This window comes from Aquarana catesbeiana, linkage group LG05, assembly GCF_042186555.1.
Source record: "Aquarana catesbeiana isolate 2022-GZ linkage group LG05, ASM4218655v1, whole genome shotgun sequence".
Lineage (NCBI taxonomy): Eukaryota > Metazoa > Chordata > Amphibia > Anura > Ranidae > Aquarana > Aquarana catesbeiana.
In genome coordinates this window covers 33,460,842-33,605,020 of record NC_133328.1, presented here as the reverse complement: position 1 = coordinate 33,605,020, position 144,179 = coordinate 33,460,842, and the positions used below count along the sequence as shown (strand labels likewise).

At 44.7% G+C, this 144,179-nt stretch overlaps 1 protein-coding gene and 1 pseudogene across 1 annotated transcript; both read left to right on the top strand.

The window, feature by feature from the left end:
* Positions 1–9,618: 9,618 nt before the first annotated feature.
* LOC141146415 (U2 spliceosomal RNA) lies at positions 9,619–9,799 on the top strand (annotated as a pseudogene).
* A 21,185-nt stretch (positions 9,800–30,984) lies between these two features.
* CASD1 (CAS1 domain containing 1) lies at positions 30,985–132,255 on the top strand. Its single transcript, XM_073629588.1, has 18 exons — positions 30,985–33,492; positions 60,756–60,852; positions 65,121–65,241; positions 67,979–68,023; positions 69,793–69,855; positions 74,534–74,575; positions 78,244–78,367; positions 79,534–79,748; positions 80,701–81,126; positions 85,378–85,467; positions 87,767–87,886; positions 89,354–89,510; positions 92,191–92,270; positions 105,521–105,622; positions 107,126–107,266; positions 112,436–112,513; positions 117,337–117,429; positions 124,373–132,255. The coding sequence occupies exons 1-18, from the start codon at positions 33,087–33,089 to the stop codon at positions 124,625–124,627; spliced, it is 2,655 nt and encodes an 884-aa protein (XP_073485689.1). The 5' UTR covers positions 30,985–33,086; the 3' UTR covers positions 124,628–132,255.
* The last annotated feature ends 11,924 nt before the right edge of the window (positions 132,256–144,179 follow it).

Here is a 144,179-nt window from a genome sequence, read left to right as displayed (position 1 = left end):
TTGTTCTCAATAGAATATCTAAAGAAGATTTTCAACTATAGCATTTTTTCCATAGTTACATTGATCCAGCGTGGACCAATATAACTACCATAGACGTGTGCACAGGGTGTCTCCTCTCCAGCCAGCCAGGGATGTTTCAGGATGGGGAGCAGGGGAGGGGGCCAGTAAATATGAAACTTATTTGCCCCTTCTTTTTCTGAATAAACACAGTGAGCTATCAGTACCGATCACTCCTGTGTCCACTCATAACTGAAGCATAGTAAACTGTATTTCCTATGCTTCAGTTTGCGAATGAACAGAAAGCTCAGCACAGAGGACTTCCCATTCATTTACTGTCCAGTACAGCTGAGGCTGCAAAGAAAGGAACTGGGGAATACCTGTCCTCAGTCACTTTCTCTGTCTCAAAAGTGAGTGTCACACCTGCCCCTAACGTAAGTGGTCAGACATTATAGCCGGCTACTGTGTTTTTGTGTTGTACTGTAAAAAACTGTAGAAAAAAAAATATATATTGTAAAAAAATAATAAAAAAAATAAAAATACAGCATATACTCTATACATATATGTTGTCCTTAAAGAGGTTGTATTTTTTTTAAAAATAACAAACATGTTATACTTACCTCCTAGATGCAAGGGTTTTGCACAGAGTGGCCCCGATCCTCCTCTTCTGGGGTCCCCCAGCGGTGCTCCTGGCTCCTCCCCATATCGAATGCCCCATCGGAGAAGCGCTTTCCATGGGGGCACCCATGCGGGCGCGCTCCTGTGTCCTGCTGCTGCGTCCATTGACACAGACAGCAGGACTCAGCCCCGCCCACCGTCTCCCGCATCATTGGATTTGATTGACAGCAGCGGGAGCCAATGGCTGCGCTGCTATCAATCTACTTAATCAGGACCCGAGACAGCGGCTGGTGCTGCTGGGCTCGTCCCCGACGCTGGAAAAACCGGGTTCAGGTAAGTAAAAGGGGGATCTGGAAGGCTGCTGCATCACAGGAGGTTTTTCACCTTAATGCCTAGAATGCAATACGATGAAAAACCTTGAGGATTTACAACACCTTTAATCACAGTGTGTAAACCATCAACCACAAATTATATCAAATAATACTAAATTACTAAATGATAAAATTATAATGACCCATATAGTGCATAATCCATATAGTGCAGCTTTAAAGAAAAGGTCCATTAATAAATAACATCCTTCAGGTACTGCTTGCAGCTACACCATGTTGTCAAAAGTATTGGGACGCCTGCCTTTACACGCACATGACCTTTAATGACATCCCAGTCTTGGTCCGTAGGGTTCAATATTGAGTTGGCCCACCCTTTACAGCTATAACAGCTTCAACTCTTCTGCCCCATACACACGATCGGACATTCCGACAACAAAATCCATGTTTTTTTTTTCCGACGGATGTTGGCTCAAACTTGTCTTGTATACACACGGTCACGCAAATGTTGTCGGAAATTCCGATCGCCAAGAACGCGGTGACGTACGACGAGCCGAGAAAAATGAAGTTCAATAGCCAGTGCGGCTCCTCTGCTTGATTCCGAGCATGCGTGGAACTTTGTGCGTCGGAATTGTGTACACACGATCTGAATTTACGACAAGGGATTTTGTTGTCGGAAAATTTGAGATCCAGATCTCAAATTTTGTGTGACGGAAATTCCGATGGAAAATGTCCGATGAAGCCTACACACGGTCGGAATTTCCGACAACAAGCTCCCATCGAACATTTTCCGTCGGAAAATCCGACCGTGTGTACGGGGCATTCTGGGAAGGCTGTCCACAAGGTTTAGGAGTGTGTCTATGGGAATGTTTGACCATTCTTCCAGAAGCCTATTTGTGAGGTCAGGCACTGATGTTTGATGAGAAGGCCTGGCTCGCAGTCTCCGCTCTAATTCATTCCAAAGGTGTTCTATCAGGTTGAGGTCAGGCCAGTCAAGTTCCTCCACCCCAAACGCGCTCATCCACATCTTTTTGGACCTTGCTTTGTGCACTGGTGCGCAGTCATGTTGGAACAGGAAGGGACCATCCCCAAACTGGTCCCACAAAGTTGGGAGCAAAATGTCTTGGTATGCTGACGCCTTAAGCGTTCCCTTCACTGGAACTAAGGGGCCAAGCCCAACCCCTGAAAAACAACCCCTCACCATAATCCCCCCTCCACCAAATGATTTGGACCAGTGCACAAAGCAAAGTCCATAAAGACATGGATGAGCGAGTTTGGGGTGGAGGAACTTGACTGGCCTGCACAGAGTCCTGACCTCAACCCGATAGAACACCTTTGGGATAAATTAGAGTTAAGATTGCGGGCCAGGCCTTCTCATCCAACATCATCGTCTGACCTCTGTACACACTGCACACTGCTCCGCTGTGTACACTATACTTACTACTCCACTGTGTGCAAAATACTATTCCACTATGTACACTATATTTCTATGTACAGTATCTCACAAAAGTGAGTACACCCCTCACATTTTTGTAAATATTTTATTATATCTTTTCATGTGACAACACTGAAGAAATGACACTTTGCTACAATGTAAAGTAGTGAGTGTACAGCTTGTATAACAGTGTAAATTTGCTGTCCCCACAAAATAACTCAACACACAGCCATTAATGTCTAAACCGCTGGCAACAAAAGTGAGTACACCCCTAAGTGAAAATGTCCAAATTGGACCCAATTAGCCATTTTCCCTCCCCGGTGTCATGTGACTCGTTAGTGTTACAAGGTCTCAGGTGTGAATGGGGAGCAGCTGTGTTAAATTTGGTGTTATCGCTCTTGCTCTCTCATACTGGTCACTGGAAACTCAATGTGGCACCTCATGGCAAAGAACTCTCTGAGGATCTGAAAAAAAGAATTGTTGCTCTACGTAAAGATGGCCTAGACTATAAGAAGATTGCCAAGACCCTGAAACTGAGCTGCAGCACGGTGGCCAAGACCATACAGCGGTTTTACAGGACAGGTTCCACTCAGAACAGGCCTCGCCATGGTCGACCAAAGAAGTTGAATGCACATGCTCAGTGTCATATCCAGAGATTGTCTTTGGGAAATAGACGTATGAGTGCTGCCAGCATTGCTACAGAGGTTGAAGGGGTGGGGGGTCAGTCTGTCAGTGCTCAGACCATACGCCGCACACTGCATCAAATTGGTCTGCATGTCTGTCGTCCCAGAAGGAAGCCTCTTCTAAAGATGATGAACAAGAAAGCCCACAAACACTTTGCTGAAGACAAGCAGACTAAGGACATGGATTACTGGAACCATGTCCTATGGTCTGATGAGACCAAGATAAACTTATTTGGTTCAGATGGTGTCAAGTGTGTCTTGCCTACAGTCAAGCATGGTGGTGGGAGTTTCATGGTCTGGGGCTGGATGAGTGCTGGCAGCACTGGGGACCTACAGTTCATTGAGGGAACCATGAATGCCAACATGTACTGTGACATACTTAAGCAGAGCATGATCCCCTCCCTTCGGAGACTGGGCCGCAGGGTAGTATTCCAACATGATAACGACCCCAAACACCTCCAAGATGACCACTGCCTTGCTAAAGAAGCTGAGGGTAAAGGTGATGGACTGGCCAAGCATGTCTCCAGATCTAAACCCTATTGAGCATTTGTGGAAGGTGGAGGAGCTCAAGGTCTCTAACATCCACCAGCTCTGTGATGTCATCATGGAGGAGTGGAAGAGGACTTCAGTGCCAACCTGTGAAGCTCTGGTGAACTCCATAAGGCAGTGCTGGAAAATAATGGTGGCCACACAAAATATTGACACTTTGGGCCCAATTTGGACATTTTCACTTAGGGGTGTACTCACTTTTGTAGCCAGCGGTTTAGACATTAATGGCTGTGTGTTGAATTATTTTGAGGGGACAGCAAATTTACACTGTTATACAAGCTGTACACTCACTACTTTACATTGTAGCAAAGTGTCATTTCTTCAGTGTTGTCACATGAAAAGATAGAATAAAATATTTACAAAAATGTGAGGGGTGTACTCACTTTTGTGAGATACTGTATGTACACTATATTGCTTCACTCTGTACACTATACTACTCTGTGTGCTATACTACCCCTCTCTGTAAACTAAGCTGCTCTACTCTGTTCAATATATTGCTCCATTCTAAAATGCAAAAACAGAACCTTCTTCCTGATGTAATTTCAAGGGGATGTGAGAAATAACTCCAGAGCAGTAGTAAAACTGCCCAGCTATTTGTATTGCTATAAAATATTAAGCAGGCCATAAAAGCCAAGACTATGGACTTTCCTTTATATAGTATCTAAGAAAACACCCAGTAAATGATTAGCTGAACTAGAAAATGACACTGGTTATGAGAAGTACAAACGCGGTGGATGAATGATTGAAAATCATGCTGTGTCCACGCAGAATTACATTTTTTAAATACATTTTTGTAAAGCTGGTTCCATCAGCTTCCTCAGATTCAATTTCAATAGTGGTCCAATATGTCGTGGCGTTGTTGCAACTCTGCCCTGACTGTACTGTTCCCTGTAATGCTGTGTACACACGGGCGGACTTTACGACCGGACTGGTCTGACGGAACAAATCCGTCGGACAATCCGACCGTGTGTGGGCCCCATCGGACCTCCAGCGGACTTTTTCGGTTTGAAAATCAGACGGACTTTCGATTTGAAACATATTTCAAATCTTCCTGACGGATTCGAGTCCGGTCGAAAAATCCGCTCGTCTGTATGCTAGTCCGACGGACAAAAAACGACGCTAGGGCAGCTATTGGCTACCGGCTATCAACTTCCTTATTTTAGTCCAGTCGTACGTCATCACGCACAAATCCGTCGGACTTTGGTGTGATCGTGTGTAGGCAAGTCCGTTCGTTCAAAAGTCTGTCAAAAGTCCGTCGAAAAGACTGTCAGACTTTTGATGCCGAAAAGTCCGCCCGTGTGTACAGGGCATAAGAGTTTTGAAATCGGCTTTGGTTACTTCTGCCATTGACCTCTGGCTTTACATTCTACTAAACCTCAACCTCACTCTTTGGCAATGTTGTTAAGTTATCAGCTGGTTTTGACCCCTGATAACCTACCAGCTGTTCTCTGACAGCCCTCTGGTTCAGTGCCATTTAAGTGTCCAGTCTCTGGATTGCTGGACCAACAAGCTTGTCTCTTTGGGGCTCTGGTAGCCCCATGCAGGCTCTACAATCACAACCCTTTTTCAGTCACCAGACCTTTTTAAAAGTATTTTCAGTCTCCAGGCACCCCAAACCAAGGGCTCATTCACATGTGAGATTGGGGGGGTAAAAGCATGCAGTTGAGCCACATTTTTACCCACAACCACTTCTCCTTTAGCTGCAGAGGCAGTGGTCCAGATTGTACACATGCTGGGGGCATGATGCTTTCCTCCACAGCAGTAAATACAATCTACCATGTTCAACGGGCTGCCCCCTGGATGTGAACCATTCAAGTGAATGGGTCATGCTGCAACCACCCCGCAACTGCATGCATTGCATGTGGTTGAGGTACAGTGGTGTGGCATTTAATGGATTAAAACAGGCAGTGAGGAGGCAACACCTCAGGGGGCATTCTGCTCCCATGCCCTGCACTCTCTCTTGGCTTCACCCACACTGTCAATTATATGGGCACTAGCTCCACCCATTACATCACTATAGGAGGGTTTTCTCTAAAAGGACAGCTAACACCTGTTTATAACTTTCCCCTTCCCATACCATAATGGCAACAGAGCCATCCAGTGGTAGGCAAGCTAACTGCACCTACGAACATACATACATATACAAACATAATCTAATGCAGTGTTTCTCAACTCCAGTCCTCAAGGCGCCCCAACAGGTCATGTTTTCAGGATTTCCCTCAGATGAAATAGCTGCGGTAATTACTAAGGCAGTGAAACTGATCACATCACCTGTGCAAAATAATGGAAAGCCTGAAAACATGACCTGTTGGGGCGCCTTGAGGACTGGAGTTGAGAAACACTGATCTAATGTACATACACCCATATACTGTACATACACACACACATATACATACTGTACATACATACATAAACTCATGTACGGGATCTACTGCCCTCTACTGTCTGAATTTGTAAATGCCTATATATATATGTTATGTACAGTATGCACTTCCTACCCCTGGGTTGTTGGCTTTGAAGCCCCCGAAGGAGCAAGTGGAGAAAGTGGAAAGTCTCAGCCACATGTCCTGTCCATGATACTAAATCCCAGACCAGAAGAGACTATATATACTTCAAGGGAGGGACTAAAGCTCAGTGTAGACAGGTTGACTGAGTTCCAGTGCCACACCACAGTTCCTGTCAGTGGGGAGTTCCATTCCATGATGTGAATAGAAAGAGCCGGTGATTGGCTTTTCCTCACTCGCGTCTGACAGACGCGAGTAGAGGAGAGCCGATCGGCTGCTCTCCTGACAGGGGGGCTCTGTGCTGATTGTTTATCAGCACAGCCCCCCCTCGGATCCTACCCAGGACCACCAGGGAAGCCGCCCAGGACCACCACGGAAGTGATCCACACTGGACCACCAGGTATGCCCCTAGACCCCCAGGGAAATGCCACTGTGTGCCCAGGCAGCTGCCAATCTGTGCCCAGGCAGCTGCCAATCAGTGCCCACTTCAATACCTACCACTGCCAGTGCCACCAGGGATGCCCATCAGTGCCTCATATCAGTGCCGCGCATCAGTGCCCATCAGTGCCACGTATCAGTGCCCATCAGTGCCACCTATCAGTGCCCATCAGTGCCCAGCAGTGCCGCCTATCAGCGCCACCCTATCAGTGCCCAGCAGTGCCGCCTTTCATTGCCCATCAGTGTCACCTATCAGTGCCCATCAGTGCCAACCAGTGCCACCCATCAGTGCCCATCAGTGCCGCCTATCAATGCCCATCAGTGCTGCATATGAGTGCCACCCATCAGTGCCGCCTATCAGTGCCGCATATCAGTGCCCATCGTCAGTGCCCGCTGATTGGTGCCACCTCATCGGTGCCGCCGTATCAGTGCCTGTCAGTGCCGCCTTATCAGTGCCCATCAGTGAAAGAGAAAACATACTTATTTACAATTTTTTTTAACAGAAACAAAAGCAAAACTTTTATTTTTTTCAAAATTTTAGGTCTTTTTTTATTTGTTTAGCAAAAAATAAAAACCGCAGAGGTGATCAAATACCACCAAAAGAAAGCTCTATTTGTGGGGAAAAAATGATAAAAATTTAATTTGGGTACAGTGATGGATGACAGCGCAATTGTCATTCAAACTGCGACAGCGCTGAAAGCTGAAGGAAGGTGTCTAAGTGCCCTGTATTGAAGTGGTTAAAGTGGTGTTCCGGCCGAAATGATACTTTTTAAATAAAAATACCCCTATAATACACAAGCTTAATGTATTCTAGTAAAGTTAGTCTGTAAATTAAGGTCTGTTTTGTTAGTTTATAGCAGTAGTTTGTTATTTTATAAACTTACAGCAGGCCGTGGCCATCTTAAGTGTGGGCATCTGAAGCCAGACTGTATTTCTTCCTGGATGTCATCCTTGCAGATCTCGCACATGCTCAGTGCAGCACAAGCAGTGTAATAGGTTTCAGGTCAGGTTTCCATAGCAACGGCAGTGTCAGAGGAAGTTGCCGCCCCGTCCCAGAAGGCATTGCAAACAGGAAATGATGCGATGGGCCATGGCCAGGGAGCAGGAAGTGAAAAATGAATACAGCAGATATACAGTAGGTGCTGGGAAAAAAAAAAAAAAAATATCCAATTTGTTTACAGTGCACAGTTTAGTGAGGGATGCTGAAGAGTTGTAAAAGTGGGTGGAACTCCACTTTAATCTCTTCGTATATAAAGCTTGTATTGTTTATCTTACTAGTGTGCATCTATGTACGATTTATATGTGGTTAACGTTACAGTATATGCTGGTTGCAGTAGCTATTCTGATGTTGATTAGATTATTGATTAATTTCCCAGGAAGGGAATCCCCTCTGTTCTCAGAGGCCCTGTCCTGGGTGGAGGCACTGCCAAGTTTATTATCAAACCCACTCTTCCTCTTTGTAAAGGTTCTGGTTATCTTATTTACCTCCAGGTTTAGCACAATATTTTGTTTGGTGAAGGCCATTTCTCATAACCCCCAAGAGGGTTACATTCGGATTCACACACATACTGTACTATATACAGTCACACCCACATACATAAAGCCTCTTCAAGAAATGCTGATTTACTGTAACTTGCTGATCCAGATGTCTTCTCTGCTTGGCTGATTTTCACTTTCAAATGCACAATCAGCACCTGTATTGCCAAGCAAAATGTTTTTTTTTTTTTTAGATATTACTGCATGGTAAAGGGAGGCAGAGAAGAAAGAAGCTGCCCCCATCCATGGCTCTGCACATTATTGTTGCCCTCATTGAGCTCCAACTCTGCCTCCACATCCTAACCCAGCCTTTCTCAACCAGGATGCTTCGGCTCCCCTAACTAGCATAGACCGCACCCCTGTTGAGAAAGGCTTATATAGAGGAACCGGGACCTCCTTCCTCCTGCTGATGATCCCTCTAGTGATATCTTATGCTGGGTTTTCACGTATCAAAAGGTGGACAGTTCAGTCTGTTCAATAGAAGCCAGTCCTGCTGAAAAAACAGCATTCGATCAGTCACTGCAGCCATTGGCTGCAGCGCTGATCTGTATATTGTGACTTAGGAGGGAGTCCCTGCTCTCAGAATTCAATGGCGCAGTGGGGGAGATACCTGCATCCACATTGCTTGTGTGGATGCAGGGATCTGCGAGTTCTTTTTTGCTCAACCCCCTGAATGAACGAAAAATAAACTCTACATGTACTACTGTATAACCAGCTTAAAGATCGATATAGAGGAATCAGGATCTCCTTCTTCCTGCTGGTGATCCTTCTAGTTACTGTATAACCAAAGATCTTTCTGGGGGAATTAGGACCTCTTTCCTTCTGGTGATGATTCTTCTAGTAATAACTAAAGACCTACAGTATATGGAAGAACCAGGACCCCCTTCCTACTGGTGACCCCTCTAGTAATAATTAAAGATCTATATAGAGGAATCAGAACGACCTTCCTCCTGGTGATGATCTTTCCAGTGAAAACTAAAGATCAATGAAGGGAAATTAGGACCTCCTTCCGCCTGCTGGTGATCTCTTTAGTATATGGAGGAACCAGGACCTTCCTCCTCCTGCTGATCCCTCTAGTAATAACTGAAGATCTATATAAAAGAATTAGGACCCTCACCCTCTTCTTCCACCTGGTGATCCCCTTAGTGATACACCTGCTGCTGATCCTTTTAGTGATAATTAAAGATCTAAATAGAGGAATCAGGACCTCCTTTCTCCTGGTGATGATCCTTCTAGCAATAACTAAAGATTTACACTATATTATCAAAAGTATTGGGACGCGTGCCTTGGGACTGTGTGCAGCCCAGTCAAATTCCTCCACCCCAAACTTGATCATCCATGTTTTTATGGACCTTGATTTGTGCACTGGTGCGCAGTCATGTTGGAACCAAGGGGCCATCCCTAAACTGTTACCACAAAGTTGGGAGCATGAAATTGTCCAAAATGCCTTGGTATGCTGACGCCTCTTACTTAAGAGTTCCCTTCACTGGAACAAATGTTCCAATCCCAACCCCTGAAAAACATCCCCACATATCGCTTCTCGGCCTTTTGGCTAAGATCAAGTGTAGTATCTGTTCTTATCAGTTTCCAGGAGGTGGCGCTTGCTTCCGTCCCTGATCTATGGTGAAATAGAGATGGGATTGCGGTTGGTATGCAAAGCCTGCTGGAGTAAAGGTGACCTGGAGTGGTTTGTAGCCGAAAGGGAAACCTTCTGATGGGGATGGAGAACCATGGGGTCTGATCCGGAGGGTCGGGTCCCTGGCCTTCTGGCCTAGATTGGGGTAGCTCTAGCTCCAGCCAGTTTTTCTGGGAGAGAACGCTTGCTCCTCCTTCGGGGGGAGGGGGCGGGGGAGCGGTCAGTATCTCCTGATGAATATAATTAGGCAGGAGGGACGGAACGATGGTGGAGTCAAACCACAGGGCTCTCACCAAGTCTCCTGAACTCCAGGCCTTCCTGGTTGGGGTGGGGGCTGCTGTGGTCTGGGCCGTGGGTCAGGGTTGCTTTGAAAAGCCAGTGGTGAATGTGCCCCTCAAGTGGCAGCTCAGGGGTGCCGTATAGTCATGGTGTGTAAGCACTTGATTTTATGGCACCATGGTCACTTCACCACACACACGTTTTTCACACCTGCCTCTTGGGCCGGGCCTTTTGGCCAGGACCAGGGGAAATTTTTATGCCTGGCCGGAGGGCCGGCCATTGTATTGCACAATGGCCACTTTCACTCTCCCATGTCACTATCTTCCCCACTCTTTCATTTATCCCTGTTTGTCACTTTCTTGTATTTTTTTGTTTGTGATGTATACACGTTTAAAAAAAAAAAAAAAAAAAACATCCCCACATCATAACCCCTCCACCAAATGATGTACACAAAGCAAAGTCCATAAAGACATGGATGAACAAGTTTGGGATGGAGGAACTTGACTAGCCTGCACAGAGTCCTGACCTCAACCCGTTAGAACACCTTTGGGATGAATTAGAGCGGAGACTGCGGGCCAGGCCTTCACGTTCACATCAGTGTCTGACCTCACAAATGCACTTCTGGAAGAATGGTCAAACATTCCCATAGACACACTCCTAAACCTTGTGGACAGCCTTCCCAGAAGAGTTGAAGCTGTTATAGCTGCAAAGGGTGGGCCAACTCAATATTGAACTCTACAGACTAATGCCCCGTACACACAGTCGGATTTTCCAACGGAAAATGTGCGATCGGAGCATGTAGTCGGAAATTCCGACCGTGTGTGGGCTCCATCGGACATTTTCCATCGGATTTTCCGACACACAAAGTTTGAGAACAGGCTATAAAATTTTCCGACAACAAAATCCGATCGCGTCAATTCCGACCGTGTGTGGACAATTCTGATGCACAAAGTGCCACGCATGCTCAGAAGAAATTCCGAGACGGAACAGCTCGGTCTGGTAAAATTAGCGATCGGAATGGATAGAGCACTTTCGTCAGGCTGCAATGTAAAAAATGGTTTAATACAGCGCACTCTCTTCTTCTTTATAATGTGAGAAGAATGAAGTAGTTTTGCTGCTCATATTCACACAGACTTCTCACAAACTTCTTTCTTTATTGTTTATCGTGGTTCCCTCAATATATTTTGATTTTTTCACATCTGACCAAATTTCTTTTTTGTTGTTTTATTTTTATTTTTTGTTTTTTTCAAGGCTGATTTTTTTTTTTCTGGGTTTGTGTTTTTTTCAAGGCTGATGTTTTTTTGTTTTTTTTGGGGGGTTTTACTCCATAATATTTTTGTGTGTGTTTTGTGTGTCAAGTTACCACAACACCATTGATATCATGTATTATTTAATCTCAAGGAGATTGTTTGGTGTTGGTGTCTCTTGTTAATTTCACATTGTATTTTTGAAATGTACCTGAATCCTCACAAACAAACTGTCCTTTTTGAAGGAAAACACACATAGGCGAGTATAATTGAAACAAAAATTCCTTTATTAAGGGCTCAGAACCAAACAAAGAGGGAGGCAACGCTGGAGAAACAGCAGAAATTGGCGAAGCCTTGGACCCCCAGGGCACACATCAATTATTTTACTGCAAAATTGGTGGCCCGAGGAGTCCATATCTAAGGGAGTGCAGTCTGGTCCAGAAGTCCCAGAGATCATGAAAGCAGCAGATGACATCTGTGTCCCCAGGCTGTGGTACTACAAGAGCCTGCATCTTTTGCCAGACCAGACTGAGCCCAGGGCCATCACTCTCTGGTCTTCTTTCCACGCTTCCTTCCCGGCTGTGGCTCTGGTGTTGGAGATGTGGCAGGAGGAGGAGTAGGATCTGGAGGAGGAGGACTATGTATGAGGTCACAAATGTGGGTGTGGGTAGCACAAGATATTTGGCCCCTCAACCCATTATTGAGTGCTTGCACACTTTTCCCAGGACAATCCCGATTTTGGGACCCTCGTCCCGATCAGAGGCTGTCCCGAATCGGGATTTGCCCAGGGAAAATCGGGAATGTTTGCAATTTGCAGTTTTGGGAAGCTGGCTTCAGTAAAATGGCGACCGGTCCCGCCGCCACTGCTTGATCGCTCCCTCTTGTGTTCAGTAGAGAGGGGAAGGGGGCTCGATCCGTGCAGCCAATGAATCAGCTTCTCCTCTCGCATGGATCGGCCCCTCCCCTCTCCACTGAACACACGGTGCCGGCGGCCGCTCTATGTGCTCACTGCTGGGGCCTGGGGGGCGTTATGGGAGGGGAGGGTCTGCTGAAGGCGTCTGCACTGATGGAGGGGGGTCTGCTGAGGGCGTCTGCACTGATGGAGGGGGGTCTGCTGAGGGCGTCTGCACTGATGGAGGGGAGTCTGCTGAGGGGGTCTGCACTGATGGGGTTCTGCTCTGAGGGCGTCTGCACTGATGGAGGGGGGTCTGCTGAGGGCGTCTGCACTGATGGGGGTCTGCACTGATGGAGGGGGGTCTGCTGAGGGGTTCTGCTCTGAGGGGGTCTGCACTGATGGAGGGGGGTCTGCACTGAGGGGGTCTGCACTGATGGAGGGGGGTCTGCACTGAGGGGGTCTGCACTGATGGAGGGGGGTCTGCACTGAGGGGGTTCTGCTCTGAGGGGGTCTGCACTGATGGAGGGGGGTCTGCTGAGGGCGTCTGCACTGAGGGGGTCTGCACTGATGGAGTCGGGTCTGCTGAGGGGGTCTGCACTGAGGGGGTTCTGCTCTGAGGGCGTCTGCACTGATGGAGGGGGTTCTGCTGAGGGCGTCTGCGCTGATGGAGGGGGGTCTGCTGAGGGCGTCTGCACTGAGGGGGTCTGCACTGATGGAGGGGGGTCTGCTGAGGGGTTCTGCTCTGAGGGGGTCTGCACTGATGGAGGGGGGTCTGCACTGAGGGGTTCTGCTCTGAGGGGGTCTGCACTGATGGAGGGGGTCTGCACTGAGGGGGTCTGCACTGATGAAGGGGGGTCTGCACTGAGGGGGTTCTGCTCTGAGGGGGTCTGCACTGATGGAGGGGGGTCTGCACTGATGGAGGGGGGTCTGCTGAGGGCGTCTGCACTGATGGAGGGGGGTCTGCTCTGAGGGGGTCTGCACTGATGGAGGGGGGTTTGCACTGATGGAGGGGGGTCTGCTCTGAGGGGGTCTGCACTGATGGAGGGGGGTCTGCTCTGAGGGGGTCTGCACTGATGGAGGGGGGTCTGCACTGATAGAGGGGGGTCTGCTGAGGGCGTCTGCACTGATGGAGGGGGGTCTGCTCTGAGGGGGTCTGCACTGATGGAGGGGGGTCTGCACTGATGGAGGGGGGTTTGCACTGATGGAGCGGGGTCTGCTCTGAGGGGGTCTGCACTGATGGAGGGGGGCCTGCTCTGAGGGGGTCTGCACTGATGGAGGGGGGTCTGCACTGATGGAGGGGGGTTTGCACTGATGGAGGGGGGTCTGCTCTGAGGGGGTCTGCACTGATGGAGGGGGGTCTGCTCTGAGGGGGTTTGCACTGATAGAGGGGGGTCTGCAATGATGAGGGGGGTCTGCACTGATGGAGGGGGGTCTGCACTGAGGGGGGGTCTGCACTGAGGGGGTCTATACTGACTCTGCTGGGGGCACCTGATGCAAGGACGGACTCTGCTGGGGGCACCTGATGCAAGGAGGGACTCTGCCGGGGGCACCTGATACGTGGACAGACTCTGCTGGGGACACCTGATGCAAGGACAGACTCTGCTGGGGGCACCTGATGCAAGGATGGACTCTGCGGGTGGCAGGCGACGTGGCAAGTGGCACGCACAGGGATCCCACTGATTCTGCAATATGGTGAGTTGAATGATTTATTTTTATATTACAATGTAATAATAGAAATAATGCGCTTCAATCATCCTGACACCATAACAATCATGGTGCCAGGATGATTGAAGCGCTAACACCAGGTGTTTGGAGTATCTTTATCTGCTGATTGTTAAACTTTCTAGAATACACATATTTCTATTGTTGTGTAGGATCTGGGGCTGCTGTCCCTTCATTCCTCTCTCCCCCTTTCCCTCTCCATCCCTTATTCATCTCAGACTCTAACCACACCCCCTTTGAGCCACGCCCATTTAATCCACACCCACTATTTCACGTAAACCATGCCCATTTTTCACAGCAATTTTGTTTTTTGTTGCTAGGCCATGCCTACAAACGCATGCCCCGCCCCCCCTAATTATTATACGGCTCCGCCTACAGCCAAAAAAGTGTCCCACTTTTTTTTTTTGCAATGTTGGCAACTATGAGCTTCCAAAATTAAGGACTCACACAGGAGTCGTTGGCCCTCCTCCATCTGCATCATTTTGCAGGCAGTTATGCCAGCAAAGTCCTCCTCCACACTGTGGGGGGTTCTCAGGGCCTCTGTAGCCTTCCAAAAGAGGCCTATGGCAGCCTCCTCCAGGTTACTCCTCTTCCTACCACTTTGTCTTTGAAGGTGTAGGGGAGGGACCTGGGTATCAGGCAGCCTGCTTGGCCCAGCCACCTCCTGGCTGAAACTTCCCTGTGTATGAAAAAGGGACATAGTTTTTGCATCATCAATCACAATCATGAATTAGTACTCCAAACTAACATCTAGTTAACATCATTGATTGGACAACCATGAAGATTTAGAGGAATGCTATACCTGGCTCAAGCTGGGCTCCTCCACATGTTGCTGCCTGGAAGGCCCAGGTTGGGCGTCAGAAGCCTCAGCTGGGGGAGAAGGAAGCGTGGAAGGAAGACTGGAGAGTGCTGGCCTGGGTTCAGTCTGACCTGCCAGAAAATGCAGTCTATCATAGTACCACAGCCTGGGGACATAAATGTCATTTGCAGCTCCTGATCTCTGGGAATCCTGGACCTTCTTGTGCTCCCTTAGATATGTACTCCTCAGGTCACCAATTAGGATCTTCAAATAGGTGATGTCTGCCGTGGGGATCACCGTCTTCACAAATTCCAACAAATTATCCAGCGCTGCCTTCCTCTTTGTTTGGTTCTTATATTCAGGGTGGTTTATCTCCCATAGACAGGGCAGCTCCCTGAACATATCAATGAAGATTGCCATAAAGCCGTTATCTTTCAAGATATCCATTTTCACTGCAAGACACAACACAAGACAAACCCTAATGTCAGTCTAAAGTCTTCTAAACTTGTGCAAATACAGGCCTCAATCTAGAAGCAGTATAGGCCCAATGTTAAATCTTACCTTCGCAATCATGATCGGCGCCTCCGTTACTCCTTCCTCCGCTCACAGATCGTACGTACTACGCACGCGTGTTACACTTTATAGACACTGCGCATGCGTGAAACTCCGCCCGCCCCTGACGTTCTTTCTAGTCTATTCCCTGCCCCTTCTCGTTCATCGCAGTGGGGAAGAGCACATGGCGCAGACACAGCAGGTGTCAGATAATTACACCAACGAGGAGGAGGAGGAAAGCCCGGAGCCAGAAATGTCCCGATCCAGAAGGAGACGATTTAAGGCATCAAATATGTCCTTTGGGGAGATGTTGGAGATGGTCGACATCCTGAAGAAGGCTGACTATGACGGGAAATATGGACCTTACCCCAACCCCAATGTCCGAAAGGCCAAGATCATGGCGAAAGTGGTCAAAAGTCTGCACCGGAATTTCGGGGTATGTCGATCAAAAGATCAGCTCAGGAAATCAGCTCAAATTAAGAGAGCACGAGCAGTACAGAAAGATCCGGAGAGTGCTGCAAAAAAGTAAGTAGTTGTGCTGTGTTCCTATTCTTTTTATGTTTATTACGTTCGTGCTGCTCCATGTGCTTTTCTTAACTGTTATCCAGTTTAAAATGTCAACTTTCATGTTCATGGGCACATTATTTGTTCGTATCAAACATTTTTCTTTCGGCCTAGAAAACACCATTGTTTTGGCCATATGCATTTGCCCACATTTTTTAGGGCCTACTTGTCTGAAAATAATTTGGTTGTGTAGATGGGTTTGTTACTAGAATGAAATGCAAACTAGATTCTTTGTAAGGAGAGGACACTCAGCAGCTGTTTACACATCTGGACGCTGGAGCACTAGTGTGGGACACAAGAACACCCTTTTTATTAGGGGGCCCACACAGGTGCTCCAGTGTATACTATAGGGGTGTCTCCATCTGTGAAGCTTGTACAAAACAGGTAAGTATTGAAGCTTGACAAAGGACAAGGAAAATGCAACATCTTGGAACTCTGACAAAACAGACAATTGTACCCCACTTCCAAGCAATGTTTCGTATTTATAGTCCTGCCATCAAATATCTGTGTGCTAAGTATACCTATTTTTTTTTACATAGGGGAGAAAAGACTCGGAGGACACCCCTCATCCGAGGAGACCAGAGACCCCCCACCTCGTGATGTTGTGGATCCAGATCCTTTCACCTCGGAAAGTGCACAGATCCTGATCGGGGAGATCATGGGGTGTAATAGGGACTTGGAAAACATCAAGAAAAACATCAATGATGTTCTTCAAAAAATTAAGAACATCATTGATGTTTTTTTTTTTTTTTATGAAAATCTTTTTATTGAGTATAAGACATAGAAAACAAAACGCAGGAGTCAGTGCCAGCCGGCCATTGGGCTGCATCCAGCATTAATATCATACAGCTGTAGCATGTCCAAAAGAAAAGAACAACAAACAAACCTAGTGCGGTATTGGCTCCTGCTCAATTAAAGTATTTCAGGATCAGATTTATCAGTTGAGACCCAAGGGTCAATATTAGATATCAAATAAACACATTTCAGAGATTACATTACCAAAAAAATCAACCAATGTATCAGTATCACTTTCTCCCGTAGAGTGGTATTATGTACCTGTTCAATCAGTCTGCGGTTGCCGTGGAGGCCTCAGCTAGCCATTTGGCCCACACTCTATCATATTTTTTGGGGCACGTTTTTTCCAGCAGAGAGTGATCATTTTCCTTGCATAAAAGAGCAGGAGCCCTATGAGGGTTCTCTCTGCTATCCTGGGGGCTAATTCTTCCACTAAACCTAGAAGGCAGATCTGCGGGGTTGGGGCTATATCTGTTCTCACCACTTCTTGTATTACAGATAGTACTTCTGACCAGTAGTTTTTAATTGCTGGACAGGACCAGAAAATGTGTATAAAATCACCTGGATCCCCAGTACATCTCCAACACTCCGAGGACAGGGAGGTTCTCATCTTATGCAATCTATATGGGGTGAGATATGACCGATGTAGTATTTTGTATTGTATGAGACAGTCTCGAAGTGAGACCAGGATTTTGAAGGGGAAATCCCACATGTCCTCCCAATCCTCGGAGTCTAGTGTCGGGATATCCTGTGTCCATCGCTGCCGGAGCTTTGACATATCTGGAGAGGAGACTCCAAGGAGATGTGCATAAAGGACCGAGGTCGGTTTCCTGGTGCATTCATATCTTGTGACCCTCTCCAGATCGGATTGCACTATTTGCGTGTCGTTGGGTATTATTTGGGCTTTAAACGCATGAGACAGTTGCATATTGCGAAATAGATGTGAGGGAGGCACATTGTATTGGGATACTAGGTGATTGAAGGGGTGTAAGGCGGTGCCGGTAGTGAGGTCAGATATCAGTTTAATACCACATTTGGCCCATATTTTAGGGTCTGGTAATGAGTAATGATGGGGTAGGGTAGGGTTGTTCCAAAGAGGGGTGTGCGGGGAGACTGCATTTCGTGGGAACTTCTCAAGTTCCAGTCCTGCTCTCCACGCCCTTAGAGTCGTGTGCATGGAGGTGGTCAAATCATATGGAGCCTTGGGACCTCGAAGGGGTAAATGTGTAAGTGCTTCCACAGAGCGAACCACCGCAGCCTCCAGAACCGCAGCGGGGTTGGACGCATCCGGTACTAGCCAACAAACTGCCGTGACCAGCTGGGCCGCCAGAAAATATTTCTGGCAGTGTGGAAATGCCAGCCCCCCCGCGACACCCGACGCATTAGTGTGGAGAGTTTAAATCTAGGGGGATTTGGACCCCAGAGGAAGGAGGAGAAAATTTGGTTCAATTTCGTGAAAAATGAGCAAGGTATCCATTGTGGGGAATTACAAAATAGGTATGTAAATTTAGGTATGATTTTCATTTTAATTACGTTAATGCGGCCTAATAGGGATAGAGGAAGGTTCTCCCAGGCTTTGAGTTTGGCCTTGACTACTTGGACCACCGGGTCTAGGTTAAGGGGGATAAAGCTGGATGCGTCTCTCGAGACGGGTACCCCCAAGTGCACCATTTCCTCCACCCATTGCATCTGCAGATCCTGCGGGGCCAGTCTTTTTGCCTCGGGGTCAATACCCAGCAACTGGGATTTTGTCCAGTTCACCCTTAATCCTGTTACCTTGGAGAATTCAGTCAATACTTGCAGCGCTCCTCTAAGAGAGGAGTCCGCGTCATTCAGAAAGAGCAGGAGGTCGTCCGAATACAGAGCTACAGCTACAGCTCCAGCCACGCTATTTTTAATCCTTTTATATGGGGCGAGACCCGCAGTGCCTCCGCCACCGGTTCCATAGCTATTGCGAACAATGCCGGAGAGAGGGGGCAGCCCTGCCTGGTACCCCTGGACAGCGGGAAGGGGGGAGAAACATTACCTCCCAATCTGATTGCTGCCTTCGGGGATTTGTATAAAGTTTGCAGCCAGGCAATAAAATCCAATGGAAATCCCATCCTCTGCAGAGTTTCCCAGAGAAATGGCCATTCGATTGAATCGAATGCCTTTTCGATATCGAAGGAGGCAACCGTTCTAGTGTCCACATTGTCATGTATGGCATGTAAATTGGTGAATAATCTGCGGAGGTTAATATCCGTTGACCTATGTGCCATGAACCCAGTCTGATCTGTGTCTACAATAGAGGGCAGAAGTGGGGTGAGTCTAACAGTAATTAGTTTAGATAAGATTTTGAAATCAATATTAAGAAGTGCAATGTGCCTGTATGAGGCGCACTGTTTGGGATCTTTATTGGGCTTAAGGATTAGAATAATGTGCGCATCTGCCATAGAGGGTGGGAGCGCTCCCTCCTCCAGACATCGGGTATACAGGTCCGCCAACAGGGGGGCCAGTAGATCCGCATGAGACGAATAAAGTTCGACGGGTAGACCATCAGGACCCGGTGCCTTCCCAACTGCCAGTGTGTTAATGATAGCATGTACCTCCTCCGCAGTGATAGGCCTAACTAGATAGGACCTCTCCTCATCTGAGAGCCACCCCAGAGCCAGGGGGTCCAGGAGAGGCGCCATCTCGCCAGGGGTCACATCCGGGGAGTGTGGTACTGTATAGTGTCTGATAAAAGGACTGAAACTCCTTTAGGATATCTTCTTGGGACGTAATAGATTCACCCGTGGGAGAGATCAGTTCGGGGATCAAAGTTATGGGGGTGTCATGATGGGACATCATGGCCAGTAGTCTGCCATTTCTATCCCCCTGCTCAAAGAATCTTTGTTTGGTGTGGAATAACTCTAAGCGCGTAACCTCAGTGAGATGGAGGTGGAGATCTCTCTTTGTGAACTGCAGCAGTTCAAAATTAGAAACCGAGGCCGGTTTCCGAGGAAACAAGGAAACGAGGAAACAAGCCACCTTGTGCTGGCTTGTTGATTTACTTTCACCGCCTTAATTGCTGACATATAGTGTCCTCTAGTGAACGCCTTGAAGGCGTCCCAAACTATGGGTGGAGAGGATGACCCCGCGTTATGTTCCCAAAATTCGCGCAATGTTTATGGAGTCTGCGCTGAAATCTCGTCATGGGAGATCCAGTGGGCCCCAAGGCGCCACATGGAGCCACTGCGTTTGTCTCTGGTCCGCATAGTCATCTATGGGGGAATGATCAGAAAGCCCGCTAGGTAGGTATGTTGCCTCCACTATGTCATTTAGCATAAGTTGATTTGCAAACGCATAATCAATTCTAGAGGAGGTTTTATATGAGGTAGAAAAACATGAATAAGCTTTAGTCTAGGGGTGTAACCACCTCCAAACCTCAGTAACCCCTGCTGAAAGTGTCCACCCCGGCAGGTCCCCAGTAGAGGACTGCGAAGGCGTGGGCCTATCAAGATCAGGGGAGAGGGTATTATTGAAGTCTCCTAGGATTAACAATTTAGCTGGACAGTACGGGGTAATCCTCTCCAAAATAGTGTATAGCACTTCCGGTTTGAAAGGTGGTGGGATATAAACTCCTACTATGATATACCTTTGTTGCCAGGCCATCAATACCAAAATTACAAATTTGCCATGGTGGTCTGTATGAACCGCCTCAACATTACACGGGTAGGATTTATTTATCAGTATTGAGACCCCCCTGGCATATGAGGAATACGTGGAATGAAATTTTTCTGAACCGAGGGCTTTTTCAAGGTCATCAGTTTGCCACCCGTCAAGTGGGTCTCCTGTAGGATCAGTACCTGCTGGTTATGCGTCTTGACATACTGGAACATCAGTGCCCTTTTAAATTTGGAGTTGAGGCCTCTGACATTCCAGGATATCACCGACATTGTTCCCTGATCACGTGACTCCATGATACCAGGGGAGAATTGCTAACTTCAGGGTGAATGCGTCCCAACTGAAACCCACCTGATGAGTGTATTTAGAGCCAGAGCCAACCACACATAACATAGAAAACATAGCAACCAATTTAAAACTTCCCAAGCACCAGGTGCTTATCCTACCATTTCCCATCGTCCCCCAAAACAACATGGGGGAGGTCAGGAAGCGGCCTATACCCAAAAAACAAAAAAGCAAAACACAATGCCTGTGAACCTGATAGTCAGGTCACAGTGAAGTCTTCATTAGCACTGAGCTGAATTTAAGCTCGACTTTTGAATAATAAATGTCTCTTACTGGAGACTCAAATTCCTGGGATCACCCCAGCTAGTGTTCAACCTCTAACAGTAGGTGAGGGTTAGGGGATATGTATCCCGCCAAAGCCAGGAGGACCAGGTGATCTGGAGCAGTTGTATAGTTCCACCGGGTAGTGGAGTTCTCCAGATAGGTGGATAAAACCTGGCCCTCCGCTCTGAGAAATAAGAACAAAACAAACAAAAAACAAAAAAACTGGAGAGGGGGGTGGTCACGTGTAAAGGTACACTTGAGGTAACTCCAGTGTTTACAGATAGTTTAGTAGGATAGATCAAAACCAGGATGTGGAAGATCCGTGCATTAGATGACTTAATGAGAAGAAACTTTTAACGCAAGTTGGTCAGCCAGTCGTCAGCATCCGCTGGGTTGTCAAAGAAGCGGGTCGCTCCGTCATGTTGGACTCGTAAGTGGCTTGGGTAGAGCATGCCATATTTAATGTTCTTGTCTCTGAGTCGTCTGCGGACATCATTAAAGGTTTTCCTCTTCCTCTGCAGATCGGCCGAAAAGTCAGGGAAAAGAAGAATAGAGGAGTTGCAATGTTTGAGTGTGGGGTGTTTGCAGGCTTCCGAGAGAATCCTGTCCCTGTCCCGATAGTTAAGGAAGCGGACCAAAAAAGGCCTGGGAGGACTCCCTGGGATGACACGGCCCGTGGGCACCCGGTGGGCCCTTTCAACAACGTATGTCGGGGGAACGTCCGTGAAGCCCAATAGGTTTTTAAAGAACTCCTCTACGAATACAGCAGGGTGGTCAAGAACATCATTGATGTTTTAGGGAGAGTTTAAATCCCCTCCAAATTCCTTTGGTTTTTTGTGTGCCAAAAATTTTTGACATTTTTTGACAAATTTGAGAAAAGCCAAATTTTGAAAATGCACACAGTGTGTCAACATGTGCTATCTGCCATCACGGGAGATCAATGGATGCGTTTTGGGGGTGCAACCCCTTCCTCAATAATAAAGTAGCTGTGAGGAAGGGGTTGCACCCCTAAAACACGTCCCTTGATCCCCCGTGATGGCAGGTAGCACATGTTGACATTCGTAAATTTGTGTGCATCTTCAAAATTTGGCTTTTCCTGGGGTGACTTCACCCCATCCGAACGCAATATCAAACACAGTTTGTAAATACTCATGTCTGATATTGCCTTCAAGTTCTACCAAAAGTGAACTTTTGTAAGTTCAAGATTTGTGTCTTTCTTGTTGGTTTTAAACATGCCTGTTTTATCTTAAATGGACATTTCTACTTTTTCTAATGTGACCGCAAAAATTGTTATATAACAAACATGTTGGTTTGTTTCTAAATGCACATGTGATTGTGCTGGTATTAAAAAGATTGTTAATCAAGAATGTGTGGATTATTGTCTCAACGCTACAACACTTTTGTGGTGCTCTAATTGGTGTTTTCTGTGACAATGGGTGTTATTTCCTAAGGGCAAATCCACTTTGCACTACAAGTGCAGTTTCAAGTGCACTTGTAGTGCAAAGTGTCTTTGCCTTTAGTAAATAACACCCAACAGTGCTTTGTAAGGTTACACCATCACGCCATTTTCAGAACTCACCACATTTCTGTCAGGGTCAGCTAAAACAAACACAAGCAGTAAATGTCACCAAAGATTTGAGTAGTTATGAGTTTTTTATTATTATAAAAAGGTTTCAGACATTGTCTGGCATATTGATAGCCCCCCTACCCGCAAAGTATTCAAGGTATCTTAGCCGGACATCACGGGCACTCAGGGGGGGCAAGCCAGGACGGCCACTTTCAAGCGCCGTCAGGGTTGGTTCATTTTGAATTCCAGCCTCAGGCCCAACTGAGCCAGCATAGTTGGCAGAATGTTGCCGTAAAAAGTTGTGTAGAACACAGCACGCCAGGATTATATGATTCAGTTTATACTCTGCCATATGTATGGGTGTAAGAAATAGGCAGAACCGGCTGGCCATGATTCCAAACGTGTTCTCCACCACTCTTCTGGCTCTGGGCAGCTGGTAATTAAAAACCCTCTGGTCCTGGGAGAGGGTCCTCATCGGGAATGGCCACATAAGATGGTCCCCCAGCGCAAACGCTTCATCCGCAACGAATACGACTAGGAGTCCTTCCACATTGTCTTCTGGAGGTGGCAAGTCCAAGCTGCCATTCTGGAGATGCCTGTAGAACTCCGTCTGGGCGATGACTCCACCATCGGACATCCGGCCATTCTTCCCCATGTCCACATACAGGAACTCATAAGTAGCCGACACCACCGCCAACATCACAATACTATTGAACCCCTTATAATTTTAATAGTACGACCCTGAGTTGGGTGGTGGGACGATGTGGACGAGTTTCCCATCAATTTCCCCTCCGCAGTTAGGAAAGTCCCACCGCTGGGTAAAGTGGCAGGCCACAGTCTGCCATTCTTGTGGCGTGGAAGGAAACTGTGGAGTCAAACAAAAAAAAATGTAGTCATTTCATTTTGCACATAAACAGGGAAAGCAGATTAGACACAAACATTTGTGGCCAACATCAAGATAACATTTATTTGAGGGAGTTTTTAAAGACCAAAGTATAAGGTACACCTATCAGATTCCCCCCCCCCCCCCCCATGGGCCATTTCTAACATTATGGGGGGGGCACTACATGCTTTGGGGAATTCATCGATAAATCTGACCACAAAAGAGAAGGGTATAGTGTGTATGGGTTTGGCAAAGTCAGCAGATAGATGATTGAGGATAGATAGAGAATTGTTATCAGCTGACTTAGCAGTTGGGTGGAGGGAGGGTTAAAAATGATTTGGGGACCCCCCAAAAAAAGCCTCTGGCACTCTGCCTGAATTAAAAGCACAAATCACATTTCAAAACATTTTAGGGGGTGTTTTGGGTAAAGCACTACTATGGAGCTGATAAAATACATTGTTAAGTGACTACATGAGGTGAATATAGGGCCAGGAGACCATGCTGGGGAGGTTAGTGAAGGTAAATATGTATGAAGGACAACAAAAATAATGACATAAAAATCCAGCATGCGTGAGGACAAAGGGGACATTCACAGCATATTACAATCATGGTAATTAGGGAATGAGGAAAGAAATAAAATATATTATCAAACATTAAATACAATAAAATGTGATATTAAAGGAGAAAAATCTTATCTTAATATACTCCTTCTGCAGGACCTGGATGATGGCAGAACAGGTCTCTGAGATAATGATCCCCAGAGCCTGGGGGGAGATGCCTGTTGAGAACTTCAAGTCCTGCAGGCTTCTCCCCGTCGTCAAGTACCGCAGGGTGGCGACAAGCCTCTGCTCCGGAGTGATGGCTTGCCTCATGCAGGTATCCTGCCTGCTGATATAGGGGGTCAGCAAAGCCAACAAATGGTGAAATACGGGGTCCGTCATCTGGAGAAAGTTCCTGAAATCATCAGGATTATTCTCACGGATCTCACGGAGCAAAGGCATATGAGAGAACTGGTCACGCTGAAGCAACCAATTCTTGGTCCATGAACTCCTCCCCACCCTGTTCATGGACTGGACTTGTGTCAAGGTAAGGACCCCAACACCAAGCCCCCGCACAGCACGAACTCTACGAGGAGTACGTATACGCAACATGGCTAGAAAACGGTCGGCTGCTCAGAACAAAGTAACAGAACGCACTGAAGAACAGCAAGGCCTGTGAAGAGCGACCTGAAAAACAGTAACGAGCAGACAAGATCGCACTTAATAGTACAATACGAACTGACTGCACGCACTGAAGAGCAGATACAAACCCACAAGCACAAACCGAACAGCAGAAGACGATCTGAAAACCACGAGTCTGAAAAAGCGCGAATCGTCTCTCACCAAACTTTTACTAACACGAGAAAGGAGCCCAAAGGGTGCCGCGCTTGGTTCTGAACCGGCCTTTTCTAGTCTCATCGTACGTGGTGTACGTCACCGCGCTCTTGGCGATCGGAAATTCCGACAACTTTGTGCGACCGTGTGTACGCAAAACAAGTTTGAGCCAACATCCGTTGGAAAAAAATCCATGGATTTTGTTGTCGGAATGTCCGATCGTGTGTACGGGGCATTAGACTGGGATGCCATTAAAGTTCATGTGCGTGTAAAGGCGGGTGTCCCAATACTTTTGGTAATATAGTGTATATAGAGATATCAGGACCTCCTTCTTCCTGGTGACAGTGGCGTCTCCAGCTTTCATATTTAGGGAGGGCACATGGGGGAACAGGGACAAAAGTTGGGGGGCCAAATATACAAATGCAATTATATATACAGTATATATCCTGGGGCCCTTTACTTCTGTTGTTGGGCCCTTTATTACGATCCTGCAATGAGACCCTTTGACATGTTTTGCAGTGAGCCCCCTTTCTACTGTATTGGCGCCGCAAGAGGTATGTGAGCAGCACACCAGGAAAATATAAGAGTCCAAAGCAGTGGGAGAATTACCAGGGTTGCAAAGGTTGCACTTGCGACCAGGCCCTGGTGTTCTGCCACTGTGGGGTTCCCCAGCCCCCTCTTGCTGTCCTGCCCCTTGCTATTGACAGCGCTGGTCTGGCGTCTGTCTCCTTAGCAGCAGCGGCAGTGTATTAGGACCTAGTGCTGGTGACATTATGGGTACATGCAGGGAAAGGCTGGCACTATTGGTTGTAGAGAGCCGAGCCCCCAGCTGGTCACCTAGCAGCAGTAATGCTGTATAACCTTCTCCGTTGATCGGGATGTGATCCAGGTGATGAACCAACCACATATATATATATATATATATATATATATATATATATATATATATATATATATATATATATAATCCACTGTATGTTCAGCTGCCATGTGGGCTCCATGCCTGTGGGCTTTGAACAATAAAACCACATATTTAACATTAGAATTGACTAGGAGCATCACCTGTATTGCATCCCGATCAGCATGTCAGAGAAGGCTCCACTTCTGCTAAGAAACCTGCAGGGAGCTCAACTGTCTACAACCAATAGAAATGGGCTCGGGTGTGTTTGAAATCCCACCTGCCCGATCCCGCCAGGAAGTCGGCACTGCAAACGGCTAATCACAGGCAGTGAGACATTTCCCGATCTGTGCAGCTGCGAACCGGGAAAATATCTCCCTGCCTGTGATTAGCGGTGTGCAGTGCCGGCTTCCTGGCGGGATCAGGTATGTGGGATTTCAAACACGCCTGAGAATGGAATGTGTAGATGGGGGAATTGGAAATTTTTTATTTTTTTTTTCAACCTAATAGTTGAATGAAAAAAGTGATCAATGTATGGTCTGCCTAAGAGCTAAGACCAGCCATAGACAGTTTAAATCTCAGCCTGTTCAGCAGGAACTGGCTGAGATTTAAAGTGGTTGTAAACCCTTATGCTGTGTACACGCGACCGGACTTTCGACGGACTGAATCACGTCGGACTTTTCAACAGACTTTTCGATGACCTTCCGTCGAATCGGACTTTACACCCAATCACACCAAAGTCCGACGGATTCGACCGTGATGACGTACGATCGGACTAGAATAAGGAAGTTCATAGCCAGTAGCCAATAGCTGCCCTAGCGTTGGTTTTCATCCGTCGGACTAGCATACAGACGAACTGATTTTTCGACCGGACTCGAGTCCGTCGGAAAGATTTGAAACATGTTCTAAATCTAAAGTCCGTCACATTTTCGACAGAAAAGGTCCGCTGCAGGTCCGATGAAGCCCACACACGGTCGAATTGTCCGACGGATTTGTTCCATCGGGCAAGTTTGGTCGAAAAGTCCGGCCGTGTGTACGCGGCATAACAGACCACTTTTTGATACAGGCAAGCCTATAATAAGGATTACCTGTAGCTACCCTGGATATCTCCTAAACCTGCACGGTTCAGGAAATATCCCCTGTATTTGCATGTGCTGATGTCATCGGCACATGCGCACTGAAGCAAACTGAAGCAATGGCACGTACCTGCCGTTGGCTTCAGTGAGTGTGCCGTCATCGCGGCTCTGGCCAATCACAGCGCCGGAGCCGCGATACCCGTAAGTAACCCCCGGGAGTGATGTCGCCGGCCGGTGCTGTGTACGGGCACCGCAGCGAGGACTTCGATCTCAGGTGAGTATTACATAATGAGCTAGTGCATAACGAGCTATGCATACTAGCTCATTATGCCTTTGTCTTGCAGGTGTTAGTGTTAGTTTTTTTTCCAAAGTCGGTTTACAACCACTTTAAACCATTAATGAGCAGGCTGAATGTACCAAATTGATTGATCAAATTGGGTACAACCAGCCTGCCAGATATTCTTATGATTATCGCTAGCGGTCAGTATAGCCACTAGTGATAATCACTGTTTGTTGGGTGAATACAATGGCTCAGCGGAAGGGATTCCCCTGTCACCACTGACTGTGCTGATGGGGGAATCGTGCAACTTTCTTTCCCGCAATCTGTGGTTGCAGGAAAGAAATTCGTACCATCTAAGCTTGTGAAGGTCTTGAAAGAACAGGAGGGGGGGGGGGGACAGATGGGGGAGAGAGGGATGGCACAGTTCAGTGATTACAGTGTACTGCAGTGTACACTCACCCACAGGTCCAGGCTGGAAGCTCAGGCATCATTGACACAGCCAGGAATCTGCAGCTGCTGATTTTCATATTTCCCGCCCACACATCCCCTCTCTTTAGATACAGCTGCACGCCGGGGAAAGTGTGGGCGGGCTGGGAAGAGGAGGAGGAGCAGAGGTGGAAGGAGGAGGAGCTGTATTCCTCTCTGATCTCCGTCAGTGAGGGGGGGTGCGATTGTTCGCTGGGCTGTGTAAGAGTGCCACAGACACTCTTATGCCCCGTACACACGGTCGGACATTGATCGGACATTCCGACAACAAAATCCTAGGATTTTTTCCGACGGATGTTGGCTCAAACTTGTCTTGCATACACACAGTCACACAAAGTTGTCGGAAAATCCGATCGTTCTGAACGCGGTGACGTAAAACACGTACGTCAGGACTATAAACGGGGCAGTAGCCAATAGCTTTCATCTCTTAATTTATTCTGAGCATGCGTGGCACTTTGTGCGTCAAATTTGTGTACACACGACCGGAATTTCCGACAACGGATTTTGTTGTCGGAAAATTGTATAGGCTGCTCTCAAACTTTGTGTGTCGGAAATTCCTATGGAAAATGTGTGATGGAGCCCACACACGGTCGGAATTTCCGACAACAAGGTCCTATCACACATTTTCCATCGGAAAATCCTATCGTGGCATAACAGTACTGCAGCCACCAGTTTCAGAATTTACAGGCTGATTCTCAAGTCCTAAGGACGGGAGAAATCAGTCTGTTTTTTCACTGTCACTAAGATAATAGGAGGTTTGCCCCCCTCCCCACGGTGGTGGAGGAGTCCTTCCTGAAGTCGCTCTCCTCCCTGCCAATGAGGATGCAGGGAGAGGGAGCAGATCGGGTGGGAAAAATCCCCCTCGGGGATGCTCTGCCTCTCAGGAGAGCCTGTGTCGACTCGGCGGCTACCCGAGCAAGATGCGGGACACCCGCTACAAATAGAAACAAAGGGTGTCAAGGCCCCCTCTGCCCCCCCCAGTGACGCCACTGCCTGGTGATGATCCCTCTAGTGATAACTAAAGATCTATATAGAGAAATCAAGACCCATTCTTCCTGCTAATGCATCCCTCTAACGATAACCAAAGATTTATATAGGGGAATCAGGATCTCCTTCCTTCTGCTGGTGATCCTTCTAATTATAATCAAAGATCTATATAGGGAGATCAGGACCACTTTCTTCCTGCTGGTGATCCCCTGATAATAAAGATCCAGTTTAACGCCATATAGTTCTGGCGCATTATATTGCAGTATATTATAGTGTATCCGTGGAGTGTGTCTATGTAGTGCAGGGTTTCTCAACTCCTGTCCTCAGGACCCACCAACAGGCCAGGTTTGCAAGATAATTGAAATACATGACAGGTGATATCATTTGCTGCTCAGTGATTGCAGTATTCTAGTCTGCATCTCCCCAAGGGAATACTTAAAATCTGGCCTGTTGGTGGGTCCCGAGGACTGGAGTTGAGAACCACTGATGTAGTGTGAGTACTCAAATTAAAGTGCACCAAACACCTCTTTACATTGATTGATTGATTGATTGTGCATCTACGTACAGATTACAACTTCTTTACATTTGCTTATAAGCACCACCCCCTCCCTCCCTCCCAATAATGTCTGGGAGGACAACAAGGAGAGGCAGACGTTCCCTTGGCACTGTAAGGGGGCCAGCAACAAATGTGTTCACAGGCAAAGGTGGACGTGGTGGTCAGTCCTCAGGCAGGGCTTCATTTCCTCTGTTTAGTGAGTTTGCCCATGCTATCCAGCCACACCATGCAGAGGAGGTGGTGGACTGGCTTACTAAATCTTCTTCATCCTCCTCATCCTCTGTCATGCAAGCAGAGACAAGTGTGCAGTCCCATGCAGTTGCCAGAGTGGATAAACCTGCCTCCTTGTCCACATCTATTCCTGCCATAGCCCCAACATCAGCAATTGAGGAGTCAGCTGAGTTATTTGACCACAGCATCAGCCACTTGCTCCTTGATGATGCCCAGCCATTACTGGATTCAGATGTTGGTTCTGAGGTTGAGGATGACAGGAATATGAGCCTAGAGAGAGGGAAGAACACTGGTAGACAAATTGGCATTCATATTCCCCCAGCCGCAGCACATTGCCAAGTTGTCTCCAGTGGTAATAATGATGATGGAGGAGATGGAGATGATGATGATGAGGTCACTGATGCAACTTGGGTGCCAGATAGAGCAGAGGAGGAAACTGAAGGTGAGGCGGCACAACCCCAAGGAGGCCGACATCAAGAAAGAGTATGGAGCAGCCAACCTATTCCATCACATTCTACAGCTGTTATCTATTATGGTGGGAAGGCACCCCCGACACCCAAAGAGTAATTTTTCTGCACCTGTTTGACAGGTGCATATCATTGCAATTTTTTACAGCAAGGTCAATTCTTGCTTTTATCAAGAGTACCTCAATAGGGTTACGGTGGGAAGGCGCCGCCGACACCCAAAGACCAAATTTTTACACACCCGTTATTTCTATACAAAGTCAAAGTGACACCAGAATGTATCCAAAAAATCTCTAATCTTGTTCCCAGTGCACTGCATTGTGGCCTCATCATACACACTGGCTCCCCAGCTGTTGCTGAGCAAAATAAAGGCAACTTGCAAGGAAAATTTCATTTTTTTGGGCTTTATAAATGCAATGATTGCTGCAGCAATTTCTAGACATGGTACAGATCTGCCACTTTACAGGTAGACTAAGGGGACCCCCCAGGCACTATATTGGAAGGAATTTTTCATTTTTAGGCTTTCACTTTTATAATTAAAAAAAAATCACTGCTCATTTAAAAATGACGTTTTTCACAAACTTTTTTTTTTTTTTTTTATACATGTCCCCCAGGGCAGGACCCGGACCCCTATAACCATTGTATGCCCAATTACTTGCATATAAGCCTTCAAAATGGGCACTTTTGATTTTTGATGTTCGGGTCCCATTGACTTTAATAGGGTTCGTTATTCGGGTCCGAACTTTTGCGGTGTTCGGAAGTTCTGGTGCAAACTGGACAGGGGTCTGTTCAGCCCATCCCTACTAGTGACCACTCTAGTGATAACTAAAGATCTATAGAAGGAATCAGGAGTCATGACCCCCTTCCTCCTGCTGGTGATCCCTCTAGTGATAATAAAGGTCTATATAGGGTAATCAGGACCTGCTCCCACCTGCTGGTGATCCCTCTAGTAATAATGAAGGTCTATACAGGGTAATCAGGACCTCCTTCCTCCTGCTGGTGATCCCTCTAGTGATAATAAAGGTCTATATAGGGTAATCAGGACCTGCTCCCACCTGCTGGTGATCCCTCTAGTGATAATAAAGGTCTATACAGGGTAATCAGGACCTCCTTCCTCCTGCTGGTGATCCCTCTAGTGATAATAAAGGTCTATATAGGGTAATCAGGACCTCCTTCCAGTAATCTTTAGATACATTGTAGCAGTTGTTGGCACTCTGCCCATTTGCAGTGGAGTTTGGAGCCTCTGATAGCCCCAGACACAGCAGATAAGAGTCTCCTTCCTGCACAGCTCCACGTTAACCAGGAAATGTCTATATTAATATGTCAGCTCACAGACGCCCGGATCACCTGCAAATAGATGGGTGCGTTGTGTGGTGACAACAATTCAGTAACTGGAATTACTGGACTGAGCTCACCCAGCCGGTTGTGTCTCCACCCCTTCTGCTCACTAACAAATTTGTAAAGTTGTCTCAGGCTGAGCAGAGCACAGAGGGAAGTCTGCTAAAGTGCTGAGGACTGTCTTACTTGCTTCGCTGCGCTCATTATTGGCAGGACTGAAACATCTTCACTTTACAGTTTCAAATCTGAGCGGAGCTGGAATATTCCAGATGTGGGTGGAGGTTGCAGCTCCCCCATGATTGGCACCGTGAGTTTACCATACACCTACCCCAGGGGATCTGGCTGCATGGCTCTGATTGGATGCTGACGTTCTGATTCCTTCCAAGTGGAACTTTGTGCCAAGCGACAGGTCCTCTCCGACAACCGACACCGAGTGCAGCTAAGGGGCACCCAGGTGGAGCACTGAGACAGACTAATTCTGGGTGGAGCTGCGGACAGTGACCAAGGCCTGCTGTTTGAGTGTCAGCTTGCAAACTTCTGTTTTTGGGTGCAGCATCAACATCACCAGCCGTTTCCAGTGCTGCAAGTGGAGTAGCGTGACACCGCAGAGTTACATTTCCGTGGAGCTGGTGGACCCCATTGTGCTTACAGCATCATTTTTTTATTTTGGATGGAGCAGAGTCATTTCTCTTTTTGGGTGGAGCAGAGTGAAGAGTCTTAGTGTCAAGGCTGCTGTTGGTGTAAAAGGGAAGTCGGAGAAGAGGACTGTGTACTCTAGATGGAGGAGGGGCACTGGTGTTGTCTATTGTAGGTAGAGCAGGGCACAGTGCTGTCTGTTTTTAGCTAGAGTAAGGGCACAGTGCTATGTTTAGCTGGAGAAGGGGCACGGTGCTATCTATTTTTAGTTGAAACAGGGGCACTGTGCTATTTTTAGCTGAAGCAGGGGCACCTGCTGTCTATTTTTAGCTAGAGCAGGGGCACGGTGCTATTCTTAGCTGGAGCAGGGGCATGTGTTGTCTATTTTTAGCTAGAGCAGGGGCACTGTGCTACTTTTAGCTGGAACACGGGCACCATGCTGTCTATTTTTAGCTAGAGCAGGGGCACAGTGCTATTTTTAGCTGTAGAGGGGGAACAGTGCTGTCTATTTTTAGATCTAGCAGGGGCACAGTGCTATGTTTAGCTGGAGCAGGGGCACAGTGCTGTCTATTTTTAGTTGAAAAAGGGGCACTGTGCTATTTTTAGCTGGAGCAGGGGAACCGTGCTGTCTATTTTTAGCTGGAGAAGGGGCACTGTGCTACTTTTTGACGGAACAGGTTCACAGTGCTGTCTATTTTTAGCTAGAGCAGGGGCACAGTGCTGTCTATTTGTAGCAAGAGCAGGGGCACAGTGCTGTCTATTTTTAGATAGAGCAGGGGCACAGTGCTGTCTATTTTTAGATAGAGCCGGGGCACAGTGCTGCCTCTTCTGGGTGCAGCAGGGGTACAGTGCTGTCTATTTTTAGCAGGAGCACAGTGCTGTCTATTGTAGGCGAAACAGGGGCACAGTGCTGTCTATTTTTTAGCAGGAGGAGGGGCCCAGTACTGTCTATTTTTAGCTGGAGCAGGGCTCACATTACTATCTATTCTGGGTGGAACAGCTACAACTTTATTTTAAAATCTCCAGGGTTCAGAGCTGTCTCAATTTTGGGTGGATAGGGGTCACAGATCATAGTTTTTTGTGGAAACAGTAACACCAAGTGTCTTCCGAAGGAACCCAAAAATATAATTTCTGGGTGGAGCAAGGTCAGTAGTCCCTATTTTCAGTGGAGCAGTGGTAGTGCTGTGTTCTATGTAAAGTGGTGTCACGCTGGTATTGATATTGGGTGGAACAGAGTCATAGCTTTGTTTTAGGTGGAGCAGTGGCACAGAACTGTTCATTGTATAAGAAGCAGAGTCCTGAGTTCTGTGCATTGTAGGTGGAGCAGAGGCACAGAGCTGGGCATTGTAGGTGGAGCAGAGCTTTAGAGGTCAGTTGGGAGGGCGGAGTCACTTGGGAGGGCGGAGTCAGTCTTGTTTCAGGTGGAGCAGCACCCCGTCCCTGTCAGTTGTAGGTGGAGCGAAGGTCTTGCTCTGAGCGGAGATGGAAGATCTAAGAGGGCGGGACAGCGGCCTGAAGAAACGCCCGGGGGCGGAGCTAGAGCCATTGTTGCCCGGAGACCAGGAAACGGGCTCAGCCCCGCCTTCTCCCTCTGCTGCCGCCCCTCCCACTACCGCCACTCCGCCCGCCACTCCGCCCCCTTCACCGTCCTTCAAGAACGCCCCGCCCCCCGGTCCCGCCTTCTCCCCGCTGCAGTGCTGCCCCCCCGCGCCCGACCGTCTCATCGCACGCTGCTGTCATGGAGGAGCCAAGATGGCGGCCCTGGCCTACAACCTGGGCAAACGGGAGATCAACCAGCACTTCAGTGTGAGGAACGCCAAGCTACTGGCCCTGATCGCCGCCCTCCTCCTCTCCGCCTGCCATGCCGCGTCCCGGGCCTACAGCCGAGGTGAGTGAGTCCTCCCCATCCCCCATCTGTGTGATCGGAGAGTGTGACAGGTCCTCTTCATCCCCTATAACAATGACAGGTCCTCTTCATCCCCTATAACAATGACAGGTCCTCTTCATCCCCTATAACAATGACAGGTCCTCTTCATCCCCTATAACAATGACAGGTCCTCTTCATCCCCTATAACAATGACAGGTCCTCTTCATCCCCTATAACAATGACAGGTCCTCTTCATCCCCTATAACAATGACAGGTCCTCTCCATCCCCTATAACAATGACAGGTCCTCTTCATCCCCTATAACAATGACAGGTCCTCTTCATCCCTTATAACAATGACAGGTCCTCTCCATCCCCTATAACAATGACAGGTCCTCTTCATCCCTTATAACAATGACAGGTCCTCTCCATCCCCTATAACAATGACAGGTCCTCTTCATCCCCTATAACAATGACAGGTCCTCTTCATCCCTTATAACAATAACAGGTCCTCTCCATCCCCTATAACAATGACAGGTCCTCTTCATCCCCTATAACAATGACAGGTCCTCTCCATCCCCTATAACAATAACAGGTCCTCTTCATCCCCTATAACAATGACAGGTCCTCTTCATCCCCTATAACAATGACAGGTCCTCTTCATCCCCTATAACAGTGACAGGTCCTCTTCATCCCCTATAACAGTGACAGGTCCTCTTCATCCCCTATAACAATGACAGGTCCTCTTCATCCCGTATAACAATGACAGGTCCTCTTCATCCCCTATAACAGTGACAGGTCCTCTTCATCCCCTATAACAATGACAGGTCCTCTTCATCCCCTATAACAATGACAGGTCCTCTTCATCCCTTATAACAATGACAGGTCCTCTTCATCCCTTATAACAATGACAGGTCCTCTTCATCCCTTATAACAATGACAGGTCCTCTTCATCCCTTATAACAATGACAGGTCCTCTTCATCCCTTATAACAATGACAGGTCCTCTTCATCCCTTATAACAATGACAGGTCCTCTTCATCCCTTATAACAATGACAGGTCCTCTTCATCCAGTATAACAATGACAGGTCCTCTTCACCCCCTATAACAATGACAGGTCCTCTTCATCCCCTATAACAATGACAGGTCCTCTTCATCCCCTATAAAAATGACCGTTCCTCTCTATGCTATGTGATCTCCATGGTAACAGTATCACAGGTCCTCTCCATCCTTTGTGTACTTGGTGCCCAACACAGTAAATTTCCCTGCCAGTGACCAGCAATGTTTGGAATGGGGGGAGGAGGAGGGGGGGGGGGGTTAAGGGTACCAATAGCAATGCTTGAGGCTGTTGGTACTAGTGGTGGACAGTTTTTAAAAATACATATATTTTTTATAAATACCATAATTGTATTATAGTCGATTCTTTTAATTAATATCATGAATATAAATACATTTTTTTGCCATTATCCACACCTTTTCAGTCACTAGGCTGTTTTCATACTGAGAAGTTTTTGAAGTGCTTTTGCGTTAAGAAAAGCTAAAGAAAAATGCATTCCTTAAAATTCTATGTAGGTCTTCACACTGGTCCATTGCGTTTTCGTTGCGGTGTTAAACGTTCTGCTTGCCGCATTTTTGGTTCATATTTGGTCAGTTAAAAAACGCTGCAGAAACGCACCTCCCATTGAAATGCATTGAAAACACGGCAAAAACACACCTGTGTTGTGTTTTTGATGTAGTTTTTGAGTCACATGACCTACAAAGAACGCACCATAAAAGTGGCAAAATTGCAGTAAAATCGTGCACGTTCGGCACCCATTATTGGCATTTTTTTTTTTTTCTATTAGCAAAATGCCAATTACCCTATTTTTGTCCGATTAATTGTCAACGACCGATATGTCGGTACATCTCTAATTGTTACAATAACTAACGCCAATGTTGGGGGTTATGTCATCCATGGACACCAATGTTTAAAGTCCATCATCATTCATTCTGAATGAGTTGCCTAATTTGATGCAATGCACCTCAATGTTTGAAAATGCGCCGCTAATGTGCTGCCTTCTGGAGGTTTTAGGGGCTGCACTTGAGGCCCTCTATCATTTTCAGGTTGACAATTACTGCCTTAGAGCAATGTGACAGGTCCTCTTTATGCTGTTTGGTAATTTGTATGATAGATCTGCTTTATCCTTTTGTGCACTTTGTATTATTGATGTGACAGATGATCATCCTCATCCTTTGTGTGTGACTGGTCTTGTTTATCCTTTGTCTTCTCAGTAATAATAATGACAGGTCCTCTTCATCGTGTTTACCTTGCATTAAAGTAGTGTGGTTGGTCCTCTTCATTCTTTGTGATCTGTTTTATATGATGGATCTGGTTCATTCTTACCTTTCACTGCTTCCACCACAAACGCAGGGCCTGGGAGCATTACATTTCACTGCCAATGACCAACCAGTGCTGGGGGTTATTATTGCAGTCGGTGACACCAGTGCTGGCAGTTATTATTGCAGTCAGTGACACCAGTGCTGGAGGTTATTATTGCAGTCGGTGACACCAGTGCTGGGGGTTATTATTGGAATCGGTGACACCAGTGCTGACAGTTATTATTGCAGTCGGTGACACCAGTGCTGGAGGTTATTATTGCAGTCGGTGACACCAGTGCTGGGGGTTATTATTGGAATCGGTGACACCAGTGCTGGGGGTTATTATTGGAATTGGTGACACCAGTGCTGACAGTTATTATTGCAGTCGGTGACACCAGTGCTGGGGTTATTGGAATCAGTGACACCAATGCTATATACAATGTAGTATTGACAGGTCCTCTTAGAGGTCTGTACAATAATAGATTGACAGTAGTGTCACTCTTGAAGCCGGACGTCACATCCTGCTGGGGGTTATTATTGCAGTCAGTGACACCAGTGCTGGGGGTTATTATTGCAGTCAGGGACACCAGTTCTGGGGGTTATTATTGCCATCAGTGACACCAGTGCTGGGGGTTATTATTGCAGTCAATGACACCAGTGCTGGGGGTTATTATTGCAGTCAGTGACACCAGTGCTGGGGGTTATTATTGCAGTCAGTGACACCAGTGCTGGGGGTTATTATTGCAGTCAGTGACACCAGTGCTGGGGGTTATTATTGCAGTCAGTGACACCAGTGCTGGGGGTTATTATTGCAGTCAGTGACACCAGTGCTGGGGGTTATTATTGCCGTCAGTGACACCAGTGCTGGGGGTTATTTTGCAGTCAATGACACCAGTGCTGGGGGTTATTTTGCAGTCAATGACACCAGTGCTGGGGGTTATTATTGCCATCAGTGATACCAGTGCTGTATACAAGGTAGTATTGACAGGTCCTCTTAGAGGTCTGTATAATAAAAGATTGACATTAGCTTCACTCTTGAAGCCGGATGTCACAGCCACATCCTGCTCACATCTCCGGCACATGATGACTACGGTTGGTGATGTAGAAACCTATAGCTGTGCAGTGCTGGGTGTCTCTCAGGGTACAGCAGGTCTCCTCCACTCACCCATAATGCCACTCACTCACTGTAAACAAATGTGACATGCCTGGAGTATCTGATGTCCACAATTGAAACCTATAATAAGTAAAAGAAAGAAAATAAACATTCCACCGTACATTAATGGTCAGTTAAAGTGGAACTCCACCTAAAAGGGATAGTTCCACTGTTAAGTCCCCCCCTCTCTCCTCTGCTACATTTGGCATGTCATTTTTTTTTTTTTTTGGGGGGAGCTGGTTTTGACAGGTACTCAGCGATCCATGTGGGTGTTCTATTTCCCCCCCCCCCCAGCAGTCTTCTGGGACACGTCACCGGTCCCAGAAGACCGCGGGACCATTTACAAAGCATGGTTCGCACATGTGCAGTTGGCTGCCCATAGTTAGGATGCTGGTGCCGGAAACCCGAGGGCTAGTGAAGAACTAGCTTGGGTGAGGATGGCGCTGGATCCCTGGACTGGTAAATGTCCTTTTTATATTAAAAGTCAGCAGCTACAGGATTTGTAGCTGCTGACTTAAACATTTTTTTGCCCAGACTGGACAACTGCTTTAACCACTTAAAGTGGAGTTCCACACAAAAATGGAACTTCCGCTTTTCGGATTCCTCCCCCCCTCCGGTGTCACATTTGGCACCTTTCAGGGGGGAGGGGGGTGCAGATACCTGTCTAAGACAGGTATTTGCACCCACTTCCGGCATAGACTCCCATGGGAGTCTATGCCTCTTCCCGTCCCGACCGCGCTGTCTGCTGGGAACACACAGCTCCCAGGAGAGAGCGGGGACCACTAGGGACGCGCAGCGCGACTCGCGCATGCGCAGTAGGGAACCGGGAAGTGAAGCCGCAACGCTTCACTTCCTGATTCCCTCACCTAGGATGGCGGCGGCAGCTGCCGAGAACCGAGCGGGTTCTCTGCGTCCCCTGCCGACATCGCTGGACTCCAGGACAGGTAAGTGGCCATGTATTAAAAGTCAGCAGCTGCAGTATTTGTAGCTGCTGGCTTTTAATATTTATTTTTTTTGGCGGTGTGGGTGAACCCCCGCTTTAAGGACCGAGCCTCTTTCTGAGATTTGTTGTTTACAAGTTAAAAACTTTTTTTTTTTGCTAGAAAATTACTTAGAACCCCCAAACATTATACATTTTTTTTTCTAACACCCTAGAGAATAAAATGGCAGTCGTTGCAATACTTTCTATCACACTGTATTTGCGCAGCGGTCTTACAAGTGTGCTTTTTTGGGAAAAAATACACTTTTTTTAAAAAAAAATAAAAAATAAGACAACAGTAAAGTTAGCCCAATTTTTTTTTTTTTATATTGTGAAAGATAATGTTATGCCAAGTAAATTGATACCCAACATGTCACGCTTCAAACTTTCGCCCGCTCGTGGAATGGCGACAAACTTTTACCCTTCAAAATTTCCATAGGCGATGTTTAAAAAATTCTACAGGCTGCATGTTTTGAGTTACAGAGGAGGTCTAGGGCTAGAATTATTGCTCTCGATCTATTGATCGTGGCGTGTGTGGTTTGAACACCATTTTCATATGTGGGCATGTAATGGAAATTTTAAGTTCTGTATACAATTGTATTCTATTTTATATGTATTGCACTCTGCCCTCACTGTGCACACGGCACTAATAATGTTTTCAGTACATGTTTAACCCTTTCATGACTAAGCCTATTTTTGAAATTTGGTGTTTACAAGATAAAATCCATATTTTTTGCTAGAAAATTACCTAGAACCCCCAAACATTATATATATATATTTTTTTTAGCAGAGAATCTAGAGAATAAAATGGAGATTTTTGCAATATTTTATATCACACGGTATTTGTGCAGCGGTGTTTTAAACGCAAATTTTTGGAAAAGGGACACTTCCACGAATTTTAAAAAATCCTAACAGTAAAGTTTTTTTGTATAATGTGAAAGATGATGTTACGCCGAGTAAATAGATACCAAACATGTCAGGCTTTATAATTGCACGCACTCGTGGAATGGCGACAAACTATGGTAGCTATGAATTTCCATAGGCGACGCTTTAATTTTTTTTTTTTATGGTTACCAGGTTAGAGTTACAGAGGAGGTCTAGGGCTAGAATTATTGCTCTCGCTCTGACGATCGCGGCGATATCTCACATGTGTTATTTGAACACTGTTTACATATGCGTGCGCGACTTCCGTATGCGTTTTCTTCGCTGTGCGAGCTCGCGGGGACGGGGGGCGCTTTAAAAATTTTTTTTTTTTTATATTTATTTTATTTATTTGTATACTTAAAAATTGTGTTTAAAAAAAAAAAAATGTTTTTTTTTACTTTTATTGCTGTCACAAGGAATGTAAACATCCCTTGTGACAGTAATAGGTGGTGACAGGTACTCTTTATGTAGGGATCGGGGGTCTAAAAGACCCCCGATCCCTCCTTTACACCTCAAAGTATTCAGATCGCCGAAAACGGCGATTCTGAATACTGTGTATTTTTTTAAATTCGGCGCCATTGGCAGCTGAGTAAATGGGAAGTGACGTCATGACGTCGCTTCCGCGTTTACATTGAGAAGGCTGGAACGAAGCCGCCCACAGCCGCCGGAGGCAGACGATTGGACACCGGGCCTCCCGATCGCACGGGAGGCGCGGTAAGAGCGGCGGGAGACGGCGGGAGGGGGGGATGTCCCCTCCCGCTCCTCCGGTATAACAGCCGAGTGGCTTTTAGCCGCATCGGTTGTTATATACGGGTAGCCAATCGCCCGCTCTAAACAACGGTACCAGGATGATGCCTGCAGCTGCGGGCATCATCCCGGTATAACCCCCGAAAGCCGAGTACGCAGATGTGCGTACGGTCGGCAGGAAGGGGATAAGCAGGCTATCCCCCCTTCTGTCTATTATGAATGCTGCTGCTAGGCTAATACACCTCACTAATCGATCCATGACTGCCGCCCCTCTCTGCCAATCTCTTCACTGGCTTCCCCTACCCCACTGCGTAAAATTCAAAATGCTAACCATAACCTACAAGGCCATTCACAACATCGCCCCCATCTACATCACCAACCTCATCTGCAGATATCGCCCAAATCGTCCTCTCCGTTCCTCCCAGGACCTCCTGCTCTCTAGCTCCCTTGTTATCTCCTCCCATGCTCGCCTTCAGGACTTCTCCAGAGCCTCTCCCATCCTCTGGAACTCCCTACCCCAGTATGTCCGATCAGCCCCTACCCTGCCCACCTTTAGGAGATCCCTGAAAACTCATTTATTCAGGGAAGCCTATCCCACACCCACCTAACAACTGTCCCCGAGCCACCCCCATCAAATCATTCCCCGCAGCTATTACCTTTTGTACCACCCCACGCCCCCCCCCCCCTTTAGAATGTAAGCTCTACGAGCCGGGCCCTCCTGTACCTTCTGTATTGAACTGTACTGTAATTGTGTTGTCTCCCTATACATTGTAAAGCGCTGCCTAAACTGTTGGCGCTATATAAATTGCGTATAATAATAATAATGTTTACATTCTCTCAAGTCCTGATTAGAATTAGCCTGCCTGTGTAACGCCCCTTGTTATCATAAATGTACAAATGTAATATTAATGTGATACCTACGTAATCATGTGTATAAAAACTTTCAATTGCGTCATAATAAAGCAGAACAGTTATTTGGAAAGATGCTGAGCGTATCTTTTGTGTCTGTTCCCTACTGCAGTAGTTATTATTAAAGTGGATGTAAACCCAATGTTATCCTTTCTAAACTACTGCCATAGGGGTTATCTATAAGGATATAGATGCCTCCTGCATGTATCTTTACCTGTCAAATGTCTCCCCTCTGTCTGTTATTAGACTCGAAAAACTGCAGATTCTGTGGGCGGGTCTGTTGTCTGGAGCTCGGTGGGTGGAGTCGTGATGTCAGTAGACTCCCCGCCCACCTCTACACTCCCCTTGTCAATATGCATTTTCTCCTGTGTATTTCTTACACTGAAACGTTGCTATGATCTCTAACATCCAGTGAAAAGACAGGAAAGTAACCACATGACTTCAGCATGCCAAATCATGCTGAGGTGTGGAACAGCCAATCCTTGCAGAGCTGCTGAAGAAAGGAGTGGGGGAGGGAATTAAAAAATAATGCATGTCTTAGGCCAGTGCACCAGATATGTAAATCACCTGTCACTCAAAGCAAGGGGGAGGATCTGACAAAGTTTTTCTCTGTTTGTCAAGTTTTATCTCACTGAACAATAAAAGAGGATTTCTCAGAGATGGATTAACTCTGTGTGGCAAGACTGGGTTTAAATGATAGGAAATCTTATACTTTACATTATAACATTAAAAAAAAAAAAAAAAAAAAAAAAAATGTCGTGTTTACATCCACTTTAAATAAAAAAAAAAAAAATTCGGGTTTACATCCACTTTAATTTGGAACCACTAATCAATATGAGGATAGGAGTTGCCTATCATCAAAATGTCCAGCTCACCTGGTGAGCTTTGCCTAGGAGGGGCTTTACAGGTGACCCTGAGTATCCGAAACGAGGAGCTTGAGACGATCCGGGAATTTCTGATAATCAGCCGGCTGAGGTGATCCTTTTGCTTACATTTGAGTTATCAGACTTCCTTGATCGGTAAGGCAATTTCGGGACAAAGGGTACCTATTTTACTCCCCTTAATCGAACTGTATTGATTGGTGGTTATATGTTATGTTATGTCAGTGAGAGAATGATATGCATGTGTGTGAATGCTGGGACCTTTAGTTCTATCGCTTGTGTGTGTCATGTATGCAGATGTGACCCCCTCCTTTGCGCTCTCATGAACGAATGTGGCTGGGATGAGAGGTCAGTGATAAGCTGGAAGGACACCATGCCAATTCCAGTTTTTTAGACAAAACATTTATAACAAAATGTGCCGGTTAACCAAATATAATGATAAACAATGTGATCTCAATTATTTTTTGAATCTGTTTTCCAAACATGATAAAATGAAGGTTACATTTAACCGTGTATTGCACAAATTGAATATCCTTTGATAGTGGAAACAGTGCAAAAAAAAAAAAAGGGTAATTCAGTAAAATTAAGTAATAATGAGTATTAAATTCTAATATGAGTTTAACAATTTTATGAATAATATAGATATATTGAAACTGGTATATATACAACCTTTGGTTGGAAATGAAGTCCAGGTTAATGGGGAAATTTGTAAAAATGGGATTAGTTTAGATTAAGATAACAATTTTGTGAATTTTACATTTATTGAGTGAAAAAAAAAAAAGATTAAGATGAGGTTGTTAATTGGAATACAGCTGCCATAATGTTTAACAAAGCCAAGATTGGGTGGGATACATAAGAAGTTTTTCTACAAAAATGAGATCTTAAAGCGGGGTTCCCATTTAAAAAAAAAAAAAAAAAAATGAAAAGCCAGCAGCTACAAATACTGCAGCTGCTGACTTTTAATATTCGGACACGTGCCTGTCCCAGTTTCCAGTGATGCGGGTGATCGAAGCTCCGCTCGTCCCCCCCCCCCCCCCCTCCGCTCGGCGGCTCCAGCATTTTAACTGTGGGCGCCCGGCTCTGGCTTCACAGCCAGACACCCACTGTGCATGCGCGAGCCGCACCGCGCGCCGTCCAATCATCTGGGACCTGTCACGAGTCCCAGGTGATTGACAAGAGGGAGGGGAGAGAGTAGAGCTGGGCGATTTTTCTTAAAAAAAAAAAAAACTCGATTCACGATTCGAATCGAGTTTTTCTTTTTTTGATGGACACCGCACCGGTCCTGAGGAGCTGCGGGCAGGAGTTTTTAGGCGAGGCCGCGGCGTCCGCGCTAAAAACTCCTGCCTGCGGCTCCTCAGGACCGGTGGGGTGTCAGTGCCGGTCCTGGTGAGAAAAAAAAAAAAAAAACTAAAAAATTGATTTGCTGAAAATTTGAATCGATTTGACCTCTCAACTCGATTCAAGATTCAAACCGATTTTTTCCCCAGCCCTAGGAGAGAGGCGATCTCCCTTCCTGCGCTGAGGGAAGTGACGACAGGAGCCCAGGCGCCAAAGGAGGCAGACTACGAGGGACCCCCTAGAAACAGGCATTTAGAGGTGAGTAAAAAAAAAAAATTTCTCCAAATGTTTTTTTTTTTTTAATTTTTTTTTTAAGCACATTACTAATTGTTTTATTTTTTTGGGGGGTGGAACTCCACTTTAAGGTCTGATAATAACTTGATGTGCGGTCCATGATGTGAGAGTAATAATAAATAAAATTTAAATATAACAGACCCATCACATCAAGTCCACACACCCTGTTAGGATAGATGCCACCTGCAGCCAGTTGTTTTATAGTTTTTGATGCTTTCTGGTCCATTGTACAGATTGTTGGTCCTTTTGTTTTTATTTTTGAAATCCAAAGCAGAATGTGTGGATTGTGAAATGATGTGTACTGACATTTATAGGTAAAGTTGATCCAGGGAAAATCCGATTGCCTCTCTGGGATCAGGAAGGAATTTTTTCCCCTGCTGTAGCAAATTGGAGCATGCTCTGCTGGGGTTTTTTGCCTTCCTCTGGATCAACTGTGGGTATAGTATTGGGTATATTGGATTGTACGTTTTTTTTTTTTTTTTTTTTTTTTTTTTTATGGTTGGACTGGATGGACTTGTGTCTTTTTTCAACCTGACTAACTATGTAACTATGTGCCCCTTTTCCTTGTAAGTGCCGTGGTATAAGCAGAAGAATATTTTGGATTTATGGACTTCTCTGTATGACCGCAGGGTATTGTTATCATTTGTTATAATATTGCCAGGAAAAAGTTGTCTTTTTGAAACATGAAACTGGACTTCTTACAGCATGATAGAAAACAAGCCATTGTCATATATTTATGTAAGCTGGACCCAATAATGAAAGGTTCATCCCCATATATAAGAGCTGTAGCTTTATGCAAAGGTGGTATTAGACAAAGTTACAGACATAATTTTGATCAAATATTTAATTTTTAATGGTCCCACATTCTGCACAGCAAATATACAGCTAACTAAATGTTTGTCTAATGAAAGGTTTAACCACGTGAGATCCGCGCTATAGCCGAATGACGGCTACAGCGCGGACCTGCTTTGCCGGGACTACGTCCATTGACGTCGTCCTGTGCACGTGCGGCCTGTGCGCCCCCTGCAGGGCGCATTCAGCGCACTCTGATCAGCGAGTCTGAGACTTGCCTGATCACAGATCGGAGTAAGGGGTCGATCTCGACCCCTTAACATGTGATCAGCTGTCAGCCAATGGCAGCTGATCATGTGATGTCAACAGAGCTGGTAATCTGCTTTTTTTTTTCCTCCTCGCGCTGACAGCGTGAGGAGGAAAAAAAAGCCGATCACCGGCAGCCGTGATGGGGCACCAGCACCATCTATCAGTGCCCATCAGTGTCACCTACCAGTGCCCATCAGTGCTACCCATCAGGGTCCATCAGTGCCACCTTAACTGTGCCTATCCGTGCCCATCAGTGCAGCCTATAAGTGCCCACCAGTGCCGCCTCATCAGCGCATATCAATGAAGGAGAAAAATTACCTGTTTTTTTTTTTTTTCTTCAAAATTTTCCATCTTTTTTTGCTTGGCGAAAAATAAAAACCCCATCTGTGATTAAATACCACCAAAAAAAGCTCTATTTGTGGGGAAAAAATGATAATAATTTCATTTGGGTACAGTGTTGTATGACCGCGCAATTGTCATTCAAAATGCGTCAGCGCTGAAAGCTGAAATTTGGTCTGGGCAGGAGGGGGGTTTAAGTGCCCAGTAAGCAAGTGGTTAAAATATGAATTTGTTTTGTTTATGTACAAATCTAACAATGAAAATTGCGTACATTTGAATCCAGCCACCTTATTGCCTCTATTGGAGGAGGCTGGAGACAAAGGAAAGCCACATGTGTTAAATTGATGATGAAGGAATCAGCGGCTGTGAGCCCCGTGCAGGACACACTGCCTGAAGACCCAGATATTTCATTCTTTGTAGAGTTATTCCCGGTTTTATACTATAGGATGCAGTTTATCACCCAGAAGGATACTCTGTATTCAGAGTCATTGGATCCTTTCCCCAGCTCAAGAAGCAGAGCTCCATGTTTTAGCAAAGCCTGTGAGCTATAAAAAGAGTGTATATTTATATTAGGGCTGGGGAAATTAAAGATTAATTCCTCGATTAATTGTCAATTTTTTTTGATCGATCAAAATTTTTTTTTGATCGGTACTCACCTCTCTGCCTGCTTCCGGGTCTTCAGGGAGTTCCATCGGAGATCCGGTGACGTCACGGACATCGACGTCACCGGACCCCCCCCTTCCCCAAGTGCCTTCGTCTGCTAAAAAAGGGGAAGGGGAGAGGAGTCCGGTGACATCGATGTCAGTGACGTCACCGGACAGTGATGGTAAATATGGATGTTGGTTAACTGGGATCATTAAGTGAGCTTTCACACTGGGGCGGTTTGCAGGCGTTATTGCGCTAAAAATACCGCCTGCAAACCGCCCCAAAACAGCTTCCGCTGTTCAGTGTGAAAGCCCGAGGGCTTTCACACTGAAGCGGTGCGCTGGCAGGAGAAGAAAAAATCTCCTGCAAGCTGCATCTTTGGAGCGGTGAAGGAGCGGTGTATTCACCGCTCCTAAACCGCTCCTGCCCATTGAAATCAATGGGACAGCGCGGCTATACCGCGGCTATAGCCGCGCTATACGAGTGGATTTAACCCTTTTTCGGCCGCCAGCGGGGGGTTAAAACCGCACCGCTAGCGGCCGAATACCGCGGTAAAACAGCGCTAAAAATAGCGCTGTTTTACCGCCGACGCCCCCTACCGCCCCAGTGTGAAAGGGGCCTTAGTGTAGGCAAATTTGATAACCTGCGTTTTTAACATTGTTGTCCTTAGAGGCTGATAAGCTGTGATATTTTTGCCGTGTGGATCGGCTTTTGCTGTTGCCATGACGGTGGCGCTTGCTTAAAACGTATTTGTGTGAACTATGAACTGTGAAGTTAAGTCATGGATTGTGGAAACGAACTAGTGTCTGGTGATTGTATATAATGTATACCACATTTACCACTGACTAATGCAGAGTTGCAATGCAAGGAGATCAGCTAAAAGTAGTTGGATCTGAATGTGCGTTATAATTAATCAAAATTTAGTCGATTTAATCAATTTAAAAAAAAAAATCGATTTAATCGAACACGAAAATTTGAATCAGTAACAGCCCTAATTTATATAGATAGTTGAGATATAGAGAGCTTTTGGTTCCATTTCAAGGGCCAGAAGTTTGTTTTTACTTCGGCAGGTAAACCAACCAATCAAGCATGCTAAGTTAATTTGATCGGCTGTTTTCAGCCTTCCAGGTTCTTGCTGAGGTAGCCATACTAACATTAAAACTCACACATGGAAGCAGACCAGGTGACTAAGGATGCTGCATTTACAACCCCGGACACTTGATGGGTCTGTGCAACTCACAGATTCCACCCTAGTTCTGACCCAGTATAGCTGGGGTTAATAATTCACCTTTAAGGACCCCAGAACGAGAAGAACAAGTGGTCCACAGGGGGCAACTTCTTAATAAACAGGACTTTGGAAAAGGTGATCATTTATCTCTGCCAGCCACTCTTTTCCCTCCAGCTTGACACATGGACCATGTCATCAGTCACAAGAAGTTATGGCTGCCTTAGTAAATGAGCATGGGATAGAGCCAGGGTTCACCACAGTTGTTTTTATAACATACCACTTCTTGTTTTACCTGTTACCAAAGGTGGTACCAAAAGCTGAACATCCCTTCCAGAGCTTACAAAAAAAGATATATCCAGATGCCCAAGTCAGGATCTTACGAGTATACATTTTGTTCAGTATGTTTTCTGGATGTCCAGCGGCAAATCTTACTGTAAAGGCCACAGTAAAAAGTGTTATCAGAAGTAGTTTGTAAGTACAGAGTGCAGAATCTACAGAGAGTAACAGAGGAAATCATTTTTATAGGAGAGTCCTTACTAGAAGTTTTCTTACAATGTAGCGGACAAAGTAGAGTAAGAAACTAGAAAACTTTTGCCTAAATGTTTTCTTATATTTTATCAAGCCCCTAAGGCAGTGGTTCTCAACCTGGGGGTTGATTTGATGATTTGCCGGGGTTCACCGAATCCTGGGCTGTTCCTGAAGCCCGCATTGCTCACCCACGCCTCTTTGTGCGGGCTGCCCAGCAGGGCTGTCCCTGGAGCCCGCGGCTGCCCACTCAGCCTCTTCGCAGCCACCCATTCAGTTCATGGCATTGCTGGGGGGCAGAGACTAGAGGTCAGCTGACTGGTGAGGAATGTGAAGTGGGAGGGGCTGGAGGAGACCCTATCTCCTGATTTTAGCATAGGTGTCACTGCTGCGAGACACCACAAAGTCGGAGACACAGTGAGTAGCACTACCTGTGATTAGAGTTGCCATTAAAAGTCCCCACTATAGTTCTCAGATCAGCAGATGACCTTCATCAAGAGCACGTAAGTTGGCTGATCAGAACTCCCCGCCAGCACTGCCACTGGTCCCGACTCCCCGCCAGCACTGCCACTGGTCCCGACTCCCCGCCAGCACTGCCACTGGTCCCGACTCCCCGCCAGCACTGCCACTGGTCCCGACTCCCCGCCAGCACTGCCACTGGTCCCGACTCCCCGCCAGCACTGCCACTGGTCCCGACTCCCCGCCAGCACTGCCACTGGTCCCGACTCCCCGCCAGCACTGCCACTGGTCCCGACTCCCCGCCAGCACTGCCACTGGTCCCGACTCCCCGCCAGCACTGCCACTGGTCCCGACTGCACTGCACTGAGAAAGAACAAGAAAGATAGCTACAGAGAGGGGTGGTAAGAAAAAAACAAGAAATTAAGATAGAGAGAGATAAAAGGGAAAGAGATAAAGTGGTACATCCTAAAATGTACCATAAGGGGTTTTAATACTGTACAAGTGGAAGGGACTCGGGGAGCGCTAAATGTCCGTGGGTTAGGGACGCAAATTATTTGTCTTGCCTTGGGTGCTGACAACCCACGCTACGAAAATAATTTTACTGTTAGGGGTCCCCACAACTTGGGAAATTTTATCAAGGGGTTGCAGCACTAGAAGGTTGAGAACCACTGCCCTAAGGGGATGTTGGACTCTCTCCCTATGGGATTTGGTTTGGGAGTGTGTTACTCACTTGCTTATATTTTGCCTCAGCAGCTGAAGTCCTCCATTTGGATCTCATAGAGAATGTTGCTGATCTTTTTAAGGTTTGACAAACTCATTTAGGTGTTTTCTCCCCAATGCCAGATCCTAAAAGTTTGGAAGGATCTAAAACTAAAGCCAGGTGACTTGTGGATGGTTAAGAGACATTTATATATAAGGAAATGTTTGGAGACTCAATACAGCGTCTGTTTAATGTACAGTTTTGCAAAACTTGAAGGAAAAGTCACCTGGATCCACACCAGACACTGCAAAAATGACTGAATTAAAGAAATCTCTGTGTTTGATTTGTTTCCCTCTTGCGATCACAGTCTAGGGTACTTTTTGATTAAATTACTTTAATTGTAAGAGAGATATTTTATATATAATATATATATATATAGTGATTTGAAAAGTAGTTTAGCCATGTTGAAGTCATATTTGTCTTTTGTATGTCTTCCATTTTATGCAGAATTGTCTGTGTTTACATGTGCTGATAAGTCAGCATGCCGACAATTCAGCTAGAAGGCCATTCTGGCCACACAGAAGTGTACAGCCAGTACTCTGTAATAATGTCTTATCAATATTATTTGTTTTTCACAATGAAAAGTCATTTTGTAATGAAAAATCTGCTCAGCTATTATATTCTCCAGAATTAAGTTTTTGCCTCTCTGGCCAGGACTACCTTCACCTAAGCGTGTGGCGGTTCCAGGTTAAAGGTGATAGCAGGTATGGTTAGTGATCAAAATATTGATCAAAAGAGAGGTAAAACGCCGCTATTTATAGCGGTGTTTTACTGTTGGATTTGCTGCACATTTCGGACGCTAGCGGGGCGCTTTTACCCCCCTCTAGCAGCCGAGAAAGGGTTAGAACCGCCAGCAATGCGCCGCAATAGCGGCGTTTTGCCGGCGGTATCCCAGCGCTTCCCCATTGATTTCAATAGGGAGCAGCGGTCGAGGAGCGGTAAACGCACCGCTCCAAAGAAGCTGCTGGCAGGACTTTTCCTGACGTCCTGCCAGCGCAGCGCTCCGGTGTGAAGGCCCTCGGGGCTTTCACACTGGAGACAATGCTGCAGCTGTTTGAGGGCGGATTGCAGGCGCTATTTTTAACGCTATAGCGCCTGCAAAACGCCCTCGGTGTGAAAGGGGTCTAATAATTTTCAGTACTTGTTTACATTCTCTCAAGTCCTGATTAGAATTAGTCTGCCTATGTAACGCCCCTTGTTACTATAAATGTACAATTGTAATATTAACGTGATACCTAGGTAATCATGTGTATAAAAACTTTCAATTGCGTCATAATAAAGCAGAACAGTTATTTGGAAAGATGCTGAGCCTATCTTTTGTGTCCGTTCCCTACTGCAGTAGTTATTATTTATTTGGAACCACTCATCAATATGAGGATAGGAGTTGCCTATCATCAAAATGTCCAACTCAGGGCGCTACTCACGTATGCGTTCGCTTCTGCACGCGAGCTCGTCGGGACGGGGCGCGTTTAAAAAAAAAAAAAAAATTTTTTATTCTTATTTATTTTACCTTTTATTTTTTATTTTTACACTGTTTAAAAAAAAATTGTGTCACTTTTATTCCTATTACGAGGAATGTAAACATCCCTTGTAATAGAAAAAAAGCATGACAGGACCTCTTAAATATGAGATCTGGGGTCAAAAAGACCTCAGATCTCATATTTACACTACAATGCAAAAAAAAAAAAAAAATGTCCCTTTAAGAGCGATGACACCGCCGCTGCCGACGGCTCCGGTAAGCTGGGCGGCCCTCTCCCGCCGTTAGCAAAATTGATCTTGCGGCGAATCCGCCGCAGATACCGCTTTTTATCTTAAACTTGACCGCTCACTGAGGAAAAGGATACCGGGGTTATGGCAGCTAGCTGCTGCCATAACAACGATAATCCTCTTCAAACAGCCGACGTATAACGATGGTGGGTGGTCTGGAAGTGGTTAAAAGAGCCACCCTATGCTGGGTGTCAGTGATAAACAGCCACCCTACAATTGTGATCAGTGAAGAAGGGTCCCCTTTCATGGGTGGTCGACGAAGAAGGGTCAAAAAAATGACCAAAAATTTAGAAAAAAAAAAACTTTTTCCTAATTTCTGTTTGTAATATTTAGCAAATAAGTAATTTTTTTTTTCACTGATAGGCGCTGATGAGGCGGCACTGATTGGCACTCATGATCAGTGTAAATGTCCCCTGTCACAGGCTAGCCAGTTATCGGCTTTCCTTTCCTCATGCTGATAACCGGCATTTGTTTACATGTGACCAGCTGTGATTGGACACAGCCCATCACATGGTAAAGGGCTCAGTCTGTGATCAGCTGTGTCTGAAGGACACCCTGATCAGAGCGCGCGCGCGCGGGGGGGGGGATCTGGGAGGACATCAATAGACGCCCTCCCAGAACTGGACGACCGCCCTCTAGCTGCCTTTTGGCTAAAGCGTGGTCGGCAATTGGGAGGCGGATGCAGACAGCTGACAAAATCCCAGGCGCCAAGACACACTTTCTAATTGGCATGGTGACCTGGGATTTGCCGAGCCCTGCAAGAAATATACATGAAATGGACCACTGTGTTCTTTGGGCATTGGTGCATAATGGAGAACAAATGGCGATATCCACCCTCTTATAAATGAGCCCTGGAAGTGTTAGGCTACATGTACCCCCGGGGGTTTGGCTAGAGTTGCCACCTCATCCCTTTAAACCCAAACACATCCGAATTACACAGGTTCTGAGGCTAGTTTAATGCAGATAAGACACCAAGTGAGTTTAATTACCACCTTAATTAGCCACAGAACCTGTGTAATTAATATGTGTTCGGGTTTAAAGGGATGAGATGACAACCCTAGTTTTGGCCCATCAGCGTTTTAAAAATTTTGGGGATTTGACGCTACCAGACCAAACCGTCCATGTGCATGAGGCCTTAAAGTAGAAATACATTTCAATTGTTGGGGTTTACCGCTTGCCATGATGTGCAACTATACACAGCAGATCATGGTGCACACTTTTCTCCTCCTGTCCTCCAGCCATGATGCCTCCTGGCATTGGTCACCGCTTTGTCCACCACAGTCTCTGCCGTCCTTTCTTCTGGGCCCCGTGGTGATCCTTTTTGGCCGTTGTATGGCCACTAATGAGTTTGATTGTAAATCGGCCCCTAGCTCTGTTCTGGGCATGCTAGGATGTGCAGTCTGCACAGAAAGCAAGAAGTCCCATAGTGGGGACATTGTTTTATTGCCAAGTAGGCTTTCTATGTCTCATCTAAACTCAGCCTGCCGGGGATAATTTTTTGTTTGTTTGCAGATCTTTAGTTCCACTTTAAGTGACTTTGTAGTATTTATCTAACAGCTCCGTGTCTGTGCTAATATTAGATGTCGCTCTCCATGGTAAACGCACGGCTTAAGATGAAGGCTGTGATTGTTGCCTTTTAAAATATCCTTGTGTGCGCCACTCCACCCCGAATGTGATGCATCACAGAAATGTGACCTAATTACAGTGACTCAGGAGGTGACACCCTGCGGAGTGAGAGGAAGAGGGACACATTGCCGTCATTGGTTGGCGGGATCATTCTACGTTTTTCTCCTGCTGGACTGCTCAGTGCCGGAGCTCTAAGGCCTCTTTCACACGGACGATCCGTATGTCCGTTTTTCATCCTTCCGTTTTCGGATGAAAAACGGACATACATTCATCCCTATGGAGCGTCGGATGTCAGCGGTGACATGTCCGCTGACATCCGGCCCGCTCCAATCCGAAAAGTGCAACGGAGGAAAAACCTACTTTTCCATACGTGATCGGATCGGGTGACACTACGGTCCGTCATCATCCGATCCCCCCATAGGGGAGAGCGGTGCTCTGACAGGTCCGTCGCTGCACAGTGTGCAGCGATGCACCTGTCATCTTCCTGCTCAGCGGGGATCGGCGGAGCGATCCCCGCTGAGCCAGTGGATGTTCACGGGGCGGATCATCACTGATCCGCCCCGTGTGAAAGAGGCCTAATTGTTGTTCTATAAAATATCCTTGTGTGTGCCACCCCACCCCAATGTGATGCATAACGAAAGTATTAAATGTGACCTAATTACCATGATGACAGCGTTCTATTACTCAGGAGGTGACACCTTGCGGAGTGAGAGGAAGGGGATGCACCACCGTTATCGGTTTGAGAGATTGTTACGGTTTTCTCCTGGCTAGATCAGTGCTGGAGCTCTGATCGTTGTTCTATGAAATATTCCCGTGTAGGGCTGCAACTAACGATTATTTTCATAATCGATTAGTTGGCCGATTATTGTTTTGATTATTCGATTAATCGGTTAATAACCTTAAAAAAAGTGTGGTGTATAATTTAGTTATTATGTAAAGTTTAAAAAAAGGCAAATTATTCCTAAATATCTTAATACGCAGGGGTAAATATAAATAACCAACTATATGGTTAGGGAGTAAAATCTTTAATCCTCTCTGAGAATAACAGACAGAAGAGATATACTCTATATACTATTAGAGGTTGAATCTGGACTCGGATCAAATTCTAGACTGTTTTGCAGATTTTCAAACAGAACTGTAACATTACATGCTTTTCTGCAACTTCTCCATTGAAGTATATTGAACCAAAAAAGCACCGTTTTGCATTGAAAATGGTCCTTGACCCTTTCCAAATACACATCAGCTGAAAAAAGCGTAGATGTGAACGTTAAATGAACTGTAGTGCATTTCTGCAAAAAGCACCAAAAAACACATGGGTGGGAACCAGGCCAAAGGCTGGATTCACACCTATGCAGTGCTTTTTGCATTTTGCAGATTTGCACTACAGTCCATATAACATGGTTTCCTATGGAACACGTTCTGTAGTGCAAATCTGCAAAATGCAAAAAGCTCTAAAAAATGCCATAGGTGTGAATCCAGCCTAATGCCGCGTACACACGAGCGGACTTTACGGCAGACTTTGCCCGGCGGACGGGATTTGGTCGGACAATTTGATCGTGTGTGGGCTCCAGCGGACTTTGTTTTCTCAAAAGTTGGACGGACTTAGATTTGAAACATGTTTTAAATGAATCCGTTGAAATCGAGTCCGGTCGAAAAGTCCGCCGTCTGTATGCTAGTTCGACGGACAAAATGCCGCGCTAGGGCAGCTATTGGCTACTGGCTATGAACTTCCTTGTTTTAGTCCGGTCGTACGTCATCACGTACGAATTCGACGGACTTTGGTGGATTGTGTGTAGGCAAGTCCGTTCATTCAGAAAGTCCGTCGTAAAGTACGTCGAAAAGTCCGCCGGGCAAAGTCTGCCGTAAACTCCGCTCGTGTGTACGCGGCATAAGACATTTAGTAACATAATAGAGTTAAAAAAAAAAATTCGTTTTTTTACTGTGCAACAGTGAAAGTAATATATTCACAGTAGAGATTATTTGCTCTTTTTGTACTATATAGGGCTAATTTTAGCTTTTTTAACCCCATTATGTTACTGGCCGATTAATCGAATATGGAAATAGTAATCGATTAATTTCATAATCGATTAGTTGTCGATTATTCGGTTAGTTGTTTCAGCCCTATTCCCGTGTGTGTCGCTCCACCCGAATATGATGCATCACGAATGTAGTAGATGTGGCCCAATTACCGTGGTTGGTGTTCTAGTACTGAGGAGGTGACACCCTGCGGAGTGAGAGGACAAGGGACCCATTGCCATTATTGGTTGAAGGGATCATTCTACGGGTTTCTTCTGGCCATATCAGTGCTGGTGGTTTTGAGCTCATGCACACCGGTGTAAAAATATGCTGCATTAAGAATCTTACTGAAAGTATAGAAACCTAAAAAAGTGACAGGAGAAAAAGATAGTAGTCCATTGAGTCTGCCCATTTTTTTTTTTTGTTTGTTTTTGTTTTGTTTTTTTTCCTTGTTGTCTGACTATAGATTTATGTTAGTCCTTAGCATGTTAGAAGCCATTTACTGTTGACTGTCTCACTACCTCTGCTGTTAGTTTATTCCAATCATTAAAAACTGGTGGGGTCAACCTGCGCTAGTGAGCAATACGTGAAAATAATATATAATGTGTATTCACAAAGATTGCAGCAGCAAAAAAAACTTCAAATATCCATGAAGTGATAGACATACAAAATAAAACTTAATTGCGCTAGCAGTGATAATATAATTGAAAAGTGTTTAGGAAACACGATATATGCATGTAAATCCCAATCAAAAAATAACAATAAGTGCATAAACCTTATAACAAAAAAATAGTTATGTGCTAAAAATCGATAATCAGGCATCAACACCACCTATAATTTGTCCATAGAAGAATAATTCCAATAAAAATAAAAGTCCGTTTGATTTGTCTAGTCATTAACAACCCTTTCTCTAAAATCAATACTTTCTACTATTAGATTTGAACTTTTCCTCATTATTAGAAAAGTATTAGATCTGAGGTCATGTCAACCGAGGACAAGCGGGCACTCTTTACATCTAGAGGAAAAAATATAATAATATATCCTCTTTTTTTTTTTTTTTTAAAGGTTATTAATCGATAATCAACAATAATCGGCCAACTAATCGATTATGAAAATAATCATTAGTTGCAGCCTTAATCTGAAATTCGTACCCCCAAATTTTTTTCTGGCTAACACTGCACCCCCAATGTTGTACTCTCTCAGGGAATTCTTCACTAGATGCATTATTTTACATTTAGAAACATAGAACTGCAGTTTCCACTGCTTTGACCAATCTTCGAGCAAGGCCAAATCATGTTCCATGTTACAGACACCTCCAGGGATAGCAACCCTATTGCGCACCTTTTGTGTCTTCAGCAAAAATACATACCTTAACCCAACAAACCTTTAGTTATATCGCTTACATAGAGATTAAATAGAACAGGACCCAGTACAGAGCCTTGTGGTACCCCACTAGTGACTGCTCTCTGTTCTGAGTGAACCCCATTTATAACCACACTCTGGTATCTATCCTTTAGCCAACTGCATATCCACTGAACCACCCCAGGGTTAAGTCCTAGCTTGTGCAACTTTTTATTAGATCATTATGTGGAACTATATCAAATGCCTTGCTAAAATCAAGATATGCTATGTCTACATCACCACCCTGGTCCAAAACATTGGTGATATAGTCAAAAAATTCAATCAGATTAGTCTGACATGATCGGTGTACAGTTTTATTCGGATCCGAGCGCAGCAATATTGTATGCTATGGGGCATTCACACAGCTTTTTCTCTGTAGAAAAAAAGAACAACTCACACTCATGGTCTATTTTTTTTTTTGGGCAGTACAGGTTTGTGCCGACCTTTAGCCTCGGTTCACACTGGGACGACTTGTCAGGCGACCTAGGTCCCGTTCAGTACAATGGAACCGTTCTAATCGGAGCAACGCAAGTCGCTCCGACTTAGAAAAAGGTTCCTGTACGACTTTGGGGGCGACTTGGGGCGACTTGCATAGACTTCTATACAGAAGTCGTTTTGCAAGTCGCCCCGGCAGTCGTGTGCAGGTCGGTGAGGCGACCTGCAAGTCGTGCCGCCTCTGGTGTGAACCGAGGCTTACATGTGTAACCTGTACATGGATTGCGCCGCTGCAGCAGTAGGCATCAGCAGTGGTGGCACAGGCAAAAATGTTCTCAGCCTTCTGTCGTTCAGGATGACTGACTGTACCCAGCCCACATCTCAACTCCTACAGACATAAGGATATTGAGGTGCACCATGGACCACTTTTCACAATTTGTGCACCTAGAGCTGTTTTGCTGTTTTTCGATGTCTGGATCTGAATGGCGCTCAGATATGTCTACAAATTCTCACGCCGAGTATCAAACTGGGCTAAAATACGCCAATTTGCCATGTTGTGTTTGTGAAGTATGTAAGGTGATGACTGGTTCTCTTTCATATGTGACTTCATTAACCTTAATACACTTTAGAGGGCTAAACAATGGGGAGTGACCACTGATTATGGTTTGGGTGGAACTTTGTAGTGATTATCAATTAGGCAGGGATGTAGTCCTTCTGGTGTTTTGTGTTTTACCGGCATTGCTGGATATTATGTGTACTGTGCTGGGATATCTGACAGCTGCAGAGCCTGAGAGTCAGCATTCCATTACCTTATTACCACCCATACTAAGCCAGGATGTCCTTTTCGCTTGGACGTGCCTTTAAAGTGTATCTGAAACCAAGAGAAAAAAAATCTCATATTACAGCTTATCACTCCTTTAGATGTGGCCGCACACCTTTTTTCACCTAATCTGCCAGTAAAAACACTTTCTAATGCTTACTCACTGTTCTATATCTATGGAGTAACAGCATCGTCACTTTAGGGCAGGACTATAGGACACCTCCCCCTCTCCTCACCCCCATACCATAGGGGGGCTGGTTCTGTAGTCCACAAAGAGGACTCGGCAAGCTGATAAAATTGCTTTCAAAGCAGGAATGTGCTAAGCACAATACATGGGCTGCTACTGTGGACCTCTCCTTCTGGGAATGACAGTTGCCTGGCTCTCAGACTTATCCCCCTGGCTTCAGTATTTCCTGTATCACCGGACCGGAGTTCTGACATCACTGGCTGCTTGCTTGTTTTGGATTAGCATCTAATGCCGAGTACACACGGTCGGAATTTCAGCCCGCAAAAGACCGATGAGATTTTTTTGTCGGAAAATGCCACCGTGTGTATGCTCCATCAGTCTTTTGCTTGCGGAATTCCAGCCAGCAGATATTGAGCGCATGCTGTCAATTTTTCGGTCGGGAAAAGTTCCTATCCGAAAATGCGATTGTCTGTGGCAATTCCAACGCGCAAAATCCCTAAGCATGCTCGGAAACAATTCGACGCATGCTTGGAAGCATTGAACGTCATTTTCTCGGCTCGTCGTAGTGTTGTACGTCACTGCGTTCTTGACGGGCGTAATTTCACAGAACTTTTGCGTGATCGTGTGTATGGAAGGCAAACTTGAGCGGAATCCCGTCATCAAGCCATTTTTTTCCGACGAGAAAACCGATTGTGTGTACGCGGCATTATTTTTCACCAGCAGTGGCAGCCCCCCAAAAATTCTCAGGGCAGGTTCTCCTTAAGTATCTCTAGTGGGGTTATTTTTATATAGAGGACCAGATGGGGGGGATATTCTGTAACATCATGATCACCTGACCTGGCCTCAAATATTGTTCACCTGTATTTCCTTCTGATTGGATCCCTTCTATACTCCTCGTCTCCTCCCCTTCTATACTCCTCGTCTCCTCCCCTTCTATACTCCTCGTCTCCTCCCCTTCTATACTCCTCGTCTCCTCCCCCTTCTATACTCCTCGTCTCCTCCCCCTTCTATACTCCTCGTCTCCTCCCCCTTCTATACTCCTCGTCTCCTCCCCCTTCTATACTCCTCATCTCCTCCCCCTTCTATACTCCTCGTCTCCTCCTCCTTCTATACTCCTAGTCCCCTCCCCCCTCTATACTTTTAGTCCCGTCCCCCCTCTATACTCCTCAATTCTCCTCCCCTTTCTATACTTCCAGTCCCCCTCTATACTCACAGTCCCGCCCCTTCATCTATGGTTAGTAGATTATAGGTACACTTGTCATCCTGTAGTGATCAGTTCCAGGGTTGAAACAACTAATTGATTATGAAAATAGTAATCCATTAATTTTATAATCGATTAATCGGCCAGTAACATAATAGGGTTAAAAAAAACAAAATTTAGCCCTTTAGAGTATAAAAAGAGCAAATAATCGCTACTGTAAATATTACTTTCACTGTTGCACAGTAAAAAAATTAACCCTTTACAGTAGCGATTATTTGCTCTTTTTGTACTATAAAGGGCTATTTTTTTTTTACCCTGATTATGTTACTAAACATCTTAGGCCTGGTTCACATCTATGTGTTTTTTGGTGTTTTTTGGTGCTTTTTGCAGAAACACACTACAGTTCATTTACATGGTTTCCTATGGGACACGTTCCCATCAAGGCTTTTTTCAGCTGCTGCGTATTTGGAAAGGGTCAGGGACTTTTTTCAACGCAAAATGGTGCTTTTTTGGTTCAATAAACCTAATGGAGAAGCAGCAGAAAAGCATGTAATGCGTTTTTGCAACAATTTTTTTTTTTAATCTGCCCAACAACAAATTGGCCAAAAAAAGGCATAAATGCAGCAAAATCACGTGCACAATAAATCGAAACGCACAGCAAAAAGCACCACAGAAACAGATCAAAAGCAAACTGCATAGGAGTGTACCGAGCCTTATGCTGGTCACACCGATCAATTTTCAGAGGAGAATATTCAGACGAAAAATCTTTTTACATTCGCTGAATGAAAGAATGTTGTTTGAAATTTTCACTTGTTTTTTAACATTCTGTTTTAAAACGAATGTAATTTCTGAAAGAAGACCACATACACTGTCTGAAAATTCCTTTCACCAAGAAGTTTTCTATTTCCAAATTTTCCCGTCAATGTGGTTGAGTACGAACGTCGATTTAACCCCACTAATGATTGGAAAATCAAACAAACGATCTTAAAATTAAATTTTTTTTTTTTTGAAGGAAGACATTGTTTTTGTATGACCAGCATATAATATATCACAGTTCTGTTTGAAAATCTGCAAGTCTAATGCCCCGTACACACAGTCAGATTTTCCGCCAGAAAATGTGTGATAGGACCTTGTTGTCGGAAATTCCGACCGTGTGTAGGCTCCATCAGACTTTTTCCATAGGAATTTCCGACACACAAAGATGGAGAGCAGGAGATAAAATTTTCCGACAACAAAATCCGTTGTCGGAAATTCCGATCGTGTGTACACAAATCCGACGCACAAAGTGCCACGCATGATCAAAATAAATAAAGAGATGAAAGCTATTGGCTACTGCCCCGTTTATAGTCCCGACGTACGTGTTTTACGTCACCTCGTTCAGAACGATCGGATTTTCCGACAACTTTGTGTGACCGTGTGTATGCAAGACAAGTTTGAGCCAACAACCGTCAGAAAAAATCCTAGGATTTTGTTGTCAGAATGTCCGAACAAAGTCCGACCGTGTGTACGGGGCATTACTTTTCTTTTCTTTTAACTAAAAAAAATTTGATCTCTGATTCTGATATTTACCAGATTCAACCTCTAATAGTACATACAGTATATCTCCTCTAATACTATATACAGTATATCTCCTCTAATAGTACATACAGTACATCTCTTCTAATAGTATATACAGTATACATCTCTTCTAATAGTATATACAGTATATCTCTTATAGTATATACAGTATATCTCTTCTAATAGTATATACAGTATACATCTCTTCTAATAGTACATACAGTATATCTCCTCTAATAGTATATACAGTATATCTCTTCTAATAGTATATACAGTATATCACCTCTAATAGTATATACAGTATATCACCTCTAATAGTATATACAGTATATCACCTCTAATAGTATATACAGTATATCTATTCTAATAGTATATACAGTATATCTCCTCTAATAGTATATACAGTATATCTCTTCTAATAGTATATACAGTATATCACCTCTAATAGTATATACAGTATATCACCTCTAATAGTATATACAGTATATCACCTCTAATAGTATATACAGTATATCTATTCTAATAGTATATACAGTATATCTCTTCTAATAGTACATACAGTATATCTCTTCTAATAGTACATACAGTATATCTCCTCTAATAGTACATACAGTATATCTCCTCTAATAGTATATACAGTATATCTCCTCTAATAGTACATACAGTATATCTCCTCTAATAGTATATACAGTATATCTCCTCTAATAGTACATACAGTATATCTCCTCTAATAGTACATACATTATATCTCCTCTATTAGTACATACAGTATATCTCCTCTAATAGTACATACAGTATATCTCCTCTAATAGTATATACAGTATATCTCCTCTAATAGTACATACAGTATATCTCCTCTAATAGTACATACAGTATATCTCCTCTAATAGTACATACAGTATATCTCCTCTAATAGTACATACAGTATATCTCTGCTAATAGTATATACAGCATATCTCCTCTCCTAGATATTTAAGAATAAATTTGCCTTTTTTTTTTTTTTTTTTACACATTACATCACTTTACATATTAACTAAATTATGAACCACACTTTTTTTAAGGTTATTAACCGATTAATCGATTCATCGAAACAATAATCGGCCAACTAATCGATTTATGCTGTGTCTTGGTATTGCTGTTTGTAGTATTGTGCTGTGTGTTATTTAAAAAGGTTTTGTGTATTTCCATCCTCTGTATTGGGGCTCCTCCCTCAAAGCAGAACTAAACTCTCTGAATCAGCATTGACTTTTTTTCCATATGCTGCTAGCATTAGACGATAGAAAGGTATGTTATATTGAATTTTTGTACTTTTTTTTTTTTTTTTTTTACATTTCTTTAGTTACTTCCTGGTTTCTGCCCTAGGCCAAAATGATGTCATACACCCCCAAGCAGCAGATGGGTGTGTTCACATACCATGGTCACAGTGCTTTGCGCCCATGGGGGAAAAAATACCTGTTGCTCCCGTCACATTGTGGACATTGGAAAGTGCTGTCTGATACATTGTACGTGATGTGTTATTAAGGAGCTTTTGTAAACAGCCAACCTTCGCCATGTGTCCTTTTTATTATATTTATGATTTCTTGATGGAGAAGTTGCCATTGCTAATAGTAGATTGTGTGTCTTCTTTCCTCTGCAGACGATGATATGTGCGGGTACCTTATATCCAGTGGTCGCTTCCTTGGGGAGAACGTATGGCAGCCGTACAGCTGTATGATGCACAATTACAAGTCCAGGTATGACCAATCAGAGGCCGACATGTTAGCAGGAAGAATGAGAGGACAGGCTTGACTAATGTCCGTGGACCGGGGCATCAGTTGCAGCATTGATGTGGCATTCCGTGTCCTCCCGTGCAATCGGGAAGCTGGATTACCAATCTGGCGGTGGATAACCGAGGTCTATGTGTGAACATTAGAGTGAGCGCAATAATTCTAGCACTAGACCTCCTCTAAGTTCTAAACAGGTAATCTGTACATATATATATATATATTTTTTTTTTTTTTAAAGCGTAGCCTATGGAGATTCTTAAGTAGTGAAGTTTGGCGTCATCCCATGAGTGTGCGCAAATTTAAAATGTAACAAGTTAGGTATCTAGTTACTCGGCGTAACATGATTTTGCCCAAAAATTGGGTTAAATATTGTGTTTTGTTGCTTTAAAATTCATTAACGTGTATTTTTTCCAAAGGGTTTGCCTTTGAAAAATTACTGTGCAAATACCGTGACACATAACAAATTGCAACGATCGCCATTTTATTCTCTAGGGTCTCTGCTAAAATATATATATATATACACACAGTGGGGACGGATTTATTAAAAAAGAATAAATCCGTCCCCACTGTGTGCAGTGCAGATTTATTAAAAAAGAAAAACTGAAATTTCACATGGTCCTAAGTATTCAGACCCTTTGCTGTGACACTCATATATTTAACTCAGGTGCTGTCCATTTCTTCTGATCATCCTTGAGATGGTTCTACACCTTCATTTGAGTCCAGCTGTGTTTGATTATACTGATTGGACTTGATTAGGAAAGCCACACACCTGTCTATATAAGACCTTACAGCTCACAGTGCATGTCAGAGCAAATGAGAATCATGAGGTCAAAGGAACTGCCTGGAAGACATTTGGGACGACCAGAACCCTTCCTAGAGCTGGCCGCCAGGCCAAACTGAGCTATCGGGGGAGAAGAGTCTTGGTGAGAGAGGTAAAGAAGAACCCAAAGATCACTGTGGCTGAGCTCCAGAAATGCAGTCGGGAGATGGGAGAAAGTTGTAGAAAGTCACCCATCACTGCAGCCCTCCACCAGTCGGGGCTTTATGGCAGAGTGGCCCGACGGAAGCCTCTCCTCAGTGCAAGACACATGAAAGCCCGCATGGAATTTGCTAAAAAAAACACCTGAAGGACTCCAAGATGGTGAGAAATAAGATTCTTTGGTCTGATGAGACCAAGATAGAACTTTTTGGCCTTAATTCTAAGCAGTATGTGTGGAGAAAACCAGGCACTGCTCATCACCTGTCCAATACAGTCCCAACAGTGAAGCATGGTGGTGGCAGCATCATGCTGTGGGGGTGTTTTTCAGCTGCAGGGACAGGATGACTGGTTGCAATCGAGGGAAAGATGAATGCGGCCAAGTACAGGGATATCCTGGATGAAAACCTTCTCCAGAGTGCTCAGGACCTCAGACTGGGCCGAAGGTTTACCTTCCAACAAGACAATGACCCTAAGCACACTGCTAAAGTAATGGAGTGGCTTCACAACAACTCCGTGACTGTTCTTAAATGGCCAAGCCAGAGCCCTGACTTAAACCCAATTGAGCTTCTCTGGAGAGACCTAAAAATGGCCGTCCACCAACGTTTACCATCCAACCTGACAGAACTGGAGAGGATCTGCAAGGAGGAATGACAGAGGATCCCCAAATCCAGGAGTGAAAAACTTGTTGCATTTTTCCCTAAAAGACTCATGGCTGTATTAGATCAAAAGGGGCTTCTACTAAATACTGAGCAAAGGGTCTGAATACTTAGGACCATGTGATATTTCAGTTTTTCTTTTTTAATAAATCTGCAAAAATGTCAACAATTCTGTGTTTTTCTGTCAATATGGGGTGCTGTGTGTACAATATGGGGTGCTGTGTGTACATTAATGAGGGGAAAAAAGAACTTTAAATGATTTTAGCAAATGGCTGCAATATAACAAAGAGTGAAAAATGTAAGGGGGTCTGAATACTTTCCGTCCCTACTCGATAGATAGATTAGATTATATACTTCCAGCCCAGGACAATCCTGATTTTTTTATATATATGTGTGTATATGTTTGTAGGAGAGGAATGCCAGGATTGTCCTGGGCTGGAAGTGGTTAATCCTTCTGCTGCTAGCTTTAGTAAATAGATAGGGCAGCCCATGTCCAATCTGGGCCTTTTCTGGCACTTTCTGTTTACATGTAACAATCAGTATTTTTTGCTAGAAAATTACTTGGAACCCCCAACCCATTTTATATATTTTTTTTTTTTTTAAAGCCGAGGCCCTAGAGAATAAATTAGTGGCTTTTGCAATTTTTTTTTATGTCACACAGTATTTGCACGTTTTTTGGGAAAAAATACTTTTTGGAATTTTAATGCAAAGCACAATACATAACCCAATTTTGTTTTTTGCAAAATATAAAAGATGATGTTACGCCAAGTAAATAGATACCAAGCATGTCACACTTCAAAAAATTGCGCATTCTCTTGCAACGGCGACAAACAACATACGTTTTACTATCCATAGGCGACGCTTTAAAAGCCTTTACAAGTTACCACTTTAGATATACAGTACAGAGGAGATCCAGTGCTAGAATTGCTGCCCATGGTCTGATTTTTGCAGTGATGCCTCGCATGTGTGGGGCGATCGCTGTTTACATGCATGCAATTTTTTTTTTTTGTTTTTCATTATTCATTTATTTTATATCTTATATTTTTACACTGTTGCGTTACTTTTTTTTTTTTTTGATCACTTTTATTGCTGTCACAAGGAATGTAAACATCCCTTGTGACAGGTACCCTCTATGGAGAGATCTTGGGTCTATAAGACCCCAAATCCCTCCTCTGCCCTTAAAAGCATTCATAAACACAAAGATCTGGGTTTTTGAATGCTTTTGATTTTTAAAAAATGGTGATGTCAGATCATCGCTTCCGGGTTACAATAGCGGAGAGCTGATCAAAGCCGATCCTGGCTTTGTTCAGCTTCTTGAACAGCCGGCGGTCACTTATGTCTCCTGGGAGGATGGAATAGCCCGAGCAAGCCACAGAAGGTGACAAGCTCATCATTTGTTGCTATATTTTTCAGCGTTTTCATCCACTTTTTTTTTTTTTTTTGTAAGGAGTTAAGGGTTAGGGTTTAAAGGGGTTGTAAAGTAAAAGTTTTTTTACCTTAATGCATTCTATGCATTAAGGTGAAAAAACATCCAACAATACCGCCCCCCCGTTTTACTTATCTGACCCCTCGAAAGCCCCACGCTCGCCCCCGACATCCTCTTCGCTGCTCAGCCTGGCCTGGTTGATTGGTTACAGTGGATGGATTGAAAGCAGCGCAGCCATTGGCTCGTGCTGCTGTCAATCGCATCCAATGACGCGGAGCGCCGGGGGGGTGGGGCCGAGTGATACAGTGAGCGGCTATGACCGCCGGCTGTATCACGGGAGCGCGCCCACAAGCACTCAACACCATGCGAGGGAGCTCACATGAAGGTGTTGAGTCCTTGCGGGGGGGGAGCCGAGACAGCCGCCGAGGGACCCCAGAAGAGCAGGTTCGGGGCCACTCTGTGCAAAACGAGCTTCACAGTGGAGGCAAGTATAACATGTTTGTAATTTAAAAAAAAAAGTATCTTTAGTGATCCTTTAAAGGTTTGGGGTTTATTTATTGGGTTAGGGGTTATTGGGGTTAGGGTTTATAAAAGGGGTTGTAAAACCTCATGTTTTTTCACCTTTAATGCATCCTATGCATTAAGGATAAAAAAACTTCTGGCAGTGACCCCCCCCCGTTTTACTTACCTGAACCCCGTAATTCCATCGGTGGAGACGCGCTCTCCCTCTCTGCACGGGGTCCCGGCACTTGATTGGATAGATTGATAGCAGCGCAGCCATTGGTTCCTGCTGCTGTCAATCAAATCCAATGACGTGGGCACCGGGGGCGGGGCCAAGTCCAGCATTTTTGTCTATGAACGCAAATGCTGTACTCGGGAGCGTGCCCGCACAGTAACCCCGCGGGCGAACGCTTCTCCTAGGGGGTTATCTAATGGGAGGAGGAGCCACTGAGAGACTCCAGAAGAGGATGTTCGGGGCCACTCTGTTTCTTTTCTTTTTCTTTCTTTCTTTCTTTCTTTCTTTCTTTCTTTCTTTCTTTCTTGCCTGCATTTGAGCAGAAAAACGCTCAAATCAAGCATTTCTATGGAACAAAAAAAGCTCCAGAAATTTTTGGAGCTACGGACATTTGACTTCAGGCACTTTAAAGTAAATTCTTCTCTGTTTTTTTTGTAGTGATGGAAAAAGCTGCCTGGCCGATCGGCGTATAGCATTCGTAGGAGATTCCAGGATCCGTCAGCTCTTCTACGCTTTTATCAAGATTCTCAGTCCACACACAAAAGAAGAAGGGATCAAGGTATGTCGAGCTGCCAATAACATTTATTGTATGACCTCTCTCCTCGCCATGCAGCAGCGGTGCTGGTTGTCATAATGTCAGAAGGGCCACTGGGAGCAATTTGGGTGAGGTTCTCATGTCTGTCTTTGACTTGTTAATGTTCTCAGCTTCCATAAAGTTGAATGGAAAACTCCTCTTCTATTAAAATCTGCTATATAGAAACGCATGTTATGATCTAATGCTGATAAATGTTACTCCTCCATCTACAGTTTTCTATAACTGCCACAAGAATTTGCCAAACGTTTCTTATTTACCACAGTATACAGTGGGGAAAATAATGATTTGATCCCCTGCAGATTTTGTAAGTTTGCCCACTTAAAGGAAATGAAGGGTCTGTAATTTTTATCACAGGTGTATTTTAAATGATAGAGACAGAATCTTAACCACAAATTCAGAAAAAACACATGATACAAATGTTATAAATTGAGTTGCAGTTCAGTGAGAAAAATAAGTATTTGATCCCCAAGCAAAACATGATTTAGTACTTGGTGGAGAAACCCTTGTTGGCAAGCACAGAGGTAAGATGTTTCTTGTAGTTGGTTACCAGGATTGCACACATCTCAGGAGGGATTTTGGTCCACTCTTCTTTACAGATCTTCTCTAAATCCTTAAGGCTTCTTAGCTATTGCTTGACAACTCAAGGTTCAGCTCCCTCCATACATTTTCTATAGGATTAAGATCTAGCGACTAGCTAGGCCACTCCATGACCTTAATGTGCTTCTTCTTGAGCCACTTCTTTGTTGCCTTGGCGGTATGTTTTTGGGTCATTGTCATGCTGGAAGACCCATCCACGACCCATCTTCAGTGTTCTGGCTGAAGAAGGTTCTCATCCAAGATTTTACAAAACATGACCCATTAGCCCCTCAACCTTTATCAGAGAAACATCCCCAACGCATCATGTTTCCACCTCGATGCTTGACTGTAGGGATGGTGTTCTTAGGGTCATAGTCAGCATTTTTCTTCCTCTAAACAGGGTGAGTCGAGTTAATGCCAAAAAGCTCAATTTTGGTCTCACCTGACCACAGCACTTTCTCCCAATCCTTCTCTGAATCATTCAGATGTTCATTGGCATACTTCAGACGGGCCTGTACATGTGCTTTCTTGAGGAGGGGGAACTTGCAGGAGCTGCAGGATTTTAATCCATGGTGACGTATTATGTTACCAATAGTTTGGTGACTGTGGTCCCAACTGCCTTGTGATCATTCACAAGATCCTCCCGTGTAGTTCTGGGCTGATCCCTCATTTTTCTCATGATCATCCTTACCCCATGAGGCAAAATCTTGCATGGCGCTCCAGACCGAGGGCGATTGATGGTTATTTTGTATTTCTACCATTGCAAATAATCGTTCCAGCAGTTGTCTCCTTCTCACCAAGCTTCTTGCTGATCGTTTTGTAGCCCATTCCAGCCTTGTGCAGGTCTACAATTTTGGCCCTGACGCCCTTTGACAGTTCTTTGGTCTTGCCCATAATGGTGAGGGGTAGGGGTGCAACGGATCAAAAAACTCACGGTTCGGATCGTTCCTCGGATCAGGAGTCACGGTTCGGATCATTTTCGGATCAACAAAAAAAAAATCTCCCCCACTGTAATATCCACAATCTCCCTATTGGCATGGTATTGGCAGGGTATTGGCGAGTATATTGGCAGGGTATTGACGGGTATATTGGCAGGGTATTGGCAGGGTATTGTCAGGGCATTGCAGAGTATTGTCAGGGCATTGCAGAGTATTGTCAGGGCATTGCAGAGTATTGTCAGGGCATTGCAGAGTATTGTCAGGGCATTGCAGCAGGGTATTGCAGCAGGGCATTGCAGAGTATTGGCAGGGCATTGCAGAGTATTGGCAGGGCATTGCAGAGTATTGGCAGGGCATTGCAGCAGAGCATTGCAGAGTATTGGCACTGCTGCCATCCGAACTCTCCCCTTCACTGCACAGATCAGTACACAGAGGGGAGAGAGGAATCGGTGTCATGACATGACGCCGGTTTGTTACAAGTGATCGCTCTGTCATTTGACGGAGCGATCACGTGCTAAACGGCCGCCGGGTGTACCAAGATGGCCGCTGCTCCGGAGCTAGGCCGAAGCCGCGGCCTTTCCTATGGCCGAGGCCACAGAGCGATCCGCGGATCGCGGGTGTCCCTTACAGATCAACCTCCGCGGATCGGATCACGGATCGATGACGATCCGTTGCACCCCTAGTGAGGGGTGAATGGAAGAAAGAGATTCTACGGACAGGTGTCTTTTATACACATATTGAGTTGTCGTTAGGAGGACCTTTTTAAATTGACAGGACTAATCTGAGTACCACATGAGCACATACTGTAGCCAGTCTGTGGGAGCCAGAATTATTGTTGGTTGGTAGGGGATCAAATACTTATTTTACAGGGACACAGACAAACAAACAGCTATTTCTTCAGAATAACAAAAGGTAGGAATCTGCAACAAAGTTTGTTAAAATCTTTGTAATGTACATAGATCACCCAGAGGGGAATGTTTTTTTTTTTCTTTTAACCTGTGCAAGTGAAATTAGTGGAACCAACATCATAATGTGAAGATTTGATGTTGGTGCCTAAGCACAACCTTTTGTGTGTAATTCCCTCTATACATATCGGTGCTCTTCCTGGTTTGTGAGTGTGCCTACTTTATAATGTGACTAGAAAAGTAGAAGTTCATCTATTCTCATTTATTTTTATTTTTTGGCAGCATGAGAACATTCCTTTCAGAGAGAATAGTAAAAATATACAAGTGGTGAGTGTTTTTATATTTCATAGATTAGAAAATGATCTATCTACTGTATGTCCTTTTTTCTTTCTTTCTTTCTTTCTTTCTTTCTTTCTTTCTTTCTTTCTTTCTTTCTTTCTCTTCTTTCTCTTCTTTCTCTTCTTTCTCTTCTTTCTCTTCTTTCTTTCTTTCTTTCTCTTCCTTCTTTCTTTCTTTCTCTTCCTTCTTTCTTTCTTTCTCTTCCTTCTTTCTTTCTTTCTCTTCCTTCTTTCTTTCTTTCTCTTCCTTCTTCTTGCTCTCCCCTCTTTTCTTGATCACCCCCCCCCATTTTTTTTTTAACTCCCCCCTCCTTTTTTTCTTTTTTTTTTCTCTTCCTTCTTTTGTTTTGTTCCATGTATGATCATCCTAACTGTACCAGCCTACTGATGGGTGACTATAGAGAAAGAAGATCTAATTTGCATCTTCCCACCTCCAGCCCACTTATTAGACAGTAAAGGAGCAGCTGTACACTCATGGGGTCATCCCTATGCCTTCACCTACTAAAAGCAAGCTTCCATTGTTGAACTGACCATTTGGTAATGGACTCCTTTTTTTGAGATGACACACAAATATATACAGCAGGCTTACAATAAAACTGTAACCAGAAACCTAATTAACATGAGCTAATCTTTTAGACAGCCTAGGTGACTAAGAGACATGACCTTTAGGACAGACTTGCTGTCTTTTTTAGCTCAGAAGACACAATCAACATTATCATAAATCAACACAGGACTCCTTCATACAATAGCAAGGTTAATTAGCACAAACATCAATGGGTGAAATACTCTTGTGCCCCTACACGCGGTCGGATTTTCCTAAGGAAAATGTTCGATGGCACCTTGTTGGCGGAAATTCTGACCGTGTGTAGGCTCGATCACACGTTTTCCATAGGAATTTCCTTCACACAAAATTTGAGATCTGGATCTCAAATTTTCCGACAACAAAATCCGCACAAAGTTCCATGCATGCTCGGAATCAAGCAGAAGAGCCGCACTGGCTATTGAACTTCATTTTTCTCAGCTCGTCATATGTGTTGTACGTCGCCGCGTTCTTGACGTTCAAAATTTCCGACCAACTTTGTGTGACCGTGTGTATGCAAGACAAGTTTGAGTTGGATTTTGTCTGAATGTCCGATCAATGTCCGATCGTGTGTATGGGGCATATGAGGTAGACAACAGGAGACCCAGGGCTTTCCGGATCTCATTAATCGGCATTCCTTTCACATATATTCCTTTCACATATATCTGCTATGAGTCCCAAGCATGCAGAGACCATCGTGGCCTCCTTAATAATGTCCTTTTGCATTACATAACAGAATATCTTCCTAAATGCTTGTAGCTTCCTCAAGGCCCCATAGTTGGTAGGCAAGAGGCCAGCATTCAGTCCCCTCCAGAAGCCTCTGTCCCAGGTGAGTCTGTCACACCACTGACTTTAAATTTTTTTGGGGGCGAGCCTGGACCTCTTTAAGTTCTTCCAGACTCAGAGCTGTCAAATCCTGCCGCTTATCAGTTATGTTCAAGGCATGTTGTGAATGATATCTGTTACAGTTGCTTGTTCTCTCAGCTGAACTGTCAGGCCATCAAATGGCTGGTATCAGAACGCATCACATGTGAAGCATCATGGCAGCTGCAGATCAAACAGAAGTTAAGATGACAGCTTCCTTGGCTGTAAAGGATAGAAGGGTTTAGTTCTGCTTTAAGAACGTTTATTCCTAGATGGTTGTTATAAAGATTCTAATATTCTCCTTTTCATTGCAGGATTTCCTGTGGTATCCGGAGGTGAACACGTCAATGAAGCAGTATTTCCTGTCTCTGAGCGAGGTGTGTATGCAGCCATTCCAGAAAGTCTGTCCCTAAAACTTTGGCCAACCACGCTCTATAAATGGCACGAAAGCAAGGATGTGTAATATATTTTAGCTTTCCAGTCCTTACATGTGGTGACTGCATTAGTTTTTCTTTTCTTTTTTCTGTCAAGCTTTATGTTCACCTGGTGATCCTGCCAGTAACACACTTCCTGTCCTAGGTTGACAACGTTCACTCATACTGTGTCAAGATAGAAACCGAATAGGACAATGGGGACTACACCCCTATGCTCTTCTTCTTAACATAGAGGAGAGTGGTTTTGTAGTCCTCAGAGATCACTGAGAACAGTGTAACTGATAACAGTCAGCACAGGCTGAGAGCAAACAAAGTTGTCAAACACATAGAAAAAAATATGTTCTATTTAAAGCTGAACTCCGGGATAAGCAAATGTTGTCTAAATCCATTTGTCCTGTGTGTTCTTTCATTGAATCTTGGTGTGCTTCTTCCAGATCTGTGCAGTAATCCAGTGTGAGACTTTCCCTCTGTGCAGGAGCTTCCTGTAATAAAGACCGCTCACTGCTGCTCTCTCTGCTTTTACAGGGTGACTGGTCTTGTCTCCGCCCCTCCTTTAGTTTTCTGCAGGCAGCCTGTAGAGGGTGGAGCTACTGGGCCCCTCCCACAGCTTTTCTCTCTACAAAGGCTGTGTACAGCACAGTGATGATGTCACAGCTACTTTTTGCAAAGTAAGATCTGAGTTTATAAAGACATTTGGTGGATTTATAGCTAGCCTTTTTTACTTTTCACCACTTCCGGACTGCCCACTGCATATATACTGCAGCAGGGCAGCCCGGCTGCGCAAAATTACGTACCTGTGCACGCGATCTGGGGGGGGGGGGGGGGGGGGCTGTGCGCCGCTGGAGCGCCTCTCCTGCTGTGATTGGACACAGTGGGAGCCAATCAGTGGGTCTGGTGGCGCGATGGCCACCGGGAACCCGCTGATCATTCGGAGGAAAGCAGAACGGCTTTTCTGTCAGGGAGTAAAAGAGATATTGTGTTTCAACTAAACTGAAACACAGATCTCTCTTTTCCTCCAGTGCATCCACTTCCCTCACACAGTTAGAAAGCATTTCCTAGGAGCAAACTTAACCCCTTGATCGCCCCTGGTGTTAACCCCTTCCCTGTCAGTGTCATTTATACAGTGACAGAGCATTTATTGGTGTCACTTAGTGTCAGATTTGTCCGCCGCAATGTTGCAGTCCCGCTAAAAATTGCTGATCGCCGCCATTACTAGTAAAAACAATAAAACGAAAAAAAAAGTCCATAAATCTATCCCATAGTTTGTAGGCGCTATAACTTTTGCGCAAACCAATCAATATACACTTATTGGTATTTTTTTAACCAAAAATATGTGGCAGAATACATATCGGCCTAAATTGATGAAGAAATTAGATTAAAAAAAAATTATTAGGTATGTTTTGTAGCAGAAAGTAAAAAATATAGTTTTTTGTTTTTCATAGTTGATGGTCTTTTTTTGTTTATAGCACAAAAAAAAAAAAAAAAAAACGCAGAGGTGATCAAATACCACCAAAAGAAAGCTCTATTTGTGGGAAAAAAAGGACATCAATTTTATCTGGGTACAGCGTCACATGACTGCGCAATTGTCAGTTAAAGCGACGCAGTGCTGTATCGCAAAAATGGCCTGGTCAGGAAGGGGGTAAAACCTTCCGGAGCTGAAGTGGTTAAGGAGTAAAAATAAAATAAGTTTAGGTAAGAGTTCAGCTATAGCAGGCCAAAAGGAAAAAAAAATAGTTCATTGTGGGGATTTATGTTCTTTAACTCTTTCATGACCCAGACCAATCGGCTTCCAGGTTTTAATGTTAAAGCATAATTGAACAAGCTGAAGTTAGAAGCTGGTTGGCCACCATGCAGAGCTGCACCAGATTCTGAGTGTTCCAGTTTTAGTAAATCTCCCCTGTGAGTCACTTAACTTGGCTTCAACTCTGACTAATTTACATACAGAACATATTTAATTATTTAATAAAGACGCACAATTAAGTCCTCCCTGCAAAGTAGATCCATCCACCCTTCTCTTCTCCTGTTGCTCATGCTGCTGTTGGCTGTTTTTTTTTTTTTTTTTTTTTTGTGCTGTCTGGGTCCTGTTGGGAAGATTCTTTTTCACTTCCTGCCCTGGAGACATCACAGGAAATTAGAGCAAATCTGTACAAAATGAGTGGAAAACACCTCTTAAACCAGTGATGGTCAACAAGCTGCGCGTAAAATTCAGTGAATATTCAATATCAGACAACAAACACACAACAGGGTATAGCCAAATACTATGGGCATGATACAAGAGATTGGGTCAGATACTGCGAATGTGATACAAGAGATGGTCAGACTGCAGATATGATACAAGAGATGGTCAGACTGCGGACGTGACACGAGAGATGGTCAGACTGCGGACGTGACACAAGAGATGGTCAGACTGCGGACGTGACACAAGAGATGGTCAGACTGCGGACGTGACACAAGAGATGGTCAGACTGCGGACGTGACACGAGAGATGGTCAGACTGCGGACGTGACACGAGAGATGGTCAGACTGTGGACATGACACAAGAGATGGTCAGACTGCGGACGTGACACAAGAGATGGTCAGACTGCGGACGTGACACAAGAGATGGTCAGACTGCGGACGTGACACGAGAGATGGTCAGACTGCGGACATGGTACAGGAGATGGTCAGAGAATGCAGAAGTGATACAAGAGATGGTCAGAGATTGCAGACTTGGTACAGGACATAGTCAGAGACTGCAGAAGTGATACAAGAGACGGCCAGAGACTGTGAACGTGACACAAGAGGTGGTCAGAAATTGCAGACTTGGTACAGGACATAGACTGTGGACATGGTAGAGGAGATGATCAAAGGCTGTGGATATAATACAAGAGATGGTCAGGGACTGCGGAATATGATACAAGAGATGGGGTCAAAGGCTGTGGACATGGTAGAGGAGACTGTTGAACTTTGAACATGCTATATGAGTTGTTGGAAACTGGAGACCTGCTTCAAGAGACAGTCATAGACTGGAGAAATATTACACGAGCCAGCTAGAAATCACTGTGATAATAGGGCGATGGGGAAACACAGATTAGTGTTTGCAGGGTCCCCGAGGGCCACACAGAAAGTGTCAAAAGGGCACATGCGACCCCCAGGTTGGGTTCCACAGTCTTGTGACAGTGGTAAAATGTTTTTCCCATCACTTTCCCTTCTAGTGACAGTGGCCACCAGGGCAAACGGAGAGTAGGAATGTTTTTATAGTGGGAAAGAAAATGGCAATAAAAACCTGACGTGGGTTCTAACCCTTACATACTGTTTCCAAAACTGAAAAAAGTTTTGGCTTTAGACCTCATTCACATGGGTGTACTAAAAGCTATACATGCAAAGTGCCATGTTTGCCCACACAGGATGCACAGGCGTTCATGCATGCCCGTGCAGGCAGTCCCATTCATGTCAGTTGGGATGCATTGGCTGCACAGACACAGCTGCTGCTCCCAGTGTGACGCCCATGTGGGTACTTGTTTGTGTGACGCCCATGAGGGTACGGGTTTGTGTGACACCCATGAGGGTACGGGTTTGTGTGACACCCATGTGGGTACGGGTTTGTGTGACGCTCATGTGGGTACGGGTTTGTGTGACGCTCATGAGGGTACGGGTTTGTGTGACACGCATGAGGGTACGGGTTTGTGTGACGCTCATGAGGGTACGGGTTTGTGTGACACGCATGTGGGTACGGGTTTGTGTGACACCCATGTGGGTACGGGTTTGTGTGACACCCATGTGGGTACTTGTTCGTGTGACGCCCATGTGGGTACGGGTTTGTGTGACACCCATGAGGGTACGGGTTTGTGTGACACCCATGAGGGTACGGGTTTGTGTGACACCCATGAGGGTACGGGTTTGTGTGACACCCATGTGGGTACAGGTTTGTGTCCCCAAACTCTCACAGCATTCAGGGACACGCACCCATGGATGTCAAGTTGGCAGCAGCGACTGTGAGTGGGACGCCTGCACACACATGCAGGGAACACCTGGGCATCCTGTGCATTCAAACATGGCCCTTCACACAGGCGTATGTCTTAAATACAATCAAAAGCTTCTGATGACATCAAAAGAGCCCCATTTTGTCCTTCAAATAACGAGTTCAGTGATTTTCCTTGGCTTCTTGTGTCATAAATGCCAATGCCAAAGTCTTGGAAAGCGTCACACCAGCTTGCATAGCCCTTAAAAAGATTTTTATTCTGCAACAGCCAACGCATTTCAGGGGCTCAGCACTACCCCTTCATCAGGGCTACAAAAATAGACAATAGCCCTATACCATAGCTAATAAAATGGACCTTTTTAATCCTGATGAAGGGGGAGTGCTGAGCCCCCGAAACGCGTTGGCTGCAAATAAAAATCTTTTAAAGGACTATATAAGTTGGTGTGTTGCTCCCACCTTTCCAAGACTTCGTTAAACTCTTTTATGAGTCCAGCAAAGACCCCACAGTTGCTGGGGAGCAGCCTCTAGGACCACAAACCACCCATTGTGTTCTAACACATCTCCATAAGGTTCAGCGCTCCTACATCACAAAGAATGAATGCCGGTGCTGGGATAGTTTGGAGGTTCAGCAGTTGATTGTTTTATTTCTTTTATTTGCAGAGTTCAGCAAAGCCGGATGTAATCGTAGCCGGAGCTGCCACGGTAAGCCGTCTTTAATATCTCAATTATCCAAACTGCTGAAGCAAGACCATAACATGTTATTAAGCCTGCCCTTTCATTAAAGGAAATCCGGGTCTATTATGAATAGATGTGAGGAGTCAGGCTTTCATCTGTCGTCCTGAGCAGTGGTGCTCAGATCCGGTCATCAAGGTCCATTGAAGCTGAGATTGTAATGGACTGTTAGCAATAGATTTAACCCTTTGTCTTCAACTGCTGACACTTAACACTTCCTTATCAGGCCTTAGTCAAAAGACGTCCTCAGTTTGAAGTGGAATATCGGGGTTATGGGTGCAGCAATATGCTATAACCCCGGTATTGTTTTTTTTTTATTCCGTTATTCGCTAACCATAAAAGTGATCAGAGCGGCTGATTAGCCGCTGGATCACTTTTAGAAGGGGCAGGAGGGGTGAACCCCCCCACCTGTTGTTTTTTGGCGGTTCCCAGGCTTGCCTGGATGATGGGGGAATTAATCCGGTGATTGTGGCGGCTGGTCACAGAGATGAGCTGATGAGATGATCTCTGTTGTCCAGGTCAGGATCTCCAAATTACGGCCCTCAAGCTGTTGCGGAACTACAGGTCCCATGAGGCATTGTAATACTCTGACATTCACAGACATGACTAGGCATGATGGGAATTGTAGTTCCTGAACAACTGGAGGGCCGTAGTTTGCAGACCTCTGGGAGGACCAGAGCAACATCATGACGTTACTTCCGGGTGCGGCTTAATGTAAACAAAGCCTTTTTTTCTTTTTTACGACCCCTGTGATACTGTGGAGGTTTTGCAGGCACTTTAGCACTGGAAATAGCCTCTGCTAAGCGCCTGGAAACTAGCTTTTCATTCATTCAAGTGTGACTTTTTACACTGGGGGCGGTACACTTGCGGGACATTCAGAAAAGTCCTGCGATCAGCATCTTTGGGGCGGTTTGGGGGCGCTGTATTTAACGCTTCAAAACGCCCTACCCATTGGAATGAATGGACAGCATTTCTGAAGCGGCTGAAAATCAATTTGGAAGCGCCGCAACACGGGAGTTTTTAACACCTTCTTTGGTGGTGCGTCAGTGCTAACGCGGGGGGGGGGGGGGGGGCTCAGTGTGAAAGATAGATCTATTGCTTTAGACCCCTATCTGTGTGTGTGTGCGTGTGTGTGTATGCATGAATATATATATATACAGTGGCTTGCGAAAGTATTCGGCCCCCTTGAACTTTTCAACCTTTTGCCACATTTCAGGCTTCAAACATAAAGATATAAAATTTTAATTTTTTGTGAAGAATCACCAACAAGTGGGACACAATTGTGAAGTGGAACGAAATCTATTGGATACATTAAACTTTTTTAGCAATTAAAAAACTGAAAAGTGGTGCGTGCAAAATTATTCGGCCCCTTTACTTTCAGTGCAGCAAACTCACTCCAGAAGTTCAGCGAGGATCTCTGAATGATCCAATGTTGTCCTAAATGACTGATGGTGATAAATAGAATCCCCCTGTGTGTAATCAAGTCTCTGTATAAATGCACCTGCTCTGTGATAGTCTCGGTTATGTTGAAAGCGCAGAGAGCATCATGAAGACCAAGGAACACACCAGGCAGGTCCGTAATACTGTTGTGGAGAAGTTTAAAGCCGGATTTGGATACAAAAAGATTTCCCAAGCTTTAAACATCCCAAGGAGCTCTGTGCAAGCGATCATTTTGAAATGGAAGGAGTATCAGATCACTGCAAATCTACCAAGACCTGGCTGTCCCTCTAAACTTTCAGCTCAGACAAGGAGAAGACTGATCAGTGATGCAGCCAAGAGGCCCATGATCACTCTGGATGAACTGCAGAGAACTACAGCTGAGGTGGGAGAGTCTGTCCATAGGACAACAATCAGTCGTACACTGCACAAATCTGGCCTTTATGGAAGAGTGGCAAGAAGAAAGCCATTTCTCAAAGATATCCATAAAAAGTCTCGTCTAAAGTTTGCCACAAGCCACCTGGGAGACACACCAAACATGTGGAAGAAGGTGCTCTGGTCCGATGAAACCAAAATCGAACTTTTTGGCCACAATGCAAAACGATATGTTTGGCGTAAAAGCAACACAGCTCATCACACTCAACACACCATCCCCACTGTCAAACATGGTGGTGGCAGCATCATGGTTTGGGCCTGCTTTTCTTCAGCAGGGACAGGGAAGATGGTTAAAATTGAGGGGAAGATGGATGCAGCCAAATACAGGACCATTCTGGATGAAAACCTGTTGGAGTCTGCAAAAGACCTGAAACTTGGACGGAGATTTATCTTCCAACAAGACAATGATCCCAAACATACAGCAAAATCTACAAAGGAATGGTTCACAAATAAACGTATCCAGGTGTTAGAATGGCCAAGTCAAAGTCCAGACCTGAATCCAATCGAGAATCTGTGGAAAGAGCTGAAAACTGCTGTTCACAAACGCTCTCCATCCAACCTCACTGAGCTCGAGCTGTTTTGCAAGGAAGAATGGGCAAGAATTTCAGTCTCTCGATGTGCAAAACTGATAGAGACATACCCCAAGCGACTTGCAGCTGAAATCGCAGCAAAAGGTGGCTCTACAAAGTATTAACGCAAGGGGGCCGAATAATTTTGCAAGCCCCACTTTTCATTTTTTTATTAGTTAAAAAAGTTTCAAAAATCCAAAAGATTTCGTTCCACTTCACAATTGTGTCCCACTTGTTGGTGATTCTTCACAAAAAATAAAAATTTTATATCTTTATGTTTGAAGCCTGAAATGTGGCAAAAGTGTGAAAAGTTCAAGGGGGCCGAATACTTTCGCAAGCCACTGTATATGTGTGTGTGTAATATATATATATACGCTTTACACTGTAGAGGAGAGATGTGGGGTCCAGATAAAGAGGACCTGCTTATTTCTTTCACTAGCGATGTTTACATTCCTTGTAATAGGAATAAAAGTGACCACTTTTTTTTTTTTTTTTTAAAGGAGCAGTGTTAAAAAAAAAAAAAACACTCCCGTACTCACCCACAGTGGTGAACGCATACGTAGGGCATACCCACATATGTAAATGGTGTTCAAACCACACATGTGAGGTATCACCGCGAACGTCTGAGTGAGAGCAAATATTCTAGTACTAGACCTCCTCTAACTCTAAACTGCTGACCTGTAGACATTTTTAAAGTGCTGCTTATGGATAATTTTTAAATACTGTAGTTTGGCACCATTTCACGAGCGTGTACAATTTTAAAGCATGACATGTTGGGTTTCTATTACCTCGGTGTAACATCATCTTTTATATTTTACAAAGAAATTGGGTTCTGTATTGTGTGTTTTTATTTATTTATTTTGGTTTATTTTCAAGTTAATAAAGTGTATTTTTGCCCAAAAAATTGCGTTTGAAAAATCGCTGCACAAATACGGTGTGACATAAAAAATTGCAATGACCGCTGTTTTATTTTCGGGGGTCTCTGCTAAAAAAAAAAAAATATATAATGTTTGGGCTTCTGAGTAATTTTCTAGCAAAAAACCCCCACAGATTTTTACATGTATGAGAGAAGTGTCAGAATTGTTCTGGTAATTGCTCCCCCCACTTTGCCCACAGCCTTCTGGGACAGGTCACAGGTGATGTCAGGATTGACTATACTTTTGTCTAAGTCCTAACGTGTCTGTGTTCATATTTCAGTGGTCCATAAAAATCAATAATGGCAGCGCGGAGTCTCTTGCCCGGTACAAGGTGAACCTGACGGATATAGAACCTGTCCTAGGAAAACTGTCAGACAGTAGTGATGTTTATTGGGTCTTACAAGGTACGGCAACGCTTATGTTATTTCAGTACGATTAGCTATGGGATTGTGTTGTCTGTGTGATCTGTTAAAGACTCTGCTGCCAGAACATTCATCTCACCAACAACCATCCCATCTTGGATGAGATGTCAGCAGACTCTCAAAGCCGTCACTCACGGGACTATGTAGGTGTTCTCCTTCACTTATTTCAAGTCTAGGGCTCATTCACGTGGCCGGGAAGCAGTAAAAGCTGGTGTTTGAGCCAGGGCTTTAGCGCCTCCTGAAAGCCCACCACACTCAGATTGCTTTTCAGAGGTGCTTGATAGGCGGTAAAGAGGCAATATGCTGCTTCCTCACCGCCTATTTTATCCCTATAATTTCCATACTACCAAACCAGCGTTGCGTGCATTGCACATGGTTGCGGTGTGACCCCATAGAACTACATTAGCCGTGTTCAGTGGCAACACTGCCTGCCGAAAGCAATGTGCTGTTTAAGTTTTGCTGTGACATGTGTACAGTCATGAGCGACTGTACGTTAAGCCTTGAGCCTGAGTTTTAAAAAAAACGGAAGGAGCTCGCTGTTCTAACATTGCATACTTAGTACAGCGATCTCCCCACTGAGCTATTGTGTTCTGACAGAGGAAACGCCCCCCCCCCCCCCCCCCCAGTCAGTGGTTGCAGTCATTGGCTGCCAGCGCTGATCAGATGCCGATCAGATGCAGGTTTTACAGCATGCCCGTACGACAGAAGCCAGACTGGCTTCTGTCAGACAGGCTGCTGTATACACGGGCCAAATGTTTACCCTAAAACACATGTTAAAGGCTATATCTCAGTTCCAACAGACAGGGGCAGGGAACTGAGGTCACACATTGCACAGCATAGAGCAGGGAGCTGAGTGTAATCTGAGACCTGAGTGGAGGGAATAGGGAAACATGCACAGCTGAGGCTGTCCAACACAGGCTGTGTGCTGGAACTCTCCTGTCCCCCCAACCCCGCCCCCCATCCCTAGGCATAAAATGTCAGAAGTAACTCATTCTAAGGAGAGAGCAAAGTTATCACACTTGGTGCTTTGGATTGAGGCTTTGCTCACTTTTCATTTTAGAAGTTTCCAACCACTTTCAGTTGATATATTGCTGACATTCTTTTGCAACTCCATGCCATAACGTGTTTTTATTTTTTATTTTTTCCAGATCCAGTTAATGAACAGTTACTAAGTGAAAGTCGTAAAATGATTACCAATGCGAGAATTGATGCCTATAATGAAGCTGCAGCTGCAATATTAAATGGTACCAATAGGAGATCAAGATCCAAAATCAAAATCTTCAGTGTCTCCCGACTGATCTCAGAGGAGACTATAGAGCAATCGTTGGATGGACTGCACGTCCCCGAGACCAGCAGAGATATAGTGAGTACCGGACCATACACAGCACAAGGATAGTCATCTACAGTGCCTTGAGAAAGTATTCATACCCCTTGAAATGTTCCCCATTTTGTCATGTTACAACCAAAAACGTAAATGTATGTTATGTGATAGACCGACACAAAGTGGCACATAGCCTTGAATCATTGGCTGGGACCTGCTGACATACTGCAGCTGTGTACAGTCACAACTGAGTTAACAGGGGGGCACGCATGCGCACACCCTAAACCCGGAAACACAGTGGCATACCAGTACGAGCCGCCTGTCCGCAGTACATTGAGAGCAGACGAACCTTAAAGGGGTTGTAAAGTTTCGTGTTTTTTCACCTTAATGCATCAAGGTGAAAAAACACCTGGCAGTGACCGCCCCTCCTGTGTCGTCCCTGAAGCCCACAAGCATTTAGTTCCGGGATACTGTGCCCCTTCTCGCGCACGCACAGTAATGTGCTGTAGCTGCCCTGTAAAGTATACAGGTTGCCATAACATTGGGCGGCGGCGGAAGTGCATGCCCTGTTGTTATGGCAACCTAGCCCCCCTGCGCTTCCCACTGACTCCTGGGAAATGATGACACACATCTCCCAGGAGCAGTAGCGAGCGGAGGCGCCAAGGGAAGTGACATCAGGAGCCCAGGCACTGAAGGAGGCAGATTATGAGGGACCCCCTAGCAACAAGCATTTAGAGGTGAGTAAAAAAAAAAAAAATTCCAAATGTTTTTTTTTTTTTTTTTATTAATTTTTTTATACACATTAATGAATTTTTTTTTTTTTTTGGTGGAACTCCACTTTAAGTAGTTATTGGCGCTGCTTCATTTCTCGGTATTGTAAGTCTTTAGGTTTGGATATATCAGACTTTGTTTTCCAGGGGCCTCTCGTGTTATCACAGCGCAGATTTATTACAATACGTTTTATAATTACTTATGCTATGATTCTTTGTTCCAGGATGCCATGATCCTCATGAACGCCTACTGCAACAGGATAATCAAGCCCATCGATGGCTCGTGCTGCCAGCCCACTCCCCCCCTCACCATCATCCAGAAGTTGGCAGTTTGTTTCTTCACACTCTCAATCGCAGCTTACGTGGCGATCACCGTGATCCAGCGGAGCAAGCACCGGAAGAGCAGGATGTGTACAGACATAGAGAGCGGGGAGGAGAAGAAGCCAGCCACCGCCACCCCTGCCGCCTCCACCCTGGAAGTCGCCCTCTTCTCCGTCTGCAAACTGGGCCTGATCATGGGTTACTTCTATTTCTGCGACCGAGCAAACCTGTACATGAAGGAGAACAAGTTTTATACCCACTCTTCTTTCTTCATCCCTATCATCTATATCCTCGTGCTGGGAGTCTTCTACAACGAAAGTACAAAAGAGGTATTTGTGTGCTAGTGCTGTCCCTGCGCAAACTGGAGCCCCTCCAAAGGGAAGACCCTTCTATGTAATAACTTATATCTGACATAAAAGGGTTTAATCCCCATTGATCGTTTAGTTTATACCAGTTAAAGGAGTTGTAAAGTCTTGAGGTTTTTCACCTTAATGCATTAAGGTGAAGAACCTTCTGTGCTGCAGCTGCCCCCCCCAGAGCCCCCCTTTTCCTTACCTGAACCCGATCGTTCCAGCGATGAGAACGAGCCCAGCAGCTCCAGTCGTTGTTTCAGGTCCTGATTGAATAGATGGCAGCAATCTAATCTAATCTGGTCAATATAACACTGGGGGGAACTGACTAACTGCCACTGACAATAATCCAGTGATCAGTGATAATAATATACACTGTCCCTGTATTAATTACTTTTTTCTAAGGATTTCTCAGTTTATATCTCTGTGTTTCCTGCTAAACTGAAAGATCACTCCCTTCGTTCAGAGCTCTGGACTGTGATTGGACACAGCCAATCAGCAGGTCCTGGCCATGAAACATTGGTGGAGACTTGTTGACAGACTCCTGCTCTGTACAATCACATCTGGAGCCGGGCGGGGGATGTGCATGTGCGCGCCCCAAAACCTGGAGGTAGGCTGCAACGTATGGGTATGTTGCTTTGCCTACAGCGGCCGCTCGCCCTCAGTACATGGCGGTCAGACGGAAAGTGGTTAAGGGTAGAGTCACACGAGGTGCAGTAGGACTGTGTTGGGCGGCTATTCTAGCACAGTCCTTCTGCATGACGAGACACAATGCCTTTTCTTCTACCTGGCCGGTTCCCAGTACTGCGTTGCAGTCTGAACCTTCAGCCACAGAGTTGGAGGAATTATCAGTGGACTACGAGTGTGATGTCATAGATCCATTGAGGACAACAGTCCCTCTGCTGTAATGACAGATTGGACTTGTAGTGTTTTCATTCACAGATCTCTGGAATCATGAGGCCATGCTGGATATGGTCAGAATTGGGGAGGGGGGGGGGGGGGGGGGTGTTAGCTTTTAAACCTTTAGCGCCATCACCTGCCAGCCCTTTGGGGGCTTTAGAATGCTGGCAGGCGGGGCTTATAGATTGACTGTCAGTGTTCACACGATCGGGAGCTTTCCGCTTTCCACCGGTAACTGTGCTGGGAGCGCACACTTGCCACACAGCTCTGTCTGCGTTATTGCACACAAATATGGGGCTGAGAGGCTGCATTATTGGGTGCGCTGGGCGTGAAGAGGTTAAAGTTGCGCAGGGAGTGTTGTCATATTTGTCCCAGAACAGAGAAGTCTGATTTATGCCGCGTACACACGAGCGGACTTTACGGCAGACTTTGTCTGGCGGACTTTTCGACGGACTTTCCGAATGAACGGACTTGCCTACACACGATCACACCAAAGTGCGACGGATTCGTACGTGATGACGTACACCGGACTAAAACAAGGAAGTTGATAGCCAGTAGCCAATAGCTGCCCTAGCATTGGTTTTTGTCCGTCGGACTAGCATACAAACGAGCGGACTTTTCGACCGGACTGGAGTCCGTCGGATAGATTTGAAACCTGTTTCATTTCTAGGTCCATCGAACTTTTGGGGAAAAAAGTCAGCTGGAGCCCACACACGATCGAATTGTCCGACGGAGTCCGGTCCGCCGGGCAAAGTATGCCGTAAAGTCCGATCGTGTGTACGTGGCATTAGTTGAAGTTACATTTTAACAGGAACTTTATGCAGTTTTATAGTCCCTGGGGAGTCACCGACGTCAGTAGTTTAGCTCCTTTATTGAAGTTGTGCGCCAATCAAGATCGGACAACGCACGTCGCCGCAGCACTCCAAGTTCATTGCTCTGCTCTTTGTTCTAATAGCAAGCCGAGCTCTTAGATTTCAAGTGCGCTTGTAAGAAAAGAACAGCTATCTAGCAAATCATTTACTTTTATAATCTTTTTAGTAAATGTAAATTCTGAATACATAACATTTAGAGTGCTAAAGCACCATGTGTGGAGATTAATTGCCATTATTCAGCAGTATGGAGATGCAATAATCCTTTGCTGCACCTCAGTGCTGCTGTTCTGCTGCAGTCTCTTCACAGCCGCTTCATGTCTCCATGTACTCCAGCAATGGCTGCGGGGCATTTGTTAGGGCAGGTTTCCTGATGGTGACAACAATGGAGCATGCCTGTGTAATGTGTGTGGTGATTGGGTTTACGTATACTGACCATACCTTAAAGTGGAACTATGGGCAGAGTAAAAAAAAAACATATATGATGCGTTCTGTCACTAGCAGCAACACAGCAGCTGCTTCTTTCTGCCTATGAAGAATTGTGGCACACCGCACCCCAATATTGCATTTTTCTGCCATGCAGCACCCCTGACAATGTACCCCAACACCCAAGACACTGCACCTTTCTGCCCCCCATTTCTCATAGCACTACACCTCTGTTTGTAAACCTCCATGCTTCCTAGCAACCCGGACATGGGACCCCAACAGTCCAGATGCTGCACCTTTCTGCCACCCAGCACCACTAACACTGCTCCCCCCAGCACCCCTGGCACTGCACCCCGATTATTTATGAACCGCCCTGCTTCTTAGAAACTCTGACATTGCACCCCAACAATCCAGATTCTGCACCTTTTTGCCACCCAGCACCCCTGACACTGCACCCTGACTGTGAACCGCCCTGCTTCCTAGCACCACAACACCCCAGACACTGCACTTTTTTGCTCCCCAGTACTCGTAGCACTGCACCTCTGACTGTGAACTTCCCTGCTTCCTAGCAACCCTGACACTGCACACCGACTGCAAACCTTCCTAGCAACCCAGACACTGCACCCCGACTGCAAACCTTCCTAGCAACCCAGACACTGCACCCCGACTGCAAACCTTCCTAGCAAGCCAGACACTGCACCCCGACTGCAAACCTTCCTAGCAACCCAGACACTGCACCCCGACTGAACCTTCCTAGCAACCCAGACACTGCACCCCGACTGCAAACCTTCCTAGCAACCCAGACACTGCACCCCGACTGCAAACCTTCCTAGCAACCCAGACACTGCACCCCAACTGAACCTTCCTAGCAACCCAGACACTGCACCCCGACTGAACCTTCCTAGCAACCCAGACACTGCACCCCGACTGTGAACCTTCCTAGCAACACAGACACTGCACGCCAACTGTGAACCTTCCTAGCAACCCAGACACTGCACGCCGACTGTGAACCTTCCTAGCAACCCAGACACTGCACCCCGACTGTGAACCTTCCTAGCAACCCAGACACTGCACCCCAACTGAACCTTCCTAGCAACCCAGACACTGCACCCGGACTGAACCTTCCTAGCAACCCAGACACTGCACGCCGACTGTGAACCTTCCTAGCAACCCAGACACTGCACGCCGACTGTGAACCTTCCTAGCAACCCAGACACTGCACCCCGACTGCAAACCTTCCTAGCAACCCAGACACTGCACCCCAACTGAACCTTCCTAACAACCCAGACACTGCACCCCGACTGAACCTTCCTAGCAACCCAGACACTGCACCCCGACTGTGAACCTTCCTAGCAACCCAGACACTGCACCCCGACTGTGAACCTTCCTAGCAACCCAGACACTGCACCCCAACTGTGAACCTTCCTGCTTCCTAGCAACCCAGACACTGCACCCGACAGTCCAGATTCTGCACCTTTCTGCCACCCGGCACCACTAACACTGCTCCCCCCAGCCCCCCGACACTGCACCCCGACTGTGAACCTGCCTGCTTCCTAACACCCCAGACAATACACCTTTCTGCCCCCCAGTACTCATAGCACTGCACCTCCTTCTGTGAACCTTCATGCTTCTTAGCTACCCTGACACTGCACCCCAACAATCCTGATTCTGCACCTTTTTGCCCCCCAGCACTACTAACACTGCACCCCCCCTCCCCCGGCACCCCAGACACAGCACCCTGCCTGTGAACCTTCATGCTTCATAGCAACCCTGACACTGCACCCCAACAGTCCTGATTCTGCACCTTTCTGCCACCCAGAACCACTGCACCCCCCCTCCCCCCAGTTTTCCCTACACTGCACCCCGACTGTGAACCTAGCTACTTCCTAGAACCCCTGTCACTGAATCTGAACATGGCAGAGGATTTAACCCAGGTTTACTGTATTCAGAACTTGGGCCAGAGTGCTACTTTAATCTCCATGAATTGTTTTGTGAGCTGTTACTATCACTAACTATGACTGATGTCTCGTTGCAGACGAAGCTCCTGAACAGAGAGCAGACCGATGAGTGGAAGGGTTGGATGCAGCTTGTGATCCTCATCTACCACATCTCTGGAGCCAGCTCTGTAAGTATGGTCAGGTGTGACTTCATCAGGACTAGGGGCCACCAGCAATACATTAAAGCAGAACTGAGGGGAAAAAATTGTGGGGCTGTGCCTGCACTGCATGGGTGAACTGCTATTTTCGTCTGGGAGTAAGCAGAGCTTGTACTCACCTGATCCTCCTGAAAACGGCGCTCCCCCACATCCAGCGATGGACTGTGCCTGTTGTCGTCACTCCCAGAGCAGGTCTATGGGCTTGATGACCTCAGGAACGGTCCATCACACAAGACTGCTAGACCGCGGGGGTGCAGGAGCAGCAGGGACTGGTCTTGCACTGGAAGGATCGGCTGAGTATATCTCTGCTCTCCTCTACCCTAGACAAAAATGAACAACTCATGCTGTGCTAGACAGACCCACTTCATGGGGGAATTTTATTTTCTTTTTTTCCTGGAGTTCTGCTTTAAAGCAATATTAAACCCGAAAACAAAAAATGTTATCTATTGCAGCTTACCAATCAATAGATGTGGTGGCTGCATTAGTTTGCTTTTTTAAGGCCTTTTTTCTGTTTTCACCTCGTGATCCAGCAAGTAACACACCTCCTGTATTAGTGTGCCCCACTCTGGATGAAGGAGCACAGGGGGCACAGCAGACAGCATCATTGTCAGTCTGGGAGGGAGGGGGGAGTTAGATGTACTAGCAGATTTATGGAGGCTCAGCATCATATGTGGGTGTTACTTAGAATGGTCTGCATGCAAATACAGCTTGCCTTAGCACACCCATTCCACACCCATTCCTCCAGACTGACATCCACCCATCAATACATTTCAATTTGCATAACTCCTCCCATAAGCCAGCCCACTGCTTGCATCAGTTGGTAAGGGCTCTTCAGAGGAGTACTAAGGGGTACTGTGATGTTTTTAGGAAGCTATATACAGCACCATACCGGCCCCTCCAACCAGCCATGATCTGCCTGCATTTCATAGAGAAGCACAGAGACGCAGATAATTTCACTTGATCTAAAAAAAAGATGTGTAATGAGAATGGATTCAGTAGCAAGGGCGAGGAGGTGTCAGGGTAGGCAGAATATAAGAAGATCAAACTTTAACTTTAACCACAAGATTTTACCTCCCTCATGACCAGGCCATTTTTTCTATTCAGCACTGCGCTACTTTAACCGTTAATTGTGTGGTCATGCAACACTGTACACAAACTAAACTTTATATCATTTTTTTTCCCACAAATAGAGCTTTTTTTTTGTGTTTGATCAACACTGTTTTTTTTTTTTGTTTTTTTTTTAATTATATGAATGGAAAATTTTTTTTTTTTTTTTTTTTTTTTTTTTACTTTCTGCTGTAAAACATATCCAATAACATAAAAAAAAATCCAATTTCTTCATAAATTTTTGCCAAAATGTATTCTGCTACATGTTTCTGGTAAAAAAAAAAAAATGTGTATAAGTGTATATTGATTTGTTTGTGTGAAAGTTATAGCATCTACAAACTATTGTGTGTGTGTGTGTGTAAAAATATAAATATATATATATATATGTGTGTGTGTGTGTGTGTGTGTGTGTGTGTGTGTGTATACATACACCCCACCCAGCGTCAGTTAGTGTCAGATTGTCACAGGCCCATTATAAGTTGCTGATCACCGCCATTAGTAGTATTAAATAAGTAGATAAAAAAAAATCCAGTATAATATATATATATATATATTAATCTACTTTTTTTAATAGTACTAATGGCGGTGATCAGCAACTTATAATGGGCCTGCGATAGTGCGGTGGGAACTGACTAACTGACATCACCATCGACACTGATCCAGTAATCAGTGCTAATAATATACATCGTCACTGTACTAACGACACTGGCTGGAAAGGGGTTAAATGTGTGCCTAACTATGTGTAATGTGTGTTCTGTGTGCTGATTTTACTAAGCAATATGGAGATTTTTACACCTTGCTTTGCAGGGAGAAAAAAAAAATAGCACATCACTGCTATCTGTAGAGAGCTCTGTGTTGTTTACTAACACAGAGCACTCTTCTGTCATTCACTCAGCCGATCAGCAAGTTCCAGCCATAAATCTTTGACCCGGGACCGGCTGATCGGCATGTGCTGTAGCGAATGACAGCACAGCCGGGGCGATGGGCGCACGCCCCCCCTACCCAGAGATACAAATCACGTATATTTATGTGGCCGCCCTGTAGCAGTAAGGCTGCAGGAGGTGGTCGGCGGGTGGTTAAGCCTGATAAATGATGTTATGATTTTCTCATTATTTGTCCTCTACATCTACATAATATGTCCCTGTACCTTCTTTCCTCCCAGTTTTTACCGGTGTACATGCACATCCGGGTCCTGGTCGCTGCTTATTTGTTTCAGACGGGCTATGGGCACTTCTCCTTCTTCTGGCTGAAGGGGGACTATGGACTCTATCGGGTTGCTCAGGTATGTGACCAGATTAAAGAAGAACTCTGATTTTAAAATTAAGAGAATTAGAATTCTGTATGCCTCGGGTCTTTAACCACTTACCGACCACAGGACGGCCTGTAGTGGTTATACTGGGATGATGCCTGAACCTGCAGACATCATCCCGGTAGGAACTTTTTCAGCGGGCCATTCCCTGAAGCTGAACAGCCACTCGATCACTTATTCGGATTGCGAAAAGTGCCCCCCCCCCCCCCGCTGCCTCCTCCCCCCCTCCCGCTGCCTCCCCTCCCGCTGCCTCCCCCCCCCCCTCCCGCTGCCTCCTCCCCTCTCCTGCTGCCTCCACCTTGCTTGTGCTCTGCTCGCGGGGCCCATAGGCAATGTGATCAGCGGCTGCACAGAACAGAGAGAGAGGAACTGGCGTAGTTCCTCTCTTTCTGTGACCCCAGAAATGGGAAGCAACGAGTATGTCGTCACTTCCGGTTCCGCCTCTTTGCTAACGTCCAGGGAAGCAGCCGATCAGACCAATCTGTGTTTGATCAGCTGCATTGGAGGCCAGAGGACAGATTTGGGGTCTACTAAACCCCAGATCTCTCTATAAAGAGGACCTATCATGGCCCACGCTGTCACAAGGGATGTTGTTTATTCCTTGTAGTAACAATAAAGTTAATACAAAAAAAAAAATAAAAAGTAATAAAAAATAAATAAAGACAGTGTAAAAAAAAAGTTTAGGATAAAATAAATAATAAAAAATAAATACAAAATAAAAGTAAAGCACTCCCTCCCCCCCCAATGCTTACGCACAAATGCATTACTCCCGTACGCATAAACCGTGACCGCACCACACATGTGAGGTATTGTTGTGAGAGTGAGCAATAATTCTAGCACCTCCAGACCTCCTGTGTATTTCTAAACTGGTTGCCTATGGAGAATTTTAAGTACCATAGTTTGCCACCATTCCACGGGTGGATGTCATTTTAAAGTGTGACATGTTAGGCATCTGTGTACTTTGCGTAACATCTTTTATATTTTACAAAAAAATTAGGTATGATATTGTGTTTGTGTGCAATACAATTCATTAATATAGAGTGTATTTCTTTCCTAAAAAATTACGTTTGAAAAAAACGCTGCGCAAATACCATGTGACGTGCAACACCCATCATTTTATTCTATAGGGTCTCTGCTAATATATATATATATATATATATATATATATATATATATAATGTTTGGGGGTTCTAAGTATTTTTCTATTAAAAAAAGTGTCGATTTTTACATGTAGGAGAGAAGTGTCAGAATTGGCCTGGATGGGAAGTGGTAAATCCCCCACTTCAGACAAAGAGTAAAACAGTAGATTTCAATCCACTCTGTTATATAGAGCGTGTTTTATATAAATCTTCCCGGGCACAGAAGGTTCGGGGTGATGTTTTTTTCCTCCTCGGAGTCCAGTGTTTGCAGTGATGGTTGTTCCAATTTGTCTCCACACAGGTCCTGTTCCGCCTGAACTTCCTGGTGGTGGTCCTCTGTATAGTGATGGATCGGCCGTACCAGTTCTACTATTTTGTTCCTCTGGTCACCTTCTGGTTCATGGTGATTTATGCATTTATGGCACTGTGGCCACAGATCACCCAGAAGAAGGCAAATGGTAATATTTAAATCTGATTATCATTATAAATTAAATTCTACATCATGTTTATTAGAGTCAAGTTAGTGTTTGTAGGGAGCTGAGCTGCTGAGTCACTGCTAGAAAGGGGAGAGCAGGGTGAGCTGAGCTGTGGGGTCAGTACCTGGAGAGGGGAGCTGAGCTGTGGAGTCAGTACCTGTAGAGGGGAGCTGAGCTGTGGGGTCAGTACCTGGAGAGGGGAGATGAGCTGTGGAGTCAGTACCTGGAGAGGGGAGCTGAGCTGTGGAGTCAGTACCTGGAGAGGGGAGCTGAGCTGTGGAGTCAGTACCTGGAGAGGGGAGCTGAGCTGTGGAGTCAGTACCTGGAGAGGGGAGCTGAGCTGTGGGGTCAGTACCTGGAGAGGGGAGCTGAGCTGTGGAGTCAGTACCAGTAGAGGGGAGCTGAGCTGTGGAGTCAGTACCTGGAGAGGGGAGCTGAGCTGTGGAGTCAGTACCTGTAGAGGGGAGCTGAGCTGTGGAGTCAGTACCAGTAGAGGGGAGCTGAGCTGTGGAGTCAGTACCTGGAGAGGGGAGCTGAGCTGTGGAGTCAGTACCTGTAGAGGGGAGCTGAGCTGTGGGGTCAGTACCAGTAGAGGGGAGCTGAGCTGTGGAGTCAGTACCAGTAGAGGGGAGCTGAGCTGTGGAGTCAGTACCTGGAGAGGGGAGCTGAGCTGTGGAGTCAGTACCTGTAGAGGGGAGCTGAGCTGTGGGGTCAGTACCAGCAGAGGGGAGCTGAGCTGTGGGGTCAGTACCAGCAGAGGGGAGCTGAGCTGTGGAGTCAGTACCTGGAGAGGGGAGCTGAGCTGTGGAGTCAGTACCTGGAGAGGGGAGCTGAGCTGTGGAGTCAGTACCTGGAGAGGGGAGCTGAGCTGTGGAGTCAGTACCTGGAGAGGGGAGCTGAGCTGTGGAGTCAGTACCAGCAGAGGGGAGCTGAGCTGTGGGGTCAGTACCAGTAGAGGGGAGCTGAGCTGTGGAGTCAGTACCTGGAGAGGGGAGCTGAGCTGTGGGGTCAGTACCAGTAGAGGGGAGCTGAGCTGTGGAGTCAGTACCTGGAGAGGGGAGCTGAGCTGTGGGGTCAGTACCTGGAGAGGGGAGCTGAGCTGTGGAGTCAGTACCAGTAGAGGGGAGCTGAGCTGTGGAGTCAGTACCAGTAGAGGGGAGCTGAGCTGTGGAGTCAGTACCAGTAGAGGGGAGCTGAGCTGTGGAGTCAGTACCAGGAGAGGGGAGCTGAGCTGTGGAGTCAGTACCAGGAGAGGGGAGCTGAGCTGTGGGGTCAGTACCAGGAGAGGGGAGCTGAGCTGTGGGGTCAGTACCAGTAGAGGGGAGCTGAGCTGTGGAGTCAGTACCAGGAGAGGGGAGCTGAGCTGTGGGGTCAGTACCTGGAGAGGGGAGCTGAGCTGTGGAGTCAGTACCTGGAGAGGGGAGCTGAGCTGTGGAGTCAGTACCTGGAGAGGGGAGCTGAGCTGTGGAGTCAGTACCTGGAGAGGGGAGCTGAGCTGTGGAGTCAGTACCAGTAGAGGGGAGCTGAGCTGTGGGGTCAGTACCAGCAGAGGGGAGCTGAGCTGTGGAGTCAGTACCAGCAGAGGGGAGCTGAGCTGCTGGGAGCTAAACGTCTAAGTCTTTGCCGGGAGGGGGTGTGAGCTGAGCTGCTGGGTCATTGCTGGAAAGAGAGAGCAGGGTGAGCTGAGGGTTTGGTACCAGCAGAGGGGAGCTGAGCTGCCTAGTCACTGCTAGAAGGGGGAGCTGAGTCACTGCTCCCCCCTCTTTACTGGGAGGGGGGAGCTGAGTCACAGCCGGGAGGGGGGAGCTGAGTCACAGCCGGGAGGGGGGAGCTGAGTCACAGCCGGGAGGAGGGAGCTAAGCTGCTGAGTTACTGCCAGGAGGAGGGAGCTGACCTGCTGAGTTACTGCCAGGAGGAGGGAGCTGACCTGCTGAGTCTTTGCCAGAAGGGTGTGAGCTGAGCTGCTGGGTCATTGCTGGAAAGTGAGAGCAGGGTGAGCTGAGCTGTGGCATTGGTACCAGCAGAGGGGCGCTGAGCTGCCCAGTCACTGCCCGGAGGGGAGAGCTGAGCTGCTGAGTCACTACCGGGAGGGGGGAGCTGAGCTGCTGAGCCTTTGCCAAGATGAGGGGGAGGTGAGCTGCTGAGTGACTGCTGGGAGGGAGGTACTGAGCTGTTACTCTTTGCCAGGATGAGGAACCTAAGGTGATGAGTCACTGCTGAGAGGGGGGAGCTGATCCTCTGAGTCACTGCCAGGAGGAATGAGCTGAGTTGCTGAGTCACTGCCAGGAGGGGGGAGCTGAGTTGCTGAGTCACTGCCAGGAGGGGGGAGCTGAGTTGCTGAGTCACTGCCAGGAGGGGGGAGCTGAGTAGCTGAATCACTGCCAGGAGGGGGGAGCTGAGTTGCTGAATCACTGCCAGGAGGGGGGAGCTGAGTTGCTGAGTCACCGTTGGGAGGGGGGAGCTGAGCTGTTGAGCCACCGTTGGGAGGGGGAAACTCGGCTGCAAAATTACTGCTTGAAGGAGGTAATAAAATCTAAGAGGACAGGAGCTGATTCACATTTTCCTTATTACAAAAATATCAGTTTTGGATTAATCAATGTGTATTTTTTTTTAAACTAGATAATATTTGCGCCTATTAAAATTTTTTTTTTTTTCTTTACAGCAAACTACCTGTGGCATGTGGGCCTCATGTTAAAGCTCGGTTTCTTGCTGCTATGTATATATCTTCTGTCCTGCTCTCAGGTATGGGGACCTGCTGACATCTAATTAAAGAGGACCTGAACCCTCACAGTGTATCACTAAACCCCCCCCCTCCCCCCACTTCTCTAACATGTAATGTATAGGATTGTGCCAGGTGCCTTCAATGGATTTTCTTTTATTGTATCTGTTCAATAAGTGCACCAAAAATACTTATTGATCCTGTCAGAAATCCAGTGCTCTCTATAGTGTTATATAAAAGTGTCCTAACACTTCTTGTTCTAGGGTGACAATACTGCTCCCCCATTGATACACTATATTACCAAAAGTATTGGGACGCCTGCCTTTACATGCAAACTGGAGATTAACATTCTTACAAATGCTCATTCCTGGGTGGTTCTCTTTAATCCCTCTGTCCAAGTGTACAGCTAGGAGAGCATTTTATAAAGTGTATGTAAACCCAAAAACAAAAATGTAATATATTGCGGGTTACCATACCTTAGATGGTGCCTGCATTCGTTTTCCTTCTTCAAGCTTTATTTATTTATTTATTTTTTACCCTGTGATCCTGCCAGTAACACACCTGAGGTTCTAGGATGACAACACTTACTCACTGTAATGTCCACCATATTACCAAAAGTATTGGGACACCTGCCTTTACACACCTGAACTTTTAATGGCATCCCAGTCTTAAGCTGGCCATACACCTATAGATTATCTGCAGATTTTCTATGGTTAGATGGAAAAAGTACAACAGATTTCTCCATGTTCGCTAAACTGTGTGGATGGAGAAATCTTCCACTTTTTCCATCTAACCATAGAAAATCTGCAGATAATCTATAGGTGTATGGCCAGTCTCAGTCCGTAAGGTTCAATATTGAGTTGGCCCACCCTTTGCAGCTATAACAGCTTCAACTCTTCTGGGAAGGCCGTCCACAAGGTTTAGGAGTGTGTCTATGGGAATGTTTGACCATTCTTCCAGAAAGAAAAAGTTTGTGACAGTCACGAAGCAACTCTTCTATGAGGACAAACCAGTGATGAAAGTATTAATATTTATTGAAACTATCCAAAAATGTAATTCAAAATAATATGAAAAATTCATTAACTAAACATCCCTATTCCCAATACATACTAAAAAGACATCTAGTCTAAAGAGGACATAGGTGGCCACCGTTTTCCAATTTCACCATGCAGATCTCTCACACAGACACATACACATACAGATCTCAATCGATCGTTAGATCGATTGGGATTTGTTAATGAATTTCTCAGATGACCAGGGAAAATGTCATTGGGGATAATGACTGATGTAGTCTAATAATGGTATTAACACTTGGTCACCAGTTGTTTGGCCAGAATTGAAAATAGTTATATAAAGTGCAGCAGTGGTGAGAAAATTCCTTGTAGTCCCAGTAGCACAAACTAATGACGATAGCAGCTTCAATGCTTGGATGTGAGCATATTTAGAAATCACCAGTGATAAAGCTACATAACAGTTGCAATGTAACATTTAGGCGATACATATAGAGAGAAGCTGACTATACCAGCAGCCGGAAGAGTACATGTGTCAGGATATCCTGTCAGATAGTGAAGGAGAGCCTGCTATTACCGGCATCCAGACGGGATCTTCACAATCCATAGGTCACCATCACATGCACTGAAGGAGAAGGCTAACACTCACTGACAGCGGAGCAATTTCCTGCAGATACCGGCATTTCAGAAGGGATCATCACAATCCATGGGTTACCATCATAGGCATTGAGGGGAAAAGTTCTACTCACTGACAGCGAGGCTGCTTCCTTCATTCCCGGTGTATGTCTTTGTCAGCTGTTAGGCAGGTCTTTTAATCATGGCTGGTGTAATATAGGAGACATCCATTGTAGAGGCTACAAACAGTCAAGCTCTGGCGTTTGGCTAGCGAGCCATTGGAATGTTGAGAGGTAAAAAAGGGCGACTTAGTGGATAGATTGGTGGCCAACCAAAAGTCCTCCTCATGGATATCATATCCTCATGATGCTTACATGTTTCGCTAATATGATAGCTTCTTCAGAGCATGCGCTGTGTTGTGTCGGCCAGGTTTAAATCACCCATTCAATCAGTAGTTAATTGATTACATGAATTCAGCAAACAGCAGTGCTTAATTCCTTAATGGTATCATTCACCCGTGCACAGACATACATCGAGCAGAGGAGCAGTCAGAATTTAAAGGGGTTGTAAAGGTAAATTTTTTTTTTTTTTTTTTTAAATAACAAACATGTTATACTTACCTTCACTGTGCAGCTCGTTCTGCACAGAGTGGCCCCGAACCTGGTCTTCTGGGGTCCCTCGGCGGCTGTTTCAGCTCCTCCCCGCAAGAACTAACCACCTTAATGCGAGCTCCCTCGCATGGTGGTTAGTTATTGCGGGCGCGCTCCCGTGATACAGCCGGCGGCTATAGCCGCTCACTGTATCACTCAGCCCCGCCCCCCGGCGCGCCGCGTCATTGGATGTGATTGACAGCAGCGTGAGCCAATGGCTGCGCTGCTTTCAATCCATCCACTGTAGCCAATCAGCGACCAGGCTGAGCTGCAATAGAGATGACGGGAGCGAGCGGCTGAGTTTCGAGGTGTCAGGTAAGTAAAACGGGGGGGCTGGGGGCGGCGGTATTGTCAAAAGTTTTTTCACCTTAATGCATAGAATGCATTAAGGGGAAAAAATGTTTACCTTTACAACCCCTTTAACCCTATACATAGCACAACTTATCCCATATTCTAGGAAGAGTAAGAGTAAAGGTCTCTAATTCAGATACTATTAAAATAAAGATGAGTGACTAAATCAACATAGGTAAGAAAGGAGAAGGATCAGCTAAGACAGGAGGGGGATAGAGGAAAATTATCTCAATTTCAATAAACATAGAATCCCCTATTTCACGCAGAATAAGTCTTGGGGTGATTAGCTATAGACACCAAACAACGGTTGATGTAAATTAGACCATAGGTTAGCACAAAATGCACATGTATGTATGGGAAATCCTCACGTATTTGACTGTATACGGAATACCAGTATTTAGAACACAACAAGTAACACATGTATGTGAATGGGGAAACTAGACATGACAGTCAAAATGAAGAATATCAAAATTTATGTGTGTTGGCAGGTGGGTGACTGATGCCCATCTGTCAGTCCTAAACGTATTCCTTCTAGGGGAAATAGTAAAAAAAAAAAAAATTTTTTTGGATATCAATAATGCTAACAATGTAGCCACCCTATTAATCCATAGTAGAAGGACATTTTTCAGTAACCCCGTATGAAGACTCCCCAATTCAGATCTCCACGCAACATCGTGAAAGACAATCGATTCAAGGGGAGATCTTTACTTATTCCAAAAAGACTGACAAGTTACATTCGTTATTTAGGCCTCGCGGCTGCATGCATTTTAACGTAAATATCCACATCTTTTCCTTCTGGTAAAGCACTTTGTCGAAATCACCCCTGCGTTGAGGCAGGTTTAATTTGTAAATGCCTTTGCATTTCAAGCCACTGGGATTTCCATCACGCTTCTCCAAAAAGTGTAGTGATAGAGGTCTATCATCGTCTCTATTGAGTATACTTTGGACATGTTCGCCAACTCTGATCTTAAGCTGTCTTTTGGTCTTGCCCACGTACATTAGGCCACATGGGCATGTTAGCATGTATATAACGCGTGTTGACCGGCAGTTTATAATGTGATGAATTTTAAATTGCTTTGTGCCGTCAAAGTTGGCGAACATGTCCGTTTTGTCTACAAATTTGCAGATATGACATCTGCCACATTGAAACATGCCTTTCAAAGGGAGGAGGCTGGTAAGCCAATCACGTCTCGTTGGTCTTGTATATTCCGAGTGGACCAGGTTATCTCTGAGGTTAATGGCCCTTCTAGCAGTAATTAAAGGTCTGTTCCCTACTATCCCCCCAAGTATAAGGGATTCGGCTAAAATGTGCCAATGGCGGTTCAGTATTTTACGGACTTGTCCCCATTGTGCCCCAAATTTGGTAATAATCCTTATTGGGGCAGGGGTAGTCCTGTCTGGTGGTTGTACTGTTTTGCTTTTGGAAAGTAGGGACGAACGTTCAGTGAGACAAGCTCTCTTTTTGGCTTTCCTGATACACCCATGGGAATATCCCCGTTCACGGAAACGCCCGTATAGTTCTTGAGATTCCATTAGGAATTCATTGTCATCTGAACAGTTTCGTCTGGTACGTAGAAACTGTCCCACAGGAATTCCGTGAATGAGTGGTTTTGGGTGGTGGCTGGTGGCCAATAGTAGGGTATTAGCTGCCGTGTCTTTCCTAAACGTTTTTGTAAAGATATGGCCATCCTTGATCTGAATGGTGAGGTCAAGGAATGGTAAAGATGCAGAGTCATAAGAAAAGGTAAGTTTTAAATTCTTATTGTTCAGGTTCAGTTCATCAATGAATGACTGTAGTTCCGAGGGTGTACCTCCCCAGAGCATTATCACATCATCAATGTACCTCAGCCACATTTTACAGTGGCTGAGGTACACAGACGAGGGATAAACGCACTCCAATTCCCATAACCCAAGATGTAAAAATGCATAGGATGGGGCCCCCATGGATGTACCTCTTATCTGTCTATAGTATTGGTTGAGGAACTGGAAGCAGTTATTATCCAACATAAATTGTAGTAGATCCACAATGAACTCATTCTGAGCAGCCAGTTGTGGAAATTTGGAATCCAGAAAGTGCTGTATTGCTTGTAAGCCACATTCGTGTGGGATTGACGTATACAACGATTCCACGTCAATCCCCACCAACAGGGTATCTGTGGGTACCTGGATTCCATCAATTTTCATAAGTACATCACGTGTATCCTGCACATAGGAGGGGAGTTCGGTTACCAATTCTTTTATCGTTGCGTCAACGAATGTACCCGCTCTCTCAAGGGGTCCTTTAACAGCGGACACTATGGGTCTTCCCGGAGGGTTAGTGATCGATTTATGAAGCTTGGGTATAATGTAAAAAGTAGGGGTATTAAATTCGCTGACGCACAGATATTTAGTCTCTTTATTGGAGAGCAAGTTGCTTTCCCGGGCCATCTTAAGTTTGAAATTCAAATGATCTATAATCTTGGGGAAGGGATTATATGTTAATTTTTTATATATAGTTTCATCCTTTAGGAGACGCATGGTTTCCTTCTCATACAGTTCCTGCGATAACAATACAGTATTTCCCCCTTTGTCACTGCTTTTTATGATAACTTCCTTGGCTTCCTTAAGTTCCCTAAGTGCCTTTCTCTCTGCTGAACTCAGGTTGTCAATTCCCCGATACCTCCAGTCTAACATGGATAGGTCCCTTTGGACCTGCTCCAGAAATGACTGGATCTGTTTGTGTTTCGAGAGTGGGGGCATTTTAAGGGACTTTATGTTCAAATTCGAGGGACGCAGTGATTCAGATATAAAGCCATGGATTTCATCATTGGGGTCCGGATCCTCATTTTCTTCTAAAAGTGACACTAGTGTCTCGAGGGCCTCCCTGTCTTCCTTAGTTTTTTCATCATTAGAATTTGTTCCCCCACGGTCAGAATGCCAATATCTAAATATGACCTTTCGAAGGATAATAAATTTATGTCTTTAAACATCTCAAATTCATTCATTGAGGCTGTAGGTGAAAAGGACAGACCTTTTTGTAGAAGTGATATATGGTGTTCGTTCAGGGGAAAATCGGATAGATTAACTACTTTTCTATCCTGAGTATCTAGATTTTGTGTATTATGTGTGTCTTTCATTTTAGGTCTATTGGTCAGGTTCTCCGTGCATTCGATCTCAGTTCCCTTTGGTTTGCCTTTATATCTCTTTCTCTTCCTTGACTTCTGTGGTTGCTTTGAGGGGGGAGTTTGCCTGTTTTCATTTGTCCCTTCCTGGGATTTAAGCTGTTTGGAATGTCCCCCCCTGTCTCTAAAAAAGCAACTGACCGTTCAGGGGGTCCTGTTTCACTGTCCGTGGATGAATACCTAGGTTGAGTTACCTTGGATCTATTTCTGCGATTTCTCCTACAAGATCTACTCCTACCTCTGGGTACGGTAGGGTCAAAGACGTCCCCACTATCCCAGTCCTGTAGATTTTGTTTAAATTTTTCCTGTTTTGTGGATTTCAGAAGTTTCTGCGTCTTTTCTACCTCTTTTTTTTAAAAGTTTATTGGTTTTTATAAATAGCGGATCAGATTTGTATGGTTCCAATAGTTGAACACTTGTGTCTATTTCTTTTCTAATCTCCTCTAGCTGTAGCTGTTCTTCCTCAAATATATTCAAAATTGCTAATCCACGTTCCAGGCAGCTTTGTTTCCAGAGCTCAAGGAATCGTGGGGTATGCAAATGTCCTGCTGGGGTCACTTTTTCCCTGAGGCCTCTGGGAATTATCCTGTGTTCGATATGCGATCTCAGTGATGAGATGTCCCATTTCCTGTTAAGAAATTTAATGGTGAGTTTTTTGCGGTTCTTCAGTAGTCCTTTCAGGGTATCATCTCCACCACTTTGTATCGCAGTCGCATCACAGGAAAATGCCGTTTGTATTTCAAGGTCTATCTCTTCATTCAATAGATATGCCATAGCTAGTCTGATAAATGGATGGATAAGCAGTTCGCCAAAGTTACTCTGATAGATGCCAGCAAAATTTGGTTTATATCTATATTCTAGAAGAGATACTTTGAAAGCCCCTCTAAGACCCCTTTCACACTGGGGCGGTTCGCAGGCGTTATTGCGCTAAAAATACCGCCTGCAAACCGCCCCTAAACAGCCTCCGCTGTTTGTTCAGTGTGAAAGCCCGAGGGTTTTCACACTGAAGCGGTGCGCTGACAGGAGAAGAAAAAATCTCCTACAAGCCGCATCTTTGGAGCGGTGAAGGAGCGGTGTATTCACCGCTCCTAAACCGCTCCTGCCCATTGAAATCAATGGGACAGCGCGGCAATACCGCGGCAATACCGCGGCTATAGCCGCGCTGTACGAGTGGTTTTAACCCTTTTTCGGCCGCCAGCGGGGGGTTAAAACCGCACCGCTAGCGGCCGAAAAGCACGGTAAAACAGCGCTAAAAATAGCGCTGTTTTACCGCCGATGCCCCCTACCGCCCCAGTGTGAAAGGGGCCTAAGTGCATAATAAAAATGAATTGGGAATAAAGAGGTAAGTGGATAGGGAGAGGAGCCCTTCAGAAGGGAAGTATAATCCCACTGCAAAACATATAATCAAAGAAAAAAGGGGAAATAAAAGAAGGGGGAATCTCAACTACTCCTTGTTACCTATCCGGTATACCCCTATGTGAGATAATGGCCTTGAATTGGCCTAACCATTAGGGGATTTGACTGGTTTCACTGTCCAGATCGGGGTATCCCAGGTTGTTATATAGATACCAGAGATACCGAGATTTGGTTGTCCTCTGAGTTAAAAAATCAATCTAGAAAAAGTTTGTGACAGTCACGAAGCAACTCTTCTATGAGGACAAACCAGTGATGAAAGTATTAATATTTATTGAAACTATCCAAAAATGTAATTCAAAATACAAATAACAAATATGAAAAATTCATTAACTAAACATCCCTATTCCCAATACATACTAAAAAGACATCTAGTCTAAAGAGGACATAGGTGGCAACCGTTTTCCAATTTCACCATGCAGATCTCTCTCTCTCACACACACATATACACATACAGATCTCAATCGATCGTTAGATCGATTGGGATTTGTTAATGAATTTCTCAGATGACCAGGGAAAATGTCATTGGGGATAATGACTGATGTAGTCTAATAATGGTATTAACACTTGGTCACCAGTTGTTTGGCCAGAATTTAAAATAATAGTTATATAAAGTGCAGCAGTGGTGAGAAAATTCCTTGTAGTCCCAGTAGCACAAACTAATGACGATAGCAGCTTCAATGCTTGGATGTGAGCATATTTAGAAATCACCAGTGATAAAGCTACATAACAGTTGCAATGTAACATTTAGGCGATACATATAGAGAGAAGCTGACTATACCAGCAGCCGGAAGAGTACATGTGTCAGGATATCCTGTCAGATAGTGAAGGAGAGCCTGCTATTACCGGCATCCAGACGGGATCTTCACAATCCATAGGTCACCATCACATGCACTGAAGGAGAAGGCTAACACTCACTGACAGCGGAGCAATTTCCTGCAGATACCGGCATTTCAGAAGGGATCATCACAATCCATGGGTTACCATCATAGGCATTGAGGGGAAAAGTTCTACTCACTGACAGCGAGGCTGCTTCCTTCATTCCCGGTGTATGTCTTTGTCAGCTGTTAGGCAGGTCTTTTAATCATGGCTGGTGTAATATAGGAGACATCCATTGTAGAGGCTGCAAACAGTCAAGCTCTGGCGTTTGGCTAGCGAGCCATTGGAATGTTGAGAGGTAAAAAAGGGCGACTTAGTGGATAGATTGGTGGCCAACCAAAAGTCCTCCTCATGGATACCATATCCTCATGATGATTACATGTTTCGCTAATATGATAGCTTCTTCAGAGCATGCGCTGTGTTGTGTCGGCCAGGTTTAAATCACCCATTCAATCAGTAGTTAATTGATTACATGAATTCAGCAAACAGCAAAACATCCCTATTCCCAATACATGCTAAAAAGACATCTAGTCTAAAGAGGACATAGGTGGCCACCGTTTTCCAATTTCACCATGCAGATCTCTCTCTCTCACACACACATATACACATACAGATCTCAATCGATCGTTGGATCGACTGGGATTTGTTAATGAATTTCTCAGATGACCAGGGAAAATGTCATTGGGGATAATGACTGATGTAGTCTAATAATGGTATTAACTCTTGGTCACCAGTTGTTTGGCCAGAATTGAAAATAAAAGTTATATAAAGTGCAGCAGTGGTGAGAAAATTCCTTGTAGTCCCTAGTCTTTTCCAGAAGAGTGTTTGTGAGGTCAGGCACTGATGTGGATGAGAAGGCCTGGCTCACAGTCTCCACTCGAATTCATCCCAAAGGTATTCTATCGGGTTAAAGTGCAGGCCAGTCAAGTTCCTCCACCCCAAACTCGCTCATCCATATCTTTATGGACCTTGCTTTGTGCACTGGTCATGTTAGAACAGGAAGGGGTTATTCCCAAACTGTTCCCACAAAGTTGGGTGCATGAAATTGTCCAAAATGTCTTGGTATGCTGACGCCTTAAGAGTTCCCTTCATTGGTACTAAGGGGCCAAACCCAACCCCTGAAAAACAACCCCACACCATAATCCCCCCTCCGCTAAATGATTTGGACCAGTGCACAAAGCAAGGTCCATAAAGACATGGATGAGCAAGTTTTGGGTGGAAGAACTTGACTGGCCTGCACAGAGTCCTGACCTCAACCCTATAGAACACCTTTGGAATGAATGAGAGCGGAGACTGTGAGCCAGGCCTTCTTATCCAACATCAGTGCCTGACCTCACAAATGCTCTTCTGGAAGAATGGTCAAACATTCCCATAGACACACTCCTAAACCTTGTGGACGGCCTTCCCAGAAGAGTTGAAGCTGTTATAGCTGCAAAGGGCGGGCCAACTCAATATTGAACCCTACGGACTAAGACTGGGATACAAATAAAGTTCATGTGCGTGTAAAGGCAGGTGTCCCAATACTTTTGGTAATAAAGTGGACATTACAGTGAGTGTTGTCACCCTAGGACAGCAGGTGTGTTACTGGCAGGATCACAGGGTAAAAAGGAAAAAAGCCTGAAGAAGGAAAGCGAATGCAGCCACCATCTAACGTATGGTAACCTGCAATATATTACATTTTTGTTTTTTGGGTTTACATACACTTTATAAAATGCTCTCCTAGCTGTACACTTGGACAAAGGGATTAAAGAGAACCACCCAGGAATGAGCATTTGTAAGAATGTTAATCTCTAGTTTTTTTTTTTTTAGTAGTGCAGCCTCACCTCTCAGGGATGGTGTGTTATTCACTTGTATTGTGTACCTGTCAGCACAGGAATGTCAGGCTCTAAGGTCCAGTGCTTGTAAAGGCTGAAGGTTTTTTTACCTTTGTGCATTCTATGCATGAAGGTAAAAAAACCTTCTGTGTGCAGCCGCTTCCCCCCCCCCCCCAGCACCCCCCTAATACTTACCTGAGTCCATCCTGATACAACGATGTGCATGAGAGCCTCCGGGGGGTCTCTTCCCTCATTGGCTCAGATCGCAGCGGGAGCCATTGGCTCCCTCTACAGTCAATCACAGCCAATGAGAGAGCGGGGCAGAGCCGCACTCTGTGTGGAAATGGACACACAGAGCAGCGGCACGGGAGCAAGCCTGCTTGGGTGCCCCCATAGCAAGCTGCTTGCTATAGAGGCATTAGGCAGGATTGAGGGGCCTGGAGGCCGGCGGCGGACCCGAGAAGAGGAGGATCTGGGCTACTCTTTGCAAAACCACGGCATAGAGCAGGTAAGAATAACATGTTTGTTATCCAAAAAAAAAAAACAAGCCTTTAATATCAGTTTAATTTCTTTCATGTAATCTGAGATAACTTTTTGTTATATGACAATTTCAGGGCTATTCCAATGTCTACAAAAAAAAAATAAATGCACATATATTTACAAGAAAAAAAAAATGTGCATTTATTATTTTTCCCAAAAGCAGCCTGCAAAGCATTGCAACCTGCAATGGAGGTTGCATTTGTTTATAAAATGTTTTATTTGCCCCTTATTTAACCACTAACCGCACGCTCTCAGTACATTTACTGCATGCAGGCAGGCAGCAGCTAAAGGCTAAATGACATACTAGTACATCGCTTAGCACCCGCACATTAGCGCTGCCCCTGGGGCATGCAGCCGCGTGTTCCCGTGACCACTGTGTCCGGTCACATGATATTATATAAGCAGACTGTCATGAATGGCTTTAATTTATGAACAACTTGCTTACTATTGTAATGCTGTGATTGGCTCACAGCTATCACATGGTACAATTCACAGCAACCTTGTATCATGTGATAGCTAATAGGAGGCAAGCTGTCGTGAATGAAAGCCGTTCATGACCGTTAAAAGGATTGCTTATAATAGCGATCATCACTGTTATAACCCTTTCATGACTAAGCCTATTTTTGAAATTTGGTGTTTACAAGTTAAAATCCATATTTTTTGCTAGAAAATTACTTAGAACCCCCAAACATTATATATATATATATATATATATATATATATATATATATATATAATTTTTAGCAGAGAATCTAGAGAATAAAATGGAGATTGTTGCAATATTTTATATCACACGGTATTTGTGCAGCGGTGTTTTAAACGCAAATTTTTGGAAAAGGGACACTTCCATGAATTTAAAAAAATCCAAACAGTAAAGTTAAAACGGCGATTCTGAATACTGTGTATTTTTTTAAATTCAGCGCCCTTGGCAGCCGAGTAAACGGGAAGTGACGTCATGACGTCGCTTCCGCGTTTACAATTAGAAGGCTGGAACAAAGCCATTCATGGCTTCGTTCCAGCCCGCCCACAGCCGCCGGAGGCAGCCGATTGGACACCGGGCCTCCCGATCGCACTGGAGACCCGGTAGGAGCGGCGGAAGGCGGCGGGAGGGGGGGGGGGATGTCCCCACCCGCTCCTCCGGTATAGCAGCCGAGCGGCTTTTAGCCGCATCGGTTGTTATACACGGATAGCCAATCGCCCGCTCGAAACAACGGTACCGGGATGATGCCTGCAACTTGCGGGCATCATCCCGGTATAACCCCCGAAAGCCGAGTACACAGATGTGCGTACGGTCGGCGGGAAGGGGATAAGCAATCACAATGTAAAAAAAAAAAATACCCCGAATCTCTCATTTATCGTTAACAGCAAAAAAGTTATGTAATTTTGACTTTAAGAAAAAAAATATTAATCCCGAGAGACATCAGACGTCACTCCGGTCCTCCAAGGGCATAGAGCCGAGTTGGGGGCGATCTCGTCCTCACTCGGCTTCCCGCCTACCCACAGATCGGACCGAATCGCTTCCGGGTCTACCAATAGCTCCGGTAAACCGGGAAGCCGCAGGAGGGGGGCACCTCTCCCGCCGCTTATATAAGTGATCCTTTTATTGGAAAGCCCGGCCGCCTGCTATAAATAAAGATACTGGAGTTAAACCCCTTTCACACTGGGGCGCTTTGCAGGCGATACAGCGCTAAAATGGCGCCTGCAAAGCGCCCTGAAACAGTCGCTGCTCTCTCTCCAATGTGAAAGCCCCGAGGGGCTTTCACACTGGAGTGGTGCGCTGGCAGGACCCAAAAAAAAGTCCTGCTAGCAGCATCTTTGGAGCAGTGAAGGAGCGGTATATACATCGCTCGTAAACCGCTCCTGCCTATTGAAATCAGTGGGGCAGCGCGGCTATACCGCCAGTATAGCCCTGCTGTAGCAGCACTTTGCGGTGGTTTTAACCCTTTCTCGGCCGCTAGCGGGGGTAAAAGCGCACCGCTAGCCGCCGAATAGCGCCGCAAAATTGACGGTAAAGCGCCGCTAAAAATAGCGTCGCTTTACCGCCGACGCACCCACCGCCCCAGTGTGAAAGGGACCTTATGGCAGCTAGCTGCTGCCATTACCCCGGTATTTACTGGCAAACTCATTAGGTATATTTACAGTTAGGCGGTTGGCAAGTGGTTAAAGTGGTGTTCTGACCGAAATTATACTTTTTAAATAAAAATACCCCTATAATACACAAGCTTAATGTATTCTAGTAAAGTTAGTCTGTAAACTAAGGTCTGTTTTGTTAGTTTATAGCAGTAGTTTGTTATTTTATAAACTTACAGCAGGCCGTGGCCATCTTAAGTGTGGGCATTTGAAGCCAGACTGTATTTCTTCCAGGATCTCATCCTTGCAGATCTCGCACATGCTCAGTGCAGCACAAGCAGTGTAATAGGTTTCAGGTCAGGTTTCCATAGCAACGGCAGTGTCAGAGGAAGTTGCTGGCCATTCCCAGAAGGCATTGCAAACAGGAAATGATGCGATGGGCCACGGCCAGGGAGGAGGAAGTGAAAAATGAATACAGCAGATGTACAGTAGGTGCTGAGAAATTTTTTTTTAAAATATCCAATTCGTTTACAGTGCACAGTGTAGTGAGGGATGCTAAAGAGTTGTAAAAGTGGGTGGAACTCCACTTTAATGCATGTAATAATATATCTGTTGAGGGTATTCAATGACTACATTTGGCAAGCATTGCAACTTCCAAAATCAATTTAAAACTGTAAAAAACAATCAAAAAATCAATAAATAAAGATAAATAATGTGCTCAGAGTTTCTCATCAGAAATCATTTATTAGTGTGTTTTTTGTGTTTTTCAGGGTTCTTTCGAGAATATATTCTCCCTCTGGCCAGTTTCCAAACTGTTTGAGCTGAACAGTAGAGTCTACGAATGGTGGTTTAGATGGTCATTGGATCGATATGTAAGTCTATCCTCATTTTCTTACATATCATTTTGTTAATGTTTCTTTCATCTGTTTTAAATCAGAATTCCAAGAACTCTGCAACTTTGCAAAAGTAGAGGCACATTATGCATTAGTCCAATTAGGTACATGTCACCTTTCAGGACTTATATCTATTACTTGTATGTGACAGGTTTATTGCACTCCCAGACGATACACAGGACACTCAAGACTGTGAGAGAGGAGAGAAGCACATCAAGCAGCTATGCCTGCCCCTCCACTCTTCTGCCTATTCACAGAAGCCTGTGTATTTTGTGAATTAGTTCACATAATACAAAGGCTTCTGTGAATGGGCAGAAGGAGGGGAGGGGTGAGCATAGCAGTTCCAGCGACTCTGATCTTGGAAGGAACTGAGACCAACAGTGAGCAGTGTCTCCTGAAGTTATCTTCCTGGAGCACAATACACCTGTCAGATGTAAATAAATCCAGGAGATGGTAGACACCTAGACTTAACTCATGGTATGCCTGTAGTTTATCACAACATTACTTAGTGCTGAGAGATAAAAAGAAACATTGTATCGTTGGATTCTTTTAGATGAAGAACTTCGTTCTCCAGATTAACCACTTAAAGACTATACTAAAAGTTGTTATTTACAAGTGAAATTCTATATTTTTCACTAGAAAATTACTTAAAATTACTTGGAACCTCCAAACATTATATATATATATATATATATATATATATATATATATATATATATATATATATATATATATATTAAAAAATATATATAATTAGCAGAGACCCTAGAGAATAAAATGAAGATCGTTGCAATATTTTATGTCACACTGAATTTGCGCAGTGGTCTTTCAAACGCAATTTTTTTGGGGAAAAAATACATTTCAATGAATTTAAAAAAAAAAACTAAACAGTAAAGTTAGCCCATTTTTTTTATATTATGTGAAAGATGATGTTACGCCGAGAATTGTGAGAGAATCATAATCTTTATTCTAAGCAAAAAAATTGTGATTCTCATTTTATCCAGAATCGTGCAGCTCTAATATACAGTCCTTGTTATTCCAATTGTAATAAAAATATAAAAACCCAGTTTCGTTTATTTACTGGATAAGCTGGACTTTTATTTGAAGCATAATACTTTATATACATTGCATTTCACCTTTTCAGTGTAACAAAATGACTTTCAATTTGTAACACTATTCCACACTGAATTTGTTTTTACATTTTTTTTTTCTCCAAAATTCTCCATTGTTTCCGGGAAAAAAAATCAATTCTTTTTTTCTCATGGTTTCAAAATTTTCGGAAGTTTTACATCTCTTTTGCCCATAATGTAGGTATGATGGTCAGGGGTACCATAAGTTGGTCGTATAGGGCATATGTTGGGTAGCAGTAACATGAGAGTTGTTCCAAATGATTGATGATCTCATACTATTCTACATGTTTGTCTATATTCCTGTTAGTATTAGTAGTAACATTACTTATGTACCACTTCTTTTCATTCCCAGGCTGTGTTTTATGGCATGCTATTCGCCTTTACCTACCTGGCTTTACAAAAGCAGCAAGTCCTCCATGAAGGAAAGGGGGAGCCTCTCTTCTCCACCAGAGTGTCCAACATCTTACTCTTCGTGTCCGTGGTCTCCTTTCTGGTAAGTATTAACCACTTGACCCCCAGAAGATTTATCCCCTTCATGGCCAGGCCATTGTTTGCGATACGGCACTGCGTTACTTTAACTGGCGATCATGCGACGTTGTACCCAAATAAAATTTAGGGGTTTTTTTCCCCACAAATAGAGCTTTTGGTGGTATTTGATCCCCGCAGTTTTTATTTTTTTGCGCTATAAACAAAAAAAGACCGACAATTTTTTTAAAAAAAATATATATATATTTTTTTTAAATTTCTGCTATAATACATATCCAATAAAAAAAAAATTAAAAATCGAATTTATTCATAAATTTAGGCCAGTATGTATTCTGCTTCATATTTTTAGTTAAAAAAATCCCAATAAAGCGTATATTGATTGGTTTGCGCAAAAGGTATATGGTTTTCAAACTATGAGATTCTCTCTATCTATCTATCTATATATTGGAATTATTTTTTTTTTCTTGTCAAAGATTTTTATTGGTTTTAACGAGACATAGAAGTATACAGAAATGAGGGAAACCATCTCAAAATGCACATATACTATAGCAGGTGGGCAACCAATCAAAACAGTACCGATTATCCGTGTAAACATAGAAAAACAAAGATGGATACTGGGTAGGATTGGCAGCGAATTTATTATTTTTTTTATACTAGTAATGTCGGTGATCCGCGCCTTATAGCGGGACTGTGATATTGCGACAGACATTCGGACACTAACTGACGCTTTTGATATTTTGTGGGAACCAGTGACACTAATACAGTGATCAGTGCTAAAAATCTGAACTGTCACTGTACTAATGACACTGGCTGGGAAGGGGTCATCAAAGGGTTAAATGTGTGCCTAGCCTGTGTGTTTGTGTAAACTGTGTGCCGCCTTTACTAAGGGACGTGATAGATTTTATATGTAAACACAGTGTGACAAAAATATTATGATTGTCATTTTATTCTCTAGGGTCTCTGTAAAAAAAAAAAATATATATATATATATATATACATACACATACACACATACAGTGGCTTGCGAAAGTATTCGGCCCCCTTGAACTTTTCAACCTTTTGCCACATTTCAGGCTTCAAACATAAAGATATAAAATTTTTATTTTTTGTGAAGTGGAACGAAATCTTTTGGATTTTTGAAACTTTTTTAACTAATAAAAAAATGAAAAGTGGGGCGTGCAAAATTATTCGGCCCCCTTGCGTTAATACTTTGTAGAGCCACCTTTTGCTGCGATTACAGCTGCAAGTCGCTTGGGGTATGTCTTTATCAGTTTTGAACATCGAGAGACTGAAATTCTTGCCCATTCTTCCTTGCAAAACAGCTCGAGCTCAGTGAGGTTGGATGGAGAGCGTTTGTGAACAGCAGTTTTCAGCTCTTTCCACAGATTCTCGATTGGATTCAGGTCTGGACTTTGACTTGGCCATTCTAACACCTGGATACGTTTATTTGTGAACCATTCCTTTGTAGATTTTGCTGTATGTTTGGGATCATTGTCTTGTTGGAAGATAAATCTCCGTCCCAGTTTCAGGTCTTTTGCAGACTCCAACAGGTTTTCATCCAGAATGGTCCTGTATTTGGCTGCATCCATCTTCCCCTCAATTTTAACCATCTTCCCTGTCCCTGCTGAAGAAAAGCAGGCCCAAACCATGATGCTGCCACCACCATGTTTGACAGTGGGGATGGTGTGTTGAGTGTGATGAGCTGTGTTGCTTTTACTCCAAACATATCGTTTTGCATTGTGGCCAAAAAGTTCGATTTTGGTTTCATCGGACCAGAGCACCTTCTTCCACATGTTTGGTGTGTCTCCCAGGTGGCTTGTGGCAAACTTTAGACGAGACTTTTTATGGATATCTTTGAGAAATGGCTTTCTTCTTGCCACTCTTCCATAAAGGGCAGATTTGTGCAGTGTACGACTGATTGTTGTCCTATGGACAGACTCTCCCACCTCAGCTGTAGTTCTCTGCAGTTCATCCAGAGCGATCATGGGCCTCTTGGCTGCATCTCTGATCAGTCTTCTCCTTGTCTGAGCTGAAAGTTTAGAGGGACAGTCAGGTCTTGGTAGATTTGCAGTGATCTGATACTCCTTCCATTTCAAAATGATCGCTTGCACAGAGCTCCTTGGGATGTTTAAAGCTTGGGAAATCTTTTTGTATCCAAATCCGGCTTTAAACTTCTCCACAACAGTATTACGGACCTGCCTGGTGTGTTCCTTGGTCTTCATGATGCTCTCTGCGCTTTCAACAGAACCCTGAGACTATCACAGAGCAGGTGCATTTATACAGAGACTTGATTACACACAGGTGGATTCTATTTATCACCATCAGTCATTTAGGACAACATTGGATCATTCAGAGATCCTCGCTGAACTTCTGGAGTGAGTTTGCTGCACTGAAAGTAAAGGGGCCGAATAATTTTGCACGCACCACTTTTCAGTTTTTTAATTGCTAAAAAAGTTTAAAATATCCAATAGATTTCGTTCCACTTCACAATTGTGTCCAACTTGTTGGTGATTCTTCACAAAAAATTTAAATTTTATATTTTTATCTTTGAAGCCTGAAATGTGGCAAAATGTTGAAAAGTTCAAGGGGGCCGAATACTTTCGCAAGCCACTGTGTGTATATGTATATATGTGTATATATATATATATATATATATATATATATATATATATATATATATATATATATATATATATATATATATATATATATATATATATATTATATATTATATATTTTATCTATCTATATATTGGAATTATTTTTTTCTTGTCAAAGATTTTTATTGGTTTTAACGAGACATAGAAGTATACAGAAATGAGGGAAACCATCTCAAAATGCACATATACTATAGCAGGTGGGCAACCAATCAAAACAGTACCGATTATCCGGGTAAACAAAGAAAAACAAAGATGGATGCTGGGTAGGATCGGCAGCGAATTTATTTTTTATACTAGTAATGTCGGTGATCCGCGCCTTATAGCGGGACTGTGATATTGCGACAGACATTCGGACACTAACTGACACTTTTGATATTTTGTGGGAACCAGTGACACTAATACATTGATCAGTGCTAAAAATCTGAACTGTCACTGTACTAATGACACTGGCTGGGAAGGGGTTATCAAAGGGTTAAATGTGTGCCTAGCCTGTGTGTTTGTGTAAACTGTATGCCGCCTTTAGTGCCGGTTCACACTAGACGCGGCACGACTTGCAGGTCGCCTCACCGAGGCGACCTGCACACGACTGCCGGGGCGACTTGCAAGACGACTTCTGTATAGAAGTCTATGCAAGTCGCCCCCAAAGTAGTACAGGAACCTTTCTTCTAAGTCTAGAAGATTAGAACGGTTCCATTGTACAGAACGGGAGGCGACTTGTCAGGCGGCTAGGTCGCCTGACAAGTCGCCCCCGTGTGAACCGAGCTTAACTAAGGGACATGATAGATTTTATATGTAAACACAGTGTGACAAAAATATTACAACGATCGTCATTTTATTCTCTAGGGTCTCTGTAAATATATATATATATATATATATATATATATAAAATAATGTTTGGGGGTTCTAAGTAATTTTTCTAGCAAAAAATACAAATTTAAACTTGTAAACAAAAAGTTCCAGAAAAGGCCTGGTCAGCAAGTGGTTAAAAATTTGATTTGAAAACACTTAATTAAACTCATCCCATTCTTTTGCTCTTTAAAAACCTTGTTAACCACTTCAATACCAGGCACTTAGACACCTTCCCGCCCAGGCCAATTTTCAGCTTTCAGCGCTGTCGCAATTTGAATGACAATTGCGCAGTCATGCTACACTGTACCCAAACAAATTTTTTATCATTTTGTTCCCACAAATGGAGCTTTCTTTTGGTGGTATTTGATCACCTCTGCGGTTTTTATTTTTTGCGCAACAAATAAAAAAAGACTGAAAATTTTGAAAAAAAACAAGTTTTTCTTTGTTTCTGTTAAAATTTTTTGTAAATAAGTATGTTTTCTTCTTCAATGATGGGCACTGATATGGCTGCACTGACGGGCACTTATACGGCGCCAGTGATGGGCACCGATGAGGTGGCACTGTAGGGCACTGATAGGCGGCACTGATGAGCACTGATAGGTGGCACTGATGGGCACTGATAGGTGGCACTGTTATGCGGCACCGATGGGCACTCATAGGTGGCACCGATGGGCACTCATAGGTGGCACTGATGGGCACTCGTAGGTGGCATTGATTGGTACATATGGGTGGCACTGATGGGTACTTATGGGTGGCACTGATAGGTGGCACTGATGGGCACTGATAGGTGGGCACTGATGGGCACAGATGGACACTGACAGGTGGCACCAATGGGCAATGGCAGGTGACACTGATGACACTGATTGGTGGCACTGATAAAACTTATTGGTGGCATTGCTGGGCATAATTGAAACATAACGGTGCCAATCAATGCCCATTTGTGGGCACTGATTGGCACAGATTGGGCACATGTGGTTGGCCATGGGGTACATATCTGGCCATCCACATGTTGCCCCTTCCCTGGTGGTCCTAGTGGCGATCCCTGGTGGTCCAGTGTGGTGATCTGAGGGGTGATCTGAGGGGGGGTTGCGCTGATAAACAATCAGCGCAGACCCCCCCTGTCAGGAGAGCCGCCGATCGGCTCTCCTCTACTCGCGTCTGTCAGATGCGAGTGAGGAAAAGCCGATCAACGGCTCTTCCTATTGACATCGTGATCAGCCGTGATTGCACACGGCTGATCCCGTGGTAAAGAGCCTCCGCCGGAGGCTCTTTACCAAGATCGGTGGAGCGGTGTGTCAGGCTGACACACCGCTCCACCGATCGCCGCGATGCGGGCGCACGGTGGCATGTTATCCTGCTGGACATCATATGACGCCCAGTCAGGATAACGCAACCACTTCCCGGACGTCAATCCACTATAGGCCGGGCGGGAAGTGGTTAAAAGACTTTATATTATGTTAAACCTTCCCAGAGCGAGCTTCAGATTTCCCATTGTGGTCTTTTGTGCACTTCTCCCATCTAGTGGTGAGATGGGGTATTGCATCTAAGTGTGTGTGATGGCGAATACAAATTATCATAATGTACTGTATTTTAGCAGGTTGGTGTTGTGATTGGAAATTGACTGTAATTTTCTCATAATGTGATATGGGTGTTCTCTGTTCCCCTAGACGTACTCAATCTGGGCCAGCAGTTGTAAAAACAAGACGGATTGCAATGCGATGCACCCCTCAGTCTCTGTTGTACAGGTATGACTTTATTATGTGATGTATTAATAAAACGACTTTTATACAATCCCAAACGGTTCCAATCCCGGGAAAATAGGAGGGGTGGGGGATACTTTGACCACTTGAGTAGCAGCCTGTATTATACCCCTTCAGTTTTCAGTACTGTGATTGTTTAACTGTAAATGACCTGATCATGCAACACTGTACCCAAATTCATTTTATATCATTTTTGAGAGCAATAGAGCTTTTTTTGTTGGTAATAACCACTGTTTTTCTTAAAAAAAAAAAAAAAAAAATCACCAAGATAAAGGGGGCCATGGAGAATACTGACAGCAATAAATCAAGACAGGTTCCAACCCGTTCCCCATCTAAAATGAAAAAAAAATGCATACAATTTCATCTACACATACCGTATACAGTGGGGCAAAAAAGTATTTAGTCAGCCACCAATTGTGCAAGTTCTCCCACTTAAAAAGATGAGAGGAGCCTGTAATTGTCATCATAGGTATACCTCAACTATGAGAGACAAAATGTGGAAACAAATCCAGACAATCACATTGTTTGATTTTTGAAAGAATTTATTTGCAAATTATGGTGAAAAATAAGTATTTGGTCAATATTAAAAGTTCACTTCAATACTTTGTTATATATCCTTTGTTGGCAATGACAGAGGTCAAACGTTTTCTGTAAGTCTTCACAAGGTTGTCACACACTGTTGCTGGTATGTTGGCCCATTCCTCCATGCAGATCTCCTCTAGAGCAGTGATGTTTTGGGGCTGTCGCTGGGCAACATGGACTTTCAACTCCTTCCAAAGGTTTTCTATGGGGTTGAGATCTGGAGACTGTTGAGGCCACTCCAGGACCTTGAAATGCTTCTTACGAAGCCACTCCTTCGTTGCCCAGGCGGTGTGTTTGGGATCATTGTCATGCTGAAAGACCCAGCCACGTTTAATCTTCACTGCCCTTGCTGATGGGAGGAGGTTTGCACACAAAATCTCATGATACATGGTCCCATTCATTCTTTCATGTACACGGATCAGTCGTCCTGTTCCCTTTGCAGTGAAACCGCACCAAAGCATGATGTTGCCACCCCCATGCTTCACAGTAGGTATGGTGTTCTTTGGTTGCAACTCAGCATTCTCTCTCCTTCAAACACGACAAGTTGTGTTTCTATTAAACAGTTCTACTTTGGTTTCATCTGACCATATGACATTCTCCCAATCCTCTTCTGGATCATCCAAATGCTCTCTAGCAAACCTCAGACGGGCCCGGACATGTACTGGCTTAAGCAGGGGGACACGTCTGGCACTGCAGGATCTGAGTCCCTGGCAGCGTAGTGTGTTACTGATGGTAGCCTTTGTTACATTGGTCCCAGCTCTCTGCAGGTCATTCACTATGTACCCCCGTGTGGTTCTGGGATTTTTGCTCACCATTCTTGTGATCATTTTGATCCCACGGGGTGAGATCTTGTGTGGAGCCCCAGATCGAGGGAGATTATCAGTGGTCTTGTATGTCTTCCATTTTCTAGCTATTGCTCCCACAGTTGATTTCTTCACACCAAGCTGCTTGCCTATTGCAGATTCAGTCTTCCCAGCCTGGTGCAGGTCTACAATTTTTGTTTCTGGTGTCCTTCGACAGCTCTTTGGTCTTCACCATAGTGGAGTTTGGAGTGTGACTGTTTGAGGTTGTGGACAGGTGTCTTTTATACAGATAACAAGTTCAAACAGGTGCCATTAATACAGGTAATGAGTGGAGGACGGAGGAGCCTCTTAAAGAAGAAGATACAGGTCTGTGAGAGCCAGAAATCTTGCTTGTTTGTAGGTGACCAAATACTTATTTTCCACCATAATTTGCAAATAAATTCTTTCAAAAATCAGACAATGTGATTGTCTGGATTTGTTTCCATATTTTGTCTCTCATAGTTGAGGTATACCTATGATGACAATTACAGGCCTCTCTCATCTTTTTAAGTGGGAGAACTTGCACAATTGGTGGCTGACTAAATACTTTTTTGCCCCACTGTAAATCAATACGCTCAGGTATGAATGGAGCCTATGTTTATAGAAGAAAAAAATTTGCGCTAGGTGTGTAAATCAATTTCAAAGTGAATAAAACAACCTGTGAAGGAATATCCTGCAGCTAAGCACTATAACCTTGATAAATTGCACTACTAGATAAATACAGAAAAAAGTGCAGCGCTGGATATATGCAAAACCCATAAAATGGTGCTATTAAATAATTATTATATATAAACCATGTACATTGGAAATAAATCAAGCACAAATATATGCACCTATGTAAAAGAAGTGCTTCACCATAGGAATACGTGTGTGGTTAATACCACCATAATGACAAATCTTAGTAAGATTCAAGAAACAAAACAAAAGTGTCCATAGAAGGTTAAAGATTGAAGTGACTTTGTTGTAGAGATAAATTCGTGACTGTCACCGTGATGTACGCCCGTCACCTTGTGTAGATTAAAGGCTTACCAGACAGCCTCTGATCAGAGGCATAATAGCATCAATTCGTGGTGTTGTCCTCACAGGGAATGGACCTCTTCCAGGATGGTAAATGTATGTCAGCAAACGATCTCCATAAGCCTCCAGACAGCAACCCAATAAGGAAAAATCACTCCCAGATAGCCAAGGGGAAAAGAAAGGAAATTGCTCGCTCAGGTACTACATAGAGTTCTGTGTAAAGGACGTCGTCAGCAGGTCGGGGGTGGAGGGTGAGAGGTTGGTGCAATTTCCTTTCTTTTCCCCTTGGCTATCTGGGAGTGATTTTTCCTTATTGGGTTGCTGTCTGGAGGCTTATGGAGATCGTTTGCTGACATACATATACCATCCTGGAAGAGGTCCGTTCCCTGTGAGGACAACACCACGAATTGATGCTATTATGCCCCTGATCAGAGGCTGTCTGGTAAGCCTTTAATCTACACAAGGTGACGGGCGTACATCACGGTGACAGTCACGAATTTATCTCTACAACAAAGTCACTTCAATCATAAACCTTCTATGGACACTTTTGTTTTGTTTCTTGAATTTTACTGAGATATGTCATTATGGTGGTATTAACCACACACGTATTCCTATGGTGAAGCACTTCTTTTACATAGGTGCATATATTTGTGCTTGATTTATTTCCAATGTACATGGTTTGTATATAATAATTATTTAATAGCACCATTTTATGGGTTTTGCATATATCCAGCGCTGCACTTTTTTCTGTATCTATGAATGGAGCCTATGTGTTCTCTGCAGAAGGAGATCACATTGGCTGATCCTTCTCTTCAGCTGAGATAATAGGACCAGAGGCCGCTCTGGACATTTTGGATGTGAGCAGCACAAGAGAGAGCCTGGGCCAGCAGTTTCTCCAGGGAAGATAAATGTTTCAGCACATGTAGTCTTTATCTATCACAGTAAGATTGATGAAGTTTGAAAGTGCAAACACATACTTACCTGCTCTGTGTAATGATTTTGCACACAGTGGTCCCAATCCTCTTCTGGGGTCCCCCTACCAGTTCTCCTTGTGCCCCCATAGCAAGCCGCTTGCTCTGAGGGCACTGGTGCGGGCTCACTCCCGAGCCACATTTTGTGTGTCCATTGACATCCAGAGCGTGGCTCGGGTCCTGCCCTCTGCTCCTTCCTCACTGGCTGTGATTGACAGCAGCAGCAGCAGCCAGTTGGTCCCACTGCTGTCTCTGAGCCAATGAGGAGGGAGAGAGCGGAGAGAACCTCTGCTCTCGTGCACATCGCTGGATCGGGTTCAGGCTGGAGTAAGTATAGAAATGAATTGTTGGGGGGGGGGGAGCTGCATGCAGAAGGTTTTTTTTGCATAGAATGCAATGCATTAGGGAAAACAACTTCAGCCTTTAGAACCACGTTTAAATTCCCATACAACAACCGAAGCAACACATTTACCCTCTATATAGAAAAATGCATACACTACCATTAAAGGCGGAGTTCCACTCTAAATAAAAACTAAATCTTAATCATTTGAACAAACCTTGCTGTTTTGTGCCTTTTTTTTTTTTTTTTGGTTTCCTGCGGGACTTCCGTCCTACCCTGCCGCAGCGGGGTACGTAATTTCCTCACTTGCATTGGCTCCTCCCCCCCCCCTTTGTTCCCTTCTGGGACCTGTGTGTGTGTCCCAGAAGAGGACGGGGCCATTCAGAAAGCGCAGCACGACTCGCGCATGTGCAGTAGGAAACCAGCCTAAAGCCTTGCCTTAATTGCAATTCTGGCGCCTGCACCCGAAGCCGGGGGACCGACATCGCCGGATCCCTGGACAGGTAGGTGTCCTTTTATATTAAAAGTCAACAGCTACAGTATTTGTAGCTACTGACTTTTAGAGGCTAGAACTCCGTTTTAATGTGCAAAAAGTCTAAACACTTTTGCACGTTGGTACGTCCCTGTATGTGAACAGTCTGCGCAAGTTCTCATGTATACCCAGTTACAGCCATTGATTTTTATGGGCAGCTGTACACAGCACCTATGGTTCCCTGGGTGGGGATCTACACCCAAATGTTATGTTGTTTGGTCGCATTCACCTGTAATCTTGATGCCCGACTGTTTCTTTAGTATGACATATTCCAGTCAGATACGCTGCCAGCATGAAGCAAAGTTATTGTATTGTTGAATGTCTGGACACTATGCCATCTCTTAGTGGTAGGTGACATTGAAGAGAGGATATCCTCCCAGAACAGTACTCCTGAGCCCTGCAGTGTCCCATCTTCACTGAGATCTCACCAATGCCACGTGTCCTACACTATGGGGGATATGGGATTAGCTTTTCAATGTGCTACATAATAAGTAAAATATTTCTGTCTTGTATTTTTCCTGCAGATTTTAGCCTTTGTCCTCATTAGGAACATTCCTGGATACGCTCGCTCTGTATACAGCTCCTTCTTTGCCTGGTTTGGTAAAATATCCTTAGAGGTAAGTACTGGTGCGTGTTTGGTAAAGGCACTAGCAGACATCGCACAATGGTCTTTTCAGATCTTATACCTGAACACAACACCCCTGGCCTCCATGTGCCCAACCTACGGCCCCTGGGTCACATACGGCCCTTTGGTATGTGATGTGTGGCCCTCAGACCCTGTAGTGGGACCACTGATTGGGGTAATGGCATTGATCTCTACTAGTCTCATGTAACATGTTCCCGGTTTCATATTGTCTTCTGCAGCGTATCCCCAGCCAACAATGTATCCTGTCCTCACTCTCTGACCCTCATTTTATCTACAGTCAGGTCCATAAATATTGGGACATTGATAAAATTCTAATCTTTTTGGCTCTATACACCACCACAATGGATTTGAAATGAAACGAAGAAGATGTGCTTTAACTGCAGGCTTTCAGCTTTAATCTGAGGGTATTTACATTCAAATGAGGTCAACGGTGTAGGAATTACAACAGTTTGTATATGTGCCTCCATGGCCAGGTGTGTGTTATTCCCTCATTATCCCATTTACAAGGAGCAGATAAAAGGTCCAGAGTTCATTTCAAGTGTGCTATTTGCATTTGGAATCTGTTGCTGTCAACTCTCAATATGAGATCCAAAGAGCTGTCACTATCAGTGAAGCAAGCCATCATTAGGCTGAAAAAACAAAACAAACCCATCAGAGAGATAGCAAAAACATTAGGCGTGGCCAAATCAACTGTTTGGAACATCCTTAAAAAAGAACGCAGCGGTGAGCTCAGCAACACCAAAAGACCCGGAAGACCACAGAAAACAGCTGTGGTGGATGACCGAAGAATTCTTTCCCTGGTGGGGCAGCACAGTGGTATAGTGGGTAGCACTCTCACCTAGCAGTAAAAAGGGTCGCTGGTTCAAATCCCAACCACGACACTACCTGCCTGGAGTTTGCATGTTCTCCCTGTGCCTGCATGGGTTTCCTCCGGATACTCCGGTTTCCTCCCACACTCCAAAGACATGCTGGTAGGTTAATCGGTTAATTGGCTTCTGTCCATAATAAATTGGGAAATGGTGGAAAAAAAACTGCGCTAAAAACCAGGTGCAACTCAAATATTGTGAAAAGCAGCAATCCTCACAAAAACATCAATTGTAAAAAAGGCATAAGAAAAATAAGAGGTTGCGCTAATACTAATAAAGCATAATAAATAATTTACAATGAAGAAAAATTCATATAGAGATCGTGAATAAATCAATGTGCAAACCTTAGTGATATAGAAAAAAACCATACAATAAAACATCAGTTAAGTGTTGTGGAAAGTCCATAAAATAAAACATCAGTTAAGTGTTGTGAAAAGTCCAAATCACCAACAATATGCAAAAAAAAAAATCCAAGTGGTATAAATGGAGGTCTGTGACAACAAGGGAAGGTCCACCACCAGAAATGGAAGGGGTTGGTCCTTACCAGAAGGCCATGACCCCCCACCACAGAGGATCACAGCAAGCAGGGATCTTTAAAAGCCAAAGATGGGAACTGTCAGCGATGTCCACCAGAGGTCAACTCATCAGCAGCAGCTCCAACGACCGAGGGCATAGACACCATAAAATAGAAGGGGCTCACATAGTGTAAAACCACTTACATTTATTAAAAATAAAGTAAAAAACAGATGTGCACTTACAGAGTGTCAATAGATAAAACAGCCTTAAGTCCGGCTCCGTGGCCACCGGAGCTCGGACAGACCCGTCCTACTGGAAAGCAACTCGCTTGGGGGTGACGTCAGCGCGTCGTCTGGCTCCGCCCTATGCGTTTCGTGACATCATCACGTCTTCCAGGGGCACAGGAAGACGTGATGATGTCACGAAACGCGTAGGGCGGAGCCAGACGACGCGCTGACGTCACCCCCAAGCGAGTTGCTTTCCAGTAGGACGGGTCTGTCCGAGCTCCGGTGGCCACGGAGCCGGACTTAAGGCTGTTTTATCTATTGACACTCTGTAAGTGCACATCTGTTTTTTACTTTATTTTTAATAAATGTAAGTGGTTTTACACTATGTGAGCCCCTTCTATTTTATGGTGTCTATGCCCTCGGTCGTTGGAGCTGCTGCTGATGAGTTGACCTCTGGTGGACATCGCTGACAGTTCCCATCTTTGGCTTTTAAAGATCCCTGCTTGCTGTGATCCTCTGTGGTGGGGGGTCATGGCCTTCTGGTAAGGACCAACCCCTTCCATTTCTGGTGGTGGACCTTCCCTTGTTGTCACAGACCTCCATTTATACCACTTGGATTTTTTTTTTTTTTTTGCATATTGTTGGTGATTTGGACTTTTCACAACACTTAACTGATGTTTTATTTTATGGACTTTCCACAACACTTAACTGATGTTTTATTGTATGGTTTTTTTCTATATCACTAAGGTTTGCACATTGATTTATTCACGATCTCTATATGAATTTTTCTTCATTGTAAATTATTTATTATGCTTTATTAGTATTAGCGCAACCTCTTATTTTTCTTATGCCATAATAAATTGGCCCTAGTGTGTGGGTTGGGGACCTTGGATTGTGGGTTCCTTGGGGGTGGGGACCGATGTGTGTGTGTGTGTGTGTGTGGCACTGTGTAAAAATTGGCGCTATATGGGTACCTTAAATAAAATAATATTATATGGGCATTTTGATGGATCACAATGTATAGGGATGGGGACAATTGTGGACGTGCACCAACACTCACTCAAGTTGAACTGGATGGACTGGTGTCTTTATTCAACCTTACCAGCTATGTAACTATGTAAGAAAACACCCTTCACAACAGTGGGCCAGATCAAGACCACTCTCCAGGAGGTAGGTGTATGTGTGTCAAAGTCAACAATCAAGAGAAGACTTCACTAGAGTGAATACAGAGGGTTCACCACAAGATGTAAACCATTGGTGAGCCTCAAAAACAGAAAGGCCAGATTAGAGTTTGCCAAACAACATTTAAAAAAGCCTTCACAATTCTGGAACAACATCCTATGGACAGATGAGACCAAGACCAACTTGTACCAGAGTGATGGGAAGAGAAAAGTATGGAGAAGGAAAGGAACTGCTCATGATCCAAAGCATACCACCTCATCAGTGAAGCATGGTGGTGGTAGTGTCATGGCGTGGGCATGTATGGCTGCCAATGGAACTGGTTCTCTTGTATTTATTGATGATGTGACTGCTGACAAAAGCAGCAGGATGAATTCTGAAGTATTTCGGGCAATATTATCTGCTCATATTCAGCAAAATGCTTCAGAACTCATTGGACGGCGCTTCACAGTGCAGATGGACAATGACCCGAAGCATACTGCGAAAGCAACCAAAGAGTTTTTTAAGGGAAAGAAGTGGAATGTTATGCAATGGCCAAGTCAATCACCTGACCTGAATCTGATTGAGCATGCATTTCACTTGCTGATGACGAAACTGAAGGGAAAATGCCCCAAGAACAAGCAGGAACTGAAGACAGTTGCAGTAGAGGCCTGGCAGAGCATCACCAGGGATGAAACCCAGCGTCTGGTGATGTCTATACGTTCCAGACTTCAGGCTGTAATTGACTGCAAAGGATTTGCAACCAAGTATTAAAAAGTGAAAGTTTGATGGATGATTGTTAATCTGTCCCATTACTTTTGGTCTCTTAAAAAGTGGGAGGCACATATACAAACTATTGTAATTCCTACACCGTTCACTTGATTTGGATGTAAATACCCTCAAATTAAAGCTGAAAGTCTGCAGTTAAAGCACATCTTGTTTGTTTCATTTCAAATCCATTGTGGTGGTGTATAGAGCCAAAAAGATTAGAATTGTGTTGATGTCCCAATATTTATGGACCTGACTGTAATAGATCTGCCATTTCTGACAGTCCTTTCAAGCATTACATACAGTACACACATAACTCTGTGACATACAAGTGTGTGTATATACACCCACGTGCACCTACCCACACACTTATACGTACATGCATACATGTACACTATATTACCAAACGTATTGGGATGCCTGTCTTTACACGTACATGAAATTTAATGGCATCCCAGTCTTAGTCTGTAGGATTCAATATTGCGTTGGTCCACCCTTTTGCAGCTATAACAGCTTAAACTCTTCTGGAAAGGCTGTCCACAAGGTTTAGGAGTGTGTCTATGGGAATGTTTGACCATTCTTCCAGAAGTGCATTTGTGAGGTCAGACACTGATGTGGATGAGAAGGCCTGGCTCACAGGCTCCGCTCGAATTCATCCCAAAGGTGTTCTGTTGGGTTGAGATCAGGACTCTGTGCAGGCCAGTTAAGTTCCTCCACCCCGAACTCGCTCATCCATGTCTTTATGGACCGTACTTTGTGCACTGGTGTGCAGTCATGTTGGAACAGGAAGGGGCCATCCCCAAACTGTTCCCACAAAATTGGGAGCATAAAATTGTTCAAAATGTCTTGGTATGCTGACGCCTTAAGATTTCCCTTCACTGGAACTAAGGGGCCAAGCCCAACCCCTCAGAAACAACCCAACACCATAATCCATGTCTTACTGCATTGTGGCGACCAGGAATGAACCTCAGCCGAAGCCAATCAAAAGAGGGGTTGTGCCTCTGTAACCAAGGATAACCAATAACCACCAGGTAATGGGGTGAGGAAATAAATTGAAATTGGATTATCTCGTGGTGAAGAGCCCCCTACGGCCATGGTCAACAAAGCAGTCTCATGAATCACATGGGCAGGATTGTAGAGGTCTCCCATCATTTTCCTCAATGGCAAGAGTCCTGACCTCACAAATGTGCTTCTGGAAGTATGGTTAAACATTCCCATAGACACGCTCCTAAACCTTGTGGACAGCCTTCCCAGAAGTATAGCTAGAGAAGTGCCTAGTGTGGTCAATTTTTTTATGGGAAAGCAGAGGGACTGGCAGGAACACCAGGGATTTCACACAATAAGAACTGGAAACTTTCTCATTCAAGTACATGGTACAGCAGGCACATATCAGCTATATGAAATGTTTGGTTTACATCAGGGGTCTCCAAACTTTCTAAGCAAAGGGACAGTTTACTATATAGTAGGTGAGGTTGAAAAAAGACACAAGTCCATCAAGTCCAACCTATGTGTGTGATTATGTGTCAGTATTACATTACATATCCCTGTATATTGCGGTCATTCAGGTGATTATCTAATAGTTTCTTGAAGCTATCAATGCTCCCCGCTGAGACCACCGCCTGTGGAAGGGAATTCCACATCCTTGCCGCTCTTACAGTAAAGAACCCTCTACGTAGTTTAAGGTTAAACCTCTTTTCTTCTAATTGTAATGAGTGGCCACGAGTCTTATTAAACTCTCTTCTGCGAAAAAGTTTTATCCCTATTGTGGGGTCACCAGTACAGTATTTGTAAATTGAAATCATATCCCCTCTCAAGCGTCTCTTCTCCAGAGAGAATAAGTTCAGTGCTCACAACCTTTCCTCATAACTAAGATCCTCCAGACCTTTTTATTAGCTTTGTTGCCCTTCTTTGTACTCGCTCCATTTCCAGTACGTCCCTCCTGAGGACTGGTGCCCAGAACTGGACAGTATACTCCAGGTGCGGGCGGACCAGAGTCTTCTAGAGCGGGAGAATTATCGTTTTATCTCTGCAGTTGATCCCCTAATACATGCCAATATTCTGTTTGCTTTATTAGCAGCAGCTTGGCATTGCATGCCATTGCTGAGCCTATCATCCACTAGGACCCCCCCAGGTCCTTTTCCATCCTAGATTCCCCCAGAGGTTCTCCCCCCAGTGTATAGATTGCATTCATATTTTTGCCACCCAAATGCATTATTTTACATTTTTCTATATTGAACCTCATTTGCCATGTAGTTGCCCACCCCATTAATTTGTTCAGGTCTTTTTGCAAGATTTCCACATCCTGCGGAGAAGTTATTGCCCTGTTTTGCTTAGTATCGTCCGCAAATACAGAGATTGAACTGTTTATCCCATCCTCCAGGTCGTTTATGAACAAATTAAATAGGATTGGTCCCAGCACAGAACCCTGGGGAACCCCACTACCCACCCCTGACCATTCTGAGTACTCCCCATTTATCACCACCCTCTGAACTCGCCCTTGTAGCCAGTTTTCAATCCATGTACTCACACTATGGTCCATGCCAACGCACCTTATTTTGTACAGTAAACGTTTATGGGGAACTGTGTCAAATGCTTTTGCAAAATCCAGATACACCACGTCTACGTGCCTTCAGGCTTTATAGTGTCCCATCATTGGTGTCAGTAGGGGGAATGGTGCTCCATCCTTGGTGTCAGTTGGGGGAATGGTACTCCATCCTTGGTGTCAGTTGGGGGAATGGTGCTCCATCCTTGGTGTCAGTTGGGGAATGGTGCTCCATCCTTGGTGTCAGTAGGGGGAATGGTACTCCATCCTTGGTGTCAGTTGGGGGAATGGTGCTCCATCCTTGGTGTCAGTAGGGGGGAATGGTGCTCCATTATTGGTGTCAGTAGGGGGGAATGGTGCTCCATCCTTGGTGTCAGTTGGGGGAATGGTGCTCCATCCTTGGTGTCAGTAGGGGGGAATGGTGCTCCATCCTTGGTGTCAGTAGGGGGGAATGGTGCTCCATCATTGGTGTCAGTAGGGGGGAATGGTGCTCCATCATTGGTGTCAGATGGGGGAATGGTGCTCCATCATTGGTGTCAGATGGGGGAATGGTGCTCCATCATTGGTGTCAGTTGGTGGAATAGTGCCCCAAGGGCCAGATAAAGGCAGGCAAAGGGCCACATCCAACCCCTAGGCCACAGTTTGAAGACCACTGGTTTACATATTCTTTGACAGGGAGTGATTAGAGATGAAGACAAGGCTTTAGCTGTTGACTTTTGCTGAAAAGTCAACATTTGCATATTTGTTTTCAGATCCTCCATGTACTCCAAGCTAACGCAAAGTTTATTTTTATATTGCTAAAAGACCAAACATTTAGCAAAGTGTTCTTCCTTGCAGCTCTTCATCTGTCAATACCACATTTGGCTGGCGGCGGACACCAAAGGCATCCTGGTCCTCATTCCGGGCAACCCGGTGCTCAACATCATCATCAGCACCTTCATCTTCGTGTGTGCGGCCCACGAAATCTCCCACATAACCAACGACCTGGCCCAGATCTGCGTCCCGAAGGAAAGCTCGGCCCTATTCAAGAGGTTACTGTGCATCACCGCCTTCTTTTTCACACTCCTGATTTTATCGTCATTACAACATTAACAAGACTTTGCAGACCATCACTCCGCAGCCCCCCCGAGCCGGTGGGCCCAGCAGGCACTTTTTACGGCTTGTTTTGTAAATAGATAAACTATAGCGGGCCAAACCGGGGCAGAAGCTCCCCCTAGTCGCGTCCATGAGCAGCACTGTAAAGGACGAATGTTCCTTTTCTAAAAGCCACTTCCGTTCACACGTCTAGGTAAAGCTGCACGCGGAGGTCTTGGTGGGGAAGAATAAAAAAAGAAAAGATACCTCCATTTTTTTTTTTTTTGTCACGGTAATCAGAGGTCGATCTTGTGAAGCACCACTGACCACTCAAGCTGTGAACAGTTGATCTTTATGTCAGAACATTGACACCAGTGTTTTAAACGATAAAAAAACAAAAAAAATATGGGACCTTTAAGGAAGTATGTGGTGTGCATTAAGTGCAATCCTTTACGGGAATAAGGTTTTTAATATGTGTAATTAAACATCATTAAAGTTCAACATTTTTATTTCTTAGGAAAAAGAAATATCCATAGTTGTATTTATTGTTTTGTTATTATTCCCTTGTCTGTTTAAAGGAGAGCTCCAATACGCATTGATTGGTGAGGTGGGGGGAGGAGACTCTCAGATCTGTACACTCCTATGTCCTTTACTATATGTGTTCCAATCACCTCCAATATAATTACAATTACAAGATTTAAAAGGTCACCAAGACCTTAAAATGGAACTGAACCTTCCTATTGTTTTCAAGGAGGCTGCCATCTTGGCCTCTGTTTAATCTTCAGCTGCTATGATGCTGCACATTTGACCAGTTATGACACCAGCCATTGGATGGTTTAATTGAATGCACAACCAAATGTGACAGTTACATTTCCAGAACTTGCTGGAATGCAACTGTTTTTTGAAACTGTTAGGCTCGGTTCACACTAGGGGCGGCACGACTTGCAGGTCGCCTCACCGCGGCGACTTGCAAAACGACTTCTGTATAGAAGTCTATGCAAGTCACCTCAAGTCGCCCCAAAAGAAGTACAGGAACCTTTTTCTAAGTCGGAGCGACTTGCGTCGCTCCTATTAGAACGGTTCCATTGTACAGAATGGGAGGCGACTTGTCAGGCCCCTGTGTGAACCGGCACTTAAAACAAAGGGTTTAGTTCTGCTTTAAAGCGGAACTAAACCCATCAATTTAACAGTTTAAAAAACATTTTTGCATTCCTGGCATGCCAGGAAATTAAGGCTGGGTTCACGTGTGTGCAGATTGGATGCGTTTTGAACTGCATCCAATTCGTGTGACATGTGAACCCGGCAGCCATCTCTATGGAGCTGGTTTGCATATCTGTGGGCCGGCATCAGTGCGTTTTTTTTTTTTTATAGTGAGCTCTGTGCGTTTTTCAGTCTGGTTCGGGTGTGATTTTCAAGTAAAAATTTGCACCTGACTCGCAATTGAACCAGTGAACAAAACCGCACCGGCCTCCTTTTAAAAATCACGCTGTACCGAGCTGAGCCTTATGGCCCGTACACACGATCCGAATATCGTACGACCAATTTCGCTTAATAGTCGCAAGTAGAAATTGAATGGCTAAATAAAGTCACGAAAATTCTCGTACGACAGAAAAAAAAATCGGAAGTGATGTCATGTGTTGTAATGTATTTGTATTGAATTTTCGGACGACAACTATACTGACTAACCAAAATCGTACGATCTGGAATTGTATGAGGAAAATTTTCGTGCATGCCCAACCGAATAAGATCGGATGAACGGTCATGATCGGCTGTCGAAAGTTGTGTACACACGATCCTTCCTCAGACAACCGTTTTTGTACAATATTCGGATCGTGTGTACGGGCCATTACTGTCACATTTGATTGTGTTCTCCACCAAACTTTCACACCTTCCAATGGCTGGTGTCATAACTGATCACATGTGCAGCATCATGGCAGTTGAAGATGAAACTGAGGCCAAGATGGCAGCTTCCTTGGCTGAGAAGGATAAGAAGGGTTTAGTTCCACTTTAAGGTGAAATAAAAGCCTAGATTTAACTATTCACTAAACTGTCGTTCCCCACCTATCCCACCTATTCTATATAAAAAAAGTTATATGTACTTACCTGTTTTTAATGCGCTCTGGTTGCGCGATCCTGCAGCTCTGGCTCAGGAAGCTTTAGACAACAACTAGGAATTCTGGGAGCCGTGACGTCACTCGTAGGCTCAAAGCTGTTGTCGAAGCTCCCTCCTCTCCCCTGCAGCAGCCACTTACTGACAGAGGAGCCCAAACTGCAAGATCATGTGACCAAACCGGATTAAAAATAGGTAAGTACATAGATCTATTTTTTTTTTTTTTATACAGGTTAGATATATAGTATACTTGGTGTAGAAAATGTACACAATCTGGCTCCCAGTATGCAGCTCAGGCCAGTTTAATTTTTAATTGGAGTGAGATCTAGTCTGAGCTTTTTCTGCAATCTTCAACCCCAGTGGGGAGATCTCCCACCATCCCTGCAACAGGTCAGGTGTCTGCTGAATTTCTTCTTATATTCCTAGAGTCTAGACTGTCCACTAGGGGGCCTTTCACACCAGCATTATGGGCTTTCTTACTAGGTTTCAGTTTTAAAGGACTAGTAGTATAACTGGGGTAATCAATCAATACGTTACATTTACAGATATATGTTATCAGAAACACTGATGTAAGAAAATAATCTGTGAGATTTTTTTTACATGTCGCAAATCGCTGTCCTGCATCCCTTGGAAGGACACTGCGGACACCCCGGTGAGCCGCCTTTTACTAATTTGTTAAAGCGATGCCAAATATTTCATGTTTTTGTACAGCTGTCAGAATCTTTTTACTGATGTATTTGTAAATGGAAATATTAGATCATTTGTGTGAATTGTAGTTTTAGGGTTACTGGACCTTAAAGTGAACCCGTGCTTTACTCATGCAGGGAGAAGTAACAGGTTCACGGAAAAATAAAATAAAAAGTATTTGGTGCATCTCTGCAATCTATGCACATTTCACCATGATTAATGTCTTTAAAAAGTACAGAAAAATGATCTGCCAGAAATCCAGTGAGCTCCTTACTTCCTGTAGTGAGCTGACAATGCTGCCTCCGCTGCACTGAAATTCCCGGCAGTGTTTTCAGCCCTGTCTGAATTCCCCCCTGCTGGACTACAGAGCACCACCCCCTTGCCCCATCTTCATAAATAAGGTGTTCTATAGTCCTACAGAGGAGAACTCAGGCAGGACTGACAACACTGCTTGGGATTTTAGTCAGTGTTGTCAGCTCACTACGGGATGTTAGGAACTCACTGGATTTCTGGTATTTTTCTATACTTGCAGCATTTATAAGGAGACGCAACATGGGGAAATGTGCATGTACTGCCCAGACATACACTTTATCTGCTGACCCGACCAGCTGCACATACCTCACCTTCCATTCCCTAACCTTGATGCTCTCTTCTGCCACCGGATAACATAAAATACCCGTTACTCCTGGGTATAGGGAAGCTTGTGACTTACTCCCCTTGACAGCACTGGTGCTTGGTGATTGACCCAATGCTGTCACATGGGGGTTGGGGAAAGGCTCTTTTCTCTCACGTTGGGGATCTGGTGAGTCTTCAGCCCTGATGATTGATCCAGTGCTGTCATGTGGATAGGAAGAGTATTTTCTTCCCTTGTGATTAGCCCAATTCTATCATATGGGAAATGGGAGCGAGTCTTCAGCCCTCATGATTGGCACAACATTTGTGGTTTTGGAGAGAGTCCTCAGGCTTCGTGATTGGCCCAGTGCTGTCATATAGTGGTTGGGAGAGAGTCTTCAGTCCTTTGGATTGGCCCAATGCTGCCATTTGTGCGTTGGGGGGAGTGGCTTCAGGCTTTATGATTGCTGGTGTCTTATGTTGGTTGATGAGTCTTCAGCCTACTGATTGGTCCAGTGCTGTCATATGGGTGTTGGGAGAAAGTCATCAGCCCTCGTAATTGATCTAGTACAACTGTAATAGGGCTGGTAGAGGGTCTTCAGCCTTCGTGATTGGCCTAGTGCAGTCATATGCAGGTTGTGGGAAGTCTTCAATCCTCACAATTGGTTAAGTGCTGTCATATGGGGGTTGGGAGAGAGTCTTCAGCCTCCTGATTGGCCCATTGCTGTCATATTGGGGCTGGTAGAGAGTCTTCAGCCTTCGTGATTGACCTAGTGCTGTCATATGCAGGTTGTGGGAAGTCTTCAGTCCTCATAATTGGCCTAGTGCTATCATATTGGGGTTGGGAGAGAGTCTTCAGCCTCCTGATTAGCCCGGTGCTGTCATATTGGGGCTGGTAGAGAGTCTTCAGCCTTTATGATTGACCCAGTGCTGTCATATATGGATGTTGTGGGAAGTCTTCATTCTTTAATTGACCCAGTGCTGCCATATTGGGGCTGGTAGAATATATTTGACCTTTGTGATTGACCCAATGCTGTCATATGGAAGTTGGGGAAAGTCATCACCCCTTATAATTGGCTCAGTGCTGTCATAGGGGCTGTGAAAGATTATTTTTGCCTTCGTAATTGGTCCAGTGCTGTCATATGTGGTCTATAACCCTCGTGATTAGCCTAGTGCTGTCATATGGGAATTGGAAAGAGTCTTCAGCCCTGTGTAAGTCACAACCTAGGACTTCTTTTCTCTCCCATTGGGGGAAAGAATTTGTCCTTCTGGTAAGGGGTGCAGTTTAAAGAACCTGTTGCTTTATCTTTCATAGGCAAAGGACAGGTCCACTTTAAAGTGAACCTGTAAGGAAAGAAATATAGACGCTTCCATTGTTGACTTGTTTGTAAAAGTGTGTGTTCCAGAGACGTCAGTCCTTTTCCTGCATGCTACCCACTGAATGACTGACCTAGAACAAGCTCGCAAACTGGAGTTCAAAAAAGTTACTGGCTGCGTTCTTGTCACTTACTGTGTCAACCCTGGAACTGGCACTTCCAAAAACAAGTCAGCTCCCATCTTTATCTCCTGACGGATTCCTTGTAATGTGGGCAGTTTATGAAAAGATTCCTTTGAAGATCCTTCTCTCAGTCTGTGATTATATTCAAAAACCCGTTCTGGTTTTTTGCCCTGTATGGATTTGGACTGATGTGTGTTTAGATGTATGGCTACGAATGTGTGTGTGTGTACATTTATCAGTCTTTGTATAACCTGGAAAGTCATATATGAGAAATGTAAATAGGTTTTAAGTCATTTTTTATTTATAAAATCTGCTTTATTTTGCATTCTTTTTTTCATGAAGTCTGTTCATCCCCAGTGGTAATGGGTGGTCAGCCTAGCCATACATGTTATAATCTAATTGTACAATATCTATAAAGTGTAAATGCTTACCTATATAATCCATTCTATTTGTATCCAGTCAGGAAGGCTATTGCCACTGCTTAGTTGTTGGTAGTTCCAATGGAGATTATACAATCAGATTGTAACATGTATAGCCAGCATTAACGGGTTCTGGAAATACAACAGTCCAATTGATTTCTGGGTAAATGCCATGTGTGGCCGCTGATGTCAAACTATCATTCATATACAAAAAAAAAAAAAAGACCGATAATTTGCAAAATACCCCAGAAGCCAGGTCACCGTGAGATGTTTTCATGCTGCAGCGTGGGCCAGCGGCCTGAGCTCCCGATCATGTGACAATCGCAGCAGTCACATGATTGAGAAGCCATGCCGATGTAAAGTGGTTATAAGACGATAGTGTCAAATGATCGTCACATGACATTTGCTGATTTAGACCACCTACCCATGAACAGCTTTGTGTTTAAAACCCAGTTGGTGGGAAATCACTCAGCTGACGTTCGTGTAAATATGGCTTTTACCCAAATATTTTTTTTTTTGAGAGAGGTATTGCCTGTTGATTTCCAAGAGGAACTACTAGATGTCCACCTTCCTTCTACCTAATACTCCAGACATGTGGGATGTGAATTATAAATAATTATTTGGACTTGTTGGCTGTGTTGTGCTACTGATTCCTTTGGACCCACTGCAGTGGCTGCCATTTTTATAGGCTTATTGAAGTTATCGATTCACCAGCAACTAGTCATCTCTCTTGTTGATAGGCCGCATCTTCTGAAACATGGGTTTGGTGAACAAGATGGCAACCTACCTGCTTTCTAAATGATATACAGGGCTGTCCTAATTAATCTGATGGCTGTCAGGGATATGTAGATGAAGATCTAATTAAAAGATCACAGCAAACGTTGGTGAAGAGCTCCATTGTAATAAGAAAATTTTGTGGCTCTGACCTTTCTAAGGGTATCTGTTGTGGAGCGTAGGCCATAAAATCAGCAGTCTATGGCAAGTGTTCCATTGTCGCCCTTCCAAAAAATTCCAACACCCATTTAAAAAGGGCAGGTTCCTCCACCCCAGATCATTGTTTCCTGCATTTTATTTGCATCTTTGTCCCCTGTCCTCATGGAACTATCCACAGATCTCCATGGTTGTCTATTACATTTTTTTTATCGGCATCTCCCTGAGTCTAGCCGTAGACATGAGATGATGAAGAGAAGATCCATTTTGTAGCATAAACATGCCCAAGTGGGAATGTATAAAGGTGACCTGTCATGAGAGAAACCTTGAATCTGCCATTGGTGAGCACTCCTTCTGAAATTACTGGTTGCAGACCCAGAGCAAGCATGCAGATATGGACTTTTGACTTTTCTGCAGTCTTAAATATTGGTACCTAGTCACCTTCAGACTGCTGGAGAAAAGTCCAATGTCCATATCTACATGCTTAATATGGGTCAGCAAACCAGTCAGGCATATAGCATTTTAAGATAGAGGCCAGTAATGACCGCTCCTGTATTTGTCCGATGACCGGTATACTTTAATCGCTGAGCAGGCTCTCCTGACATTGACCTTACCTTAGGGCAGGGTTTCTCAACCGGGGTTCCATGAACCTCAACGGTAACTCCAGAAGTTGCTAGGGGTTCCTTGAGCAATTTCTGCCTCTCAGAAAAGTTCCCACCGACACCATTGATCTATTTAACTATCTGTAAGGGGGTAATTCTTTCCGATGACCACAAGTGTAAGGAGCATTCTTCCCACTGACCATCACACTAATGTATCATGAGTTGTAGATATAGTCATTTATATCAGGGGTTCTCTGAGACCGGAAAGTTTTTTTCAAGGGTTCCTCTGCATTTAGAAAGGCTGCCTTAGGGAATCCATGAAAAACATCTGAGGATATATCCCTATTGGGCATTCTCTTACCCTGAGTTGGCTATTAGGTGTCTGCAGAGGACGAATACCTTCTTTATCATCTCTCAGTCCAACTGTGACCTGCGGGATCAGATAGCAGTTGTCTCATGTCTATGACTAGACCCATTGGATCAGTTCTGACCTCCCTGTATTTAATCTGCCATACTTGGCTGAATATAAAATAATCTGATCTAAGGTGTAAGGTGTGTCTTTTTATTTATTTATTTTTTTTTTTATTTGCCATGTTTAAGATTTGGGTTTGGAAAGTACTTGTGTGAAGTTTTATGTATTGTACATTCTGTTATTTTATGTTATTTATATACACATGCTTGTGATTACCTCCTGATCAATGCCTTTTCATGAGCTTTATTTAATTTATGTTAAGATGTGTATATGGAATATCTGAGTAAAGGACAAGGAATAAAATTCTTTGTTTCCATGTGTTTGATTATTCTTGTTATATAGTATAGTCCTATTTCATTACAATAAAAGCTTTTTAAAGGATCCATCCATCCCATACTGATAGTTCACTTTACAGCTGACACTCCCCCTCTCCCCCCCCCGCAACATTCTTAAATCTCTTGGGAAGTTAATTAGCGGGATCTCCCTGCCAGTGATCCAAGATCTTCCTTTTGTAGGACTTCTATTCCATCCTGACTTCTCTTACTGCTCTCTGCACTTATCGTATAAAATGTCATGACATAAAGCCGTAAGGGAAGTTACCGATGCAAGATTTACCTTAATATGCTGGGCGGGCAGTGCACCCTGCTGATCAGAGGTCTAACTGGAGCCTGGGGCCAGGGTTAGTACATCTTCATTGTGGAACAGAAGCCGAACTACAAAGCATGGGGCCCCATAGCAATGTTCTGATGCCTGCCATTGTGGGCTGCTATGGCTATTACCACTGTTATGGAACCAGAACTAAATAACTACCTTTTGCAGTTTTGGATCTTGGGAGCGAACTGCACTTATTATAAAAGTCTTCTAATTTACTACTCTGCTATGGGCCACCAGTAAATTATTTGTACTGATGGCTGCAGAAGATATTTTAGCAGCTTAACTGAAGGAATCCCTGCTCTACGTATATATATAAAGCCACCATTTTTTATCTTAATGGTACAGTACATGACACAGGAAAGGGCCCCTCCTTTATAACCCGTCCCCAGTTTTTTGCTAGTGTCTGAAGGTGATGGACTTCTCCTTCATGGAGGAAATGGCTGCACTAGTTTTTTTTTTTTTTTTCTTGGAATTCTTCAATTAACCCTTACTGTGTTCTAATGCCTTCAGAGAAGCAATGTATCTGTACCTGGACCTCACGCTGTGAGGATAGCCTATAATGTTGCTTTGGGCACTGGATCTTGCGTGGGGAGCTAACCTTGGCACTTGGGTGGCGTTAGCCGCAGGGTGCTATACAGGTCCAGACCCATGGTCGATCACAATGGAACCCAGTTCCTGAAGACCCCTTGGTAGGTGTGCCCACCATTATAGGCAAAGCCTGGACTTTTCCTTTTTTTTTTAATGAAGTTTTTTTGGTCATGTGAGAGGTTAGAACCCCTGCCAGGCTTTTGTTGCATTCTGTACCCCTGTTGGAGAGATTTACTTTACTTCTTCCTATAACCGCTATCACCAGGACTGGACAGTCAGGGGAAATCCTAAATTTTCAGCTGTCACCAGAATAGAAATAGAGCAGAAATTGGCCAAGTGGTGACAACTTTTTTAAGAGGGCATTTCTTTAATTTTGTAAAGATATTCTTTCATTTCATTATTGCGTCTACAGAACAAGAAGTGAATGGAAATCTTCACAATGGTACACATGGCAAAAAAGAAAAAGCTGATGAGGGATTTAACCCTTCGATTCTCAGCCAGTTCTGGCATAAAATGCACTTCAGCTGACCATTTTACTTTCCCTCAGTAAACCAGAGAGAGCGTCAACTGTTGTCCCCAGGAGGTAGGACAAAGGTCAATTTGCATGGGATCTTTACAGCCGGAAACTGGGCTGACAATTCTGCTTTGACAGGGAGAGAATACAAGTGAATAACAGCACACACACCATTCCGGAGAGAGAAGGCTGACCTATTACAGAAGATAAATCATGGATAATGTAGAGTCTTACAAGTGCCAAAAATTGTAAAATTGTAAATCGCCTTAGACCGAAAACACTCTCACCATCCTTGTGTTCGCAACCAAATCGATGAATGCTTGAAGACCCTACCCAACAGCGTAACATGTCCCATACCGAAGCTTACCTGGGGGGGGGGGGGGCCTAGTAGTGTTGTCGTATCAGGCAGGTTGATCTTTTGTCTTTGGGGCCGTGTTACACCTACGATTTTACTGTTAAGCAAGAACTCACAAGAGGCATGATCACTAGAAAACACAGTAGGAACACATACCTTAATCTTTGTCCTCGCTGTCGAAATGTTGCAAGAGCTCATCACCTCCTAGCTCTCCCACCCTACATGTGTCCTCCAAACCAATCCTGCCAGGATCACTTATGTGACATGGGTCTTCAGGCCCCCACAGAAGGCTTGAATTTCAGCTAATTCCTGTTAAAATTGGCCAAAATTCAAGCAGTGGCTGCCCCTACAAGCACCACTCGGCTCGGCAGAAGTCAAGGTGGAAAATTATCGGCCAAACACTGACTGCATCCAATCAGAGGCACTCAGTGTTTGGCAACGCAATTATATTTAATCAGCCGTGGGTGGCGGCAGTGGAGATTCTTTCTTTCATGGGGTAATCAGCTGATTTTCTCTCATTCTACCCACCTTCCCTTTCCACAGACACAAGCATGTACATTCACCCAATGCAAGCATGCATGTTCATACCACAATCTTGCATTGAAAAGATAGTTTGTCAGCTGGATTGTGCAGAGTCTGACAATAGAATCCTTATTGTCTGTGGATTGGTTAAAGCCCGGTTTTCGGAGGAGCTTGTAAACTGGGGTGATCTGTAATCAGTATGTTCTGCTACATTTCACAAAGATACTTTAACAGCATAGAATAAAATTCCTGAAGTATCCTTCATCTTCATTCTGGAAATGTGGAATGTACAGTAGATCTTAAAGCAGAGTTCCAACGTATAATACATTTTTTTTTTTCTAAATTCTTAAGTTCATCTAAAGAAAATGTACCACTCATATGTTTTGGGCAAAATATCCCCTGATGCCCACTTTCGCATATAAAAGCAACTTATATAATTTGTTCCTGGTCGTTCTCATCTTTCCTGTGGAAGCCCACAAACGGACACTTCCGGGATACGGTGACACTGAGCTACCAGCATGCACCGCCTGTTCCCGCGCATGCGCATTTAGTACACGTTGCAGCGCCGTAAGCTTCCGACGTTGCCATTACAAACGGACGGCATCATCGGAAGTGCCCGCCCCATTGTGATGGCAACATCCCTGATGGGATCTCACGATAATCAGCGGCAGCTAGCCACACTGACTCCTGGGAAGATTGATTCATAGCTCCCAGGAGACAGCGCGCCACCCCAGGAGACATTGCGCCGCCGGATCTGACGGCGATACCCGCGGGTGGCTAGGACAGGAAACGCCACATTAATAATAAAAAGATAACCCTTAGGAAAAAAAAATATCTTGCCATTTGTCAATTTCTATTATGCCACCTTGGGAATAAGCTTAATTTCTGAAATTGTGTGGAACTCCGCTTTAAGAGCAATGCTGGCTCTCCTTCAAGTGGTTGTGAGCTTCTGAAATAATAAATAAAGCATATCATTCCATCTATAAAAAACACCTAATGTGATTTCTGTCTGTGTTAAAAATGTCCGATTGTGTCTGCCATAATGTTGCAGTCACGATAAAAATCGCTGATCGCCGCCATTACTAGAAAAAAAAAAAAAAAAAAAAAATATTAATAAAAATGCCATAAAACTATCCCCTATTTTGTAAATGCTATAACTTTTTTTTACCAAAAAAATGTAGAAGAATATGCATTGGCCTAAACTGAGGAAAAAAATAGTTTTTTTTATATATTTTTGTGGGATATTTATTATTGCAAAATGTAAAAAATCATGCGTTTTTTTCAAAATTGTCGCTTTTTGTTTATAGCGCAAAAAATAAAAACCACAGGGATGATCAAATACCATCAAAAGAAAGCTCTATTTGTGGGGAAAAAAAGGACGTCAATTTTGTTTGGGAGCCATGTTGCACAACCGCGCAATTGTCAGTTAAAGCGACGCAGTGCCGATTCGCAAAAAGTGCTCTGGTCAGGAAGTGGGTAAATTCTTCCAGGGCTGAAGTGGTTAAACAAACAAAAAAACAAGACTTTAAAATAACTTTAAGGATCTAGCCCATTATTCTCCTAACGTTGTCAAAATTCTCGCTTAAAGCTATAGCAGGACGTCCAATTGGATTATTTCTCCAAGACTGGAGCCTAATGCTGCGTACACACGGGCGGACTTTCCGATGGACTTTTGACAGACTTTTTTTTACAAACGGACTTGCCTACACATGAATGGACTACGGATGGACTTGCCTACACACGACCGGACTTTCCGGCAGACTATGTCCGCCGGTCTTCCCGACGGAGTTATGATGGACTTTCCGAATATACGGACTTGCCCACACACGAACAAGTCCGTCCATTTTGAACGTGACCCGGGTACGACGGGACTAGAAAAGGAAGTCAATCTCGCCGCTTTTATTGGCGAGATTGACACCTTGCTAGCCCCGTCCCTGCGCCCCCCCCAACCCCAAAGCACCTTGTCCCCATGTTGATGAGGACAAGGGCCTCTTCCCGACAACTCTGGCCGTTGGTTATTGGGGTCTGCGGGCGGGGGGCTTATCGGAATCCGTGAGCCCCCTTTAATAAGGGGGCCCCCAGATCCCGGCCCCCCACCCTATGTGAATGAGTATGGGGTACATGGTACCCCTACTAATTCACCTAAGGAAAAATTGTCAATAAAAAAACACACTACACAGTTTTTAAAAGTAATTTATTAGACAGCTCCAGGGGTCTTCTTCCGACTTCGGGGGGTCTTCCGACTTCGCCGCTCTCCGGCCTCTTCTCCCGATGTCCCGTTCTTCTGCCGCTCTCCGGCCTCTTCTCCCGGTGTTCAACCTCTTCTCCCGGTGTCTGGTTCTTCTGCCAGCTCCTCCGCTATCTTCTGCCGCTCTTTTGCTAGCGGTGGCCCGGACTTCTGCGTCGTCTTCTCTTCCGATGTTGACACGATGCTCTCTCCTGCTGTAATGCTATCTGAGCGCTCCGCAATGGACTTATATAGGCGGTGACCCCGCCCCCTTATAACTTCACAGTCCCTGAGCATGCTGGGACTGTGATGTTATAAGGGGGCGTGGTCACCGGGTGATGTTGTTCACCCCCCCCTTATAACGTCACAGTCCCAGCCTATATAAGTCCATTGCGGAGCGCTCAGATAGCATTACAGCTGGAGAGAGCGTCGTGTCAACATCGGAAGAAGAGAAGAGGGAAGAAGACAACGCAGAAGTCCGGGCCACCTCTAGCAAAAGAGCGGCAGAAGATAGCGGAGGAGCCGGCAGAAGAACAGGACACCGGTCGGAAAGTCCGCTTGTGTGTACACTGCATAAGTGTATTTTAATGGTTTCAGGAAAGCTATTTGATGCTTTTTAAATGCCAGGGAAATGCCAACTGAATTTGTTGCTTTAGACTTAGAGGTTCCACTGCAAACACCCAGCTAGAGTATACTGACTTTAGCCACCATCCGTGTCTCAGGAACGTTGGTTATGTATTGTCTATGAAGCCGTGCTTCTAGGTCTTTGAGCACCTTTTATCTTGTCACTAACACCACACTGTTATACTTACCCAGGTTCCATGGCCATTTTTAATTTAGTTATCCCATCAGAAGTAGTATCCTCCATTTGATCTTCCTCCAAAGGTGTATTGCACAGGGTTGGGCAGGGGTGAGTACTTATAGTTGATAGATGGATTGTTCACAGTGGGGTTCACCTTTGTTTTTGTCTGGATTTTTTTTTACCTTGCTTGCCAGAGAAGGTCTACCTTGAAGATCTTTAGATGTGTTTTATCGGTACACCTTTGTACATTGTATTGTAAATGTATTGAATGTTATTTTTGTACTACTGTCTGCTCTTGTTTAAAAGAAATAAAAAATAATAATACAAGCGTATGTACTAAGCCTAAATGAAAAAGGACGAACTAAATCTGCTTTATTTAATAATTGGAATGGAGCTTCACTAAAATTGGTATTCAAATGAACAATATACCATATGTAATTAGACATATATCTAAAAGTAATTCTACACACCAAATAAAACGTGAGAGTGTATAGAATAAATTAGTCCGTAAAACACAATTATGTAAATTCTTGAAGTGACTTCCAACACCAGCATAAAGTCGTGCACCTCCACCACATAAAGTGCGTGCTTACCAGATGGCAAGCTATCATAAGCCTGCGGCTAATACCCAGCCAGGGCCTTTATCCAGGAAGTAAGGAATGGCAGCGCTGTACCACTTGATAGGTGATTAAAAAAGGTATACAGCAAACAGCTAGGGAGACTCGAACATTCAAAGGTCTTGGATGTAGACCAGGTATTACCCAAAATAGAAAGGAGCTCACCATAGTGTAAATTGTTTTATATACATGTATTAACCACTTGCCGACCGTCTCACGCCGATATACGTCGGCATAATGGCACGGGCACTGTACGTTACTCCCCTCCCGCGGGCGGGGGGCACGATCGCGCCCCCCGGTGCCCAAGGCGGTCGGTAGCCTTCCAGGAGCGATCCGTCCTGAGGAGGAGGCCACTGATTCATGGCTTCTCTCTCACAATCACTCCTGACGAATAAGAAGCTTCCTCTGCTTCTGAAACTGTAAACACAAGCAGAGGAAGTGAGCCCCTGTCACAGTGATACTAATAGCAGTTTTCATTTTTTTAATGATCACTGCATTAATGTCATTTTTTGACTGTGATAAGTGTTAGGGCTGTTAGTGGTAGGCCCCTTTAGGTCTAGGGTATCCCCCTAACCCCCCTAATAAAGGTTTAACCCCTTAATCACCCCCCAGTTAACCCTTTCACCCCGTCGCCAGTGTCACTAAGCGAGCTTTTTTCTGATCGCCGTATTAGTGTCGTGGGTGAGGCTAGTTAGCCTGTTAGTTATTTAGGTTCACCGTCAGGTTTTTATAGCGTTAGGTACCCCCATATACTACCTAATAAAGGTTTTAACCCCCTGATTTCCCCCTAGTTAACCCTTTCACCCCCTGTCACCAGTGATCACCGTATTAGTGTCACAGGTGATGCTAGTTAGCCAGTTAGCTATTTAGGTTCACCGTCAGGTTTTTATAGCGTCGGGTACCCCCATATATTACCTAATAAAGGTTTGAACCCCCTGATTGCCCCCTAGTCAACCCTTTCACCCCCTGTCACCAGTGATCACCGTATAAGTGTTACAGGTGATGCTGGTTAGTTAGTTTGTTTTTTATAGTGTCAGGGCACCCGCCGTTTATTACCCAATAAAGGTTTAACCCCCTGATCGCCCGGTGGGTTATATCAGTTGGGTTTTAGGGCCAGTTAGGGTCTGCGTCACCCCAGGCAGCGTCAGATTAGTGCCAGTAGCGCTAACACCCACGCACGTAGCATATACCTCCCTTAGTGATATAGTGTCTGAACGGATCAATATCTGATCTGATCAGATCTATACTAGCGTCCCCAGCAGTTTAGGGTTCCCAAAAACGCAGTGTTAGCGGGATCAGCCCAGATACCTGCTAGCACCTGCGTTTTGCCCCTCCGCTCAGCCCAGCCCACCCAAGTGCAGTATCGATCGATCATTGTCACTTACAAAACACAGGCCTGATCCCTGCGATCGCTAACAGTTTTTTTTGGTAGTGTTTGATACAGTTGCTGACAGCCTAGGAGCTTCTTTTCCTGTGAATCTTACTACTGTACCAGTAAATTTAGAGCCCAAAATGGCAAATCGAAGGTACACTAGTGAAGAGGCCTACAAGTTTCTGAGCATGACAGATAGTGAAGAGGAAAGTCATTTATCTGTCAGATTCATGCTCAGAATACGATCCTGTAGATGACAGTGGCTTCATGACCGATAGCTCTGACGACGGAGTTGTGGTCCCTGCCAAGGTCAGGCGTACCCGACCCTGTTCTTCTTCTGCTGTTTATGAGGTGCAGGAACCGCAGGGCTCTCGTATGGAGCAGAGAAGTACTAGTGCCACTCATCTTTATGGTGAACTGGCAAGCACCAGCGGCCTAGTACACCCTGGTCCTACATTCAGCACTGCAGTAACACGTGGTGACGTGGTGAGTCCCATAAGTGCAGTTCAAGCTGGCGAGGTGGCAAGCACAAGTAGTGTCCCGCTGCCACCAAGAAGACAAATACAGGCCCGTCAAGCCCATAGTGTCCTTCCTGCAGAATTTGCCAATCCTAACTGGGAGCCCACCACTTCTACAGCACCCGTACTTCCCCCATTCACTGGCCAACCCGGCATTCAGGTGGAAACTGTTGATTTTACATCACTTGATTTTTATTCGCTGTTTTTCACGGAAGATCTCTATAGATCTATTGTGGACCAAAGTGATTTGCATGCTGGTCAATTCATTGCCGCTAATTCCCAGTTGTCATGGGCGTCACTAAAAAGAGTGAGTTGCGGTCATATTGGTCCACTGACCCAATTCACCATACACCCGTGTTCTCTGCCTCCATGGCCAGGGCACGATATGAGCAGATTTTGCAGTTCATGCACTTCAACGACAATGAACTCTGTCGTCCTCGTGGAGACCCTGGATACGATCGGCTCTACAAAATTCGGCCGCTCGTAAACCACTTCAATGAACGTTTTGCAGCCTTGTTTACTCCCCATCAAGTTGTCTGCGTTGATGAGTCCTTGATTACATTTTCTGGCCACTTGTCTTTCAAACAGCATCTTCCCAGCAAGTGTGTCAGATATGGGGTCAAGATGTATAAGCTCTGTGACAGGGCCACAGGCTATACATGTAGTTTTATGGTTTACGAGGGAAGAATTAGTCCCATATAGCCGCCGAACTGCCAAGATTACATAGGGAGCGCTGGCAAGATAGTGTGGGACTTGGTGTCACCCTTATTCGGAAAGGGGTACCATTTGTATGTGGACAATTATTACACGAGCATGCCACTTTTTAGTCACTTGTTTGATCATCAGATTGGAGCATGTGGCACCGTGCGATCTAATCACCGGGGCTTTCCCCAGAGGCTTGTAGATTCCCGTCTTAGGCTGGGGGAGAGAGCCTGCTTGAAGTGTAATGGCTTGCTTGCTATGGAGTGGAGGGATAATAAGAATGTTTTTGTTCTTTCCTCCCTTCATGCAGACACGACGGTCCAAATTCCTACGGCGACTGGTGTTGTGGAGAAACCCCTCTGTGTCCACGAATATAACCAAAATATGGAAGGGGTGGACCTCAGCGACCAGTTGTTGGCGCCGAACCTAGTTGCCTGTAAGGTCAGACGCTGGTACAAAACGTGTCTGTATACTTATTTCAATTGGCTTTGCTGAACGCTCATGTGCTATACAGAGCTTCAGGATGGACTGGATCCTTCCTTAAATTCCAGGAAGAGATCGTCAGAACCCTTCTGTTTCCTGACGGTGCTCCACCTCACCTTCCCCAACCAAATGCAGTAAGCCGGCTGCATGAGAGGCATTTTCCGTATGTCCTCCCTAGTACTCCTACCCAACGAGCCCCCCAAAGAAGATGTTGTGTCTGTAGCAAGCGTGGATATAGGCGAGACACCCGCTATTATTGTCCTTCTTGTCCTGACAATCCTGGTCTTTGCATTGGTGAATGTTTTGAACACTACCATACACTAGTGGAGTTTTAGCGTAGGGTACAGCATTGCACAGAATAGGACGCACTTTCACAGGGTCTCCCAAGATGCCATTGCATTTTGAGAGACCCGAACTGTTACAGTTACAAAAAAAACAAAATAGTTGTTGTTTTATTGCTCTCTCTCTTTCTCTCTCTCTCTCTCTCTCTCTCTCTCTCTCTCTCTCTCTCTTGTTCTGCTCTTTTTTACTGTATTCTATTCTGCAATGTTTTATTGTTATTAAGTTTTATCATGTTTGCTTTTCAGGTATGTAATTTTTTTATACTTTACTGTTTACTGTGTTTTATTGTTAACCAGTTTTGGTTTTCAGGTACACCATTCAGCTGCAGCGCGGATTTATTTATCTTGAGAGCAACAGCATTTGCTCCCACGATACATAAATACATGACTCCAGCGCTGTAGGAGGTGATTTTACCACCACAGTTAAAAAAAAGAGCATATATGCCGAAGCATGAGGGCAGCAGGGGTGGAGGAGCAATTTGCTCCTAACTTTTGGGGCGGGTGCCTCCATGCTTCGGCATATATATATTTTAGGCACAGATTGCGTTAAAAAATGTTTTATTTTTACTATTTTTTTTTTTTATTTGCTTTGCAGGTATGGTATGTCTTACTGTTATACTGTAATGTTACTTTGTTTTATTGTTAACCATCATTTGCTTAGCAGGTACGCCATTCAGTTGCAGCATGGATTTATTTATCTTGACAGCAACAGCGTTTGCTCCCACTATACATAAAGCCGTGACTCCAGCGCTGTAGAAGGTGATTTTACCACCACAGTTAAAAACAAAATGGTGCATGTATGCCCATCATTAGAAGTGGGTGGATGAAGGGAGGTATTCTTCCCACAGGCTGCATGAAAAAAAATTACAATATGTGCCCAACAAGGACCAGCAACGTACTGGTATGTTGCTGGACTTTGTGTGGTTATACCAGAATAATGCCTGCAGGGTTAGGTATCATCTTGGTATCATTCTTTTCAGCCAGCGGTCGGCTTTCATCTAAAAGCAATCCTAGCGAATAATTAGCCTCTAGACTGCTTTTACAAGCAGTGGGAGGGAACGTTCCCCCCCTCCCCCACCATCTTCCATGGTTTTCTCTGGCTCTCCTGTCCCAACAGGGAACCTGAGAATGCAGCCGGTAGTTCCACCAGCTAACCATAGAGCTGATCAGAGACCAGAATGGCTCCAATCATCTCTATGGCCTAAGAAACCGGAAGCTACGAGCATTTCATGACTTCGCCGGATATAAACAGTGCCATTGGGAAATTGGGAAAACATTTTATCACACCGATCTTGGTGTGGTTAGATGCTTTGAGAGCAGAGGAGAGATCTAGGGTCTAATAGACCCCAATTTTTTCAAAAAAGAGTACCTGTCACTACCTATTGCTATCATAGGGGATATTTACATTCCCTGAGATAACAATAAAAATGATAAAAAAAATAAAAAATAAAAGGAACAGTTTAAAAATAAAATAAAAAAAGCAAAATAAATAATTAAAAAAAAAGCACCCCTGTCCCCCCCTACTCTCAAGCAAAGGCGAACGTAAGCGTCGGTCTGGCGTCATATGTAAACAGCAATTGCCCCATGCATGTGAGGTATCACCGCGAAGGTCAGATCAAGGGCAGTAATTTTAGCAGTAGACCTCCTCTGTAAATCTAAAGTGGTAATCTGTAAAGGCTTTTAAAAATGTATGTAAAACAGATAAAGGAAAAAGAAAAAGGCGCCTCTAGGTGCAGAAATAAAAACTTTTATTATCCCCAAAAAGGATTAAAAACACTTACAAGATCAAGGGGAAAGAGCATGTCATGAATATATGAAGCAGGCGATCCGGCATCAGGAAGTCCCAGTGTATCACAAATTTCCAGGGATAATGATATGCAGCAGCAGAAGGTCCCAGGATAACCAGCAGGTGAACACCCCAGGCTCTGGGAACACTGGTGAGGCAATCACGCCGTCTGAATCAGTGTGGAGCATAGATCCCGGAAATGACGTCAGCGGGAGGGGACGACAACCAGCGTGGACCGCAAACAGGAAGTGTGTCATCACATTCTTTTTTTATTTCCTTTATCTGTTTTTCTATTAAAGATTGCTCTTCTCCTCGAGTACAGCCCTAAGTGTTTGAAGATCACATCATCCGCCCAATATAGACACTATCTGCCTGGTTCTGACATTCTGAGCGCCCTTGATATATGTTTATCTAAAAATGTATGTAGTTTGTCGCCGCTTCACTTTTGTGTGCAATTTTAAAGCATGTCATGTTTGGTATCCATGTACTTGGCCTAAGATCATCTTTTTTATTTCATCAAACATTTGGGCAATATAGTGCGTTTTAGTGCATTAAAATAAAAAAAAAGTGTTTTTTCCAAAAAAAAAATGCGTTTGAAAAATCGCTGCGCAAATACTGTGTGAAAAAAAAATGCAACACCCACCATTTTCATGTAAACAAAAAGTGTCAGAAAGGGCTTTGTCTTCAAGTGGTTAGAAGAGTGGGTGATGTGTGACATAAGCTTCTAAATGTTGTGCATAAAATGCCAGGACAGTTCAA

Excerpts from the sequence above, each read along its gene's own strand:
- CASD1 (XM_073629588.1), top strand. The coding sequence starts at position 33,087 with ATGGAAGATCTAAGAGGGCGGGACAGCGGCCTGAAGAAACGCCCGGGG. Across the intron at positions 92,271-105,520 it reads ATCTTCTGTCCTGCTCTCAG|GGTTCTTTCGAGAATATATT; the intron begins GTATGGGGACCT and ends TGTGTTTTTCAG. Across the intron at positions 117,430-124,372 it reads TTGGTAAAATATCCTTAGAG|CTCTTCATCTGTCAATACCA; the intron begins GTAAGTACTGGT and ends TCTTCCTTGCAG.